This window comes from Malaclemys terrapin, chromosome 1 (genome assembly GCF_027887155.1).
Source record: "Malaclemys terrapin pileata isolate rMalTer1 chromosome 1, rMalTer1.hap1, whole genome shotgun sequence".
Lineage (NCBI taxonomy): Eukaryota > Metazoa > Chordata > Testudines > Emydidae > Malaclemys > Malaclemys terrapin.
This window is the reverse complement of record NC_071505.1, coordinates 120,323,091-120,445,279: the sequence shown is the minus strand read 5'-3', so window position 1 is coordinate 120,445,279 and position 122,189 is coordinate 120,323,091. Positions and strand designations below refer to the sequence as shown.

General features: G+C 41.6%; 3 protein-coding genes across 12 annotated transcripts; 1 reads left to right on the top strand and 2 right to left on the bottom strand.

Annotated features, from left to right (window-relative positions):
• Positions 1 to 1,224: 1,224 nt before the first annotated feature.
• ETFRF1 (electron transfer flavoprotein regulatory factor 1) lies at positions 1,225 to 5,662 on the bottom strand. 8 transcript variants are annotated; one of them, XM_054036980.1, is made up of 4 exons: positions 5,555 to 5,662; positions 4,091 to 4,216; positions 1,627 to 1,721; positions 1,225 to 1,529 (listed from the first exon to the last, which is right to left on the bottom strand). In XM_054036980.1, the coding sequence occupies exons 3-4, from the start codon at positions 1,669 to 1,671 to the stop codon at positions 1,308 to 1,310; spliced, it is 267 nt and encodes an 88-aa protein (XP_053892955.1). In that variant the 5' UTR covers positions 1,672 to 1,721; positions 4,091 to 4,216; positions 5,555 to 5,662; the 3' UTR covers positions 1,225 to 1,307. The 8 variants fall into 8 exon arrangements, with proteins under 8 accessions (XP_053892955.1, XP_053892931.1, XP_053892949.1 ...); XM_054036956.1 differs by having other exon boundaries at positions 4,079 to 4,216; positions 5,555 to 5,661; XM_054036974.1 differs by having other exon boundaries at positions 4,158 to 4,216; positions 5,555 to 5,661.
• A 184-nt stretch (positions 5,663 to 5,846) lies between these two features.
• DNAI7 (dynein axonemal intermediate chain 7) lies at positions 5,847 to 52,210 on the top strand. 3 transcript variants are annotated; one of them, XM_054036897.1, is made up of 15 exons: positions 5,847 to 5,885; positions 13,365 to 13,455; positions 14,770 to 14,861; positions 17,970 to 18,071; positions 20,173 to 20,310; positions 24,230 to 24,376; positions 35,204 to 35,307; positions 36,525 to 36,795; positions 40,037 to 40,142; positions 42,409 to 42,575; positions 43,734 to 43,884; positions 47,753 to 47,967; positions 48,735 to 48,902; positions 49,164 to 49,277; positions 51,778 to 52,210. In XM_054036897.1, the coding sequence occupies exons 1-15, from the start codon at positions 5,883 to 5,885 to the stop codon at positions 52,051 to 52,053; spliced, it is 2,145 nt and encodes a 714-aa protein (XP_053892872.1). In that variant the 5' UTR covers positions 5,847 to 5,882; the 3' UTR covers positions 52,054 to 52,210. The 3 variants fall into 3 exon arrangements, with proteins under 3 accessions (XP_053892872.1, XP_053892890.1, XP_053892881.1); XM_054036906.1 differs by lacking the exon at positions 5,847 to 5,885 and adding an exon at positions 10,386 to 10,403; XM_054036915.1 differs by lacking the exon at positions 49,164 to 49,277.
• On the bottom strand, positions 52,058 to 116,586 carry IRAG2 (inositol 1,4,5-triphosphate receptor associated 2). The gene is given in 38 exon segments (XM_054036887.1): positions 52,058 to 52,802; positions 53,501 to 53,608; positions 53,788 to 53,889; positions 54,346 to 54,410; positions 54,494 to 54,571; positions 55,258 to 55,301; positions 56,323 to 56,470; positions 58,361 to 58,495; positions 60,668 to 60,808; positions 61,652 to 61,679; positions 61,765 to 61,822; positions 63,172 to 63,244; positions 64,165 to 64,250; positions 67,222 to 67,338; positions 67,455 to 67,519; positions 67,608 to 67,654; positions 72,387 to 72,468; positions 73,347 to 73,494; positions 74,726 to 74,834; positions 77,941 to 78,002; positions 80,213 to 80,375; positions 80,745 to 80,859; positions 82,181 to 82,344; positions 92,073 to 92,195; positions 92,935 to 93,048; positions 95,732 to 95,834; positions 95,936 to 96,000; positions 96,111 to 96,170; positions 99,735 to 99,791; positions 103,313 to 103,390; positions 105,698 to 105,748; positions 107,076 to 107,193; positions 111,904 to 112,062; positions 113,636 to 113,714; positions 113,798 to 113,871; positions 114,254 to 114,434; positions 115,390 to 115,500; positions 115,995 to 116,586. Coding segments are annotated over 38 exon segments (4,347 nt in total). The 3' UTR covers positions 52,058 to 52,558.
• Positions 116,587 to 122,189: the final 5,603 nt, after the last annotated feature.

Here is a 122,189-nt window from a genome sequence, read left to right as displayed (position 1 = left end):
AGCTAGGGAAAAATACACTGTTTTGCCCAAGTTTAAAAATTTATGGCAACCTTTTCTCTGAACGGTATCAGTGACCCTGTGCTTTGGAGCAGGGACTAGAAATTTGGCTGAGGTGGTCTCTGCCAGAGGTGCTAGTTTTGCTACTATCCCTATGAAAATCTGCCCAAATGTGGCCAGATTCTAAGCCTTTGGAAAAAAATTACAATTCACACATACACAGACTTGCTAGAGCTTTGTAGCTATATTACCTGAAGATTCTGTCCACACTTGGTGTGTTCCAACCTGTGGCTGGGCAGGACTTTCCCTGCAATTGGATTTCTGGGCTGTTGCTAGCTTGGCACCAGAACTGAGAGCATGAAGCCCCTTTTCTGTGCTCTCAATGTTGCCTGGTCACTGAGGAGGGAGTTGCCTGATTCAAATGCAGAGGAGACCAGAGTCAGATCTGGGAGGGGCAGAGTACCTTTGGACAGGGAGACTGGGAATACAGGAGAGAAGATGAGACAGGGAATTGGAGGGAATGTTGAGGTGGGAAGACTGGGCCTGGTTGGATAAGGATACTGGTGTTGGGGAGTGAAATGAGGAATAGGAGGCCTGGAAATGAAATTTCACCCCCCCAGAGATGTTCCAAGAAGATGTTCTTCTTTCGCAGATTGGACTCCTTCCTAGTCTGCATCCAGCAATCACTCACACCCCCATAGTTACTGTCCTTTGTTCCAATTTCTTTCAGTGCAAATATTTGTAATAAAAATATACACTTTGATTTCAATTACAACACAGAATACAATATATATGAAAATGTAGAAAAACATCCAAAATAATAAATCAATTGGTATTCTATTTTCAACAGTTTGATTAAAAATGTGATTAATTATTTGTGATTTTTTTTGAGTTAATCATATGAGTTAGCTCATATGAAAAAAGCTATTGATTAATTGCAGTTATCTGATCTGCATTCAGTTTTAAATTCATCTGTTCAGTGAAGAAAACAAAGTGAAGAACCAAATTAGGTTAACTTTGTCAGAGCATTTTTGCGCATCAAGCTTCAGTTCAGGATAGATCAGAATGGCGGACAAAACCTCTAAGCTAGGAGTATAAGATAATATCTGCATGCCACAGAACTTTATATTCAAATAATTAAAATAGCCACTTGAAATGTAGTAATGTAGCCACTGACATGGTGATCAAATATGTCCTTTGGTTTGGAAATATTTAAGTCTCATTGCCTTTAACATAACCATTCTTCTTTATTCATTCATCCTAGCCACTAACGTGCATTGTTACAAGCGCAGGGTCAACAATATTGCACATCACTTATTCTTATTGTCATCCTCATAGTAGCGCTGTTTCATAGCCCTGTACTTTCTGAGATAATACAAGGCCTCTAGCTCTTTTATAACAAATTCTCCACGACTAATTAGTTGCTTAATTTTTTCTGGATCTTTCACATCCTTATTTTTTAGGAACGCTGCCTTCAAACGGCTTCTAAAGTAGTCTGCTCCTTTGGGATATTCCCGTCCAAGGTACAGCAGCTTTAAAAACAAAAACATATTTTAGAACTTAGCAATATGTGGCAAAAATGTTTTTATCTAGTTAAGCAAAAGTGCTAATTGCATTCAAGACACTTACATTTTTGTAAAGATTCAGCACTTCACCTCTTAAAGGATTGGCCATTTTTCAGATTTCACTGAACATAGCCACTTAATTCTTGTGTGATTATTTACCTGAAGAATAATCAGTTTGATATTAGCCACATACTAAACTAACAAGTGACTGCACTTTAACCATTTATGGTATGATATTACTTACACTAATGCCCAAAATACCTGTTGAATTAGTTTTCCTTAACTTTTGCTTTCCTGAATTAGCAGAAGTGCACTTACAATTTAATGACGACAGATCTTATTTTAAGTAAAATTGCAATCAATTCTGAAAATAAATAATAATTCAATGTATATTCCCTACTTCCAGAATGTGAGCTTGCTAGCTTCCAACATTAGCATTTTTTATAATTCCCTGTGTTAATATCTAGTTTATATTGCAAGTAGGCAACGTACCCTCGGCCTCAATTAGATTGTTAATCTTTCAAGTACCTTGGCCCTGACAATTCTGAGATGAAGCAAAACTGGCTTGTTTTGCATCTGGAAGTAAGGTATTGTTACGATAAAAACCAAGCAATTGAGATTCAAAAGTGGAAACAACTGAAATAGAAGTCAGAATGGAAAAGTTCTTCTAAGTTCTTTTATACTCTGCTTTTCCTTAGTTTCTAGTCACAGCTGATCTGGTATTTGTGATTAGAAAATAGCTGAACATGAGGTCAGCAAGCTTTATGTTCTGAGTTTAACTCTTGTAACAAGACTGCACTTGAATCCTGGAAAGATTTGTATGAAGAGTAGAGACCCAAGGAAAGGACAGATTTCAAGCAGTCATTTAGCAGCACTCTCATTACTAAATGTTTTCAGCAACTACTGAGCTGTATGGGGGCAGATCCAACACAGCCGCCTTATGAGTATTCAAGAAATAAATGATTGCAGGATTCATTTTCCTATGCTTGACTTTATCCTCACACACAGACTATCTCATCAAATATTATCACTCCATGTATTAGTTATAAGCCTATTTTATTATGAAGTGGAAGCTGGAGGATTTACCTTGTTGGGCTCAAAGTCTGTACAATTACTTTCAACCCAAAGATTCTGGAAAGTTCAGTAAAATGCCTGGGGCTCCTAGGTGCTACAATACTACTAATGAAGGAATTATTTTCAAAGATAAATTTCAGAAGTTTCAAGTAATGCTTCTTTTAAAAAGTTAGTCCTCTGAGCATAAGTGCCTTTCACATGTTTAAGAATAAAAGATATTTGAAAAATATCATACTGTGTACAGTTCATTTTCTCATTCTGTTTTTTTTCCTCTGAGATGTGGATGTTGAGCTACATGGTGAAACCCAAGCTCCATATTTGGCTTGAAAGAATATTCAGACTCAACATCCCTTCCCACCAAGCAGGGCTTGAGAGAACTGCAGTGTGGGGTTCAGACTTAATTCAGATCCCATAACAATGTTGCTAAAGCATTTAAAAAAAAAAAAGTCTGATCATTCAGAATATTTCTAATGTAATAAACAGGAAAAAAAAGTGAGAATTGAATCAGTGTACACCCTAAAAGCACTAAGTTGCCTAAACTACTACTTTTATATCATCTTTAAATTCCAAATCCTAGCACTATAAAGTTATTTATTAAATGTTGCTTCTAAACCTCTGGCTGTAACCTGACTGACAAGGCCATCGCAACTAAAGAGAAGCATCAGTGTTGACTCCTTCAGGTATTATCAGTGTTAAAACATGTGGCAGCAGAATGACATTACTATAAAGGAAGTGTTTTCACTGCTTAACACAGGGGTGAACAAGCTTTTTGGCCCGAAGGCCACATCTGGGTGGGGAAATTGTATGCAGAACCATGAATGCAGGGCTGGGGTAGGGGTTGAGGTGTGGGAGGAGGTGCATTGTGCAGGAAGGGGCTCAGGGCAAGGGATTGGGGTGCAAGAGGGGTGCGTCAGGGGTTTGCGGTGCAGGAGGCAGTGCGGAGTGCGGGCGGGGCTCAGGGGGTTGGGTTGCAGAAGGGGTGTGGCAGGGGGCTCATAGTAATCTTTCAAAGTCAATGATTCATTGTAAACTTTTGAAAGAACCACCATAAAATATTGTTCAGAATTACGAACATTTCAGAGTTACAAACAAGGTGTTCGTAACTGGGGTTCTACTGTACCCTTAGTAACTTGGCACTATGTGAATGTAGACAGTGTTGCGACCATGAGTAGGCCTCACTGATGTTAAGGACTGAACTGATTAGATGGGGCAATTAATGTAGTAGGTCTACCTTGAACTCCTGAATTTCTTTAAAAAGATAGTGAAGAGAAGGAGGTACCATTTTAATAGCATCACTGCTTTAATGCAGAAAGTCAAGGTGGGAAGCCTTCCCCTAGATAAACTATTTCACATGACATAGAAAAAAAATCCTAACTAGCACTATTTGGTCCTTGTGATGGCAGTCTCTACAGAGGGGCTAACTGACAGGGAGAATAAATTACCCTCTTCTCAACTGAGCTACTGCTTCCATGATGAAGTTGAAGCCCATTGGTGGGGTGTTTGCACTGCTGCTGCCTCTACCTTTTCTGTGGAGAGAGGACTTCAGTCTCCTCAGCTGTCAGGCACCTTTCACAAGCAATCTAATCACCATAAAAAAACAATTAACAACCCTGGAAAGTGGGGAGGGGATATGTTGATAATTTTTATACTTAAAAGTATGATATAACAAGTGGGGTGTGTGTGAAATATAAACCCACATACTTCAAGGAACCCCAGCAGTTCCACCAATACAAGGGATGACGATACCCCAGTGAGCCCATTCTGAGTCTCAGCTCAATCCTTTGTTTTTACTGAGGAGGTAGATAAGCAGAGTATAGGTGACTTACTCTGAGGGCCACTTTTGTTTGAAAAGGGAGTCTCTGCCTATTCCATTGCCCTGCTGGCTCATAAGAAAAACATGCATAGGCAGAATTGATAAACACACATTAAAAAAATATTTTGAGCCTTTAGCAGATCACATTTTCCAGCTTTTCTTCACAAACAAGGGCTAGATAGAAATATCTCTTCTCCCCCCCACCCAAACAAAACTGAGATTCTCACATAATCACATGGTTTCAGGAGCTGGAGCTTTAAGGCATCCCTAAAAGTGTTTGAGACTGAAAATAAAATCACAAGAGTTGACAACACCATGGATATCTGTGATGAGAACCTTGGGGCTGGCTATAAACTCTTGGATTGGATTATCAGCATGGGGGTGGGGGCAGCACAGGGCTGTGTGTAGGTTTGGATTGCTACCCCAATATCAGCAGCAATACAGTCATTTAAAGGTATGTCTACACGGCACACTGAGCCCAGGATTCACTCAGGTTTGAACCTACGCCCTGCTTCTTTCAAGGTGCAAGTCAGTCTGATTTGGGTCAGCAAGTACTCAGGACCCAGCCCTAAGATCCCATTCAGGGGGAGTGGACTCAAAGCCTAAGTCCTACGCAGCCTCCGGTCCAAGCCCTGTAAATTTGCAGTGTGGACTCAGGTCAACCTGCAGATCCAAGTCAGAAGGCCTGTGCAGGGCAGTATGGACGTGTTAGCTGGGGTAGGGGACCCAGGTCGAGCAACTGTAAGGCCAAGTTTACAGTGCAGTGGGGACGCCCAAGCGCTGGCTCGGAACCAGCCCAGACCCCACAGAAAGAGCCGGGTTCACAGTGCAGTGCAGACACTGCCCGGGAGCCCCCCACTCCCTTGCCGGGCCTAGGGGGCCCCTGGGGATGACGGGGCGCTGCTCTCAGTGCAGCATCCACAAGCCCCCTCCCAAGCGTGGGGCAGGGCGCTGCTCCCCTGGCTGCCCTCCCCGGGGTGGTGCGGGGTGAAGGCCCCTGGGGGCTGGGACTCAGCCTTGACGTCAGGGCAGCGCCCATCCCCGCCGCGCGGGCTGCACCCGGGTCTCGGAGAGAGGAAGGGGGGAGGGGAAGGGGGATCTGTACCTCACCACTTGCCCTGCCACAAAACCATTCGCACACGCTTTACGGCACCTTCTGCCGGCCGTAAAGCGCCACCGATCCCGCCCCAGCTTAGCAACCCCTCCCGCAGCGTGATAAAGTCACGAGCGAGCCACCTCCCCGGGGCGGCCGCATCAGCTAAAGCGTGTGGAAGTCTACTGCGGCTGCGCGAGGGTGGGGAGGCGGGGAGAGGGTTGTCAGGGCGTCCGGAGCGGCTGCGCGAGAGCTCCACGTGGGTGGGACTAGTCGTCTAGGTAACAAGGGGAGGGAGCGGTAAACAGCGGCTCGCGCCGGGCTGGGGGGACGCGTCGAGATGGTGAGAGCGGGGCGGGGGGGCACCCCAGGAAGGGCCCGGCCCTGGGGTTGTTTGGGGGGTGGGCGGGGACTGGGGTTCGGCGTCCCCCGGCTCAGCTCCCCGTTCCCATCCGCTCCGAGCCCCGGGGTGCGCGGGGGTTTCAGCCCCTTCCCCGCCCGCCTCTGAGCCTTTAGCATCGCGGCTTCCGCCTCTCACCCAGCCCGGCGGGGCCCCGGCGCTGCCCCTGCCAGTTGCACACAGGAGATGAACCGTGACAAGGGAGGCGAGCTGGTTTGCTTTAGTCTCTTCCAGGGGCGCTGAGAGCCATTGAACCAAACTGTAACCCCCTGTAGTATATAATGGAAACCCCTTCAAGCCACCCACAGCACCCCTCGTTCCAGCACCTACTATCCCTTTCCATTACGTTGAGGGTAAGGGTTACTGGGACAGTCGGAGGGTTAAACAAAAACAATCAGGTAAACAGGAGGGAGGTGAGCGCCAGTAATCACGGAACAGGTAGAAGGCACTAGGCAGAGAGGCCGTTCAAATGTCTCCCACAAGAGGGCATTGCAGCCTTCTGCAGCCCCAGCCAGTTCTGCTGGGACTGCCAACAAAAGTGCCCATCTAGTACTGATTATGATGGTGGTTTTTTGCAATGTGGATCTTTATCCCCTAGGAACTGAACTGAGACCAACAAAGCATTTCACACAGGCCACTAAATTGGAAATCCTATTCAGTTATTGCCAATCTGGGCTTGATTTAAAAAGGTAATCTGGAGGAGACAGGCACTTTGGGCCAGATCTTCAAAAGTATTTAGGGTCCCCAAATCAATGGAAGTTAGGAGCTTAAGTATCATTGAGGATCTGAGCCTTTATTCCTCCCTGATGAATCCATTTTTTTGATGTCGTAGGAAATCCCTGGGATATTTTAGCATGAAACTCAGCTTTCATTCCCCTAAACTTCACCTTCACGCCTTACCAAAACCATTCCACCACAATAGACAGCTTCTTCCACTCTCCTAGAGGAACCTTTTATTCCTTCCCCTGGTATCCATTTCTGCCCATCTTTACCTCCGTGTTCTCTTGCTTCTCCAATCCACTGGCTGCCTCTACGTTCCACTTCAATATTCTCTGTAAATTTTCAAAATAATGCATTAAAAATTTAGCCAATCAATGTCCATACATATTAACCAGCTATCTCCTACATATTGCACTGAAAAAGTAACCATTTGGTACATGATACAGTGTCCTGTAGGGATTGAGTGTTGGGATACTTTAGTTTCTATTCTTTGCTCTGACTTCTTAGCGTATGTGCAACGTGCTTCAGGTGGCATGTGACCAGGATTCATCACCGAATTTGATCTGCTGGTTGGATCATTAGTTTCCCCGGCCTGGGCCGAGTACTGATGTGGAATGCAACATGAACGCTGATCCATATAACTCCTTGTGTTACTTTTGGAAAAGTCCCTTAGTGTCTTTGTGCTTCAGTTTCTCCATATAAAAAAAGGGATCAATGATACCCATTTCTGTATAGTAATTGATAATAATTGTAAGATTATATGTACTACAAACCGGTGAAAGCAGGAAGCAAGGAGTTCAGACATTTTTACCTAAAACGTACTAGTCTCTGATGATGTCAATTGACTTTTAATGGAGAAATTAGAATGGATGTGCTCCCCCAACCTTAGTATATTGCTATGAAATGTGGTGGTGGTCTGTTAATACCAATAAAAGCAATGAAATTGTGTAATACTGGTGGTTCTCCCTTTCCCCAGTATTAAAGCTCATTGGCTATTCCCCTTCCCTCATATTAAAGTTTTTTCATATTATCTGTTATTAATGGCTAAACTTTGAATTGAAATATACTTACCTATCTGATTTTAATTTACTTAGTAGCTGCATTTCTTAATTATTCCTTATAATTTGTTTAGGTACTATAATCTCTGACTCTCTCTCTCTCTTCTTTTTCTCTGAACTTTTAGGGTCCAAAAAAGAAAAAAAAGGTAGGTAGGTAGATAAATAGATATATCAGATAGATGTAGATATAACTGCAAAGATACAATCTAGCTCAGACACAGTTTGTTGGACTCAGTAGTGTTCATTTACATAGTTGGAAATAACATTCTCCTCACTTAGGAAATTACAGGGTGAAATTCTATGGATTGTGTTACAAAATCATAGAACTGTAGACCTTGAGAGACCATCAAGTTTAGGCCCCTGCACAGAGGCAAGACCAATTAAATCTAAACAAGTGTTTGTCCAACTTGTTCTTAAAAATCTCCAATGCTGGGGATTCCACAGTCTCCCTTAGAAGCCTATTTGAGAGCTTAACTACCCTTATAATTAAAAAGTTTTTCCTAATATCTAACGTAAATCTCCCTTGCTGCAGTTTAAGGCCATTACTTCTTGTCTTATGTACAGTGGACATGGAGATCGATTGAGCACCATCCTCTTTATCACCCCTCAACATGTTTGAAGACTGTTATCAGGTCTCCCCCCCCCCCCCCTCCCGTCTTTCTTTTCTCAAGACTAAACATGCACAGTTTTTTTTAACCTTTCCTTAGAAGTCAGGATTTTAAAACCTTTTATCATTTTTGTAGCTCTCCTCTGGACTCTCTCCAATTTTTTTCATCTTTCTTACAGTGTAGTGCCCAAAACTGGACACTGTACTCCAGCTAACGTCTCAGCAGAGCTGAGTAGAGAGGAACAGTTACCTCCCTTGTGTGACATACAACACTTCTGTTAATACACCCCAAAACAGTAGCCTTTTTTTTGCATCTGCACCACATTGTTGACTCATATTCAATTTGTGAACCACTATAACCCCCAGATCCTTTTCAGCAGTACTAGCCAACTTCTCTCTCTTTTGTAGTTATGCATTTGATTTTTCCTTCCTCAGAGAAGGACTTTGCACATGTCTTTATTGAATTTCACCTTGTTGATTTCAACCTCTAATTTTATCAAGATCGTTTTGTTTTCTAATCCTGTCTTCTGAAGTGCTTGCAGTGACTCCCAGCTTGGTGTCATCTGCAGATTTCATTTGCATACTTTCCACTCCATTATCCAAATCATTAATGAAAATATTGACTAGTACCAGACCCAGAACTGAACTCTTATGCAGAAGGTCAGACTAGATAACTCACAGTCCCTTCTGGAGTTAATCTGCAAAATAGTATTACGGTTTTGCAGGTTTTGGGTGGGATGGGGGGAGGGAGGAGGAGGTTAAAACATACTGTTGGGTCAAATTTGGTGCAAAAGTTAGATTTTGTAAGAACGAGACAAAAAATTCCATTTTTAAAAATTCCAGTATAGTTTTTAAAATTTACAAAAAACAAACATGTTCTCCTGTAGCATTTTGGTAGGTCACACATTGCAACACTGGACTAAGGCAGGAGAATCTGAAAAGAAAATTTATTAGAATATGATTGTAAACAAGTGAAACTGACTAGTCTTGCATCTTCCTTGCTGAGAGATAGAGAGAAAAGTCAACAAATGACATATGGTAAAAAGTAAGTTGGATATCTAAAAATTTTTCAGCTTTAATATCCTAAGGCCTCATCCTGGAGTCAAACTCAGGAACATACCTTTCATGTCTGTATCTACAGATCTCATTGTGGCAGAACTTTGCAGATGAATGCGTGAGTAACACATGATGGGATTCACTCTTGCCTTAGTAGGTCATAACTAAGGCTACAGTTTAGTCACGGGTATTTTTAGTAAAAGTCATGGACAGGTCATGGGCAATAAACAAATATTCACGGCCTGTGACCTGTCCATAACTTATACTAAAAATACCTGTGATTAAATCTTGGGGAGGGCAGGGGGATGCTGCTTGGAGGGGGACATCTGTGGGGGCCCACTGCTGGGGTTGGGGCGCCCGGGGCCAGCGGCACCAGCTGCTCGGGGGGCCGCAGACCATGGCTGCTCCAGCTGCCCAGGGAATGTTGCCGGGGGCCACAGAATGTGGCTGCTCCTGCCGGCCACCCAGGGACTGCTACTGGGAGACGCCAGAGCAGCGGCTGGTGTAGCTGTCCCCGGGGCTGCTCCAGCAGCAGCTGATGTGGCTGTTCCCCGGGCAACCAGAGTCCCTGGATCTGGAGCCAGCTTCTTGGGCAGTCCTGGGGTCAGCCACACTGGCTGCTGCACAAGTCACAGAGGTTGCAGAAAGTCATGGAATCCGTGACTTCCGCGACCTCTGTGGCAGACACAGAGCCCTAGTCATAACTACATTGTCTTCAGTAGAGTTACCATCTCTTTTCATCAGTAAATTTGTCCTAATGTTTTGTTCAAGTTTCATAACAAGTCTTTTAACTAAGTTTCAGTTTATACATTTGATTTAAGTTTTCATTTGTTTTTTGCCATACAAGGTTCAAAACATTTTGTCATTTTGGCTGGCAATACAGAACAGAATAGCTTCCCTGATATTTCTGTTAGCTGACAGTATGCTAATCACCTTGGAAATAACAGAATTCAGAACACATTTTTTAATATTGAATGAAAAGGGTCCTCCTGGATAATCTGAAAGCTCTTCATAAAAATGGTTTGTTTAAGATAATATTTACCAAAAATATCACTACTACCAAAATGGGACAAAAGTACATAACGAGAAGGCTTCCATTATATCACACTATTTATTTAAAAGAGTTTAGCCTTCTGCTCTTTTCTCCCCATCTTCCTTTTGGTTATCCTGCACCTGATTCTTTATTGCCTTGCATTTCCTGGAGTCATTTACATCTTTGCAAAATAGCTGTAAAATTTTACTATTCTGGACTGATAGCACGTTACATGCACTCCCCACTCAGTCTATATCGGTGCAAGTGGCAAGATAGTGGAGAATCAGGTTTCCAATCTCTACCTTTATGTCCTAGCTCTCACTTTTATGCTGGTGTTATTCAACTCTGCATGTCACCATGTCTCCTCTGTTTCAAACAAATGAACATATGGTTTCATCTCATCTGCCTTTCGCTAAGTGTCTCAGAGACAAAGATGCATCTTTTGGTCAGTCAGGAGATACATCATCAAATGCAACTCAGACACCTTCCTTGACTTGGATGTTTCTTTTTGTCTGTTGTCCATACGTTGGATTCAAGCTTAACTCTGAACTCTTCTCCCATATCTTCTGCATCTGCAAATCCATCACCATCTGCACAATGCTGTCTTATTCTACCTCTGCTGAAATCCTTGTCCATAATAAAATCATCTTTTTCTTTAGCTACTGTAACTCTCTTCTCTTTGGTTTCTCCAAGTCCCAGTACTGCTGATTACAGCATTTGTGGAATACCACTGCTTATCTTCTAAGACACACAAAGAAAAATGTATGTGTCACAACAAACAACTCTGCTGGCTCGGTGCTGATTGTGCAATTCAGTACAAAATTATCTTCCTTGGATTTTTTTTTTTTAATCTCATGGTTCATTCTCCTTCTCTTCATCTCCCCTCTTAGTCTAATACAGGGGTGGCCAACCTGTGGCTCCGGAGCCACATGTGGCTCTTCAGAAGTTAATATACAGCTCCTTGTATAGGCACCGACTCCAGGGCTGGAGCTACAGGCGCCAACTTTCCAATGGCCCAGGGGGTGCTCACTGCTCAACCCCTGGCTCTGCCACAGGCCCTGCCCCCACTCCACCCCTTCCTGCCCCCTCCCCTGAGCCTGCCGTGCCCTCACTCCTCCCCCTCCCCCCAAAGCCTCCTGCACACCACAAAACAGCTGATCAGGAGGTATGGGGAGAAAAGGAGGGGGCAGGGCTGCCGGTGGGCAGGAGCGCTGGCAGTATGGGAGCTGATGTGGGGGCTGCTAATGTATTACTGTGGCTCTTTGGCGATGTATATTGGTAAATTCTGTCTCCTTCGCAGGCTCAGGTTGGCCACCCCGGTCTAATACTAGCCCTCTCTATTCTATCATGTTTTGGCCATTACTACTGCAAGAGCCACCTTCTTCTTTTCAACTTTTGCCATCTTAAAATAGCCTTCCTTTATACTGCTAACTCATCAGCTCTATCTATGTTATATATCAGATATCTTCATATATGTTTGTTCAGCACCTAGCACAGCATGCCCGTGATCCTGAGTGAGGACTCTGCTTGTAGCTTGTTTATCCAATATAAATAATGAATTATAATCTTTTATGAAAATCTCTCTTCTCCCTTGTAATCTCTCCCTCCTCTACTATTATTTGTCTGTTAGCTTTGTAATTATTATTTGGATTCCGTAAAACATTTTTAGACACATGTATGAAAAATGTTATACAGAACCAAGTTGTATTGTATTGTGCATAGGGCTGTCATATGATTGCAGTCAATGAGAACCTTGTCTGAATAAACATTGAGTAAAAACTCATGTATTAACTAAATTATTAATTAACGAATACATTAACAAATGTATTTATTTATTTATTTATTCATTAACTAATGGATTAACCAAAATAGCCTGTGCTCTTGCTCCTCCTCATATGTATAGTTACTAGATCAGATTCTATCCTTTAGAATTCGATTCTACCTATTCTGTTCTAAAGGATAGAATTTGATCTAGTAACTATACATATGAAGAGGATCAAAAGCACAGGCTATTTTAGTTAATACATTAATAATAGTTTAATATTTTTCCTTTTAATTCTATTTATTTTAGATGGTAATGTGTGGTGATTTTGCTTATTCCTCACAGTAGGGGTTAAACGATCCCCTTTGTGGACTCTACCAGGAAAAAAAAAAGGAAAACAGGACTCTGGGGAACCTATCTTTTGGAGGGCAGGAGAATACCAGTGGATTCTCAATTAAGTCTTCAGGCTGCTCTCAGGGCCTTAACACATATATATGTTGCAGAGATCTTATATGCTGAGCCACCAGTAGCATCTGGTCCTTAGTATGTACTTAACTTCCCAATTAATTATTACAATACATAGATTTTTTTCTAATATAGTGTATATAATGGGTCACATTTTCCCATGTTATGTTGGTTCAAGTTGATTAAGGAGAATTTGGCCCAATATGTGTAGCTCTACTTTTCTTACTTATATGAATATTCTTATGTCAGTGAGGAAACTGGTGAAAGTTACAACAAAATATATAAACTCCCTGCTTTAATCATCTCTTAATTGTGCTGTTATGTTAAAGGACTGTTCCTGTGACTTTGTCTTGTCTGTGTATTCTTTAAATCAACATTCTTTATGCTTACTTTCAAAAGTGAAAAAATCTTTTGCTCTGTCATATGAATGATATTTTAGTACAAAACAAAAATCCAACTTTTAAATGCACTCACTTCATTAGTCTTGCTAACCACATTTCCCTGAGGATAGGGTTGGTTTAAACATTCAGCTATTTTTGTGGGTTACAAGAAAAAATTGTTTCTTTTACTGACATAATAGCCTGTTCTTCTGTTATCTTTTGAACACAGATGTTGCTACATAAAAGACCGAAAATATACTTTGAAATGCTACATTAGAGAAATAAAATGTGTAAAATTAATGTTGACATTTAGTCTCCTTTAATTTATTGCCCATGTTAAGTCTGGTGGAAGTGGAGGTAAAAAGAAACTTAGCAAAGCTGAACGACTGAGATTACAGAAAGAAGAAGAAGAGAGAAAATTGATAGAGGAAGGTACAGTGCGTTTCACTTACAGGAAATGTGATTACACCAAATCACTAATTAAATAGGTAGAGTGCAAATTATGATCATTAAGGATATCTAAATTCTGTTTCATCTCAATAGGATGATTTACTTGTATTTCTCTGTTCTCAAGGCTGGCTTTAAAGTTTTGGAAGGCCCTAAACAAAGTTATTTTTTGATACCCCCACATATCCCCCTCACTATGTTCAAAATCCTTTTCTACATACTCTTTCCACTAGTTATTCCTCCCTCTGCTCCCCACAAATGTTTGGAAAGTGTATGAGGGTGGGGGAGAGCATTACAATTTTTCCTTATCTTCCCTTCTGGTACTCTCCCAGCCAAGTCAAGAACAAGTGGGTAGAGAGATAGGGGAACAGATATTTCCTCTTCTCCACGTTTAGTAATCAGGGGGAATGAGAAGTTCAATGACCAGGACTTTTCTCAAAGTAGATCAACAGAGTATGCCGACTTTGAGCTTAACAGAGTACTGATCAATGCATTCAGACAGCAACAGACGCTCCATATTAATGTTAGGACAGTCTTGCAAAGAGGGATGGATTAAAGCATAGAGGCATAGGCCTATGCCTAGGGCTGCATCTCCTGTAGTCATGTAATCAGAATCTCAGCTATCATAAAAAAACCCTGTTTTTTAGCCCTAATGGCTGAGAATAAAATATTGAAATGTGATTCTAGTTTAACTTATGTGATGACACCTGTCTGAACCTACAGAGACCTTGATAAAATAACTTTGAGACATGCGAATTATCCCATGCATCTCAATGGGTTACTAACTCCAAGAGCTTGGGGAACCTGTCAACATCACCTTAGCAGAGGATGATGTATATGGCAAGAGGAGATGACCAAAGCAGGACCAGACCACCAAATCAGATCCATTATAGCTATTGTAATGAGTACTGGGGGATTGCCGGCTGCCACCTCTGCCTCTTAATATGTAGGTGGGGGAGGAGAGGACTCCTGCTACTTCCCATTGAGGGGAAAAAAGACTCTGTCTCTGCTTCTGTGGAATTGTAGGAATGGCACATCTGCCCCCACAACTCCAAGGGAGGGTAAGGCCATGGGGAGATCTGTGTGCATAGAGCTGTGGATTTACTTTACCTGGCACTGCTTCCAAACGTTATGGATTGAACCCATAAGGGACAATGTAGATTGAACTCTTGCTATCACCAGTTATTAGTTATTTTGAAATAAAAATATTGATCTGCTAGCTAGTTTTTAAAATAATGTATTTGTTTTTATTAATCAGGATGTACTTGTATTGCTGATAATAAATTTCTCATTCTTCAGAGGAAGCCCGTTTACGAGCTGAACAAGAAGAAGCAGAAAGACTTGAAAAGGAGAGAATTGTGCGAGAGGAGAGGGAAAGACTTGAAGCAAAAGTTAGTTCACAGCCATCATAATAAACAGCTATTGCAAACTGCAATAGTCAGTTAAACTTTATGCCAAATCATTGTTGATTTGTTATGAAAATGTAGGAATTTCTTTCCATTTCCTTGCGGGGGGGCAGGGGGGAGGAGGCAGGGCCGGCTCCAGGCACCAGCTTCTCAAGCAGGTGCTTGGGGCAGCCGTTCCGGACAGGGGTGGCAGTTCCAGGTATTCGGCGGCAATTCGGCGGAGGGTCCGTCACTCCGCCTGGGAGTGAAGGACCTCCCACTGAATTGCCGCCGCAGATCAGGATCGTGGCTTTTTTTAGATCGCGATCGCGGCTTTTTTTTTTTTTTTTTTGGTTTTGGCTGCTTGGGGCGGCCAAAACCCTGGAGCCGGCCCTGGGAGGAGGGGCGGCTTTCCAGTATTCTTGGATCAAAACTAATAATGAAAACTCTAGCCATACCACTGCAAAATGTAAGAGCCACAAGTTAAGTACAGTTGGGCAATGAACTGGGTCAGTAGCTAAATGAGTGACCTCCAAGGAAAGCCAAAGGTGCTTAAGAAAATGATGCTAAAGACTTGGTATGTGCCAATGTGTCCTCTAAGCCAGTAGTCACATGGTATGATATAAAGAAGTGCTTATGAGGTAAAAGAAGATGTAAAAGCTCAGTCTTGCCTACTTCTGATAATTAAAATCCTCATGGTACTCTTTGTATGAGTAGAGATGTAACCTCTGTCCTGTCCAAATTCCAATCTGAGTGAACGGTTCTTGTTTTTCTACAATTCCACATGTATATTCTATAAGACATATTCCTTTTTGCTCCTAAACTGTATGTAGTATTGCGTTGGGCTGTTACGAATTGTGATATTTCATTCTAGAAATGGCTGCATTTTAGTGCAGGTGTAAAATTGTTGTATTGATGTGTATGCATGTATGTGATGTTGTAGTGTAAAGTTTTACTGGCAGGAATTCGGGATGACTTGCTCTGATTTGTGAAACTGTAGGTAAATTAAGTAAGCCAACCCAAACTGGTGCCAATAAAAACACACTACTATGTATTCTGTGTATTTATCAGAATTTTTTTTAGAAATGTTTTAGCAAGTTTAACAATTTTAATTGGTCTTTTTTTTCATACCCCATCATCTGTAAAGCTAGATTGCCTTCATTGTTGTGAACCCAATTAGCTAGGGCTCTGAGGGGAAAAAAAGCGATGAACCAGTACATTTTAAAAACTTCTAAAAATTGCCCCAAACAAATTTCCATACACTAAAATGTCACAGTTTTAAGGTTTGATATCTTGGAACCTACCAGAGGCAACTGCAGTGTGTTCCATTGGAAAGCAGGAGTGGAGGGGTGCTCTTGGATCCAGTGATAATCAAATATCTCTTTAAAGCTGATGGATATGCCATGCACGCTTCTACTAGGGTTGCCAACATTGTATTTAAAAATTAAGGGACTATTTTCTTAGCACCCCACCCCACCCCACGCCTCCTCCTGATATTAATAATAATAATAATAATTAATAATAATCAGTACTCACCTACATTCACCAGGGGTATTTCTTGCAACTGGGGATGTTGGCAGAGACTCTGTGAATGGGGAGGCTACACCCCTGGTGTACGGATCCCTTGCCAGACAGAGCCTCTTCAGCGAAGCCTATGCAGACAGACAGAGCCTGTGCAGGGAAACCAGATGGGGCTGTGCTCAAGGGTTGGAGTAATTTATTATGTAGCTCAGCAATTTATCACATCACCAGCACATAGAGATTCTCTATGATAAAACATTGCTAATTTACTGCAATCTCCTGGATGTAATGTGCCATAAAAATTCAAGATATTATTGTGATGGGTTGGGTCGTAGAGACCCCCTTGGGACTGCCACCTGATGTGCTAAGACTACCTCTGAGCCCGTTTTCCCTGCCAGCTTGGAACTCCAGTACCCTGTCTTGTTGAGCCAGACACGCTAGCCTGCTGCAAACACAGACCCAGGTCTGAACCACGGCCCCCAAAAGCTGCAGACTTAACTGAAAACAGCTTAAGAAGTGCTCCTGTCTCTAGCACCCAGTCACCCAGTTCCCAATGGGATCCAAACCCCCAAATAAATCCATTTCACTCTGTATAAAGCTTATACATGGTAAACTCATAAATTGTCCTCCCTCTATAACACTGATAGAGAGATATGCACAGCTGTTTGCTCTCCCAGGAATTAGTCACTAACTCTGGGTTCAATAATAAGAAAAAGTGATTTTATTAAATATAAAAAGTAGGATTTAAGTAATTCCAAGTAATAACAGACAGAACAACGTAAATTACCAAGCAAAATAAAACAAAAACATGCAAGTCTAAGCCTAATACAGTAAGAAACTGATTACAGATGAAACCTCACTCTCAGAGATGTTCCAATAAGCTTCTTTCACAGACTAACTCCTTTCTAGTCTGGGCCCAATCCTTTCTCCTGGTACAGTCCTTGTTCTAGCTCAGGTGGTAGCTAGGGGATTTCTCATGACTGCAGCCCCCTTTGTTCTCTTCCACCTCCTTATATACCTTTGGCACAAGGCGGGAATATTTTGTCTCTTTGGGTCCCCACCCCGCCTTCTGAATGGAAAAGCACCAGGTTTAAGATGGATTCCAGTACTAGGTGACATGGTCACATGTCCTGTGAGACCCCAAGCCTTCATTCTTCCCGGCCTGACTCACAGGAAGGCTTACAAGTAAACAGAGCCGTCTAAGTCAATTGTTCTAGTTGATGGGAGCCATCAAGATTCTAAACCACCATTAATGGCCCATACTTTGCATAACCACAATAGGACCTCAGAGTTACGTTTTATATTCAATGAACACACTCAGTAGATTATAAGATTTATAATGATACCTTACAAGAGACCTTTTGTATGAAGCATATTCCAGTTACATTATATTCACACTCATTAGCTTATTTTCATAACATCATATGGAGTGCAATGTCACAATTATATTATCAATATTTGGATTATTTTTAATATTAATAAGCTGTCCATTAAAATACCTAAATAAATTGGGTTTTCTTTGCTATAAAATAATTTATAAAAACTAAAATTAAACTGAATAGTAAATTCATGTACCTGATCTTATACTGACAGGATCAAGAGCGGAGAGGGACTGAACTTGCAGAACTCCATTCATTAGAAGAGAACTTTTTGTCAGCAAGGCAATGGAAAGCAGATTATAGAGCACATGCTAAGGTAAGCTTGCTTTCCAAAATATCCACATAGTATTATAGAGGTTTGACAAAGAAGAGACTTTTAAATGATCTTGTGCTTCTCTCTTCTATTACAAGATTGTTCCTTTATTTTTTAGTGCTTTGTTCATTCTATTTTAAACGAAAAACAGTACATTAATAAAAAAAACTTCTAAGGAGTTTGAACAGTGGGTAATATCTGCTCAGGTGAGTCAGGGATGACGGAAGTCAGGATTTTGAGGTATATTGGCAAAATTATAGGCGGAAAACAGCGTAACACCTGAGTTATATACTACTGTCAGATAAAAACTACATTAAATGCAGTTTAGGCTGAGAGTATATATCAATAATTTAGGGTAAATTACATTACAAAGATGTTGGAAATATCCCTCAGATAAGCATTCTATAACCAGGAAATTCAGAGTTAATGTTTCTATTTAAGTCTAACGTGTTAAGGGATGGAAATACAAAGTTAAAGAATCCACAGTTCCATCCTATAGGACATCATGCAATGCCCAGATGATTATTGTTAAGTTGTTTGCATATTTATGTTTCCAAATTAGGTTAAACTGAATTTTAAAGATGCATTATATTTTTCCTTCCACCTCCCATCCCCTTTCTGACGCCACTATAGGATAGAGTTAAGGTTGTTTGTGTGTGCTAACTGTGCATTTCTGTGTCTTGCCATCTTTGGTGTTGTTGTTTTTTCTTTAACAAAATAGCTTTTTTACTGTAGGAAACTTGTTGCTTTAGTACCCCTGAGAACAATAGGCGTTACCAGTCATTTTGAAAGAGGGCAATTCTTTATGGAATTCTCCTAAGATTATTCTTCAGCCTGTGCTGAAGGAGTAACTTTCAATTATGAAAAATGATGATAAAATGTGACCATTAATCTTTAAAAACTTATTCAATTGTCACCTATGCCCACAGTTTCAGTGAGTTTTAACTTTATAGGAAGTGTGAAGAGTTTGCTTTATTCTGTTATGAAGAATATTCAGACCAAAGAAAAATCTAATGCTAAGTGCTAAATTTCTGAAAGGTCCCATTTTCAATTAATTTTAACTTGTAAACAAATCAATGGATTTACTTATACATTCTCAGAAAATTCATTCAATACACAAAGAAAAAATGTTTTAATTTTGGAGAGCATATACTCTCTTTGTTATAATAAAAAGTTTGAATCCCTGCTGTAAGAGCAAAATTTAGCTCAGGCATATCTATGAAGCCAGAACTGGCTGCTCCTCTGTAATACCCGGCTCTATTTAGTGTTCTCAATCCTCACACTTTATGATAAAGCACATTTATTCAAAATTGTAAAATAGTGGAATTATTTTGTGATTGGATGCTGTTATTAATATTTAACACTTATTAAATTTACAAATGGGATTTTCAACAGTGCTCCGCATTGACTTATTTTTGCTCCCTCTAAAGTCAGCGGGCATTTGACCATTGACTTCAGTGGGAGTACAGCCATGCTTAGTGCTTTTAAAAACTCCATTATAAGTCTTTAAGGTACTTAACAAATACTGTGTGTTGTGAGGGTTAATTAGATAATGAGACAGGTTTTATTATGATCCTTATTTTACAGATGGGGAAACTGAGATAGAGATGTTGAGGTCACAGAGTGAACCAAGACTGAAAGTCACACAGTGAGTGATGGTTGAAACCAGGTTTAGGACTCAGGCTCTGTCTACACTTGGGATTGGGGGTGTCATTTCCAGCTCAAGGAGACAGCCTTGCACTAGCTGTTGTTGAGGTAGTGTGCTGAAAATAGTAGTGTAGCTGCAGTAGTATGTCCAGAATATTGGGCTAGCTGCCCACGTGTGTAACCATGTGGTCAGGATGGGTTTGTATTCAGGGTGATTAGCTTTTCTTGCTGCTACTGCAGATATGCTACAACTTTTGTGCACTAGCTCTATGAGAACGAGCACAAGTCTCCCTCTTTCAGCTACAAGTGTAGACATAGCCTTAGTTGTGTGTTTATCACTAGACCGCACACACGTCTCTCTCAAAACCCTCCTACTCTTGTATTGTAATGATGAAGTTTTTAGGTGTTTGTACCTAAAACTTTTGGATTTACTTTTCTTTAAAAAAAATCTCTTTAGTGGGAGCATTACATGCAATGTGATGGGAGTCCTGACCCAGCTGTGCCCCAAGAAATTAACACTTTCATGAGCTTGTGGCAAGAAAATAAAAATGAGGATATTGAGTTTGTGATCAAGAAAGGAAACCAAGTGCTAAATGTAAGTGTTAAAATTATATTTTTACGGTTCTTGGTTACTAGTAGCTTACAAACCTCAAAATGGTCCTGTATGCTCCTTTGTTTGGTTGTTTGCCTATAATTGGTCATCACCTGAATCATCAGCAATTTTTGTGTGTTGGTCTTCCTCTGATATGCTGTCTTTACTTTCCTTCGTTATAATTTTTTTATTAGGAAACAAGGAACATAAGACCATTGGTCCAAAAACTCAAGCATCCTGCCTTTCAGGAGTTCATATATATAATGCTTGTAGAGATGGATCCAATCAAAATTCTGGATCCAAACACCCTCCCAAATTGACAAAAGTGTCATCAAGCTCCAGATCTGAACATTGCTGCTCATGCCATCTGTAGAAGCTTCAATGTAAAGGAGCCTCCATTCCTACCATTCATCTAGTCAATCTAGCATTGTTTTACATGGTATGAGCAATTCAAATTCCTTCTTAACCTTTGGAACAAACTGCTTATACTCAGAAGCATGTGATCGTCTAGATCAAGTATGGGCAAACTACAGCCCACGGGCTGGATCCGGCCTGTCAGGGCTTTGGATCTGGCCCACGGGATTGGCACCCCCATGGCTCCGTACCCCCTCCTGCACCCCAACCCCCTGCCCTGAGCCCTCTGCTGTACTCCGCACCCCCTCCTGCACCCCAACCCCTTGCCCTGAGCCCCCTCCCACACTCTGCACCCCTGCCTGCACCACTGCCCTGAGCCCCTTCCCGCACCCCCTCCTGCACCCCAACCCATGCCCCGAGCCCCCTCATGCACTCCGCACACCTCCTCCACCCCAACCCCTTGCCCTGAGCCTCTTCCTGCACACCACACCCTCTCCCACACCCCACACTCCATCCCGCACCCCAACCCCCTGCCCGAACCCTACATTCATGGCCCTGCATGCAATTTCCCCACCCAGATGTGGCCCTCGGGCCAAAAAGTTTGCCCATCCCTGATCTAGACCTTCATTATATCCACTCACAGTATTTGACTTGTAGTGTGGTCAGATTCACCGCCCTGCACTTTAAGCAAGGGGGGGCGGGTTTGTCTGGCTGGCCATGAGAAGAGGGCAATGCTTTCTGGCTTGGGGGAGGACGGGAGACGTAAAACTGCTGGAAGAGCAGTTAGCGTGGTGGGATGACTCACCACCTAGGAATGAGGGGTTTAAAAAGGTCAGCCTGGGCCTGGCCCCTCCCCTCATTCACTCTGGAATTGGCTGGAATTGGTAAGGTCCGGCAAGGGAATTGCTGGAGGGACCTGGATGAACAGCGGGGGAGCTGGTGGAAGCCCCCCCCCCCAGCAAAAAAAAAAAAAAATTGGCTGGAATTGGAGGAGCCCGGCCGTGGATCTGCTGGAGGGACATACATTTTTCACCTGCGCTTCACATTTTATCCACTGAGTTAGTCCTAGACATCTATCTAATAATAAAGTTGCGGCCTGATTAAATCCATATCTAATGTCTCCTGTCATTCTTTTGGTATAGCCAGACAATGAGCTGGTATAGGACTATATGTCATACCAAAAGTTCTACAATGGCCTTCATTTTCTAGAGAGTTTAAGCTTTCATTTAAAAAATTACAAATTTTCTAGCCCTGTGGTAGCAAAGAAAACCTTCCAGAAAGTGGAGCCAATATGGTGTTATCATACTGCATATACAGATAGACTTCCTGAAACGATTGTTCTAAAAGAAGCAAGAACTTCTGTATTTATATCAGTGACCAGTTCACACTGAAGACATGGTGGTACTCTGAATGCTAACATTTCACCATTTACTGCTGATCATTTTAGCAGGATCATTCAGCTACTTTGGCATTATGAATGTAGTTTGAAATGGGTGGATTTGAGCTCACCACTTTTTTACTTCTATTTTGATTCCTGGCCTCCAACTTCCTTCAGCAATGCATCTTTTAGGTAGCCTGTTGCATTTCAGGATTGCTTTCTGAGGCACTGATACTAGAAGTTTGAATATACAGCAATAGTAAGTGTGGTCTGTTGCCTCTACTGCAGTTAATGACATCTTCTGGTAATCTTAAATTACTGTGGTTATGCGTTAATTAGATTTCTGTTGAATGAATGAATAACTGATTGATGTAGATGATCATAATAGTACAAACAAAGGGATCTAAATGTTTCTCTCCCTGTGTGCATGTAATTTCTGTTGACACTAATGAGTGTAATTTACAGAGAAGGAGAGAAGAATATGAAATATCATATCAAATACATTTAAATTAGTCTACAGTAAACATCACACTAACAAATACAATGTTAATGGATGACTTTGCTAATACGACAATATCTAATAAACATTTGACATTTAATCTCAGGCAAGCATTGTAGACATCAGGATGGATTAGTGTTAGTTTGTTAGATGTGCTAAATATCATCATCTTATTGCAAGCAACTGTGTCATTGGAGCATTTATCCAAACCTCCAATTTTGGTTTATCCTGTAGATTAAAATTTTGTTGACATATTTGTTCCTATTACATTTTTGAAATTCAAATTTGAGATTATTATTAGCGGAAGAGAACTTTCTCCAGAATTTAGGCTATAAGCATAGCTTTCCATTAAAATCCTGATTTTGACCAACCCCCTCCCCACCCACAGACTTTGTCAAAACACGGTATGCTTGAAATTTCTCATGTGTGTTCTTCTGTGAGAGGAGAATTTTCTTTTGAATAGTCTAGAGGGGAAATGGATAAATCATTCTTGAGATATGACAGTTTAAATTAGGGGAGAATTCAGATTATAATGGACATCTGTAGGTGCGCATTATAGTCCAGGTGACAAAATAGATTTGATTATAAGCAAATGGCAATCAATAAAGCACATTCAGTCTACAAGAATAAGGAAAATTCATGTGAAGAAGCCTTATAACTGTCAATGTTCTTCTGATGGCTGGAGTTGCATGGCATCATACTCACACAAATTCAAAATTTTCATTTACAAAAATAGCATAATTTACAAAATCAGCACTGACATCACCAATATAAAAATCTGTTTTTGTTATGATGGGACCTCTGATGTGAAAACAGGGAAGGAGTATATCCCAGTATTCTATTTCCAGGAAACTAAGCAAATACATTTTACTTTGAATCTCCTCAGGTCTGAGGTGTAAGAGTCTTGGTTCGGGTTCAAAACATAGATCTCCAAAATAGAATTATAGAACTTCTAGAGAAAGATATTGCTTATATTCATGACTAGTCACTCCAGTAGACTTAATCAGTTAGTGGAGTTGTCCTGCCAGCATCCACACATATAAAATGATGTCTGGAATTGCTGAGACTCAGGTCAGGAACTTTGTTGTCTGTAGACAGCACTACGTTATGAGCCAACAGGAAATCTCTTATTAGCTGTGTAGCACTTGTTTCAGATCCTACTGGTTGTCCCTGTCATAGCTGTGATGAGTTTAGGAAATAAATATTTTTTTACAAAAACCTGGAACAAACAGGTCAAAGAAACAGAAATATAACTCTGTCTCAAGCAGAGTTTCTGTGCCCTGCAATTTTTCTTGCTCAATAAGTCAGTCCTGCACTGAATGTGGGAGGGATCCTGTGAAAATACTAGTATGTGATGACATAATTAAAGACTGTATCATAATATGTATGTATAAACGGGCAAAATTAAGGTTGCACAAGCAAATGCCTTAATTCTGGCATTTCCTAATTTTGAAACCTTAATAATGTCCTTTTTAGATGTATAATAGAGAGAGAATTCCTGTAACCAGTATTTGTGTATATGCAAAAGAAGCAAGTTCAGCTCATATTTTAACAGAGCACAGGATACCTTATATATGATATCTGAAATCAAAAGAACAGAAATCATTCTCCTACCCTACTCCCCGAAAAAAGGAAATTAAACTGCTATGATTTGATTGTAAAACTAATTTGGAAAGTTTAATGTATTTTAGTTAATCGAGAAGTTGAATTTTCTGTTATTGGACACACCGCCAAATGAGCTAATGGAAAAGGTCATCATTCAGTACCAGGAGTCAATTCTGGAATTGCAGAGTCTTCTTCATCAGAAATACAACGAAGCAACAGAGCACCTACTTAAAGTAAGCAAACTTTGTATTTTAGTTGTTAGTTTTCAAATGTTATTCATGAAATATCAAGGGCAATAGGAAAGTAACAGTTTTGTACATTAGGTTAATTTGCAAAAGTGACTTTTTTTACACTGTGATACAGACTATTGTGTAAACTTCCCCACCTCAAACATAATCATGTACTGGATTGATGTTTCTGAGGACCTCTCCTTCACAGTGTCTGAAGTTAGAATTTTTAAATTAACCTAAGGAAGTTCAATTCAGTGGGAACTGGGTATTTCAGTGTGATTTGACACTAAGGGAATTAAGAGATCTTTGAAAATCCTGGCCTTAACTGTCACCATGATTTAAATTAGCAGTAACCATTGATTACACAAAAATTTAGTGATTAAATGCAAAATATTAAGTTGTTAAAAGAATCTTTGACAGATAAACTTTTAAACAAGTTTATATGACAGACTTTTTTAATTGAGATTTTATCTGAATTGAAGAATATATATAACAAGATAATTAATATACATATAGGAAAAACACTGTATATATAATTATACTTTGCCTGCTAATTTAAACAGTTGATTCTATAGTGGATTATGTATGTTTAGCAAGAGGATGGTGGTAGGAAAACAAATGTAGAGAGGAGAAGAAATAAGAAAAAGTGGAAGGAAGTGGTTGTATGTTTGTAAGAAATTGTTAAGTAAATATGAAATTATGACTATTTAATAGGCTGTGATCTGGAATCAAGCCTCATGAGTTCAGTCTTAGATATCAAATGTGTTGATATTGAACCAGTTTATGTAATTCTCTTTCTCTGGCTGTGACTCGAAGTTCTTTTAACCATTCTGAGTAACTTAGGCTACATCTACACTACAGGGGGGAGTCGATTTAAGATATGCAAATTCAGCTACGTGAATAGCGTAGCTGAATTCGACGTATCGCAGCCGACTTACCCCGCTGTGAGGACGGCGGCAAAATCGACCTCTGCGGCTTCCCGTCGACGGCACTTACTCCCACCTCCGCTGGTGGAGTAAGAGCATCGATTCGGGGATCGATTGTCGCGTCCCAACGGGACGCGATAAATCGATCCCCGGGAGGTCGATTTCTACCCGCCGATTCAGGCGGGTAGTGTAGACCCAGCCTTAGACATATGCAACCTGATCCAAAGCCCTATGTAAAGTAAGTAAATGTAAATCTTTTTGGCCCTTCAGGTAGACAATGTCAACAAGCTTTGTATTCTTTTTAATATTGTATATTGATAAAATGTGTCCAGGACTGTGAAATGGGCACATATTATCCAACAATATCCTCATTCTGCTCACGTTGAATAGTGTTTTACTTCATGAGTAGTTCTGTGGAGGTCACCGAGTAAGGGGCTATTCTGCTTAAGTAAGGGTGGGACTGTCGGGCCCTCCATTTGGTAGTACCTCATTGGCTGAATTTATGCTGATGTGGGAACTTAGTTAAAATTGAAAACTTACAAGAGTACAAAATGCAAAGCTACATTGGCCCTTTTGCAAATATACAATATTTTGTGTTATTGAATCTATGATGTTAACTTTTATGTCTTAACAAATAAGTGCAATGTGACCCAGCTGTAATTGCTGTAGTGTAGTCTTTTTCCTGTTATGTGTTTTTTGCTTTATTAAATTTTATGGAGTTAAAAGTAACATGAAAGTTTTTATTAAACTTTTGAAAGATTTTTCAGAAGGCCAATTCTCCTGAAGTAAAGATGCCATTAATTAATCATTTGTGCAAATAATTTAAGACACAGGACTTTGGATTCTGTTATATGGCAAACTAGATTCTACTTTTATTACTTTCAATCAGATAGCAAGAAATCAAATGAGTAAATCAGTAATTCAGCACAGTATGTAAAATTCAAATTAATACATTGCATTGGAGAAAATCAACCCGACTACATTTACTGGGGGCATCGTGCATTACATTCACAAAGCAACATTAACAAGTTAGCTGTGACTCCGTGATTGTCTGGTTTAACTATTCAAATACTGAAATAAACAGATTTATCCTAGTAAAGGTTTTATTTTGAGCAAGGAGAAAACACTACTTAAAATTACTGACTATTAGAATGAGGGAATAATTCATTTTATTTGACTAATTTTGCCTTTTTTATTTTTTTGTTTTGTGCATTGTCCACAAACATCATGAAATTCTCTAATTTATTCATCGTTCAATATTATTCATTAATTATTTTAGCAAATAGTTTGTGGCCTGCAGATTGTTTGAGTGGTGAGTACTAGAATCAAATATATACTGTGCACTATAAAGAACATATCTAACAGATACAGAGCAGACTTCTCATTGTATCTTCAACTGTAATATTTGCAGTTCACAATAAATGGTGTTTTGCGCCCCAATGCTGAGCTAAGGTCCACACATGTGGTCTCTTGCACCTGTGCAGACATCCATTGACTCTAATGTGATGCTTTATAGTCATGTGGGTCTGCCTGTGCATATCTGATTGTATGATTGGGACCGTGATTAATTACAGAAGTCAGCCAGTTAGGGAGCAGAAAAAAATCACTTGATTTATGTAACTAATCAACACAGGGTGAACTGTAATTTTTATAATCAGCTATGCAATTAGAAATTCCCTTTTGGTCAATATGAAGTATTCAATCTAAAATTTAGTTTTCAATGGTATCGTCACTAGTAACATTCATTTCAGCACTGAAATGCTTCAGGAAAGAGACCACAAAAATGTTGCAGACTTGCTCAAATCAAAATTCACTTTCAGATTCAAAGAAATATTTTTTTCCATTATTGCTCAGCTCTGCTAACAAATTAGATTAATGATAAGCAATCGCTTATTCATAGTAGTTAGTTTTACATTAAAAATGAAACCTCTACCAATCTGGCATAGGAACTGCAGATTGTTTAGAGTCAGCTATTAGTTTCAGTGTCAGGGTTCAGCAGCTCAAGCGCAGCTATGGAACCTAGGTATTCTTCTTTGAGTGATTGCTCAGATTAATTACAATTAGATGTGTGCGCGCCGCATGCACAGTCGTCGGAAAGTTTTTCCCTAGCAGCACCCCTTGGGTCTGCTGTGGAGCTGTGGATTGGCACCTCCATGACGCTCTATATATGGCCCTGCTGACCCAGCACCTCTTCAGTTCCTTCTTACCGCCAGTGACAGTCGTTGGAACTGCGGTAACTTGCTTAGCAAGCTCTCCTCGTTTTCCCTAGCCTTTCAGTTTAGTTTAGTTTAGAGTTATTCCTAGTCTAGTTAAGTTTAGTTTAAGTGGTTTTCTGTTGTTACAGCAGATAGCTGTTGGGAGCGGAGGGTTTCCCATCCACCCTGACCGCGTTCCCCCTTGCGGACTTGAGGTATGCCTAAGTCCCAAGGGTTCAAACTCTTCAAGTCCTGCAACAAGCCCATGCCAACGGGCGACCCCCACGACACTTGCTTAAAGTGTGTGGGGGAAGCACACCAAGCAGACAAGTGCAGGATTTGTAAAGGGTTTCGCCACAGAACAAAAAAGGAGCAGGACTTTCGCCTCAAGCAGCTCCTTATGGAGGTGGCACTTAGACCGCAAGCCACATTGGTGCGGCAAGACGCGGCACTGAGCTTATCGGTGCACAGTGCCCCAGTAGTAGTGGTAGAAGCGGCATCGCGGAAGGACTCTGGAAGAAACTTGTGACACCACCGCTCCCTGGCACTGAAACCAGTGAGATCGACCCAGCACCGGTCCCATTCCCCGGTGCAGAAGTGTCACTGGAAGCAGGGGAGGAGTGGATCTCCGACTCTGAGACCCACCCCTTCGGAGCCGGCCAATGGGGCATGTCCCAGGGAGGAGCACCCAGTTCCAAAAACTTTGGAGCTGGCACCGTTGATTTCAGCCACCGTTGATTTCAGCTGGCACCGTTGATTTCAACCATTGAATCAGGTGCCATTGGACTCCCTGAGCCAGGTCATTGAGGATGTGGAACTACCATCCACCCCGGACACCTTTGAGGCCGCGAGGGACCTCATTGCTGTGATGGCGCCGTGGTCCCCGGTCCTTTGCACCAAGCCTCCGGTGCCACAACATGTGGCACAGTCTCGAGGCAAACCGGCGATGCTTCGTCCTTCAATGTCTGCAGGGACGGGACAGAGGTAATTCTGGTGGCACCAGCGTGGCCTCAACAACACGGGTACACCACAGTACTGGAACTATCGGTGGACGCCCCGATCACGTTGCCTTTCCTCCCCGATCATGTTGACGCCCCAATCACTCAGGACCACAGTTGTCTTCATCATCCTGACCTGTACTTCCTCCACCTCATAGCCTGGAATCTTCATGGCTAAACCCCATGGAGCTTCTGTGCTAGGAACAGGTAAGGGAGGTCCTATTCGGCAGCAGGAAGCTCTCCACTAGAGCCATGTATCTGGCAAAGTGGAAAAGGTTTACTTGTTGGTGTGACCAGCATCATACACTCCCTCTTCCAGCACCTGTACCTCTCATCTTAGAGTACCTTCTGCACCTGAAACAGTAAGGCCTGGTAGCATCATCCATAAAGGTACATCTCACTACTATCTCGGCTTTCCACCCAGGAGTGTCTGGACGCTATGTCTTTGCCATAGACAAAGACATGGTTGGCTGGTTCCTCAAGGGTCTGGAATGGCTTCATCCCCAGATTAGACAGCCTGTTCCCTCATGGGACCTTAACCTAGTTCTTTCCAGGCTAATGAGGGCTCCCATTTGAACCACTGGCAACTTGCTCTCTTCTTTATCTGTCATGGAAGGTAGCCTTTCTGGTCACCATTACATCAGCAAGGAGGGTTTCTGAGTTAATGGCCCTTACCCCTGACCCACCCTATATGTTTTTTCACAGGGATATAAGGTGCAACTCCGGCCCCACCCGGCCTTTCTTCCTAAAGTTGTGTCACACTTCCACAGTAGTCAAAACATTTTCCTGCCAGTTTTTTATCCTAAGCCTCATGCCAGTTGCCGTGAGCAGAGACTGCACTCCCTGGATGTTCGGCGAGCACTAGCCTTCTACATCGAGTGCAGGAAGTCGAACCAGTTATTCATAGTGGTGACAGACTGGATAAAAGGGCTCCCGATCTCATCTCAAAAGATATCTTCCTGGATCACGTCATGCATCTGCACGTGCTATGAGCTGGCCAAAATACCAGCCCCGGCTCTTACAGCACACTCCACAAGGGCTCAGGCCAAATCAACGGCATTCCTAGCCCAAGTCCCAATACAAGAAATCTGCAGGGCAGCAACTTGGTCCTTGGTGCACACGTTCACCTCTCATTACGCCATCATCTAGCATTCCAGAGATGATGCGGCTTTCGGCAGAACAGTGCTCCAATTAGCAATTCCATAACTCCGACCCCACTGCCTAGTTAAGGCTTGGGAGTCACCTAATTGGAATCAATATGAGCAAGCACTCAAAGAAGAAAAAATGATTACTCCCCTTCTTGTAACTGTTGTTCTTCGAGTTATGTTGCTCATATCCATTCCAAACCCTCCCACCTTCCCCTCTCTCGGAGTAACCGGCAAGAAGGAACTGAGGAGACGCCGGGTTGACAGGGTCATGTATTGAGTGCCATGAAGGCACCACTCCAGGGGGCTCCACAGCCGACCCGACGGTTGCTGCTAGGGGAAAAACTTTCTGATGACTGTGCATGTGGCGTGCACACACCTCCAACAAAATAAACTGCTGTTTGCTTTACTGATCTAAGTAGTTCCATTGACTTCAATGTGACTACTCATCTGAGAAAAAGATTTCGCTTTCAAGATTTTGTTACTTGGTATCATCAAGGTCCAGTTCAGCTTCCCCTCTGGTCTGGTCACTTGTACTGGCAGGGATTGGTAGGCATCAGCCAAAGGTGTCTGGATTCTCTAGTTCAAATAGCTTTTTCTGATGCTGCAGGGTATTTCTGTCTCACACTGAACTATTGGGAAAGGAATTTTTAGTGAACACAGTTGAAGTTACATTAAGCCTTGCCTTTTTAAGTTTGCTTAACACGTATGCCAAACTATTTTCCACATTCAGCTATCATTTGTGTAAGGTGATCTCTCACCACAATTCTCCAAAATCAATTAAACACATTAAAATCTGTCAAATACGTATGAGGCTAATATTAATAATTATTCATTACATTAATAAGTAGGCATGAAACCCAATGTTGAATTCATGGTCTTCAGTTCCCACATCTTCTCTGGGACTCATCTTTATAGCCTCTCTGGTAGTTCCTTTAACGATGTCAGGGGAAAAAATATATTCTCATAGCTATTTTTCTGCTTTAATTCCTGTCCCTGTCCATTGCACTGGAATAAGGGTGAAGACTGTGGCTGTTCTCCCCACTCCATTTTCAGTTTGACAAGTGCATCAATGGTCTCTGCAGCAGAAGTATAGTATGCAACTGCCCGGTCTTCGTTACTTTTTGAGTATGGCTTAGTAGACCAGAATCCATTCGCTATGTGTGTTAGCCAAAAGCATGGTATCGCGATAAACAAATAATACTTAATATCGTCCCTTAAGTTGTCAAGTAAACTCAAAAAGCTCCTCTTAAAATCTTTCATCATCAGGATTATGTCTGTTCTGAGCAAGACGCATTTGTTTCAGCTGCTCATAGAAGGTTTTGCTTCTGACACAATCTCATTTTTTTCTCTATAATATTTAGTATCAGAGGAGTAGCCGTGTTAGTCTGGATCTGTAAAAAGCAACAGAGGGTCCTGTGGCACCTTTAAAATTAACAGAAGTATTGGAGCATAAGCTTTCGTGGGTGAATGCCCACTTCGTCAGACGCATGTGTCTGACGAAGTGGGCATTCACCCACGAAAGCTTATGCTCCAATACATCTGTTAGTCTTAAAGGTGCCACAGGACCCTCTGTTGCTTTCTATAATATTTGTTGCCCTGTTAAGCTCCTCTTCCAGCTCTATTACCTTTCACTTATATATTTTGCTAATGGTTAACTGAAGATGAAGCTGTTTTTGAACTGATATTAATTAATAACCTGAAGAAGAGCTCTGTGTAAGCTCGAAAGCTTGTCTCTGTTGTCAACAGAAGTTGGTCTTTGTCTCTCTACTATCCTGGGACCAACACAGCTACAACAACACTGCAAACAACAAGGGAAGATATGAATTTTTGCACGACAACATTATGTATATTTTGAGCTTGGTTTCCTTTCACAGTGGTTCTGAGCATCTGTAGTGGTCTTATTTGCTCATTGGCCATGTCTGTCTATGTAATGAGCTATGTATTCTTAATCTGCAACACCTTAGCTGCTTGACTTAACTTTCTACAGTTTCTGTTTGCTTATTTCAGTCAGTAATTTACTTCTGCCATTTTAATACCTGATTTTCCTACTTGACTTTGAGTATTTGTTTACTTTGAACTGGCTATAATGCTTGTCCTTATCTCTGGAAATTCTGTTCTTTCATACCCTACTAATTCCTCTCACTGCTCTTTCTTCCTGGACACACGCAGGGAACTTCTAAATACGGATGATCTAGTTTCAGAAAACACTCCCCAAACTTAACCAAGTATTACTACATTTAACCAAGTACTACTACTTAACCAAGTAATACTACAAGTATTACATCCTTGTCACAGTCTTCCTACAAATGAACAAGCTGTTCATACAAACAGGCACATTTGGGGCTAACAGTAAGTCACACCTAGATTTACTGGTGTATAGAATCTTGTAGCTTAACTTGAATTCTAAAAGGTCACCACTTTATACTATGCCACAATGAGATACACAGAATCTTGTAGGAGCTAGGGGTTACTTGAAAGTTGAGCTATGCAAAGTCTTAAACTTTTAGTAACATATCAGAAGGCTGATTCTCCTTCAGTAAACCCCCCATTAATTAGTATTGTTTAGCCAAAATAATTCAAGGCCAAGGAGTAAGAGCACTGCATATGGTAAACTAGATTCTGGACATTATTACTGCAAGTGAAACAGCAAGAAATCAGAGGAGCAAACGTAAAATACAATTTAGTGCATAAAAACACTGAGAAAATCAACCAGATATCATTTACTGGAATTGTCACACTGTGCATTCAATTAAAAAGTCAGTTGTGACTAGTAGTAATTTGGTTTAATAATTTGAAGTTAACAGACTTAAAAGTTAAAAGTTTCTGTTAACTAACTAAAAAAAACTTAAATGGTAAAAAAAAAAATACTTAAAATGAATCAAATTTGTTAACCAGTGTCATCTTTATAACTATTATATGAAATTTAATGAATGTCAGTATTTTGCAATAAGAACAACAGAGGGTGTAGTGTCAGGTTTCATCACCAGTGACTGTGTTCAGAAGTTGTCTAAGTTTCTCATTTGGAGATTAGATGTGGAAGCTATGTATTTTAATACAGGTAAGTATACTATTTAAAATGAGTGTGAGGATGCAAATACTTAGTCTGTCTTAAGATTCAGCATTTGATGGATGTTGGTTGTCAGGATTCAGTGGTGAGAGATGTAGATGATTTGTGTATATACAGGGAGCTGTCAACTTGTTTTCTTCTTTGAACCTCAGTTTGGTTCTCTGCCAGGGTCTGGTTCCTGCTGCCATTTGGTCCAATGGTACCAACAGGAATAAATGAACTTCCAAAACTGTTTGTATAATCTTCTCTACATTCAGATATGGCTTTCTCTAACACTGTAGTAGGGTGTCCAGACAGACACTGGACTGCTGAACTAGCAATTCCCAGCCTTATGTGAGTTGCTCTTATGAAAGAACTTCTCAGTTTCCCATCTTGGCATCCCTCATGTTACTTTCTCTCTAGATGTTGCTCCTTTTGTATCTGAACACAGAATGTCTGAAGACAGAACACTTCTTTGATAGTATAGTGGTCATCTTTCAGGTTACAAGAACGAAAAGTACTTGTGGCACCTTAGAGACTAACAAATTTATTTGGGCATAAGCTTTCGTAGGCTAAAACTCACCTCATCAGATGCATGCAGTGGAAATACAGTAGGAAGATGTATATATACAGAGAAAAAATGGGGGTTGCCATACCAACTCTAAGGAGACTAATCAATTAAGGTGGGATATTATCAGCAGGAGAAAAAAAACTTTTGTAGTGATAATCAGGATGGCCCATTTCAAACAGTTGACAAGAAGGTGTGAGTAACAGTAGGGGAAAAATTAGCATGCGGAAATAGTTTTTAGTTTGTGTAATGACCCATCCACTCCCAGTCTTTATTCAAGCCTAATTTAATGGTGTCCAGTTTGTAAATTAATTCCAGTTCTGCAGTTTCTTGTTGGAGTCTGTTTTTGAAGTTTTTTTGTTGAAGAATTGTGATGTTTAGGTCTGTAATTGCGTGTCCAGGGAGGTTCAAGTGTTCTCCGACCCCCATTTTTTCATGTTCTCTGTATATCTGATATATATCTTCCTACTGCATGCATCTGATGAAGGGGGTTTTAGCCCACAAAAGCTTATGCCCAAATAAATTTGTTAGTCTCTAAGGTGCCACAAGTACTCCTCGTTCTTTTTGCTGATACAGACTAACATGGCTACCACTCTGAAACCTTTCAGGTTACAGTTAACTTTTCCTTTGATCTTCGGTTTACAATCTTGATGGCCACAGCTCAGCTTTTACCTTCTCCTTGCACGGTCTGAATATACATATCAAAATGTGCTGCTTCCTTCTGTTTCTCGCTGATATTTTAATGTTAATACCTTATTTGTATATTCTGTGATGAACTGTATCTTTAAAAATTGTAGTTTATTATGTGTTTGTTTCTGTGGGAGACAGAATGGACAATGGCTCTTCAACAAACAGCCTTGTTATCCTGTTACTGGTTGTCAGGGTGTAATAGAATTTTGCCTTGCTCTGAGATAACTTTATGGGGTTTTCAAAAAAAGTAGCTGCCTTTGACATTCCTGAGTGTACAACTGCCTTATTCCCAGCTCTTGTCCTTGGTGGAGAAAGCAGATTTGTAAGCTAACACAGCTGAAGTCAAATTAACCTATCGCTTACCAGTTTGTCCCAGGGTCCCTTTACATTTTATAATTTTGGAGAATCTTCAATAAATATAAAATGCTAGCTCTAAGGTTACTTAAATAGATTTGAAGGAAGGGGATCATTACACGTAGGGTGTTTTATGCAAAAGCAGCAGCATAGAAAAATATGTGACGATATCTATGCGAGAAGCTGCCAAAAAGGAGGACAAATTGGCATCAAAATATACGCTCCCCAATTTTGAGAAGTTGTTATTGGTACTCATATGAAGTGCAGCCAGATACCACAATAATGGGTGCCTTATAGATACTGGATTACTATTATTTGATTTATGTAATTCTGGTAGTTGTGCACAAGACTTTATCACAGCTCAAGTGTACCAGATAAAAGAGAGAATCCCTGACTACCTGGATTTACAGACTAAAGGCATTGAGTGGCTGTAATACAATGCTATGCACCTAAACAAAGGATAATGTGTGGCCATTGTAACTAGAGTGTATCACTGAACAAGTGGGTTTTCTGGGCCTTTGTACAGAAGTGCAAGGACTGACCATTATAGGGGTAAGTCCCCACTTAGAGAGAACAAGGGGAAGACTCTGTCTTTCTAGGGCAGATAAGAAATATGTCATAAATTTGATCAGTTAATTCACTGAATTAAATTATACAGTAATCAATGACTGTTTTTAACATTTTAGCTAGTGATCACAGTGAAGAAAGTTTTAAATCTCGTATAGGCCGTTACAAATTATCACATGTAGATTTTACTTAAGTCAGATGTTATCCTAAGAATTTATGATTTGCTCAGTTTTTTAATCGTTCTTAGTGCAAAGACAATAGCAGTTCTTTCATCAGTGTCAAGTACATCAACTCCTCCTAGTTTAATTTAGATTAATATGCTGATTTGTTTTTTGCAGAAGGCTAGTACTTTTGCAGATTCTGACAGTGGAAATATGGATGTGGTCATAAAAGATAAAAATATCACTTTCTGTATTTGGGGAAACCTCAAGAAGAATCCAAGGTACAGTACAAAAGTGAACTTATTTCAAATTAGCTCTATCTTTGTACATCTCTATGTAATAAAGACTCAGGGCCAGTTTCTGACAACCCTTATTCATGTTGAGTAGCACTTTACTTCACAAGTGGCCCTCATCTGCCTGGAGGGAGGGGGGAGTGTGTCAAGCACTGGAATTGTGGAAGACAGCTGTAAGACTGCCTGCTGAGGACTCCCTCGCAAGCCCTAGTGTAGGGGGTCTGCTCAGGGTAGGATGGTTATGTTGGGGCAGGGCTACAGCACTCTGGAGTGTTAGGACAGCACTGCAGCCTATAGGGCAGCCTAGGGAGGCTTCTGTAACTTGTGCCCCCCAGAACTGTTTAAATTATTCTATGTGCGGCAAAGGAGCCTTGAATCAGGAGAGTGTAAAAGTGGCTTGATGTTACGTTAGCATCCTTCGATTGGGCACAGAATATGCTGCACCTTTTAAAGCACAGCACAGAATCTCACCCAATGTTCCTAAGCAAAACATGGAGGTTTATGTGTGGAAGATTTTATAATTCTAGCCAATATCTTCTTGTATTAAAATGGGCAGAAGGAGAGTTCTCATTTGAACAGGTCTCTGTCTGCTTGGTCAGAAATGGGACCTCCAGTCAGACTATGGCAGGCCAAAGATCCATGGGGGAAAAAGGCCCAAGTTCTTGGGTATCTGATTTGACACAGAATTGATCTCCTTCTGTATGCCTTCTAGCCCATTTCCTACAGTGGCACAGAGGCAGGTGATGTGCTTGTTCTCCTAGCTTGACTCTCTTTACCTTAAGTGCCTCCTCAGCTTGTTTGTGGAAACTGTGGAGAGGGACTTAATACAGACAGCAGCTGCATTAACCTATGCAGAAATGTGCCTAATAAATGAGTCCAGTTTACCTATGAGGATGCTATATAGAACAGCTGACTCCTCCCCTTCTCTGCCTGGCCATGATCCTTAACTGCATGCAGAGCTTAATTCTTTTAATTCTGTTTTAGCTATCTTGGAGGGGCTGGTGGCAGCTCTCGGTGCTGGGTGAGCACGTGATGACCATCTAACCTATTTTTCCAGTTTTGTTCCCCAAACTGTGACATATGGTAAAAGGCAACATAGGTTCCTGTATTACTGTGATAAATGTACTGGAATATTGAAGTGTGATGTACAAATAATTATACTGACTTTACTAGAGCATTCTTTTGCTTTAATTCTCTGTTTACAGATTTAAAAATCATATGTTTTGTGATGCAGAAAATGGATTTGATCTTCCAAAGACAGTGGCCACAAGTGATGTTGCTGTCCGCATCTTGCACACTCATTATGATCATATTTCCCCACTACAACTCATTCCCAAACTGCATTTAAAGGTGCAAGCCCCAGAAAGCAAACCAGAATTAACTGTGCTTTATGATATGAAAGAAGAAAAAGAAGAGGAACAAAAGAGTGGGGAAGACAGCAGCCTGGTAATTGAAAAGGAATCTGATGGAAGAAAGGTAAGAAAGATGTAAAAGGTACAGCATGAACAGTGCTGTCAGTTAATACCTAGCTGCATAGTATTAGCATCTTAACAGATCTTTACATGTCTCCCTTGTGCCTTAGAAAACAAAAAAAAGTCCTTAAAATGTTCATTCTCTTTATAAAAGAATTCCTCCTTTTTGGAGAAGGTCTTGCAGTTGAGTACCTTATAACTAAAAATGGGCCTACCACAAAAGTACTAGCAGTTCAGTACCCTGAAAAGGTAAGGGAGCAGATCCTGAGATCTTAACTCAAGTTTTATCCAAGTGAAGTTCTTCTTACGTCAACAGGAGTTTTCCTCGAGGAGGACAAAGTAAGAGCTAAATATCTCAAGATTTGTCCTATAGTGAATTTTTAAAACACTTTTAAACTGTAGTCTCTAAGCACTTAGATACAAAAACTAAAACCAGATAGAGCCAAATTCTGTTGTTATTTACACCATATAGAATTTAGCTCCATAGGTGACAAAGCTATCCATAAGTACTGTTGCCACCACCAACTAAACAAAAAAACAAGACTAAACTAAATCAGCTACATGCCACATCACATAAAAAATACATCGTACCCTGAAGATCACCAAACCCAAGCTCAGGCAGACCACCAAGACTAGAACATGACAAAGCCAGTGATTCTCAACTGGAGAAGGCTCTGCAGCAGTCCTGCAGAATTCAAATCAAGGACCTGACAGCAAGAGCATCTCAGTCAATCTTAACTGCTGTGGCAGGATGTTCAAAAACACTGAACCTTTTGAGTCAATTCCACAAAGACTTTTGTATAACCAATCTTCTTCTGCCCACTCCAGGAGGCCATGGCTTGTTCCTTGAAACTATCCAAAGTATCCTAAGCCTTCTCCCTTCCTTGCAGTCACACCCTTCCCTATAGTCCCTCTCATTTCTGGTTATCTTCTCAACCACCTGCCTTTTGAGATCTGCTGGGTTTACCAAGACTGGCAAGCTCTGAAGCCACACAAGGTGTGAGATGAACAAATTGCAATCTTACAAATTTGGGGGCTATCTAGCTGCACCATCCATTGTAGACCACAAGTGAGGGAAAGTCCAAATTCTTAGGAATTTGAAGTAACCATCCTCAGCTTAGGGCACAGCACACAGATTGCCACACCTGCTGGACTGCCATGGATCTTGAGAGATAGGGGAAGGAGAAAAGAAAGACCAGCAATCTGAGAGTAGAAATGACTGTTTTGATGGAAAGTTGTAGTAGGAATGAAGATTTGTGATTGTTGTGGATGGGAGTGGGATCAGGGCATGGATAATACCAGATACAATTGTAAGACATCACTGTAAGAGGGTCATTCAAAAATGTTAATAAGTATATTAGAATGAACTGATTCTGTTTACAGAAAATTCAGTTTTCAGAGTGGTAGCCGTATTAGTCTGTATCAGCAAAAACAACGAGGAGTCCTTGTGGCACCTTAGAGATAACAAATTTATTTGGACATAAGCTTTCGTGGGCTAAAACCCTTCATCAGATGCATGGAGTGAAAAATACAGTAAGCAGTATATATATTGCAGCACATGAAAATTCAGTGTCCCACAAACCACACACCGGAGTCCAACACTGTCAGGACAGTCTGAAGGGGTGCAAAGTAGGTTTTAGAATGGAATGGGTCTTTACTCTGGTGTTGTGGTTGTTTAGTCTCTGTATGTTGATGTCTAGTTTTTCCACTAGAGGGTTGGCGAAATACCATCTCTATCAATCTGAATCTCTTCCAAGTGATATCCCATAGTTGTACAATGGCTTTTTTTTTACTCTTATTAGCTTCTATGACTTGTAGATTAACAGGCAGTTCTAAATTACTCTGATTCTGCTGCCAAACTTTCTGGGTAAATAACTGTAAACTACCATTTTTACATTTTATTAACATATATTTACAGCAGTGGTTCCTGGCCTTGTTGTGTCTCCCTCTACCACATTTGCTGCAGAGCAGTGCCTGAGGCAGGTCACCCCCACTCCCTGTTTCCTTTACATAGGGTTGCCAATTTTGGTTGGTAGTATTCCTGGAGGTTTCATCACATGACATAATCTTTAATTCAAGATTAATCTTTAATTCCTGGAGAGTCCAGGACAATCCCGGAGGGTTGGTAACCCTACTTTTATACCATGACACATCTCACCTGTCTTATTGTCTTTCTCCTGTATTTTTCTGGCTTTTGCTTTTCATTCCTGGTTAAGCTCCTTACCTTGTTCTTTTTCCCACTCTTCTCCTCTCTCTTCCAAGTCTAGTTCCCTCTCCACCAATCCTCACTCTTTTCCTGTTCCCACCTCAGGGATCCGCTTCTCTGAACGCCGGTTGCTCACCTGGGATATCTTTTATAGTTCTGTTTGCCCTTAGTTTTTTTCTTCCCCCATTTTTTTCTCTAGTTCTGTCCCTCTTTCTGCTGCTGCATGGTCTCTCTCTGTTCCCCTGCAGGGCAGGCATTCCATACAGGTCTGCAGGCTGCCTCTTGCCACAATTCCCTCACACAGTGTATACGGAGAAGCACTTTAGCTCCGTCTAGCGGAGGGGGAACAAACATGCAATAAGTGCCCAGCTACTTTCCCCATTACTATGCCTCTCAGAAGTCTGGCACAACAGGGGTGAGGGCACATCTAGGATGAAAATCCAAAACTTACAATAACTTTGTGAAAGGGGAAAACAATGAGAGGTATGAAAAGTCTCATAGGGTAGGTACAAACGAAAGAGTCAGGATATCTGAATTCTATGTTTGTTTCTATTACAGTTCCTATCTTTCACCCTGCATTAGCTTTCTCATCAGAAAAATGAGGCTAGTAATACTTACTTCACATAGTGCTATGAGGCTGAATTCATTAATATTTGAAAAGTGCTTTGGGATTTTTGGAGGGAAGCTGCTATAGAAATGCAAACATGTTCTCTCTATCTATATATTTAATATGTAAAGCTGATTACCTGACTTTGACAAAATCCAGACTGCCCGAGACAATGTTTTTGTACCAAAACCTGGTTTTGTCAGCTAGCAAAAAAAAAAAGAAGAGTGCCATAATGATGCATTCTGGATATTCCTACACTATGGCCCCATTCCTCCAGTGAGCTTCATGCACATCTCATTGCATAATGAGGGCCTTACTCATTCTCCCGAGGTTTTCTTTTTCACAAAGAAGCTACACTATTTTTAATTGCGCCTGTCTCACTGTAACCTAAAAACACTATATTTTGTTTTTATATGTTTGTTTTTTAAATAGAGTGCCATCTCTTTCAAAGACAGCACTAAAATTGATCCTGGTGAAAATGAGAAGCTAGAAGAGGAATCTGATAAGAAATTAGAAAATGTTAGCACCATTTCAGGAGGTACTCAGATTTTACATACAGTATTGCATAATTATATACATTTTTAAACTTCTGATTTTACTCTAGGCAAACATTGGAGCATACAAAACCAGTGTATATAATGTAGCACTGACACCTACATGGACAGTACAAAGATGTTGTAGATATTGCTCTCATTTTATATATTTATAAAATATAATACGTACAAGTGTCTTGAGAGTCTAGCTAGGTATCTGTCGTGGGTGAATAAGGTTCTTCCCTTGTTTCTGAGTTAGGCTGAGATTGTCAGTTATTGAAGCTTATGCATAACTGGGAGCCCAGGAATACTTCCTTACTTAAGCATGTACTTAAATAAGATGCTTAAGTGCTTAGCTGAATCAGGGCCATAATCCCAGGAAAGAGATCAGTGCTAGTTGTAGTCTTCTTTCTCATATAAATCAGCCATCAGTTTCTCCAACACTTTTAGATCCTTCAGTTTAGTAAAATCATTGATTTATTTCTTACACTTTCTTCTAAAACAAGATGACTGTGTGTTGTGCAGCATTGATTATCTGAGCAATAGAGCCTTTTACCTGTTTAAAAGAACTTTCCTGTGGGTGCTGCCCCAGCAACCAAACTTTCAGGTTCACATCTAAGGATGACCCAGGTAGGTATTTCCCCTGGGATTTTTCCAAGGAGTGGATTTTAGGCATTTAGCTCTCTTAAGTGCCTTTAAAAATCCCAGGCTTAATATTAACTAAGACCTGTGCCGAGAAATGGTATAATTATCTGTATTTGTTTAAGGTCTTTTTTCTTCATTGTTTTAGTGTGAAAAAGTATGTAAAGAGCAAAGTGTCTTCTCTATTTGAATATATTTTTACAAGTGTTAAAAAAGATCTTAATGATTTAGCTTGGGAGAACAAGTATTTAGCTTTGTTTAGAAGAAGTTTAGTTTTTTTTTTAATTAAAAAAAAGGAAAGCCAAAGTTGTAGTAAATAGTACAGTGGATTTACTACATAGATTAGTATATTATACTATTAAATATACAGAGAGTTTAAATTGTAGTATGCGCACAGTAGACTATAAAAACTACATACAATATGTGAGCATATATAATATTCATATGAAACTAGCAACCCTTTCCCATCTCACTCTAAAAAAGACCTGGAAGCACATCACACTTGATATTTTTAATTTGTTGAGATTATCTCATTTTAAAAAAATATAGTCTTTTATTTAGTAAGTTTTATAGTAGTTACTTTATCTTGTGTTATTGAACAGAGTTTAAGTGGATCCTCATAATAAATTGTTTTCCTTATATTATGATACCTAATAACATATTTTTCATGCATTTTGAACATTGCTAGTGACCATCCAGCCACCTACGTATTGTTAGAGGGTGAAAATCCTATATTATTTTCTTTAAGTGCTTAGAACTTTTAAAAAACATTCACCATTGGAAAGTCTCTTAAGAATTTTGGTAAGGAATTTCCTCTACTCTGCCATTTCGGATTCTCTAAAGAATTTTGTTCCACAAATTCATCACCCTCCATCCCCTACTGTGTTAAGCATCTTCCTTTTCTAACTTCAGTTTGTGGCCCTGTGTTTGCCTTACATGCACTTTCCATAACCCCTGTAGGATTTTATATAACATTGGGGCCAAGTTCTCCCTGTTAGTTATAACCAGTGCAACCTCACTGACTCCAGACCAGATTCTACTGTCATTTACTGTTGTGAAACTCCATTGCGTTTATTGAGGTTGCACAGATTATACCCAAGACCCTGATTCTGTAGGTGAATCTGCTTGAGCAGACCTGTGAAGTCACTTACAGAATCAGGGCCTAGTAGTAGGAGAAATGCACCCTTCTCTTCAAAATCTCAGTACTAAAAACCTAAGAAGATGGTGTAATCATTAGGTATGGATTAATAAATCCATTGGTGGTCATAGTCTAAGCAGCTACAGAATGCCTTGGTTACAAAGGAACTCCAAGTGCCCATAGGTGGCACATCAGCCATATGCCTAGTTATAATTGGGGGCCCTACAGTTCTTAATTTAAGGCCCCACAAAACCTAAGTCCATCCCCGAATAAGCCTTCTATTCATTTTTATTGTCTGTCTAATTTTATCCATTCCAGTGAATCCTTTAAAAAATCCATAGACCACCAGAAGGTGGCGCTGAGCTATTGCAGCGTAGAAAACCATTTAAGTACATATTTAGATGCTGTATGTGCAAAAAGCATTTGGGATTTGAAATCTTGGTACTTTATTCAGACATTGAATTAATACATGATATTTGGTTGTTATTTAGTTCAGGTTGCACCACTGCAGGTGGCCACTGAAGAAAAAGAAGAAGAGATAATTGGCGAAAATGTAGTTGATTTGCACCAGTTCACACCAGTGGGTGGAGTGTACCTTATTGATGCACTGAAGCTCCCACCTCAAGCCAAACAAATCAAAGGCTGGACCATGGTGGAAGTAGGTCAAGATCTGAAGCAAAATTGCACCCAATGAATCTCTTTTAGTTCTGATTACCCTGGAAAGAGTTGCCACAGTTCTGGAGATTTGTCAATATAGAGTTCACACAGTATAAACAAACAGTTCTATCCTAGGGTGACCAGATCACAGAGGTGAAATATCGGGACGCGGGGGAGGGGGGAGGGTGTGTGGAGGGGGAAAAAAAAAAGCCGGCGGCGGAGCAAAAAAAAAAAAATTTTGCGTCCCGACCAAAGGTAGGTTGGGACACGGGACAAATAAGCAAATATCAAGACAGTCCCGATAAAATCAGGACATCTGGTCACCCTATTCTATCCTTTGAGTTTCTGTGCACTGAGATTAAAAGCTGAGTTTTCAAATCATGCTCCTCAGTTGCACCTGCAAACTTTCTTATATAACTGTGGCATCCATATAATGGATGTGTATGCATTCAGACAGGTATTCACACAGCCAGTTCTGTTAAATGGAGGTAGCACAGACACCTGAAATCACTGCATTTGAAAATGCTGCTAAAGATGTTGGTTAAAGGAAAAGGAAGTCCTTGCTTCATTTTATAAACAGAAGGATGTGTTAAAGCCTATGATTGTGATAACAGAGCTTTGAGTTTAATTCCAGGCTCTGCTGAAGACTTTATGGTCCTTGGGCAACATGCCTAAGTTTCCCAATTGTAAAATTTTGAGATCACATTTACCTGCATCACAGGATTTTTGTGATACTCATCTCATTAATAGACATAATTTACATAAACTGCATCTAGCTCAAGTAAATATGTTCATTGGGGGACTGAGACATATAACTCCTCATCCCTAACCCAGCACCTTCATGTAGAGCTGCAATACAGCCCCCAATGCAGGCAGTACTTGAATGTCATACATATGGGCTGGAGTAATAGCTGTCGCCCCTCTCTGTGGCTGTACAGTGTTTGTAGAAAGCCCTTTGAGATCCACAGATGGAAGATGCAGAAGAAGCAAAGTGTAATTTGCAAAGTTACAAAGATGTGTAGAATTATCAAATGATATATAAAGTTTTTAGCTCTTTAAATTGTATTTTATTGAACTCTACAGAGGACCAAAGTGGCTTACAAAATTTAGTAGTCTATTGCTGTTGACATTTTCTCTTTTCTTCACCTCCCCATCAAAGTTACTCGATGTAGGATTGGAGACATATCCGTATCCTCCAGAATCAGAAGAAACTGAAGATGCCACATATCCACGTATAGGGGTGATTCTTAGACTTCTTGACAGTGTGATATTTTTTGAGGAACCTGTGGTTGCCAGATGGGATTCTGCAGGTACAGTAAGTCTTCAGCCAGCTGTTACACACACATGCTAAATCCAAAAACCTTTCTTAAGTTCAAGTCCCAGAATTCAGATCTGGATTTTAATTTTTCCAAAATTCATGGAGTATTTGGAACTCAGACTTTGGCAAGTCCCATTATAAAGATGAGATCCAGTTCAGATCCAGAGTTCGGTATGGGCCCTTCGCTGTTCATTATCCTTTGATTTTTGAAAGCTTAACATTCAATTGGTGCAGAATTTCTAATAGACTCAAGATTTTGTTGCTCCCTTATTCAAACAGTCTTTATTCTGTAAATTATTTAGAAGTAAGGAAAATGTTGTATAGTGTTTCAGTCCTCATTCAATGATATCTCTTGGCAATTGGCTCCATTAAAAAAATCTTTCTAAAATGATGATAAGCTATTATCTCTGTTTTACTATTTGGGTTTACATGTTTTAGCTCCCATATCGTGTAAATATTAGAGCAAGATAGAGAAAGGTATTTCATTTTGTGAAAGATTTCAATATTTCAGTATTTAATTTCATTCTGATTAGGAATAAAAGCCCAAAATTCTCTGTGAAAGGGGATTGAATCCTAGCTCTGAGACAGTCTACCTGGAATGCTGTCCTGGCACTGCAGATCCTGGCGTCCCTGGGTGCCAGACCATGGAAGTCCTGGTTTCAGAATTTGCCTTGTTTCTGGAGATAACTTAATCAAAATTGAACGGCGTCTGCAGAACGTTTTGATTTCAATAAATTGGTAAATCCCTGTGAAAAAATGTTTTGTCCAAAGGTTTTTGGTCAGTTGCAGTAAATAGGTTGTTCTTCCAGTGCTTGCTCATGTCCATTCCATGTTAGGTGTGTGTGCTCACCACATGCACCGGTGCTAGAAGTTTTCCCCGCAGTGGTAGCTGTAGGGCTGGCTCTGGCACCCTCTGGAGTGACGCGCTATAAGAGGCACCAGCAGCCCTCCCCCCACCTTCAGTTCCTTCTTACCGCCAGTGATGGTGCTGGAACATCCTCTTGCTTTGGCAAGCAATTGTACCAGTGGTTCTTCTCTACTCTGCCGCCGATAGTAACAGCTCATTCAACAAGAGCACAGGTATCGTCAGCAGCTTCCTGGCTCATGTTCTGATCCAGGACATCTGCAGGGCCGCAACGTAGTCATCTGTCCATACCTTCATGACCCATTATACGATCACCCAGCAGGTCTGAGACGACGCTGGCTCCGGTAGAGCGGTGTTGTAATCAACGCATCCATGAGCTTCTGACCCACCTCCAGAGGTACTGTTTGTGAGTCACCTAACATGGAATGTACACGAGCAATCACTCGAAGAAAAAAAAAAAAAAGGTTCTTCTTCGAGTGATTGCTCCTGTCTATTCCACAGTAGGTGTGCGTGCTCGCCACGTGCACCGGTGCCAGAAGTTTTTCCCTTAGCAGCATCCATAGTGGGGGAGCACCGCTGCGGCCCCCGGAGTGGCGCCGACATATCGCGCCATAAAGGGGGCTGCGTGCTCCCCCCACCCTCAGTTCCTTCTTGCCGCCAGTGAAGGTAGTCGGAACTTTGTGCTCCAGCTTTGCAGCATTTCTAGCCTTAGTGGTATCCAGCTTTCACTGAAGTTACTTGTTGATCTTTTCTCTGTTAGTGCCGGGCTCAGGGCATGCCCCGTGGCCCAAGCTTCAAGTCGTGCAACTCTTGTCGCAATTCTGTGCCCAGAAGCGATCCACACACTCAGTGTCTTTGCTGTCTGGGCAAGGCTCACATTAGTGAGAAGTGTAAAATTTGCTGCTCCTTCAAGCCGCGAACAAAGAAGGAGCGTGACTCCAGAACTCCATCTTGGGGCTGGACTTTGCATAGGAGGGAGGAGGGGGGGGTCTACACCCACACGAGAGAGTCTACTTAAACCCATGGGAGACCCCTCCATTTTGTCTTCAGCTGGCTAAGGAAGGAGCCTCCCCCCCCCCCTCCCCCCCCCCCCAAGTATACTTGAAGGAAACTGGAAGAAAGGACAGTAACTACAAGGGGTGTGAGTGATTGCTGGACCCAGGTTAAAAGGAGATTAGCCTGTAAAAGGGAGCATTCTGGAACTGGTGAGGAACTTATCTGTATTTAGTTTGATTAGACATAGATTTGCGCATTTTATTTTATTTTGCTTGGTGACTTACTTTGTTCTGTCTGTTACTACTTGGAACCACTTAAATCCTATTCTCTGTATTTAATAAAATCACTTTTTTCCTCATTAATTAACTCAGAGTATGTATTAATACCTGGGGGAGCAAACAACTGTGCATATCTCTCTATCAGTGTTATAGAGGGCGAACAATTTATGAGTTTACCCTGTATAAGCTTTATACAGGGTAAAACGGATTCATTTGGGTTTAGACCCCATTGGGAGTTGGGCATCTGAGTGCTAAAGACGAGCACGCTTCTGTGAGCTGTTTTCAGGTAAACTTGCAGCTTTGTGGCAAGTTATTCAGACCCTGGGTCTGTGTTGGAGCAGACGGGAGTATCTGGCTCAGCAAGACAGGGTGCTGAAGTCCTGAGCTGGCAGGGAAAACAGGAGCAGAGGTAGTCTTGGTACATTAGGTGGCAGCTCCCAAGGGGGTTTCTGTGATCTAACCCATCACATCACCTACTGTGGAATACACAGGAGCAATCACTAGAAGAAGAAAGGACAGTTACCTGTTCCGTAACTGGCGTTCTTCGAGATGTGTTGCTCCTGTCTATTCCACATCCCACCCTCCTTCCCCTCTGTCGGAGTTGTCTGGCAAGAAGGAACTGAGGGTGGGGGGAGCACGCAGCCCCCTTTATGGCACGATATGTCGGCGCCACTCCAGGGGTCGCAGCGGTGCTCCCCCACTACAGATGCTGCTAAGGGAAAAACTTCCGGCACCGGTGCACGTGGCGAGCACGCACGCCTACTGTGGAATAGACAGGAGCAACACATCTCGAAGAACACCAGTTTCGGAACAGGTAACTGTCCTTTACTTACCTTTCGTAACTGGTGTTCTTTGAGATGTGTTGCTCACGTCCATTCCATGACCCACCCTCCTACCCCTCTGTCGGAGTTCCAGCAGGAAGGAACTGAAGGAGGGGCAATGGCACCTCTTACACCGGCGTATACCCATGCCACTTTAGAGGGTGCCAGAGCCGGCCCTATGAATACCACTGGGGAAAAACTTCCGGCATCCATGCATGTGGCGAGCACACACACCTAACATGGAATGGACATGAGCACCACATCTCAAAGAACAACAGTTATGAGAGGTAACTAACCGTTTTTTTCCCTCAATGTGCAAACAACCAAATTACAATAGCCTAACTTATCATTAATAGTGCTGCAGTTCCTCTGTGCCATTTATTTTAGTCACAACAGTGTAACAGTACTCATTGATGGTTATGAGAAAAATTACAGCTAGAAAATTTAGATTATAGTATATAAATCTATCTTGAGCCAAATTCTACTTTCAAATCATATACATTTAAAAGGCCAAACACTGTTCTCACACCAGTGTTAGTCCAAAGTACCCCCTCTGGACTTCAGTAAAGTTATTCCTGGTTTATATTAGTGTAATAAAGTGGAATTTGACTCTATTAATGTTCGAGAGTAGTATTTATTATAAATGAGCTCCCAGACTGTTAGCTACACCATCATCCATGTTTTCATTTTAAGTTATCATTTTTAGGCTAGGGAAAATTTTGATACCAATTGTAAGACTATCTTTCTCTTAACAGCTATTAGCTGTATTATATGCCTAATATTCTCCAGAGCTCAGCATACCACTTGACCCAAAGTAAATGTGATGTATTGTACTACCACTACCAAAAGCAACAGCGCTAACAATTTTTCCCTCTCTTTTTTTTTTAATATACAATATAGGCAAACAATGGAGAACTGATGGTATCAGTGACATAAAGTACAAAATGAAAGAGAAACAAATCTCTTTTGAGATGGCTGCTTTTTATACAATCACACTGATTCAGGATGCTCACCTCAATATGCCATACCAGTCATGGGAACTGAGACCTAATGGCACAGATGAATTACTTTTCACGGTTGTTACAGCCTTTGCAGAAGTTCAAATGCAAATTAAGGTACAGTACATGTCTTGATACATGCAACTCCAATAATAATGCAATGGTTATTTAGGCCATTATCAGAGCTAATGTTTGAGTTCAGGCTGCCCTAGTGAGGGTGAAAGTGTGAGGATATTTGTGTATTGACCTCCCCTCCTGGAATTGGGAAGGTGCAGGGTAGGGAATAGAACTGGTGCTTTAGCCTAGGTTTTTGCCCAGCAGGCAGCATACTGCTAACAGAGTTTAATGAATGTATTTTGAAAGCTGCAGCTCCCACCATCCCATGTTAAATTTAGGGCCATCTTACAAAGCACAACTCTCCACAAATTACCCCTCTTTCCCCCTTTTATTTTAGGAGTCTTAAAAGGCAGCTCTTCAACTAATCTGCTATTTTAATGATACTTGCTCAGTGTAAAATCTCCTCCTCTGACTTACACATACAAATCTACCTTCTAGTTACCCTCAAAATCTGACAGGTATCTGCCAGCTGAATTAAGATCCACTATGGGGGCAATGTGCTGACGCACTGCTTAAGCTCTCGAGGCGGGGAACATTCTAGAGGCCGGGGTGAACAGAGCAGATTAAGTGCTAGGCAATAGCAAACATGCCTCCTTCCCAGTCTGCACACAGCCCCACTTGAAGTTTTGGTCCTGGCTGCTATTGGTTGGTAGTGCTGGGGATATGGGGTGCAGGTGAATGTGTATGCATCAGAGGTATTTATAAAGTAGTCACTATGGGACTTAGGATCTGGAGAAAACACTTTTTTTTATTGCATTGTGCAACAGGGTAATCAGTGTATGCTGTCTTCAGTCATGGTGGATGGGAGTGAACAACTTTCCCACTTGACAGGAAAATGGACATCTCTAATTGACCTGATCATTGCTTTGAAAAAGGCTGGTGTGAACATTTTCCCATCAGACTACTCTTACAAGTACGTCTGCGTGAACAAGAAGGTGAGACAGCTATGAACTATTTTTTTTTTAAATCCAATTTTCTACTTGTAGACAAAATTTTTTGGCACAAAGGTGGATCTACGCCACCCAGAACCCACGGGTACCTGGGTAAGACAGCTTGCAGAGCCACCCAAAGGACCAGGAACCAGAATCTGTCCCACTGTCTTTTGAGCGCAACTTGCTTTTCATTATGGTAGTCTAGCATAAAGTGGGGTGATTTGTTGGATCCGTGGTTTCTGATTTGTACCCTTTATGTTACAGACTCCACTAGCAGAATTCACAACTTATCAACAGATGGCGCTGGTTGCATCTGCTTTTGCTTTCAGTTGGAGCAAGTGGAATCTGGCATCTGGTCAAGATCAAGTAGTTTTTAAGGTTGCTCTTTTAGATTTAGTCCACAGAAACAATCCAGAATAATGTAACGTAAGACTAGATAAGCAACATTGAACTACAGGTAGCTCATGACCTTTCTCAGAGCAGCGCTCTGGCTTGGCAGTTTTAATAGCTTTAGAATTAGCTGCTTTTGGAAGTTTTACAAAACTTTGTGTACTACACTGATTCTCTAAGGGCTGGCCCCTGGTGTACTCACCCATGCCTTTCCTAAGTAACAGTCATTTGGCTATTGAGATTGCAGCTCTTTGGGTCTTCCATTACTCTGCTTTACAGGTCACCTGGCATATATAACTGTTAGCTTGGTTATGAAAGTTTAGAGCAGTCCAGGGCTACCTGGTTTCTCTAGCTGTATAGGTGGGTACAAAAAGGATTTTCATTCAAAAGGTAGGCTGAGTCAGAGTCCTCTATTATCCATTAGATATGGACGGTTTTATTAGTTGGCCAACTAACCTGAGCTCACCTTCCCCTCAGAGCAGTCCCCAGTGTTCTCCTCTTGCAGGCAGACCTCAGGTGTCAGATCTTTAACATCCCCTTCTTTCAAGGCATAGAGAAGGGAGATCCTGCCTCACTTATTTTCTGTTCCCTGCTAGAAGAGAGAGGAGCTCTTTTGGCTGGTATGTAGGGCAGATTCAGTTGCAGCCTCTGGCTGCAGATAAGATAATAAACCCCTTGCTATTCTAGTTCATAGATTTGCCCCTACCCCCATGAGAGGCAGGAAACTAGCAGACACACACACACACACACACACACACACACACACACACACACTCACTCTCTCTCTCTCTCTCCCCCCCCCACCCCCACCCCTACAGGCTAATATACACAGTATCCTTTTGTCAAGGTTGAGTAATTCTGTTCTGTAAGATGCGTGGCAGTGCAAAACAACAGCTGGTAACCCCCACTTGCTAGATACTAAGTGCCATTAGTAAATCTGGAGCTCTAAGGCAAATAATTTTAACAGTATTATCAATTAAATGAGTCTGTACAATATTCCCACCCTTTCCTTGCCTTTGATGAAGGATAAATAAATGCTCAGTTCACAAGGGACAACTTTAACAACCACCACCTTTCAAAGAATCTGCAAGAGGAATTAGTGAATTGCTATGCATCCGAAGAAGTGGGCTGTAGTCCACGAAAGCTTATGCTCTAATAAATTTGTTAGTCTCTAAGGTGCCACAAGTACTCCTGTTCTTCTGAATTGCTATGGTATCTTCTGTCCAATCACAGGGAGACTACAATGTTCATAGTAATTATCACATATGAGATGCTAATCCTGGAATCTGAGTTGCTTGACTCAGTGTGTTTAGAGCTGTTAGATGTGTAGGGACAAATAGTTACATATGCAAGATTCCTGTTAGCCTTCCTGGGGGAGCCCTGGGTACCTAGAACAGGACGCACAAAAGCCAACAAGCTGAGTGGGGAACCATCTAAAATTATCCAATACAAAATGCTGAGGACAGGGGTATGTGCTTCAGGCAGAGTGGAAGGGACTGTTCAGTCACCACTTAGGGTACATGTACACTACAGGGGGGGAGTCGATTTAAGATACGCAAATTCAGCTACGTGAATAGCGTAGCTGAATTAGACGTATCGCAGCCGACTTACCCCGCTGTGAGGATGGCGGCAAAATCGACTTCTGCGGCTTTCTGTCGGCGGCGCTTACTCCCACCTCCACTGGTGGAGTAAGAGCGCCGATTCGGGGATTGATTGTCGCGTCCCGATGGGACGCGATAAATCAATCCCCGAGAGGTCGATTTCTACCCGCCGATTCAGGCGGGTAGTGTAGACCTAGCCTTAGAATTTACAGCCTCTCTTCTGGAATTAGGTGCCTAAACCTAGTTAGCCAGCTCTGACAAAGAATTGTGGTGGCCCCTGACATCCAAAAAACAGTGATTAGCACATTCACCCAGGATGCAAAAGACCCAGGTTTCACATCCATGCTCCTCTTTCGGGGGGGGGGGGGGGTGAGGGGGCAGAGGGGAGAAAGGGGCTTGAATCTAGGTTTCCCACCTCCTACTGGAAGTGCTGTAATCCATGCAGCATTGGAGAAAACACCACGTTCTGCTGTTTTGTGCAGGGCTGGATCCCGTAAGCATTGTATAGAGACACATCTAAGGCCATCTAGTCTATTAGGCCCCCCGACAGACAAATGCAAGAGCTCAGACTAGACATTTCACTAAGTCTCATACTCAGCAGCAGGATTGAAGCAGTGGTGCACATGCCCACTGACATTTGGCGCTATGGGGATTTTAATCAGTAGAAACTGAGTGTGGGTTGTGAGGATCTAAATTTTGGACTCAGGCACTAGTTTACCTCTTCTGATCAAGACACCTAGGGCTAGATCCAAAGTTACACAAGGAGTCTCAGCTGGAGCCTGGGTCTGAGCATCCCAACCTATCAACCTTCCTCCCTATATTAACTTTATATCTATATAGAAAGTGTGGTAGTATGTTACAGCATTTATTCTTCCATTCTGCTGTAGGTGAGCGAACACCTTAAAACAGATGCTGTTAAAGATGAAGACTGGTCCCTTTACATGTTTAATGGTCAGCGAGCACAAAGGCTCAGAATCAGTGAAACTAGTGAAGCCTTCTCAGAAGATCTAGCGGAAAATACTGAATTTCATTCTACTCTCTACCATCTGATCAAAGATTTTGCCAGTGAAGAAGCAATTGAAAAAGTAAAGAAAGCCAGTTGCCTATTTATTGATGCTATATCTCAGCTACTCATCGCTACTAGAGTGTTAACATACTCTTAAGCCAGTATTTTAAATTAACTTTATTGAGCATCAAGAACTCTGTCAATAAAATTACATTTGATGTCTGTCATTTCACATGCAAATCAAAACAGCTTTTTAAATGCCTAAAAATGCATAAAAGTTGTTTTTGTGAATAAAATTCTTTACTTTCTAGTAACTACACATTTAGACCCATTTATTACAAACTTCAAAAGGAGAGATGGCTATTTTTTTAAGTTGTTGTAATCTTAAACAGGATTCAGACAGTTAGGAAGATAGTCTTCTATTGTCAGAGGGGGAAGTTGTATTTCCAAATCGTGCTTCAAAATGTTACACCATTGAAAGTTAAGTATAGTCTAAAAAGCTTCAAAACAAATGATTTTAAATATGCTACCTCAAATCATATTAGAAAGTTAAAGTAATTCTAGACCCGAGAGCTATGTTTACACTAGTTTATATAACACAAATTGAGTCACACAGGAAGTCCAGAAAAAAAGATTTTACAAATTAAAATACAGATTGTGTGTTATACTGGTGGTGGTCCATTGTGTTGAAGTTCAGTATATGGCCACAGCAGTTGTTGTAGTGATGTCCAGGAACTTCCAGTTCCCACAGGGGCAGCATCTGCAGGTCTTTGGAGAGACAGACCTGTGAGGAAGCTTGTGAGTGCAGCAAGGAGTACAATGATGGTAAGAGAAATCCAGAGAGTTTTGTTAGCCTTGGAGAAGGAAGTCTTCAGATGAGATGCCCACGATGACATTATTTTGCAACTGTGGAGAAGCCATAAACATAGGACAGACATGCTTTTCTTCAAAGTTTAAATATCATATTGTCTGACTACTAATCCAGAATATAAATTGTATGTAATGAAGGCACTGTACTAATAGCCAGCTACAGTGGCATGTTATATTCTGGGTTTAGAATGCAGGCTCTGGTCAGCAGTAGATGCTAAAGATGTTTTATATAAAACTCTGAAGAGGCACAAAAACTGCATTTTCCAAGCCAAAATATGGGATTTCTTCACACATTCCATTCATGTTAATGGAAATTGTGTGGCTAAATCTCCTAGTAGGCATTGCAAATATCAGCCATTTTTTCTGCAACAAGAGGGTTTAATGTAATGTATAGTTCAATGACTTCCTCTGTCGATTTAGAATGACAGGGCTATCCGGACTAGTTAAGCCCTTAGGCTTTGATCTCCAACGGCAGTGTTGAGGCAGAGCACCACACTGCAAGGGATCACATCTCAAGATGAATTTGTGAGCTTGTAAGAGTAGAAGTTGTTCTGTTCTTGACTAGTACCAAAAGTAGAGCTTTAACCTGCTAATTAGATTGCTTAATGTCCGCCTTTCAAAGTAGGCAGCATCAATAAAAAGTCAAGATTACCACTCTGCTTCCTCTTCCAGTGTCCTCCACCTGACCACCACTTCCCCTTACAGAAATTCATGTTTGCAACTGAGAAACTTACGCTGATCCTAGACTCCATTTTGATGGATTTTTCCCCCTTTGGGTAACACTTAACTTCCTTGCTTTGTCTTCTTGTATTTCTTCAACTGGTGGTACTGACTGTTTGGTTCTGCAAGTAAGTGTTAGAATTAACTTTCCTGGTAAGCACTCATCAATACACATAAATAGGCACATTTTTATAAATAGAGTAAGTATTCCAGTTTAGAGCAGCTTGGATGTGCAACATGGTGTCAGGGACAAGAAGCAAACCCACCTTAAAGCCTTGGAGATTAAGTAATCTAGACCTACTTTGTTTCAGACTGTTCTTCCTCAGACTCTGTCCAGGAATACGTGCTAATGAATCGTCGCAGTGAAGGACGCTTCTCATTTTGTTTTGATCCCAGTCGGCCCCTGCCAAATGTACATACTTGAAAATAAGTACTTCAGTTAAAGCTTTCAGATCACAGTGAAGAAAATAACTTCAGTGCAAGATAGAGATAAATGAGCATGCTCATTTATGTTGGAGTAGGCTACGAAGATTTTGGCCAATATTTTTCAAGTTTGACTCCCAGGTTTCAAATTTAAGCACAAATTATAAAGGTGCCAGATTTTCAAATTTTCTCATGTCCTTGCAGTTGAAGTCCATGGGAGGTCTGAACCTCTTAAATTTGCAGATCAGGCCACTTGATGTGAACACTCAGGTGTGGCTGTAAAAGCTGAACTTTAAGGTTTACATTGCATAGACATTTACAGCATTACTTCCAAAAGATGCTTAATAAGCTGCTCCAGTGGAATGGTTTACTACAGCCATAATGAAGTTGAAAAAATTAAGGCCCATTTAAAAACAAAAAACTCAAGTAGCCTTACCAACTGCTTGATCGTCTGTTGAATTTGTCACTTCTTTCATTTCCATCAGTTCCATATAATTGGGCCTGTAAAGGAAGGTAAAATGCAAATGTAGTAGACCTGACTAATTGAGAATGGAAACAGTCACCCTTTGACAACCCTTACTTACCAGCGGCAAACCAATACCAGCATTTCCAATATTCCTGGGCAATGCTGCAATACTGACTCTTCGTAGGGATGATGTTGGCTACACAAAGAAGAGCTATTAACAACTATTATGCATTGGTTAGATTAACCACTAGTTTTAGGCATGCTAATTCAAGGCGTAGATTTATAAACGTTGATGTTTAGTTCATATAAACACTAAAAAGTTACATCTGGGGTTATTACTGGGTAATACTTTAAGTATACCTTCAACAAAATAAAAATTAAAAAGGGGAATTTTACATATTAATATGCGGGTTATTTTCTAGATTAGAAACAACATGCCTGTATATCTGCTACTGCAAATTCTGAAATTTAAAGATGTCTTAAGTTAACCTACTGGAGCCCAAAATACGGATACTATTGCCAACTTGCCACACTGCTTTTAGATATCTCTTGGCTCAGTATGTAAAAGACCCCTATTTTGAAGCCTTCATTATTGAGGACCCCAAGAGAGCAATAGTTTTTGAACTCAAGAGAGACAGGCCTCAAAACCATGGGAGATTATGGACCCACTTAGAGCAGCACATTGAAATGTTACGTTTTTCCATTGAAATGTTAGCGTGTCTGATCAAGTCGATTTGCTTTTGTGAATTTAGGGAGTTACAAAGAGCCCAATAGATACAGATTTCATGTGGATGTCAAGCCCCAGTGGAGTACATGTACACGGCAGCTCTGAAGAGCACACAGCATTCCATTTATTTTTTATAATTTCAGTGGTATTGGTACCTTGAAGTTGAGAGAACTTGGAAGCTTTTTATTTGTAGATTCATCTGTAAAGAGGAAATGGTATTGTAAGCAGATTTTTAAAGATTGCCATTGTGGAATAGAGCCAGATGGTCTGACCACCTGCAGGTCCTATTTAAGCTTATAGCAGCTAAGCACCTCTGGGGAAAAAACCCAAGCAGCAAGTGTCAAAAATAAATCAGTGTTGTTGTGTATCAATATCCTGGGCCAAACGTGGCTACAAAGTGGGTGAGTTGATCTCACCCACTGGTCTCTCTAAAAAGAAATTTAAAAATTGCCAATAAATAAATACATACTGGAAATAGCTAGAGACTTGTAACCATTAGCTCAAACTAGCTAAGCTAGTTAACGTTGCACATTACTGCATGCCCTATGCAGGAGGGGTCACTTCTGCTGGGCTCATTAACAATGTCTGGTTAAGTTCTACTTTATCTTTACCAAGTTAGATCTGTTTTTACAAGATGGAGTACTCCTCTGTGCCAATTTTTACTCCTTCCTTCTTGGCTAAAGAGCTTCTGCAAGGATTTTTGTGTTGTGCCCGTAAGACTAGGATCTTTTAAATTTAAAGAAATGTGTTCTGATTTTCAGAGCACCGAACACCTTCAACTCCCATCGGAGTCTCAAAAGCTTAGGACTTCTGAACTCAGGCCACTGAAGATTGACTAGATGTACATTAAAATGAACATCCAATTTGTAATTTACTGCATATGAGAGAAAAGAGTTCACCAGCCTGTGTTGCACCTTCCAAAGAGGCCTGCTACTCCAGGGATGAAATGGGAGATGCTTTCAGAGATTCAGGAAGTCTGCTTACAAGTCTGAAGTTATAGTTGCCCTTAAATGTTTCCAATAATCATCAAAGTGAGGACTATCAATAAGCTTTTCTTCTGCTATGCATTTACAATTATCATAACTGTACAGGAGATAGGAGGTGCTTTATACATGCTCTATCCGAGGTCGTCAAGCAGCTTTATAAATACAAGCTAAAGGGCTCAACTGATGACAATTACTTAGAAGAGAAATGAAAATATGCTTAGATTTAACAATTACCTTGATCCCCAAAGGAGTGAAAGCATCTTTCATTTTGTAGCAAGACCTGTTTCAACTCCTCAAGTTCTGCATGCTCTTTGGTATACATGCGTTTCAAGTTTTCCACATGTTGAATCATCACTTCTACTGCCTTACTGACACGGCTCTCCTAGCAAAGTAAATGCAATACTGGGTGAAAGACGTTAGCTCTTCAGGACACTGAATTATGCTTGGAGTAAAACCACCCACATAATCATTCTAATTTACGGCCTTTCATATCTATCCACTCAACAAACATTCTTGTCTCATCTCACATCTTGATCACAGCAGCTTCCTTTTCTCAATCTTGCCTCACTCATCCATTCAGAATGTTGCTGCAAAGATCATTTTCCTAGCAGATTTCTTTGACCACATCGCCTCTCTGAATTAGGGTGACCAGATGTCCCGATTTTATAGGGACAGTCCCGATTTTTGGGTCTTTTTCTTATATAGGCTCCTATTACCCCCCACCCCTGTCCCGATTTTTCACATTTGCTGTCTGGTCACCCTACTCTGAATCCCCCCACTGGCTCCCCTCTCTCTATCAAGCACAAGCTGCCTGTCTTAAGTTTCGAGGCCCTTCATGACCTATTATCTCTCATTCACTATTGAGATGTTGACTTCTGCCTCTGATTGCCCATGTTGCCAGTCTCATGTTGACCAAGACACAAGTAACTGGACATGACAGTAACAGATTAGACATCTGTCAGGGATGATTTAGATCAGGGGTTCTTAAACTGGGGGTCGGGACCCCTCAGGGGGTCACAAGGTTATAACATGGGGGGTTGCGAGCTGTCATCCTACACCCCAGACCCCGCTTTGCCTCCAGCATTTATAATGGTGTTAAAAAATATAAGTGTTTTTAATTTATAAGGGGGGGGGTGTCATGCTCAGAGGCTTGCTATGTGAAAGGGGTCACCAGTAAAAAAGTTTGAGAACCACTGATTTAGATAATCATTAGTCCTGCCTTGGTGCAGGGGACTGGACTGGACCTGTTGAGCGCTCTTCCAGTCCTACATTTCTATGATAAGTGACTTGCCTCATTTTTAGTGGGTACGATTGGGAAGTTAAATGGATCAGTAGACTAGAGATGGGATATCTGTACTAGCTGAGATAAGGGGGAACACCCTGATACCATTTACAATGGACAAGATAAGCCTGGAATGGAAGAGCGGGTAAAAAGCAGATCATGCATACACACAGTATGGACAGGTACAGGGATTGGTTCCTGCAGAGTAACCAAGCCAATCCCAAAGCATGTGATGCAATGTATAGTTAGGAAAGCATGTGTTATAGTGTTGGTAGAAATGTATACAAGGAGAAGTTGTGTGTAACTTTGGATGTGCGTACACCCTATACCCATCCCAGATGCTTTAGCCCGATCAACTCCATATAGCTTTGCTGTATGCCAAATAAAAGGAACCTGAGTGATGAGACTGAAGTTTTGGAAGAGGTCTTGGGGGGTGGGGGAGAACCCACAATATCTCCATCCCCCACTTGTTAAGTTTTCAAGCACCTTCATGCTTTCCCCCATACTGCCCCTCATGCCTGGGAGATGCTTCCTGTAAACATCCGCAAAACTCATTTTTGTCTTCCTTAAAACCTCCCCTTTTCCACGATGCCTATAAAAACTTGACAATGGTTAGGCCCCTGGTGTGCTGAGACCATTGCCTATCTGATGGATATTATCTCACCATACTCCCATCTGTCTATCCAGCTGTTGTATCTTGTCTTATACTTAAAGTGTAGGTTTTGGGGGATAGGGACTGCTTTTGTTTTACTTGTACAGCACCTACCACAATAGGATCCTTGTCCATGAATAGGGCTCCTAGATGTTACAGTGATACAAATGAGTGTGCAGCCAACCAACATAATGCTTTTTAATAATATTGTTCCAGTAAATTGTGTACTGTATAAAATAGAAGTTCAATTACAAATACTGAGTGGAATCTGTTAAAGAGAGCTTTAGACTAAAGAAACCTTCCTTACTTTACATAAAGTAGTAATTGAATCAGATTACCTGATTAATGGCTCCCAACATCTCTGCTCTACTAGCAAGTCTGGCAGCATACTGGCTAAGGAACTGCAAGCTTTTCTGCAGCTTCTTAATGATCTCCTGTGCTTGGTTATCTTCATCACACAAAGGTGCTAGAGACTAAGAAGTTCATGGGCAGAGGGGGAGAAGTGGGGAGGAAAGAAGAGGGAAATGTAACAGTGCTGATGATTAGTAAATAACTGAGATGCCGTTCTAGAGGCTTGTGGAGTGAATGTTACTCTGCAAAGGAAGCGATCACAGCTAAATGGGATTCTGCTTGGGCGTACCTGTTTGCATGATCAAGTATATTAGGGCCAGATAATCAGTTGGTGTAACTAAATACAGCACCACTGGAAAAAACAAAGGAGTTAGCCGATGTAAATCAGCTAAGAATTGTAACCTTGACATTCACCTTATGGTTTGATCAGCTCACTACAAGAGCACTCTGAACAGGAGAATTTCCCATTTGTTGCTCTATAAAAATGCTTCAGTGTGTGTAATATACACATTACAAAAATATATATATAAAAAAAACAAAAAACAGAACCTCAGTGCTAAACAGAGTCATTTTTTTTACTCTATTTATATCATCAAATCCAAAAATAAATTTCAGCAAAAACTTTACATTAAGTAAGGCTGTGTACACCACCACTTATATCGATATAACTTAGGTCGCTCAGCAGTGAGAATAAGCTACCCCCAAATGACATAAGTTACACCAACCTAAGTGCCAGTGTGGACAGCACTACATCAGCAGGCGAGCTGCTACCACCACTCATTGGGGGTGTATTAGGCTAGGTCTACACTACCTGCCTGAATCGGCGGGTAGAAATCGACCTCTCTGGGATCGATTTATCGCGTCCCAACGGGACGCGACAATCGATCCCCGAATCGACGCTCTTACTCCACCAGCGGAGGTGGGAGTAAGCGCCGTTGACAGGAAGCCGCAGAGGTCGATTTTGCCGCCGTCCTCACAGCGGGGTAAGTTGGCTGCGATACGTCGAATTCAGCTACGCTATTCACGTAGCTGAATTTGCGTATCTTAAATCGACTCCCCCCTGTAGTGTAGATGTAGCCTTAAGCAAGCCGATGGGAGAGCTCTCTCAGCAGCAGTACCGCTGAAAGCTCTCTAGTGTAGCCTAAATGAAGTTACTATAAGCTGGGTGTGCAAGGAATTGAAAGACTGTACTTAAAGAGTAGTTATCAGTGGTTTGCGGTCACACTGGGAGGATGTAATAAATATCTTCATTAGTTACTTGGATAATGGAGAGGAGAATGTGCTTATAAACTTTGTGGCTGACACCAAGCTGGGAGAGGTTGCAAGTACTTTGGAGGACAGGATTAGAATTCAAAATTACCTTGACAAATAGGAGAATTGGTCTAAAATCAACAATATAAAATTCAGTAGAGACAAGTGTAAAGTATTACCCTTGGGAAAGAAAAGTCAAATGGACAAAGCCAAAATGAGGAAATAACTGGCTAAGCAGTTATAATGCTGAAAAGGATCTGGGTGTTATAGTAGATTAGAAATTGAATAGGAGTCAGTGTGATGCAGTTGCAAAAAAGGCTAACATTCTGGGCTGTATTAACTGGGGTGTTTATGTAAGACAAAGGAGGTAATTGTCCCACTCTACTTGGCACTGGTGAGGCCTCAATAGGCATATTGTGTTCAGTGTGTCCACATCTTTCCTAAATTGTGGTGCCTGGAACTGAAGAGTCCATATAGGAGAGCAACAACAGCAACAACAACAAAATGATAAAAAGGTTTAAGAAAAACCTGACCTATTAGGGAACATTCGAAGACTGGCCATAGTTAGTCTTTGGGGGGGGGGGGGGGGGAGAGGGAGAAGGGAAAGACTAAGGTGGTGTGGGGGGACGGGAGTGAAGAGAAAGAACCTGATAACATATTTGAAGGCTTAAGGGCTGTTATGAAGATTACTGATCAATTGTTCTGGTCATTCCCTGAGAGGACATGGAGAAGTAATGGGCTTAATCTGCAGCAAGGAAAATTTAGGGTAGCTATTAGGAAGAAAACTTTAACTACAAGGACAGTTAAGTTCTGGAACAGGCTTCCAAGAAAAGTTGTGGAAGCCTCATCACTGGAGGTTTTTAAAAACAACAGGCTAGACAGACACCGGTCAGGGATGGTCTAGGTATATTTGGTCCTACCTCTGCACAGCCAGTTGGACTTGAAGACCTATTTAGGGTCCTTCCAGCCCCACATTTCTATGGTTAAAATGTACTGTCAGGCCACTTGTACCCTCCCTCCTTCCAATCTCATCCATTGCTAACCTCCAGCAGCTTCAGCCCATTCATGATCTCCTTTTTCAAGTTTTCTTCAGCCAAATCTCGGGACCTTTCTTCAAGCCTCACTCGCTTATCCAAGGTGAACAAGTCACATTTAAAGCCCAGAGACAATCTGAGAAACTCTGCCTTTTGTAGGGGAAGAGAGAGGGGGGGAAAAAAAAAAAAGTCATGACTGATCAGGCAACATAGAAGTATATTCAGGACTAAGAGTTACCTCAGAGACTCAATAGCTATTGCTAATGAATGACAGGAGGAGTTGTAGGAGAGGTCACCAGTTCTGAACCCACCCCAACAGGCTTCGAATTTAAATAAAATAAAATAAAAAATAAAATAAAATAAAATCAAAATTTGCAACTCTACCCATCTCTAGTGATAGATAATTAGTTTACCACCAGAATAGCCTCTCTCTCTCTCTCCCCCCCCTCCATCCCCCCCCCCCCCCCCCACATCCCCAACAGTCCATCCTGTTGGGAAAGGCAACATGAAACAATTCTGCCTGGCAATATGAACTGTACTGTTAGCACATTCTGTTTAGGCTGAAGCTTGTGTCTAGGCCAGAACTCTCCTTCCCCCTATAAAATGACACCAGTAGAGAAAATTCAAACCCAAAAGTTTATATAGTGACAAGAGTCTTCGTTTTTATAGCCTTCCTCCTCTGCCCCGTTTTCCTGCACTGCTTATGAGCATCTTTTGATAAACAGATTTCAGCTTCATCCTCTGAAAGGATCTCCCTTCACCGCTAGCACACAGGGGGCTTCAATTGGACATGGAAGTCCAACACCACCACTTGCATGAATATTTACCTAAATCAAGGATTACATGAATTTCATTAATTTAAGGGGAGGCAGAAGGTCAATTTCAAAACCACTCAGTACATTGAAAAATGCTTTACCTGAATTTCAGAATGAAAGGACCATTAGAAAGTTCTACTGGCTGAAATATTTCAGGATACAAGTAGTTAAGACTCACCTCCATCTCCTTCTCGTTAGGAGAAACACTGTAGGAGGAAAAGGAATAACCACATAAGAAGAGCATAGTGCGAAGTAAATGCAAGTGGGCATCAGATTACATGAGATACATACTTGTCATTTTGTTTGGTTTTGGTCACTTTAAGGCCAGTCATAGTGGGAGAAGAATTCCCTGATAATTAAAGAAACAACACACACAATTTTAGTTGTTAGGTTGAGGAATAAACTCCCCTTAAAAAGAGGAGTTTACAAAAAAGACTTAAAAGTTCAGTCCCAAGAGGGAAAAACTGGATTAAGACTTGGGTTGAACTATTGTCTGGTAATAGAAGTAGCAACATCAATGTGCATTAGAACTAGGTTAAAAGTCAGCAAGGCAGCTCATTAGTGTTTCCTTTCAATGGCCAAGACTCCAAAGAGTCAGTCCTTGTTTGATTAGTTTGTGGCCTTAACTACAGAAGTCCAGATCTGAATTTGCAGTAGTTGGATCTTTGGTTTTCGTTTCAGTCCCCACTGCAACCTCCTCTCCACAACCCACTACTTCAAGATAAGCATTATAGAAGCCTCCCCAAACACGCTATTAATAGTTCAGTAAGGATCAGCACATGGGTGGGGACAGCCAAGACTAAAGGTGAGGCACTTCTACTGAATCCAGGCTGGCTTTCCCTTTTTAGAAACTGCCACCCAGCTTTCAGATTCTTACACTGCCCAAAGCTTTGATGGGTTGAAAGAAGTTGCTTTATATCCCTGTTGGAGTAGGGGATGCTAGTATCATAGTTAGCATTAGGATATCATTGGGTGTAGTAAAAACTTGGCCTGTTTGGAGACCCCTAAGGAGTTCTCGTTCCTGTCCAAGGGAAAATACAGCTGGATTAGACTAGTGCTGGTAGGAGGTGGACAAAGAGCATGTCTTTGTAGGATAACATTCTGTTCCTCTCCATTTTAATGCCTAATGACAAACACTTTAAAGTTTACACAACTTAAAATGGACAAAGCTGCTTCCCTCTCCAAAGCCAGACTATAATAAGCACATCATACAAGGTAAAAAAAGCTTCTGTAGCGGTCAGCTCTTTACATGAACAATAATCCTAGGTCTGTGTTGGCAACTGCTTTTACCCTGGTAGGAACCTGGGACATTCCTGTCACCATGGTATCAGAATTGACCATCATTCCTGTAACAAACATGATCTGCTCAGTGGTTCACCAGCTCTTCACACCCAGTTGAAAACTACAAACAATGTTATTTTCTCATACTGAGAGCAGTGTCCTCATCCTGGTTTCAGAGAGGGTTTTATGTTGCATTATATACACATTTAAGAGTTTTCACCATCATAGTTAAGCATTAAGATAGTCTGTTCCACTTTTACAAGCAATAGTTCAGTTGTACAGCAAACACAACAAAGAAATTAGGGATAAGAACATTTAAATATTCTGAAGTTTAAGACCAATGTGTTTTACTGGAACACTAACCAAGCATGCGCTGTAATGTGTTAAGTGATGTGAATTTCAGCAAGGACCACTTACCTTTTCTACCAGAAACTGTAGCAGACACTTGTTCACTCTGCTCTTTAATAGCTTCCATTTCCCCATCTGTCTCCTAAAAATGGTTAAGAGAGTAATTATACAAACTTGCCACAAATACTTGACAATAAGATCAGTTATGATGGAGGTACTCTAGTCCTACAGTGGGTTTGTGTGAACTAATCAGGTACTTTATACTGCTGCCACTGCCGTGTATGACAAGTTTCAGAGTAACAGCCGTGTTAGTCTGTATCCGCAAAAAGAAGAACAGGAGTACTTGTGGCACCTTAGAGACTAACAAATTTATTAGAGCATAAGCTTTCGTGGACTACAGCCCACTTCTTCTATATGCATCCGAAGAAGTGGGCTGTAGTCCACGAAAGCTTATGCTCTAATAAATTTGTTAGTCTCTAAGGTGCCACAAGTACTCCTGTTCTTCTTTTTGCCGTGTATGGAAACTAGTTCTTGAATGGGTTGGAAGGCTTCCCTTCCCTAAAGCAGTTTGGGTCTTCCTTGGAGAACGCTCAAGTTACCTTGCAAACTCCTCATGAAGTGACACTATCTAGAACTTCTTAAGCAGTCAGATTACTATGCTGGAATACGAGATGGAGAGAATTTAAAGTAGCCCAGGATGGGCAGGAAAAAAACCCAAAACCAACCACCACCAAGCCTGTCCCATCTGGCCTGAACCCATGAGGGGAATCACTGGACCAGATCCTCAGCTTATGTAAATCATCATAGCTCCATTGGCAGCCAACTGACACCAGCCAAGGAATTGGTAGTGCAGTCTCTGGGAGGGGAGTCCAACCCATGGTGGTGCTTACCCCTTTCATCCTTAGTAGGTTTTCCAGTGTGGGACTTTTCAGACATACCAAGCAATCTGTTTCTCAAGCCACCACTGTCACTTCAGCATTGCTTGTCTTCTCTTACAGCTAAAGCCAATGGGTTGCACATGCCAGCATTCCTAGAACTTTAGCAGTCTAGTACAGCTCTTACCAGATCTAGGTGTAATTCTTTTTCAGGTGTAGTTTTGTGATTGTCCATGATGGGGCAAAATTCACTTTTAGTCGTCAGATCCGTATCTGAAGAGAGATATTCCAGAAAGTGGATGTAAAGATTTCAAAGATGAACAAATGTTACCCATTAACTAGATTTCTAAAGCGGGAACCACCACTGCTCTCTCATACCCCCACCCCCCACTCCGTAGTAATTACCAGAAGAAAATGCAATAAAGAAAGAGGCCTTTAAAAGCCAGCAGCACAGAGTGCTGTAGAAATAAATAAAAAATAAATAAATATATGGAGATATACCTATCTCATAGAGCTGGAAGGGACCCTGAAAGGTCATTGAGTCCAGCCCCCTGCCTTCACTAGCAGAACCAAGTACTGATTTTGCCCTAGATCCTTAAGTGGCCCCCTCAAGGATTGAACTCACAACCCTGGGTTTAGCAGGCCAATGCTCAAACCACTGAGCTATCCCTCCCCCCTGCAAAGAAAGCGCAGGCAGTGCTGCTATGGCACATTTATTGAATCAAAGCATCACAACACGAAGGGCTACCGCTTTGTATTGATCAGTCATGCTGGTTGCAGCTGCTCTAAGTTTGCAAGACAGTTTCTATATATTCAGCCCAAAGCAATTGTTTTGGAAAATTGAAGTTTTCTATGCTTTGATTATTTGATTTTGGGGGCAACGGAGGGAAGTTAAATTAAAAAAATAAAATAAAAGTCAGTCAGTTTACAGTTGTAAGAAATATTTCTGATCTCACATGAAGAGGCTAAAGGAGGTTTGGAAGTGGTGCTCTGCTTAGCAATATAGGGTGTGAGGGAGCGAGCACAACAGATGTAATTCAGTTACCATCACCTAGAAGCTTGAATGCACCTTCATGCTCCGCTTCATGCGCTAGGTCTTTATTCGAAAAGCTAGAATAATGTCAGAAGACACAGGACCCATGTGCAGTAGACACTTTGGTGTCTGAAGTGAACTGTGGTACACAGTACAGATAGTTGTTCAGCTGCAAGAATGTAGAAGCTCTACTGCTAGAGTAGATTAAACTCCAAGGGTTGTGAGCTACAGATCAAAGGGCAACAAACTGGTGAGTGCAGCAAACTGCTCAACTCTAGTCTAAGCAGCAGACATCACTAAGTGCCACAACCAATCACCTCTGGTTTTTAGGATGTTATATGCTCCATTGGAGAGGCTGCTGAATTTTTAAAACATTCAAAAGAAGTAGTGTACAGGGAGCTAGACCTAATGCAATATTAAGTTTGCACAGTCAAGCACTCAAAAGGTTAGGCAATTCCAAGAGTTCATTTCTCCTGCAATGGCAGCTCTAGCTACAAAGAATCTCTTTTAAAAATTAACAAAACACGAGTCTATATTAGTACCAACCAAAGAAACAGGATGTGCAACATGGTCAATAGTGTGATCGAGAACTGGACTTTTAGAATTTTCTCTTTTACAGACTTTACACTGAATTAACACTAGTAACAAACAAACCAACAAGTCCTACAAAGCCTACCTTGTTCTTTCAAAAAGCAATAGACGTTATGGTTGGCACTATTGAAAGCAACAGTAGCAAACCATCAATAACCCTCTGCCTCTATTTGTGTATTAGAAAGACATTCTGTAGAAGTATAGCGATGCCTTAGATATAAGCGGAGTGCTGACAGTTTAGTACAACGTGGAAGATACAGGACAACTGGATATTGAGATTTCAACTAGCACTAGTAGGATCCAAGCTATGGGCACAGCTCTGCCATCCTACCCCATTCCGGCTCTATGCTTAAGACTGTGTGCTTCCACCCATCGAGTCATTGATAAGCCAAGTGAAATATCTTCAGCAATGCTACTTTCTGAAGCCAGGCTGGTCTGTTTTTCCAAGAAAAAGTTTATGAAGGTAAATTAGAAAGGAAATTACTAGTGAAGAAACAAATACTTAAATCTGGCGTCTAAAATGAGAGACTTCAGAACCCAGCCCAAAGGAAGATGAATGTTCAGAAAAAGAATGACATCTCTGGGGTCCATTACTGACCAAATTAGCATATTCTAGAAGTACATTCCAAATTACAAATCAATATTTAAAACAAGTGTTCTCTGCTATTCTGTGCAGTGTACTCTAAGTCAGCTTTTCTTAAAAATATACTCTGTATATGTATGATTTTCCTTAACTTAGACTTGTGTGTGCTCAAGGAGAAAAGTAGGGACATTTGTTTTACAGAGGTCTGGTCTATACTACCCGCCTGAATCGGCGGGTAGAAATCGACCTCTCGGGGATCGATTTATCGCGTCCCGTTGGGACGCGACAATCGATCCCCAAATCGGCGCTCTAACTCCACCAGCGGAGGTGGTAGTAAGTGCCGCCGACAAAAAGCGGCAGAAGTCGATTTTGCCGCCGTCCTCACAACGGGGTAAGTCGGCTGCAATACGTCGAATTCAGCTACACTATTCACGTAGCTGAATTTGCGTATCTTAAATCGACTCCCCGCTGTAGTGTAGATGTACCCTAAGTGAAGGAAACACATTCAGGAACAAAGATGAGAATAGTGTTGCTTGACCTCAATGAGAACTCTTCCCTCACTCTCTCCCCACCCCAACCTCTCCCCAGTGTTTTGGGCCGCTCAAGTTTGACATAGATTGACTGAGGTTTCCCCATTTCCCTTCAACGGATCATGCGGCACAGTGCTTTGGAATCTTTTTCATTTGTTTACATTTTCCAGAAGAGCTGCATTAAATTTAATGCTTATGAAAGGTGCCTGGATTGCCAGCCCTGGCAGGAGAGTAATCACCTTTACCAACTCATTCTACGTGCCCCTTTTTGCAGTGTCTTAAGCCCTAATCCTGCAATGGTCTCTGCCCAGGCAAAGCCCTATACTTGTGCAGAACCCCAGTGAAATCCGGAAGCAGTTGCAGGCCAAAAAGTTATTATTCTGAACATAGTGTAGACGGAGAGAGAGCTTTGCACAAATTCTTACTCAACTTCCTCACTTCAAAAAGATATGTTGGAAGCAAGCAGTTTCCCCATCACATGATAAATCTTCAGAGCAGCTACAATACCTGATACATCATTATTCAGATCCTTATCTTTATTTTTCTTCATTGCTATACAGGTTGATGTGTCTTCATCTTTTGCCCATGAAGCCTCCGACAATTGTGTCTCCATGGCGAGCAATTCTATAATAGGAGGCAATAGAAGGCAGAGCCATTACTGCTAAAAAGCTGCATATACTCAAGGGAATCTTAGTCAGACAAAATTCATGGATCACTGTGCTTCCACTTTAAGAACTTACCAGTTGATATAGAGCTCTCCAAAGAAGATGTAATATCTTCTTCTTGGGATGGTGTTGAATGTTCACTGCCAAGACAGGAAAACACTTAGACATTCATGATCTGATAGGTCTGGTTAATTTATTTAAGAATTAAATGTATACACAGAGACTGACCTGGACAAGACTGGATTATCCGATGTTAAAGGCAAAGCACTACTCTCCTTAACAAAAGAAATGTTAAAGTGTTTTAGTGTTTATACTTGTAATAGGACATTACTTCTTGTGTAAAGCAAATTTATAATATTTACCAGGTCCCAGTCTTAAACAATTCCTTTAGATGTATCTAGATCTGGTTGAAATACATTCATTTCAGTAGAGAGGGGGTTATTTAAAAAAAAAAAAAAAAAAAAAAAGTTTGCACCCTCCCCTGCCCATGTTTTTAAGCCAGCTCTAGATGTATAGTGTATGTTTTAATACTGTTACTACCAGGGGAGTGTAATTATGTTTTTGTAGAAGTAGTAATTTTGGGGGGAAATCTGTTCACATCTATAGTTTTGTTACAAAAAGCTGTACTCCTGACCTTTATGCCAAAGAGCTTCACACTTTAAAATCAAAGTGTGTTGTTTCAAAGAAATGTCACAATGCTAGATTTCCTCCCCTCCCCCCCCCCCCCCGACACACACACTTTAAACTGAACTGAGATTGTGATGCAAGTCTTGAAGAGAAACAAAGCCACTTGGCCTTTCCTGCCATTTGTTTCCCCCACCACTTTCAAAGCCATGCTACATTGCTCACTAAGATGATTTGGGGACATAGTCCCTTCCAGAAATTCAGAAAGCAACACTAGAAAAAGCTCTGAAGCTGAATCAGTGTTGCTTCTACGAGACAATGAGCTTTTGCTCGGGTTAAATTACATGTTGTTTAAGAGATGAACATTTACATTCAAGTCTCCATTTTTGATTCCTACTAATAGCAACATTGTACCACATCCACCAGATCTTAGAGCAGAAAGGCACTCGTTTTTTCATACTAGCTTAATGATCATAATAACTTTGTTTCACCATTAAGGGCCAAATTCTTTTCTCAGTTCAATTTGTTGCACCTGAATAACAGACAAGTCTGGCCCCAAATCTGTAGCACATCGCTGATACATAAACTGCCTTTTAAAAAGCTTGAACTTTGAATCCAGTGTGTATTTTACATTTTATTACCATTGTCAATTCCTTGGACCACCACCACAAAGCAAATACACTTGGAGTTACATTAGTATAGTTCTAAGATTTTGGTTTTGAATCCCAGTTATCAGTAGTTAATTTGGAATTGTAGGAGGAGGTTTGCATGGTTTTTGTGGCCACTCCTCTCAGTGTGTCTAGGGAGTGCATTTGCTTTAATGTGCACATGACAAAGACTAGTAATGCTATTGTATTGGATTTCCACGTCACTCTGGTTAACATTATTCTTTCCCCCCAGATTCATTTTATAATAGTACATATACAACAGGCTGTCTTGTACAGAGTGGTTATCACAGTTTGTGGGGGACAGAAGCTCTTAAAATTAAAATGGTAAGAGTGTCTTGGAGACTAGTTAAGTAATAGCAAGTAAATAGCTTTTGTGTTCCTTTATTATCCTGTACCAGCAAGGAGATAGATATGAAGAGGATCTATCATGTACAAAAGATGTTTGGAACATAGGCTTCTGAGGGAAAAAAAATTTAACTCCCCCGAAGTGAATGGGAGACCAGCCCACTTATTCAAGGGGAGAATTCCACTCCTGTACAATATAGAAAAAATCCTGTTACTATAGCATAGAAATAACGAAGATGAAGGAGAAATTTAATGAGCCCATCCATGGAGGACATGCTGACTAAGAACCTGAGCAGATATTAAAAAACAAAAGGGAGGGAGCGTAGGAAAGGAAAGTAATCAAAGCACAGAGATAGGAGTTGGCTGGAGTTTCTCAGAGAGACGTGCAGTATTGGTAACCTCCTCAAATTTTACATTTCTGAACCTGTTTAATTTTGTAAGAGTGGGATCTAGAAGTGAAGTGAGAAGAAAATCTTTATTTATGAACTTTCTTTCTACAGAAAAAGCCTCCATATGCTTTTATCATAGAAACATGCCATACAGCCAACAGTGTACTGAAGGGACAAGTGATTATGGACCCCTTGATGCTTAGGTCCCCAACCTTACGCCTGCATGGGGCCTGATTTTTAAGAGTATGTAAGCTCAGCTGTTTCTGAAAAATGTGAGACCCCTTTCAAGATGTTTTTAGTTGGGCAAGCAAAAACTGAGCAACTTTAAAAATAAATAAATAATAAAGCGCCCCACTGGACAGCAATGCTGTGTATGTTGTTCAGTTTCCTTTCTCCCCACATTAGTTTAAGGATCAGTGACTAGAGTTCAGCTCGGTCATCTGGATGTTTCCTCATGCAAATCTCTGCTATTTATACTCTTATTTGAATTCTCTCTTGGGCTTAAGGAAGCTACAGTGTTTTATTTTTCTCTAGGGGAGGGAGCAGTGTACTGGAATGGAAACAAAAAGACTCAAGGGAGCTTATAAATGTAGTACTACCTCGAAATCAAGAGGGATTGACCAAAGCAAGAGACACCCCCACATATAATGCTGGAATAAATTCAAGCTTTCAGTGACTTTGTTACAAGCCAAAGGAGAACTGAAAGCCGTTCTATACTTTTCATCCACACCTAGTTCTTTTCCAAAGACTTTAAAGTGTTAAGAACTGTTGAAACTTCTGGATTGCAGAGGTAGAATTTAAAAAAAAGCCACACTGTGGCTTTACGATCACACCTATCAGTGTACGCCAGAGATACCTGCCTTTAATAGGTTTAACAAAATCATGATTTTACAGAAATTCAGGGCACAGTTACTACCTGCTATATGCAATATATCAGTCATTCTAGTGAAGCAAGGTAATGATTTGCAATCGAGCCCAAACCAGCTCTGTTTACAAGTGTGAAAAACACATGATCTCCTTAGAATATCAATATTTCTCTATCATCTAGGCCTACTTCTTGTAATGGAGAGTGTGTTTGCTGTTTCACTGTCCTCCAGACACTATCTGTGTTGTAGCAGTCTTCTGGTGAAGTACTCCTTGCATAAAAGCTTACAGAATCCCAAAGGAATCAATATACATTTCCTTGGTGATGTGTCGGAAAGCAAGTGGTTAGTTCTAAGCCCCCAGCATAGAAAGATTAGTTTGACTCACACAAGAGCTAGAGATTTAGAGCAGCCTCAAATCCCTACTCTGACCAGGTTTTCGCAACACACACACACACACACACACACACACACACACACACACAGTAATACAAGTATGGAGTTACTTACATTCTGAAGGACTCACTAAAAGCAACACACCTGCAGGTAACCACAGTCTGATAAAACGCTAGAGACACTCTTCCTATTAAATATGGACATTCAAATTTTGTTCTACGTCATAGTTTTTAGACCAGATATGGGATACTGCCCATTTGCCTTTCCTTCAGTTCAGACCTGGAATCTTGTCCCAGGGAAGAAAGAAGGATTATGAATACTACACAAAAGGGATTCCAACAGAAATGCAGAGGAACCCTACCTAGAGCCAAAAAGTGTAATTTGGGGTATAAACTGGAATTACAGAACTATACAAATATGGAGTGTGTTATGTTGCTTTAAATGTACACAACAGTGCTGGTCACAAGTGCTGTGTGGAACAAGGCCCTCTAGCTAGCCAAAGCAGAAGTACAATATGGGCAATAGCAGTGCAAGAGAAGGCTTCCTCACCTAGCCCCCACACCAGTCAACCAACATCTCTCAACCCCAAGATCACTAATGTGGAAAGAGTGATTGAGTAGCTGTCTCATTTTCTCCTTTTTTTCTCCACCAAGGGTGGATAATGACTATTGCAGATGGCTGGGCCACTTCACAGTGGGCAGGTCTGAGGTTACTAACTCATTTGTAGCAGAAAATGATTTCACTATTAGTCTAAATTAGGTTGCACTTTCATTTGATGCAGCAGTACGGAAAAAAGTGCCATTGTATTAGTCTGACAGGCCAGATGCAAATGTCGCTGAAGTCCGGGATTTGAAATCCTGATCCCATTGACAAAGCTCAGGCACATTTCCAATTAACATCACAATTAGAAAGTGTACGGTGCTGACTAGAACAGAAAGTAACGTTGGTGACCAGCAATCAAGGCGAGAACCAAGGATTTACTCTAATGTTCATCTGCCTGTCGTAACTGGTCACTTTGTGGGACTGAGGACCATTTATTTGGTCTTTTTCCTCACCTTAAGCACTGAGTGGACAGACACACTATCCCATTGAAATCTAGATGCAAATCTGAACTACACTATATTGGGTAAAGTATCGATCACCTTGTTTTTCTTAAGCAAAAATGGATTTTTGGAAGAGCATAGTCATAACGTAATAGTTTTCACAGAAGGAAGTATACAGAAAGACAATCAGATGGGATTATTAAAAAGTAAAGATGCCTCATTGGTTTTTTGTTTCATCTCTCCCCCCCTCGTCCCCCAAACATGTTGGGAACGGATATCATTCATGCTTTACCAATAGAGGAGTCCCTTGTTACTAAAAAAGGAACACTCATTTTAAGATTTGTACATTGAATAAAGAGTACTCTGAGTTAGAGTATAGGATTTATATACTCCTAAACTTTGATCTGGATTTGAACATCACAGGTCAAGTACATTTCTGGAATGTTTTATTCCAATCACAGTTATTAAAAGAGATAGTCTCAGTTGGTATGTCTCCCAATAGCCTGCATAAAGAAAGGTAAGTCAGCAGAAGTCCACTGATTTACCAATGGAGCAATGCCGATTTACCCACCTTGAAAGTCTGACCCCTCGATTCTATTTTAAAAAGTCAGTGCACTATTGCAAGTAAAGGGCTACCAAATTCAAAGGCAAGACTGCTGAAATTAAAGACAGCACTAACCTCAGTAAATAGAGAGTCCATTGTAGTAGAGAAGGCAACAAAATCTGCATCAGTCTGGTTACCAACAGAGCGTATCTTCCACCTGGCAGCACAAATTTTATTTGCATATTGCAACAAGATCACATTTGGATGTTTTCCTTAAATTAATTTTACACAGAAACAAGAGTTGAAGTTCGCCACCATGTCTTCGTGAAGATTGGGGCTATTCCCCAACCATGACAGATACATCATTAAGCAAAACAAGTCTAATGAAAATGACATTGACAGATAGTAACAGAGGAGTCACGAGAGTTGCTGAGACTTGCAGTCACTTGTTTGCAATGCAAAGTTCTGCTTCCTCAGCAACAGCCACATCACATTTTTTAAAAATCAGTTTCCAAAAAGGGAAAAATCAGATATAGCCTTAAGAGGAAGAAAATTTTATACCACAATGGCTACAAAAGCATCTCTGGTGCTTTGAGGACCCTGTAAATTATCAATTTCTAATCACAGTTAGGAAGGGCGGTCTAGTGGATGACACATTAGCCTGGAGCTCAAGGACCTGATTTTCAGTTCCAAGTTCAGCCACAGGCTTCCTGTGTGACTTAGTCTATCCTATGCCTCAGGTCCCCCATCTGTAGAATGGGAATATTACCTCCATGGCTCATAGGGGCATTGTAAGAATAACTCTTATTAATGAACGTGAGGCACTCTGGTTCTACAGTGATAAGGGACATATAGATACCATTATAACCAGTGCTACCATTATTTGCTCACTAATTCAGAATATAGTCTCATACCCTTGCAGTGATGCTGTAGTATTAAACAAGACCAGATTCTTGAAGGTTAACAATAACAGAAACTATACTAGAACAGCTAGAGAGTGGCGGTCTTCAGCTCCCCTCAAGAGTCTGTGGTAACACTACTTGTCCAGTCTCCCTTTCCCCCGACCCCAGCCCATACATTGTTTTGCCCTCTTACTTGTGTCCCTCCAGTGTCACGTCCAAAGTAGACCCATTTTTCAGATCCTCCCTTTCAAACATAGAGCGAGCTCTGGTTGTTACACATGTGAGATCACTGCTTGTGTACACTCTTGGATTCAGCTGTAGGATTTCCAAGGCCAGAGCATCTGTTAACAAAGATGCAGACTTGAAATAATGAGCAGGGTGTCAACATAAAAAGTTACTAGTCAGTCAGCTGGGTAGATTTGGTCCTTTTCTATCAACAGATATATCCACACCTCAGAGACAATAAACCTGATTGTACATTTGCCCTGTTTCATTCGCTTGCTACTTTCATATGTTATTAGTAAAGGTTCAGGGAGCTGTAGAGAAATATAAGCAGACTACAGGTGGATGGACATAAAACTTGGCAGAATCCATTTTTAAGGGGAGCATGACCAGCAGTCCAGGGTAGGCCAGTGACCATTGACACACTTGCATTTGAGCAGTGGTGTCCATTTGCCACACTGCAACGCTAGCAGCCAGTCTCTACCTCACACAGCTTTCAGATTTGACAATTGTATATGGCATTTTGAACTGAAGCAGTGGTGTCATGGGGAGATGGGAGGATGGTAATGTGTGGGAGGCAAGGCAGCAGCACTTACTGTAGAAAGTAACATTGTACATTGCAGTGGAAATAAAACCTTGGTTAGAGCAACCCTGGGCTCCCAGACAACAGGGACCAGTAGGCAAAGGGAGGAATTGCAGACACTGCATAAAATGACATCTTTGCAGAATCAGCATACAGTGGCATTATGGGAAGGTGACCGATTGGCTAGATGGAAGCTCACTGACCCACATCTATGCCAGGACATGGCCTGGACTCTCAGCTACAAGCTAAAGCTTGGGATAAATGAAGCAGGCCAAATTGGGATGTTAAAAGCTCAGTTTTTGATGCTTGTCATATACAACGTAAGCTAAACCGCCTCCTCATTAGTGCTGGAGACGGATGGTACAGCCATTTGTTTTGCACAAGAAAAGCTCTTCAGTTGCCATTTCCAGTGGTCTGTGAGATGGCTCATGAACACAGCTATTCTTTAGATCCAGCCAGGCAAAGGCATCGCAGGTCATTTGTGGGCATTGTTTATACCAATTAAAGCCAATAGCAAATTTTCACCATAGTGAGTCAAGACAGATTTATACTGAGGCACAGGCAACAGATACTTATAGCAAAGAATACCTGTGCTTGATAGAATGATTTCCATTATTGTTCATCTTTTAATCCTTTGCTATTTTAGATTTAGCACCATGTTACATTAGACAATAATTTTAGTTCATCCACCAACTATCTCTGCACTTCAAAAGATCAGGGTACAAAAGGTGTCAAAAAACCATAAAAGAGTAGCCAGCAGATCTTACCTAGCAGAGGTGTAGAATACCAGCATGAGTATCTCAAAGAGGGTGTCTTGGGAAATCCAGTGCCCTGACCTGCTTCTTGGCCCCCAAATCTTTTGAAGGGGCAAAGGTGCTAATTGGAGAAGGGAAAGCATATGGCAGGTTATTGTTCGTCATGTTACTTACTGTAGCACCTACTACCAGCCAAGAACGTTCCCATTGTGCTAGGCACTGTACACACAGAATGCTAGACAATCCCTACCCTGAAGAGTTTACAGTGCAATCGACAAGCCCCACATGGGGTGGGGGAAGGGGTACAATACACAAGCAGCGTGGACAACGTGATGGTGGCAGACATGTTAGTGCCATGTTTTTTGAGTAGTGGGTTTAGTTAGGAAGGAATAAGCTAATTAGAAGGTGAAGTAAAAGGAAGGGACACTGTAGCAGGAGGTGAGCAGGACAAGGCAGAAGAGGGTGACAGCGGCAGGTGTGGAATGAAGCTGAGCTGAAGAGAGGGTGAGAGCAAAAAGCAACCAGTCAAAGGGCAGAGAAAGTCCAGTGAAGACTGTAGAAAATTGACTGAATGGATCTGCTTTGGCAGCTTCTCCAACGGCTCCTACAGGCTCCCCTCTGCAGTTCCCCTTCCCCTCCCACCAACAGACCCAGTCCCCATGGGGTGGTGTGGGAAGGAGACTTACCACCTGTGTCCTAGTTCCCCCTCAATTGTATATGCTAACCGTTGTTCAAATGAGGCCTTTTACTGCTGAAAACCAATTAAATAATGCATATTGGAAAGGATTTATGCAGCAGTAGCCATTCATCGATATGTGGGGGAAAAGGTGTTATTTTAACATGGTTCTCAAACCAAGGAAGTGTCTGTATTTTAATGATGAATTTAGGTCTTCTAGCTTCAAGAACTCTAGTTTGAGTTTCAGCTGAGTTTTCAGCTTCTAGTCCTTCAGAGAAGGGTCACCTATGTCTTAGAACAGTAACTTTTCAAAAAAGCAACAGTAGGGTTACCATACGTCTGGATTTTCCCGGACATGTCCGGCTTTTTGGGACTCAAATCCCCGTCCGGGGGGAAATCCCAAAAAGCCGAACATGTCCGGGAAAATCTGGCGCCACTGGGCCGGGGGCTGGCCCGGGGCCGGCGGTGCTGGGCGGCCGGGGGGTGCGCTGGGCCGCCAGGGACCGGCAGTGCTGGGCGGGCCGGGGGTGGTCAGCCGGGGGCCGGGCCCGGGGCTGGCACCCCAGGGCCCGAGCCGACCCAGGCTGGAAACGCCGGGGGAGCCAGCCTGGGCCGCGCCTCCTCCCCCCACACCCCCCTTACCTGCTTCAGGCTTCCCGCGAATCAAATGTTCGCGGGAAGCAGGGGAGGGGGCGGAGACTTTGGGGAAGGGGCGGAGTTGGGGCGGGGGGCATGGGCGGGGCTGGGGGCAGGGCCGGGGCCCGTGGAGTGTCCTCCTTTTGGAGGCACAAAATATGGTAACCCTAAGCAACAGAAGACCGTCGTTTGCCACATGTGTTTTACAGAAGCTGAAGGACAGTCAATGGAAGATGCATACCAAAAAAGTTTAACTTTGCAACAAACCAAACCAGCCCCCCATGCTTCAAAACAAAACAAAAAAAACTTTGCAGAGAGAGTTGATTGTATCTAGTTTGCATATCATCAACTCAGGATTGAATAAGGACTGGGAATGGCTGAGCCATTACAAACATTGAATCTATCTCCCCTTGTAAGTATTCTCACACTTCTTATCAAACTGTCTGTACTGGGCTATCTTGATTATCACTTCAAAAAGGGTTTTTTTTTTCTTTTCTCTTACTTAATTGGCCTCTCAGAGTTGGTAAGACAACTCCCACCTGTTTATGCTCTCTGTATGTATATATATATATATATCTTCTCAATATTTATTCCACTCTATATGCGTCCGAAGAAGTGGGCTGTAGTCCACGAAAGCTTATGCTGTAATAAATTTGTTAGTCTCTAAGGTGCCACAAGTACTCCTGTTCTTTCTGAGGATACAGACTAACACGGCTGCTACTCTGAAACCTGTCTCTAACTTGACTCAGTTACCTATGTGCGTAAGCTTATGCACATGTGGATGTGTTTGTAGAATTGGGGCCTTAAAAAAAGATAAATGCTTTACTCTAAGTCTTTGGAGGGAACACAACTTTGTCAAAATAAAGCCTGATCTTTAATACCTGAATAAATAAGGTTATAGTAATAGGGCTGGTTGGGAATTTTCCAATGGAAAATGCTTTTCCATTGGAAAATGCCTATTTGTTGAAAGAGTCTCCTGGATGTATTGATTTTGACCAATTTCTGTTTACAAAAAAAATGAACATGAAGCATTTTCATAATGTTAAAAAGTTCCATTGCAACATTTTCATAATGAAATATTTTGATTTTTTTATTAAAATGTTAAGTGAAAGTCGAAATGGAAAGTTTCAAATTGACTCAATTTAAGGGATTCTATTTTGCAGGAAAATTAGAAAGGTTTTTTTCAGTTCCAGAACTGATGGAAGGGATTTTGAACTCAGGATTTCCCTACAAAACAGAAAAACTTGTCCTTGCCCAGCTTTGTTACATAAAGTAGTGCATTTACCTTCCCGCAATGGCAATAGGGAACACTGATGTTTTTGCTGCCCAGCTGCCACAGAGTTGCCACAAATGAAGGCACGTTATTAAATTTCCCTCAGACTAAGTTGAATGGAAATTGTAAAGATGAAGTGTTGCAGCTGCAATATAATCCCTTTCCTATTATCCTCTTCCTTTTACCAGCCACACATTCAGTGCTCCCATTTGCCTGCATCCCCTCCTGTTTTTTAAAATGGCCTTCAGAACAGCGAAGATGCACATTGTTTAGTGCGTGGCAATCAAACAAACTCAGATTTTAAACAGGGAAGATATGAAGGTAACATTTAAGCACATGACCACCACCAGTTGTTGACCAGGAGTGCCGAACAACATGCTCCGTACTGAACCATGCAGGGACAATGTCTGACCCAGGCCACTTGAGGGGAATCTGAGGGATACATGCTAATCAGCCTGCACAGTTCGCTTCAGCCAGTACGTTTACACAAATTAAACTCTAGGGGAAAAAAAGTAGCTCAGTTGTTACAAAAATGGCCCTCAGATTGGACTTCAGACAAATTGTAGATGGACATTCACCCTGGTGTCCTCTGTGCCATGAAATGCTCTCCTCCACCACCAGGTGAGATAATGGATTTCATACCTGACACAGCAATCCACAACGTTGTCCCTTAAACAGTTTCTCTCTCAGTGGGTTAACAGTGGCTATGAAGAGACATTTACATAATCACTGCATGTTAAATTATAAAGAACCATTTTAGATGCTCTTATGGTTCCTTTTAACCTTGTTTTTGCCCATTATGAATGAAGATAAATTTTCACCGTCAGCTATTTGTACCTGCAATTTTCATGTATTCTTATGATTTTAAAACAGATGCATACGAGAGACCATATTCCACTGCGGGGGAGACACTGAAAATGTCCTAGGCATTGCTCTAATTTTCTTATCCTTTTTTAAATACAGAAAGGGATGTGTTTTGTATCAGAGTGTCTCTGCTTTTAGAATGCAATAGCACTCTGAATAACGGCTCTAAACATGGGGTCATAGGCTGCCAGGTTTGGACCTGTGATTCCAGATGATATTTGAGATTCCTCCGCCTTCCCCCCCCCCCCCCCATGACGTAGCATTTTGCTGGTTTTATTTTAGTTTCCAGCATTGCACACTGAGGCCAGAAAGTGCTCTGAAGAGCAAGGATAGTCCTTTTGTTCACTGTCTGTACAGCGCCTAGTGCAATAGCCTCACCCCCTGCAGCCCTGAACACTAGTGCAATACACATAGAAATTAACTGTATTTTGCTTTGTACATCGTTGCAATAATACTTTGGCAATGAAAACTTGGTTAATTGCATCTCATTCTTCCACAGATTAGAATCCATCTCTCAGTGGCCATATTAGCTCTATCAGCACTAGCTGCTCTAGCAATTAATGTTATGTTAAGGTACCAGAGACTCTAAACATAGGGTCAATTCTGCCATCCTTTCTCAGAGCAAGTAGTACCTTCCTCAGCAAATTCCATTGATTTCAGTACTGTATTGGTAGCACTGCTAGCAGAGGACTACTTATGGAGTAGTTTACGCCGCAATGTGAGTGGAGGTGTCGAAGTGGCCTTAGGGAAGAAAGCAGCCGTGACTGACCACATGTGAAGTGGTACTGTTTTTAATCATCAATTCTATATCCATACCATTGTTAAGAACTGTCTTTAGAGAGTTCCCTGTTCAACAAGAGACTGTCTTAAAATTTGGGAGACTCCTCAAATGGGAAGTGAGTGTAGCTCTACTGGCTTCATTTACATTGGCTGGGGAGATCCCATTTTAAAAACAGGGGTGTTTTTTTGGTGTGTGTTTTGTTCTTAGGATTTACACTCTTGCCAGAGCCTACCAAGGAAACGAACATACCAATTTCCATTTCTACACCTCTTCCATGCAGTTAACATAACTAAAGGATGAATGTGCAAATGCAGTGTGCGTGCACACATGCTTCCTCAGGTAAAACGCTCACTTGAATACGAATGAACATACCTGCAACCTGTAAAGCCATCTTGGGGAAGTTTCTGCAATACCGGGGCGTAATATTCTTAAGGGACCAGTTTCAGCCAAGTGCTTAGGAGCATGCCTCTGCCTCAGCTCAGCATAATCTTCCCAGCATGTGCTCTGGTTTCAAAACTACTAAATAATTTACAATGTTTCCCTGCCTCAAGATTTTTCTTTAGAGTACATTCCCCCCATGGATCACATGTACCTGGAGTCAGAGCCTCAGCTGGTGCAAGTCACCAGCGCTCCATTGAATCTACGGGAATAGACAGACTTGACATATCAAAGCTTTCTGGGTTATTGCCATTAAGAAGGGTGAATACCAGGTAAATGTAGGAAGTCTCATAAGTTTAGGAAAGAGCTTCATTTAGATTTTAAAAGGAACGAAAAATGTGGCAGCCTCTAGGTGAAACAGTTGTTTCAGACTGCAGAGCTATCTCCTACAGAAAGCAGGATGGGCAGCTTGGACAGAGTCTACAGCACAGGAAGCTGAAGTAGCAGGGCAAGAGGGTTCACTCCCAATACGAAGGTGGTTGCTTAGGCACAAGAACAGCATCTTCAGCTATACTGCTCCTTAACACTTAGTCCTGACTCAGAGGGCTCAAAGCGCCACCTACTGAGTCACCATGTCTTGCAGCACCCTGCAATTTTGGTGGGAAGTTTCTCTTTGAAAGGCCAACAGGTCTGGACCTTGCTGAGCTCAAGTCGTGTCTGGATCATCACACAAGGAGGAATGACTGGAGCATTCTTGAAAGAAACAGAACTTCCACAGAGTAAAGTAACACAAAGGTCACCATCTAGTGTGACCTCATTTGATTCTTCCATTAATCTAAGGGCAGCAGAACACTTGCCAGTGCTATAAGTGAATACTACAGAAGTACTTACTTTTCTGCTCTTTATCTTTTTCCTGAAGTGTCTGGCAAGAGCTCATTAAAGCCGTATTCATAGCCTGAAGGGTTCTCCGCTCAGAAATGGCTTCCTCTAACACACTTCGCAAAGATCTGACTTCTTTCCAGGCAGAATGAAGTGCCCCATCTCGATCCTTAACCTGAGCACAGAAAAGTTCACAGCCCTGACTGACACAAAAAGGTCTTTGCTGTTCATGCAAATGAAACCGAAATGCATCTGTTCTCTCAGGAAGTGATAAGCCCCTATTGAACTTCTGCATTTTTACATTTGGGTGGACTGTGTATGGGAGCTATTTCTGAGTTTTGTTTTTTTTAAGCCACCACAAATATGCAAAGTTGCCTCTTTCATCAGCAAGCTGTTGACGCCACCTCCTCTGCTTTTACTTCCTCTGCAAGTCACAGTTTTGCAGTGTGGCTGTTCATTCCAACAAAGCATAGTTTCCTATTTGCTAGCAGAGGCGTATCAAGCATAGCTTTCTGGTGTGCAGAACACCAAGTCACTGCCCTACCTGTTTGCTGGAGTCCTCCAACCGTTTGGTAGCTTCTTGGAGCTGCAAGCCAAGAACATCTGCCCGACTGACAGCTTCATCTTGCAACTGTTTGGCAGCTTCTAACTCGTATTGTCTGCAGGGGGCAAGAGTGCAGGACACAAGCAGTCCCTGACAGTTCAGAAAAATATGCCTGGGAAGTGTGATACCCAGTCACTAAGAGAGAGACCACATGCTATTAAAAAGCTTTAACATTGTGTCTGGGAAGTTAAACGAACAAAGGGTTTAGGGATTAACCCATCCAAGGCTGTTTGATCTGCCAGATGAGTACAGAAGTAGTGTAGGTTTTCAGTAGTTTCCTAGCCACCCAAAACTGTGCAAATGCTATGCAAGTAGTGTCTAGATGAATTCCAATGTGGAAAAGGAGTAGGAGTTTACTGCACCAGTACCAAAAAGTTTTAAAAGGCATTTTAAACAAACTTATCATAGACAGTCCATTTGGCTATTTTAGGGAAAAGTGGTAAGAGGATCCAAAGACAAGAGCATTAGTAAGAATGTCAGAAGATGACCCTGCAGGCAGGGTTAATGATCACCCCAGTTATGCAGCTTTGATTTGTTAGTCACTTAGTCTCACTGAAGCACCCTTTAAAGCACCAAGCGACAACTACCAATGGAAAGTCAGCACCACACGAATCCCTGCGATAGAAAGTGGCTGTTCAGTGACCCTTAATAGGCTTCTTTTGCATTGCAAAACAATGGGGCTGTATCCAAACTGACCCTGTTCTGAACATCTTCCCACTGTTACAGCTCCACTGGTAGCATGGCCAGCCACCCCCATTTTTAATCAGAGGGTCCTGAGCTGGGCACTCCACCAGCAGCTGGCCTACACTAGCACTACACCAATGGCGGGAGATTCAGAAAGATATAGAATAGATCAGGCCAGGAGAATACTATGCTTGCTCAGCCCCAGCAAACAAATAAAATGAGGATAGGAATGTTCTTTCCTAGCCTACATTTACCCATTTCTATAAGAAAATCTACTTAGAGTCCAAATTTTCCCTGACCACTAGTAAATCAAGGCAGTGTTCTGCCCTGAGCTAGAAATGGTTTGGTCTGGTATAGCAGACCATTTCCAATAAGTAACGATGTTGGTCTGTCAAACATGGGCATGCCATCAACTTCATACACAGCCAACAGTTCTGCTTATTTAGTGGTTGCACCTGCAGAACATGCAGCTTTTCAACTGTTTAGTCTGTGGTCTGCCTGGTGTTTTAGCAGAGTCTCTACAATGATGCATTCTTACTGGGTATGCAGAGGATAACGCCATGTAGGATAAACCCCTTTAAACAGATCTGCTCAGAGGAGCATGCGATTAGTTTTCAATTTCAAGAAGTCTAGTTCCGAGTTCCATGTGTCATTTACATGGGGCAGGGGGAGCGGGAGAGAATTAGAGGTACCTGGAAGAGAGCTCTTTCCTGACGTGAAGCTGCTCTGTTCTTATTCTCCTCAGATTTCCTGCCATTCTAACATACTCTTTATCCAGGGATTCTCTGTGTTCTTCTAAGAGATGGAGCTTTTTAATCCAGTGATTTATCTTCTCTTCTAGCACTTGCTTGAGGTCCTATTCATTTTAAAGTTAAAAATGCCACATGGTTATAAGAGTGTAGCATAAGGTTTACTGAACATGGCACTTAGAAGTGTACAGGATCTCTGGTCAGCAGAGACAGCCTCTCCCTATCGGCCATCCCTTAGTAGTCTAGTAAATGTCCATATACTAGACTGTCAGCAGTAAGTAAACAAGAAGGATGGACTTCATGCAACATTGAGTTTAACCCCCCTCAGTTTTTTGAAGGGGAAAGACAGATAAGGACATGGCATCATAACAGCGTAACCAGTACAGCTGTTTGAAAAGTGGCTTTTCATCTATTTTTTTTCCAAAGGAAGTAAATATTTTTGCAGAAAAAACATCTCCTTCAAAATCTTCCATTGAAAATAATGACTTTTGAAATAAAAATTGGCTCCAGACTTTAAATAAATAAAAAAAAAAATCAGCGCAAATGGAAAAAAAATGGTAATAAGTGTTTCCTTTAAAAATTGTGGAAGACATTTACTCTTTTAGACCAGCCCTAATAATCACCAACACATAGAAGCTTTCCAGAAGGTTCAGAGCATGGCATTATATGTTATTTTACAATTCTTCATTTGTGGCTTCACATTAGGTGAAGCGACAGGCAGAGAGAGTGAAAGACTATGCCTTTTAGTAGCATGGGAGAAAGTAACTTCAGTTACAGCAATTGGAGTGTTTCAGGGTAGAGTTTATACGAAAGTGTACCAGATTTAACCATGCTAATGTGCAAGTTAAATGTTGTTTACTTTGTCTGAGACCTATCTGGTCAACAGAGCAATGTCTTTCAGCTGGCGGCAACACCTTTCAAGAATGAACTCCAGATGGCAGTGAGCATGCACTGTAGAGGGACAGGTATAGTGTCTATCATGTGATTAGTAAGACTGCAGTAGAGCACTACCTGAACACTTTTTTGGGAACGGTTTCTTGGCTTACAATTCCACTTCTGCTAAGCTGAGGATGAGGCTTCCTATGTTAATGTAACTTTTACAGAGTAGAATCAGTTCTATACAATGACGAGCCTAACTGCTGAAATTTCTCATGGTACTTGAAAATTATACAAAAATCAGAAAGTTATTGCTCATGCTATTTACTCTCAAAGAAATGTCTGATCTTTCAGAAAGCAAGCAAGTTCCTGACGAGAACTCCTTAAATAATTTAGACACCAGCCCTGGCAATAGACTGCTATAGTCAGGGAGGTGGTACCATTAAAACCAAAACATTCACCTTTTCGTTCTTGGTTCAAGGACAGAGCCTGGCTAATGGAGAGAGACGAGCTTATAAAGAAGAAAAAGAGGGGCATACTTCTTATATGGCAGTAAGCGTTGTCCAGTTTCTCTAGTAGGACTATCAGACTACTTGGGTCCCATTGCAAGATCTGAAAACCACTAAGAACAACAACTCTTGGCTCTTACCAGATGCAGAAGGACGACCATATTCCTTCCAAAATGACACAGTAGGCACTTGGCTGCTCTTACAAGGTATTGCTGCAAACATCACTTATGAGCAACATTTCCCCTGGGAACATTTTCCCTACCGTGAATTGTCCACTCGGTAACTGCAACCTAGCCGCCGAATAAGAGCAACATTTGAAATGTCATATCCCCCACTTACTTGCATCACTTTTGGGTGGCAAACAAAAAAACCACCCAGAAAAATCCCAAAAATCCCTCTCACTGAAAGGGAAAAAAAAAAATACAGATTATTCCAGACTGTCAAACTCTTGGGACTACTCAAAACCAAGTTGCAGTCAAATGAGAGCTACACAGATCGATTGTATGCAGAATGTGGAAGTAGAAAGATAAGCTTTGGCTAAATACAAAGAGGGACAGTCGAATAACTGCTGTAAACATGGGCATGAAGGAAAAGCCCCAGATGTCAACTAGGCTCTCTTTATATGGTTCAAGGAGAAGGTGTAGGGAGCATTGCTTGCTGGACTTGCAATCAAGGGAAAAGCCCTTCGTCTTGTCTCTTCACTTGGATTGAATGATTTTAAGGCAAGTGACAATTGGTTTACCAGATGGAAGAAACACTTCAATGTTGCTTCCAAAAAAGGGAGAATGGCTGACATCTGCAATGCTCACTAAACAGGACTTTATCTGAAAGGGCTCTGGGACAGAGGACATGTAGAAAAAAAAATGGAAAACTAGAAGGAGGGAAAGCTTCAAAGGACTGTGCTTGTCTGTGCCAACCTGGATCAGAGTGACAAATGACTGATATTCATGATTGGGAAGTCAAGCCAACCCAGATGCTTTCCACAGAATTTCAGTTAACTTCTCCTCAATTACGTCGGTTCAGTGAATGCCTGGGTGACAGGGGAGTTTTCATCAACTGGCTAAAAAAGTGTGATCGCCGGCTTCGCTTGCATAGCCTTAAGATGGGCCTCGTCTTGGGGTGTGTGCGGAGCAGTTATCCAGTGAGTGGCTCTCACTAACATTCACCTTGAATTCTTACCTCCTAGTGCTACATCTTTGATGCAACCTAAAGGGACATTACCAATTAAAAATTGCAAACCAGATCCTTGTTGCTCTTGATGCGAACCCCACAGATGTTCAGACAGTCCTGAAAACTCTACATTCACTAGATTGTTTCAGAGTAGCAGCCGTGTTAGTCTGTATCCGCAAAAAGAAGAACAGGAATACTTGTGGCACCTTAGAGACTAACAAATTTATTAGAGCATAAGCTTTCGTGGACTACAGCCCACTTCTTCGGATGCATATAGAATGGAACATATATATAGAATGGAACATATGTTCCATTCTATATATATGTTCCATTCTATATGCATCCGAAGAAGTGGGCTGTAGTCCACGAAAGCTTATGCTCTAATAAATTTGTTAGTCTCTAAGGTGCCACAAGTATTCCTGTTCTTCTTTTCACTAGATTGTGTTCATCTTTCTTGTTGCCAAGGCCTGGCAAGATGTAAAGCCAACAATTTCCAGTGGTTTCAGGAAAGGCAAATTTGTTGTGATATTGAACAGTTTGACGACCCCCTGAATGATGCTCCACTTCAAGCAAGCCTGGAAAAGGAGGACATGGTAGCAGCTGCGGATTTGCTCATATTCAGAGAGCTAACCCATGAGCAATTACGGAGCGCTGCAGCAAGGCCAGAGAAGTGAGCTTGTGTTGATGAAACATTTCATAATTAAGAGGAAAATCGGGAGAGTGAGGATGATTTTGATGAAGCTCCTCTGACAAACTCTGAGCTATTCAAGGTTTGAACAAACTCAGCACTTTTCACAGCTAGAGGGACTTGGTGACAGGGTCTACAGGTCTCTTGGGACATGGTAACTGAGAAGAAGCAGAGCAAATTAACAGAGTTTTTCATCCACAATGAGTGAATTTATCCATTTCTAATTAATTTAGAAGTTGATACTCTATAAATAGAATACACTGATGTGGAATACTATTTTAATTTAGGTAATTACATTATTATTTGCTTAGCAGATGCTCTTATCCAGGGCAATTTACAGTGCATACAAAGAATTACCGTTAAATGGGAGTACAAAAAGGGTTCACAAATAAGAGCAAGAGGTTGTGTTTGTTGTCATGGTTGAAGTTTGATTTTTTTCTTAACATAAAAATAAAAACTAGATACTTTTATAATCACTCAGTACCACTTTCTTGATACAGTATAGTAGTAGGCTACGAACGCAGAACAGAACCCAGGTGTAAAATATGCAGTACCTATACTAATGTAATAGTGTAGCAGCAATAATAAACATACTTCAAGTTGTTACAATTCCAGATTGTTAGCACCTACTGTAGCTGTTTGACGTATCAGAAGAAGCAGGCTGCCTTTGGTCAGACGACACTCCCAAAACAGCAATAGCTGCTTAGGAGCAACATAGCAAAAGGGCACGGATATGGTGCTACTAACGAGTGTCTACGGTTGTTCCTTTTAGGCTATCTTCCTGTTTCACCAATTGTTCATTGATAACAATGGATATAGTGGAAATGTTTTAAGAGGACGTAACATGTGCTCTGAGATCTGTACAGGCTGCCTGTTAGTTTCTGGGGTAGAATTTATAGCGTGAATTCTAACCTAGATGGTTTGAGATGATTGGTTGAGACCACTGCTCTTCTGAGATGTCAATCAGTGGCGCTGACAAGGTGCACCCTCTTAGCTCCCATTTGAACTGGGGTGAGGGGAGAGATGTGTGTGCCTATTTTCCAAGAAGTTTGAACTAAACTCCCTAGCTTGGTCTGCCAAAGTCCAGTATGCTAACTCCATCTCCCTCCCACCCCTTCTTCTCGGGTAATTTGGGTAAGTGCAGATAGGATGCACATGATAGATATAGATTTTTTTTTTTTTTTTTTGCATGTTACTACTATAGGTTATAATTTGAGGCTATAACGGCTGTCTTTCATGTTGGCATTCTTGCAACAGTTTTAAAACATACAATACTTAAATAAAGCTAAGAGCAGTGATGGACATTAACAAGTTGAAAACAAACCCTGGTCTATTAGTACATAGACAAGGGAGAGATCTGCTAGATTAGAACTCTTTAATATCAAAGGCAATTCAGAACCAATGGCAGAAGCTGAAGTTATTTAAAAATATATTAAAATTTGAAGTAAGATGCAATTTTTTAAACAGCAAGGACAATAAGCCACTGAACAGCTTACTAAGGGATGTGGTAAATTCTCCATCACTTTGGGTCTTTAAGTAGATCAGATGTCTTGCTACTTGATATGATCTAGTTCAACCACAAGTTATTGGACTCTATATTGGTCCCTTTCTGTACAGAGAAAAATGTTGCAGGAATTATTGAATTAAATCCTATGGCTTTTGCTATGCAGAAGGCTAGACTAGATGTTCACAAGTCACTCCTGTCCTTCAAGATCTAGGACATTTTACTTTGAAGTAAACATGGCATCTGTCACCTTTAGAGTGCAAACTTCTCTGATCAGTTGAGTACTTAGGGAGCTCAAGAGAAGTTTTAGTAGCCTGCATCTGGTATCCTAAACAGAAGTAGCAGCCTATTCCTAATTCACCACTCTGTTCCTTCTTTGATAGAAGGGTTTAGAAGAGGAATTTACAGATGTTCTTCAGAGGTACGAGAAGAAAAGATTCCTGAACAGGACCTAGGAAGACAAAATATATAAAGTGGTACCCCTGCTTTCTCTTCCTGAAGAGACAGGCTGATGCAGAATGTCTTCAATAATGAGGTGCTAAAGCAAGGTAAGGAATTAGCTGGAGCACAGTGGAGGCTACAGAAGCATGACAGCAGCATACCTAGTGCCATTTTAAAATCTTCTGTAACAAGTCCCTTGTCCCCAATATCCAGAAAACAGCAATAGTTTTGTTTCAAAGAAACTCAGGCCAGGAAACTACTCCTGTAAATTAATAAGGGGGAACTGTATTGGGAGGAGAGCTGTGCATAGTTATCTAGCTCTGGACAGCCCTAAAAGGAATTTAGACAAATACTAGGTGTTTCATAAGTATACTGAAGAGAAGATCACTCATATAACTCCATTAGTGTTAATAGGAATTGCAGTTATGAACATGTACTCTAACAAAATGATAAAAAATTAATGCGTCAGGCAGAAACATGTATCTAGCAAATAAAGCCTGTCTGAAAAGTGACCCGATTTTTTCTTTGTTTTTTTAGATTTCAAGAGAAAGGGGCACAGGATTAAAGTAGTTAGTAATACAGCTAACTTAATCCTTGTTCTTTGAATAATGACTTGCAACAGCTATTGTGAAAGAGGTAACCACAATTCAGTATGTTTGTTCCTTTCTGAAGCAGCTCTTGAGTAAAACTCTGTTTCTATATTGCAATAGCTTCAATTTAAGGACCAAACAAAAGAATTAAATGATTGTGTCATATTTCTAGGATGTCTTGTATTCAGAAGAAATAATATGATCTATAAACCTGACCACATGCTGTCTACTTTAGAGTTTGACATGCATCTAAAAATGTACGTAGTCACTTGCGTGGAAAGCATCATTTCACACGCTCTTTGTTAAATGCTGGATCATAGCAGAGATCTGACCAGTTCTTAGTTTGGGTAAATCTCCTGTGCAAGTCAAGGGGAAGTGACCAGCCCTGATCGCCCACATCCCCCCCCCCCTTTTTTTTTTTAAATATAGATGTCACAGAACAGATGGGCAGCGTTAGTGGGAGTTAAAACAAGAATGGTTTTGAGACAGGTGTGGAACATGCTTAGCTTAGCTAAGAGAAGGAGGATGGCAAGATCATTATTAGAGTTGGTCAAAAAAGAACAAACAAACAAACAATAGTTTTGTTGGAAATTGAAAAAAGTAGTCTCATTTTCATTTAAATTTCCCCCCCAAAAATTGATAAACCAAACCTAAAAACGAACAAAAAAAAATGGTTCTCCGTAAGAACAAGGGTTTTTCTTTTTGTTGAAAACCCCAGAAAATTTCATAAGTGAAATTTTTCCATGATGATTTGTTTAATGAAAAGCTAATTTTGGATGAAAAAAACAAAAACAACAAATCACCACCACCCCGCCCACACACTTCCGCCAGTTCTAGACATACTCAGCCACTCATAGGTCTCAAGGGTACAGTTTCCAAAGTCTGTGTTATTCTGTCCAGAGTGTATGGTCAATATGGGGGAAGGGGAAAGAGAAAAACTGGTTTCCTCTCTAAATTACACACCTCTGAAGTCCAGTCATCCTCAGATATTTTTTCCTTTGAACCCTCCATTAACAAACTAAATGTAAGTAAGGAGCCTAGATAACCCAATGCACCTGTCTCCAGAAGTAGCGTTGTAAAACTTAGGTCTTGCCTACACTTAAAATGCTGCACTGCTGTAGCACTTCAGCGAATACTACCTACCCTGACAGGAGAGGTTCTTCACCTCCCTGGTAGGTGGTAATCAGGTTGATGGGAGAATTTTCCTGTTGACCCTAGTGCTGTCTACACCAGGGGTTAGGTCGGTTTAACTGTTTCTCAGGGGCTGTGAATTTTTCACACTCCTGAGCTGTGTAGTTATACCAGGACCGGCTCCAGGGTTTTTGCCGTCCCAAGCAGCCGGGGGGGGGGGGGGGGTGTGGAGAGAAGAAAGCCACGATCGCAATTGTGATCAGCGGCACTCCGGCGGCAGCTCCACCACACCGCTTTCTTCTTTGGCGGCAGGTGCTTCCCTCTGAGAGGGACCCGCCACCGAATAGCCGCCGAACAGCCCGACGTGCCACCCCTTCCCCTTGGCCGCCCCAAGCACCTGCTTGCTGGGCTGGTGCCTGGAGCCGGCCCTGAGTTATATCAACCTCATTTCCTAGTGTAGGCCAGGTCTTAGCGGCCATAGCTAGATAGGTACAGCAGTACTAACCTTAGGCTTATTTTAACCTTGTGTGATTTAGTCTGTGAAGTAGGAGAAGATAACTCATTTAAGAGCTGGGCTAGCATGCTTCTTTTGGCCTCAGCAGTCCTTTTGAAGGAGTTTTTACTTAAGATTAGAAAGGTTACAACTATATGGCGCTGATAACTCCCCAGAGGATGTGAACAGGCACACTCTGGGTGCATTAGCTTTGGAAAGGACCCCTTTCACATGAATGCAAGAAGGACTAGGAGCACAGAAGTGTTGTTCAAGGTCTGGTGTGAGGATGTCCACTGCAGAACTGGCATGCTTCAGCAAGCAGGCAGTAGTGATACAGAAGGGAGACACACCCAACTATTAAGCCTGGTCTAGACTAGAAAAGTTACCTACTGCTGCAGGTTTTAACCTCAGCCATGTTAAAATGCCATGCTTATCCGTGCTGTAACTCCATGGATTTTAGGGATCAGTTTGGCCAGCATCCGTTCACTCCTTTGACACTAGAGTGACCAGACAGCAAATGTAAAAAAATCAGGATGGGGGTAATTGATGCCTATACAAGACAAAACCCCAAATATCAGGACTGTCCCTATAAAACCAGGACATCTGGTCACCCTATTTGACACCTGTTGTCAGCAGTGAGTAATTTTTCTACTGTAAGCGAGGCCTGGTCCATACTAGGCTATTAGGTTGGTATAACTACATTGCTCAGGGGTGTGAAAAATTCACAGCCCAGAACAATGCAGTTAAACCAACCTAATCATCAGCATAAACTGTGGTGATTCGATGGGAAAATTCTCCTGTCAACCTAGCTACCACCTCTTGGGTACTGACACCGATAGAAGAACCTTTCCCAGAGGCATAGGTAGAGTCCTCACAGAAGCACTACAGCAGTGCGGCTGCAGTGTCCTAAGTGTAGACAAGCGCTAAATTTCCAACTGCTACAACATGGATGTGTCTTCAGGAGGAGCAGTGCTGCTAATAGCATCTTAAAATGAAGGAGTGAATTAACAGACAAGAATTCAGGCCCCACTGGGATGAAGATTTGAGACATTGTTTGGGGGAAATAGGTGAGAGAAAGGAAGTGAAAGTCAGTCCTGTACATACTCATAGGAAATTCAGGCATGGCAAGGTGAGTCTTGTCCTCAGGCTGCCACTACCACAAAAACAAAGCAGAAGACTATATGTAGAAGTTTGTCTTCCCAGGTGATGACCCCAATTCAGAGGCAACTCTATTCCTGGGTGAGCTATTGAGATCAGGTCTGACCTAAAGTTTTCCATCCAACCTTTTGATACAAAGTTGGGTTTTCAACAACATGTACACCCCTCCACCTCCCAAAAAAAGTGTCTGATTTCTACAGAAAGTTGCCTTTAAAAAAAATAGGGGAAATCTGAATATCCCCAAAAAGTTTATTTGGAAATGCTGATTTAGTATGTAAATGCCCCATTTCTCTCTATAGGTTGGGTTCCCAGACCAACTACCTCTCACGATACAGCACCATCAGATGCTATGTTGCTGTGGTAAATATGGAAAGTAAGAGGGGAGAATAGTGCATCATGGGATATGTAGTGTGGCCAAGGAGCCCTAGCCCACGGACAATGATTGCATGGGATATGTAATCTGTAGTTTGGAAATGTCACCACAGTGCCTCACCCAAATCAAAAATTTGGTTTTAAGTCAAAAGGTTTTTGGCTAATGAATAATTTTTCCGCCACAGAAGAACTCTTTCCCCATTTTCCAACCAGCTGTAATTGAGATGTTTAAATTACACCTGAATTGTCAGTATGGTATGTGGAGTAGAAGGAGTTCAGGTTTATACAGCAAGTATGGAGGAAAACAGTGTTTTCCTCATGAAACCACTCAATCTACCCTTCCGTTCAGACAAGTAAATGCATAAGCACAAGCAAATGAGACAAATATACCAAAGAAGAAAGGACAAAATGAGGAGAAATAGGGTATAAAATGGAGGGGTTCCATTTGTTTAAAAAAAAAAAAAAAATCTGCCCATCCTTTAATTAGAAAGCCCTTCATCGCCATATTTGGGGTCAGGAAGGAATTTCCTCCAGGGCAGATTGGCAGAGGCCCTGGGGTTTTTTTTTGCCTCTCTGCAGCCTGGGTCACAGGTCATTTGCTGGAGGATTCTCTGCACCTTGAAGTCTTTAAACCACAATTTGAGGACTTCAATAGCTCAGACATAGGTTAGGGGTTTGATACAGGAGTGGGTGGGTGAGATTCTGTGGCCTGCATTGTGCAGGAGGTCAGACTAGACTATCATAATGGTCTCTTCTGACCTTAAAGTCTATGATTCTAGGATTGTTATCAGTTCTGTCCTCAAGCAACATCTGAAGGCTACACCAAACACCCTCCCTTAGCTTTTTAGCTCTTCAACACCACCACTTCAGAAATAATGTGGCTTGAAGAGCAGGGTTACTTACCGCAAGCTTTTTTTTACAAGTCTCCCTTACATTCACCTCAGGATCTGCAACCCATTGCAAAGTGGTCACAACAAGTTCCTCTGCTTCAGAGGCTTCCTCTTGCTGAAAAGATACATATTAATGCTTCAAATACTTAATGCTACACAACATCACCTAAGCAGGATATCAGACTAGTAATAGTACTAGAGAGAAATTTCTCCAATAAGTGATGCGTCATAAAAGTAACTGGCAGGAAGCACTGCCTCCAAATAATTGGAGTCAAATATAGTCATCCAAAACTGCCTCATTTCAGGTCTCAATTATGAGCCACTTTATGCACCTCAGCATGGGCTATTTATATGTCCAGTTTACTCTCTTCCCTTCACACAGATTCTGCAGAACAGTTACACTCCCTCCCATAAAGGAGGGTAGGCCGGGACAGAGCCTCAACTGTGCACTCAATTATGCACTGGCCACCACAACTGAGCCAGTGCAGCAGGGATAGGAATAATCCCCAGGAAAAAGGCAGGAACAGATTACCGTAGTAAGGGGGAAGCAGGGGACAATCACAATTTGGTCCAATTCAGTCCCTCAGTTGCTCCTGGGACAGCACAAGTATGCGCTTCCCTTTACTCCGGTCTTATGATAACTCTAAGGTTCAGTTCTCAAGGCAGAAAGTGAGTGTGACATGGGGAATCTGGCTGATGCATTTGTTTTAAATTAGAGAAGCCTTCCACTACAGGAAAGCAGAAGGATGCTCCTAAGAGACCTGTTCTCTATCCATTGATTAATGTGGAAACATTGACTGTGGGATGATTTGAAAAGGCTAAAAATCTGAAAGAGCCCAACATTCCTATAAATAGTTACTTATGCAATATCATACCAGTTTTTGGATGGTAGCCTTAAAGTGGTCTCCCAATTGTTCAGGCCCTTGCAGTAACAATAGCACCTCTCGGTCCAGTGTTTCGTCCAAAGCCGCCCATTCAATTCCAGCAATCTATTTATTTTTTAAAAAGCCAAACAGGTGTCCCTTGATATCTTTTGTATTATAAAGACCAGTGCCAGTGACATTTAGAACTTTTGGGAGTACTACGGTGTTGTGTTTACCAGAATGTCAGAGTTACTGGGAATTTTAAGCTCATCAAGGCTGCAAAAATGCATCAGGTCATGGAGATTTAAGAACTAGAAATGTTGTTGGAATGGTCTGAGCGAGGTAGATCTCCTCAACTCCACACACACACACACACACACACACACACACACACACACACAACGGATAGGGTATTAGGACTCCTGGGGTGACAAAGAATAGAAAGGAGTCTAGACCTGTTTCGCACTTGTTTTAATAGGACCTCACCTCATGCTATTATCCTTTGACACAAGATGAAAATCTGAGACAGAATATGGTGGCTACTGTTCAAAACTTCTGCATAGGGAAATATTTTACTTTCCGTGTTAGATTACTGCCTGTCCGATTATTCCTCATGCTTTCAAGTCCACAGAAGGGACAGTGAATTTTAACATTACTTCATAGTTCCCTGCAGTCTCTTTCTGCAAATGCCTCCCTCACCCGGTTGATGCACTCAGAAAATGGTAAAGTGAGCAACAGACTCATCTCCCTGACTAAACTAGAGGCAGTCAGTGCTGCTAGGAAGGCTTTTAAAAGTATAGCTGGACAAAGATTTCATTGCACAAGCTATTGGAAATATAGGTTTTATATGCCATGGCAATGATTCCCTTTAACAAGGCTGTGTACCAGTAACAGAAGTACAAGCTGTTCCTGTCTGTAACAAGATAGTACTGTAGGGCAGCAATGGCGTAAGCGAAAGGAGGACAATACTCTAAAGTCAGTCCTTCTAATGCACATGGAGCACAAAGTCATACAGGAATGGAACTAGGAATGCACTACACAGCACAGAAGCTATTTTTCAATAGCTCTTTCAGAGCACTGGAAAGGTCAGGGTGTTGGTAGTCAGGTATCAAATTCTTGCCACTAGGTTGGTTTGACTCCAAACCAGGCTGTCAAGAACCAAAAAAGTGTCTCCCTTTAGATAGCTGTTCAGTCTAGCACATTGGTGTTCTCAACTGTCATGCATCCCGTAAGAGTTGGAGAAAAAACGGATTTTTCAATTCTCTGGCAACTGAAAAAAACTGGGTCAAATGAAATTAGAAAACTTCAGAAAAACTTGGTGAATAAAAAAAAAAAATCCATTTGGGGTCAAATGAAACATGTTCATCCAGAAATATTCTGTTTGGTGCAGTTTTATAGGATTAGATTTACAAAACAACTGGAGGAGGAGCAGGAGCTGCCACCTGCCTTACAAAAACTTTTATCCCAGTGATCAGGGTGCTCAGCTGGGATGTGGGTTCTTTTGCCGGATGTAGAAGAGGGATTTGAAGTTGGGTCTCCCATACTGCAGGAGAGCACCCTAGCCACTGGGCTATGGGATATTCTGGTACAAGTCTCCCTCATTCTCCCCTATTGAAGGTTTTCCACTTTTAATAATCAAATAGTCATTGGAACAGGGACTTTGGTCTCCCCGCTTCTAGGAGAGTGCCTCAGTTACCAGGCTATGGAGTCACTTACTTTCCCTGGCCCAATGACTATTCACCATCATTCATAAAGACAATTCATAGTCATTCAAGCTGACAACAAATAGCCACTGGGCCTCCTTCCCTTCCTCCTGTTTTATGAATGGAATCCAAATCCTGAGAAGAAATTCCTGGCAAAGCTATTTATTGAATTTGCGTCAAGTTTGCAAAACAGTTTTGGGTTGACAAAACTGCATTTTTGGGTAAACAAACTATTTGTGCAAGTGTCCACATTACAAAAACCACCACAACTGACACCCACTGATAAGCTTAGCAGAGGCACCAAGATTTAAGTGAACTTAGATGCTGGACAGACTAACCAACGTCTCTACTTCCTTCCCATTCATTCTCTGCCCATGGGTATGGCCCTGCTGCATGTAATAAGCTTGTGCTGCCAGTTCAGTACTTGTCTGAAGTCCATAAATCACCAGACTCCAGGCCAGGGCCGACTCTAGGCACCAGCAAAACAAGCTGGTGCTTGGGGTGGCACATTTTTAGGAGCAGCATGGCCGGCGCCAGAATGCCGCCCCTAAAAATGTGCCCCAGCCGCCCTAGCTCACCTCCGCTGCTGCTGCCACGGCGCGCGAAACAGCTGATTTGCGCGCCGCTATTCGCCCTCCCTCCCAGGCTCTCAAACCTGGGAGGGAGGGGGAGCAGCGACGCGCGAATCAGCTGTTTCGCACGCCGCAGCGTCTCGGGGTCTCCCCCTCCCTCCCAGGCTCTCAAACCTGGGAGGGAGGGGGAGACTCCGAGTGGCTGCGGCGTGCACGCCGCTTCTCCCCCTCCCTCCCTCCTAGGCTTGAGAGCCTGGGGGGAGGAGGAGGCAGGGCTGGGGATTTGGGGAAGGGGCGGAGTTGAGGCGGGGCTGGGGGGGTTAATTAAATAAGGGGGGGGCGGCCAAAATTGTTTTTGCTTTGGGCGGCAAAAATCCTGGAGCCGGCCCTGCTCCAGGCCTATCTGTTCAGAACCAAGAGTCCCTCTGTGCATAACCCACAGTAGTTTTGAGTCATGAGGGTCCTTCCTATGTAGGTAATTAGTGGTGCAAGACATGTACATAATTTGAAGTGTTCAAACTTAAAGTTTCATACCTCTATAGATTGTTGAGCAAGTGCCAATTCACTGTGCAATGAATTTGTCCCTTCAAGGATGCTGCTGTTAAATTTGTATATCAGTGGGAAGTCTATTCCATTTCTAGAAGGAGAAAAGAACAGCAAAAATTTTACATAAAAATCCACCAAGTTTTTTCCCTGAGAAAAAGGAAAGTTACTGGAACTCCCAATTCAGATACTCACGAAATCAGCTCTTGCTGCATTTGTTGCATATCATTCACCAGTTTATTTTTTTCCACCCGTAATGTCTAGAATCACATCCAAAGAGAGTTCATAAATTCACTTGTTATACAGAATAAGAACTTATAAAAATCTATATTTTCTCAAATGTTCCCACAAGAAAAACCCACTACTCTACCTCAATTACAGAGGAGTATTCCACAATGGTAGACTTCAGTTCTTGGATGTCCACGTCTCTCTGCAAAGGTTGGGTGGAAAGAGTTAGTGGCACAGAACCTAGTGGCTAGCATGCTGAAATGAAGTAAGTGGCATTACTTCTGTTACACACTGTACATGATACTCCCTTGCTCGACAAGTTAGCAAGTTATGCTGTTAGAATTTGAATTGCAAATCATGATCTTCCAATACAAAGAGGTCAGAGCACTGCTAGGATAGAGATAAGGGTAAAGAAAGGAAGGGTTTAATCACATAATAATTTTATACTTTCTATATTTGGAAAGCCAACCAAATGTACATAGTTGCATTTGTGAGGCAATCCTAAATAGAAAGCAAAATTTGGAGGCCTTCCCCACTCCCTTTAGACTGCACCCTCTCTTCCCGTTACTGAGATTCTTCACAGCTTGTGTATTTTGTCTGTTATTGATTTTTTTTTTACAGATGCAAGTAGTAGGAGGTTAAATAAAAAACACAAGGAATTAGAACTTTCAGGTGGTTTAGTTCTAAAACGTCTGTGCTTATAGCTGTGGGGTATTTTTAGTCTAGAACTTTAACAAAATGTGTCAAAAAGTAACAAACACCCTCCGTCGCACATTTAGCCTATTTCATATACTTTAAGAGCACTGTACAGGAACTCAAAGGGATGGGGCCAAACTGAAGCGAATTACCAGCTGTAATAGATTTCAGAGCGGTAGCTGTGTTAGTCTGCATCAGCAAAAACAACAAGGGGCACTTTTGTAGTTAAACAAACAAACCCACTATTTCCCCAGGCTAATTTTTCCCCTACTGTTACTCACACCTTCTTGTCAACTGTTTGAAATGGGCCATCCTGATTATCACTACAAAAAGTTTTTTTCCTCCTGCTGATAATATCCCACCTTAATTGATTAGTCTCGTTAGAGTTGGTATGTCACCCATTTTTTCATGTTCTCGGTGTGTGTGTGTGTGTGTGTGTGTGTGTGTGTGTCTTCCTACTGTATTTTCCACTGCATGCATCCAATGAAGTGGGTTTTAGCCCACGAAAGCTAATGCCCAAATAAATTTGTTAGTCTAAGGCTAGGTCTACACTACCCGCCTGAATCGGCGGGTAGAAATCGACCTCTCGGGGATCGATTTATCGCGTCCCATCGGGACGTGACAATCGATCCCCGAATCGATGCTCTTACTCCACCAGCGGAGGTGGGAGTAAGCGCTGTCGACGGGAAGCCGCAGAAGTCGATTTTGCTGCCGTCCCTACAGCGGGGTAAGTTGGCTGCGTATCTGAAATCGACCCCCCCCCCCCCCCGTAGTGAAGACCTGCCCTAAGGTGCCACAAGAACTCCTCCTTCTTTCAGCTGTAATGGAATGCTAAACTGTAATATACTGTTCAGCCACTAGGTGGCACAGTGTGCAAGATACCTTATTTTAAACGAACCTCAGCCATACCTGCCAAAGCATTAAAGCATCTTACGATGAACACATCTGGTGTCTATAATAAGCAAGCTACGTAGCCAGTCTATATCTGGTACATAAGTGCATGACAGCAGTCACCACTACATTAACTACCCTCCTGAAACTTTGGTGGCTTGGATAAACAACCCCCAAATTTATACCATGGCTGTTTCAGTCTTAAGGCTCTGTATGGAAGAGAGAGGTTGCATAAGATTTATGAACAAACAAGTTTGTGTCACTTTGTTCAGATCTCTACAGGTATAGACCCAGAAATGAGGGCTGCACAAATGCAAAAATAAAAATAAAATCAACGAAGGGAAGCACCGATGCCAGTGTTTCACATTTCAGGTTTAAAATGTAGAATTAGTTAAAGTGGCAACTTACGGACAGTTTATACGGCTACGCATGTTTCAAAGACGTATTACAGTTATATTAACAGTTCACATACTCAGAAGCTCAGCTACAGAGCATTCCTTAAAGCAGCAGCAACATGAAATATTGCTTTTGGTACTCTATCCCTTTTTACTATTATATTAAAACCACAAGAGTACTTGTTAAAAAAGGTGAGGTTACAGGCACTGAGAACCTATGCACCAATGAGCAAAGAAAAGGAAGTTGCTATAAAAAAAAAAGTCTATTCTAAGCCTGTAAGATCACCAAAATAAAATAGAAGCTAGAAATCAGCTAAACTTTCATCCTCGCGTGTTTCCTGTGGCTGCAGCCTGGGAGAATAGTAATACTTAGATGTTGCTGTAGTACATTTAACAGGTCTTACTCCAATCCCTTTTATTTTTGGTTAGTGACACCATAGCGGTGGTTTACTTTGTGAACAGTAGCTCATCCTGCAAGTGTCAATGTCTCCAAGCAAATCATAATTTTCTCTAATCTATTCCTTATCCAAAACGTACAGTCAGTTTATGCAAGTTCCTCTGTGGCTCAATCACTGCAGGAGTACTCAATCCACTAGACTGCATTCAAAATCCAGTTTCTATTTGGTCAATTGACTGGGTGAACATAACTCCTAAGGAGGACAGATTAAAGAAAGCACAGAGGCTTTGATGCTCTCGAGCTGTAAATCAACAATTGAGGATATTTTAGAATTTTAAGTCTTTTCCATTCTAGGCAACATAAGCTTTGCCTGAGGCACCTTTCCTATGAATTGTCTATTGCAATATTTATTAAGTGACGTTTACATGGGAATCTCATCACATTTAGAATGCACGTGCAGTCCTTGTTGCAGAAGCGTTGGTGGTCAGAATGTTTTCTGACTCAGTGATGAAATACAGACTGACCAAGATTTTTGAAATGCACATCGGCTTGATTTGAGAATCCAAAAGGAGGCCCAGGCCTTTAAAATGACATTTGCATCCCCTATAACTCAAGCTGGGTTTTAAAAAGAGATATCTAAGAGAAAATGTGTGCTCATAGGCAGAGATGCAATTTACCACATTTTACCCAGTGAGGAATAGCCCATGGAAAATCATTTACATTGAAAAGTGATATCAGCATTTTAGGATTTTTTAAAATCTTTAGAATAGAAGCTAAAGTGTTGGGCATTCATATTCTTCCCATCTACTTCAAAGAATAGCCTGTCAAGTTTTTCTACCTCTTCTGGAGTCTGCTTTTTTGCTGGATATAAACAGGCCCCTATGTCTTTTACAACATCTATTCCAGGGATCGGCAACCTTCGGCATGCGGCTCGCCAGGGTAAGCCCCCTGGTGGGCCGGGCCTGGCCTGTTTGTTTACCTGCTGTGTCCACAGGTTCGGACAATTGTGGCTCCCACTGGCCACGGTTCGCCACTCCAGGCTAATGGCGGTGGCAGGAAGCGGCGGCCAGCACATCCCTCGGCCCGTGCTGCTTCTTGCAGCCCCCATTGGCCTGGAGTGGCACACCGCGGCCAGTGGGAACCACGATCGGCCGAACCTACGGACGCTGCAGGTAAACAAACCAGCCTTACCCTAGCGGGCTGTGTGCCAAAGGTTGCCGATTCCTGATCTATTCATAGGCCCAGTGAAGTCATGGAGTAAGGTACTATTGCACAGAAGGGTATTAAAATATTACAGTAAAATGGTTTCATTAGCTTTCCCCATAAGTTAAAGTGCCCCATGTTCAGAAATTTCGATCAATACAGTCATGACACTAAAGTTACTAACCTTCAATAGACTTGCATCTTTATTCACCACAGTGTTCTCATAAATGTGCACTCGCATCTGAAGGGAGGAGGAGATTAGAGAAAGGCCTTTTATTGGCATGCAGATTCAAATGTCCTGTATTACAATTTTAGCCCCACCAACTAGAGGCAAGGGGAAAATGGCATCATAAGCTTATATTGTGACCCAAGAACCTCTTAATGCCAACTAGCAGGGGGAGAAGGGGGGGGGGTTAGAGGAGATACAAGAGTCTCCTGAGTCCAGTGTGTACATACTAGTTGATCACAGAATGTCATGTGAGGTCTCAAATGAAAGCCAGTGTCACACTAGTCATTAATATAGTTGTGAAAAGTATGTGTGAATGCTATGTCAGAAGTTGTCTATATACTGAAAATATGTTTTTAAAAATCTATGTCAAGATATTAGTCACTAGTAAAGGTGGAAAAAAATAAATACAGGTTTTCCCTCCAACCAGAGGTAAGGAACATACATCTCTCTGTTGGGATGTAAACTACACATCCATTTCCATCCAAAGTCAGATGTTAACTAAGATGTTAAGTCAACAGGAGAGAAGCATGCAGAAGAAAAAGCGGGGGTGGAGGGGGAGAAGGGAGTTGTCCTGTTCATGAATAAAGACAGTGAACTTTGAGTATTTCTAGAAGGCAAAGATGATAACCCTGTTATCCTGCACCTATGAAAGTGGAGTCTCCTCCAGCCTTGGTTGAAAGTGCTGCAGAGAATTTTGGATGAGAGAAACTTAGACAGGCGGTTAACCGGTTAGCTAATCTGAGTCTCTAGAAAGCGTATTAAGATTTTGATTTACATAGAACTATTGGTTTCCAGTCTTTTGACTCAAGATCTCCTGGATCTCTAGTCTTTGATAATAAACTTATTCTTGTTGCCACCATATATCGGAGTGCTTTGGTGTAAAGCAGAGTTCTGGTCCTTAGCTGAGTCATACAAGCTGGCACCTGCTGTTTCTTTGGGAACAGGACACCTGGTATTTCTGAGAGTGTTCAGCAAATAAAGAACTGGACACTACATGGAATGCTTGGAGAGAGCTCAGGGGTTAGTGTGGGCCATTCACTAACTGGTACTGAGGGAGCAAGGCTGGCAGGGGCCTGGAGGTAGCTTTTGCTTTGCCAGAGGCTGGTGGATTCAGGGAACTGGTTCAGAGCAGGGACAGACAAGGCTGCCTCAGGCTAAGGGCTGCTTGTGGTGAGATGCCTCACAACCCTGGGGAGTGTCACATTTATGAACTATCAATGGAAGTTTTACTCCTTGTTTACAAGTTGTATGGAATGACACTGCTTGGACTCCTCCTATTGTGCCCTGAGGGATATTTTAGATCACAGTTATGAACAAAAATACAGAATCACAGAAATGCGAGGCTGGAAGGGAGTTTGAGAGGTCATCAGCTCAACAGCCTGTGCTAAGGTAGGACCAAGTAAACCTAGACGACTCCTGACAGGTGTTCGTCCAACTTGTTCTTATAAACCTCCAATGATGGACATCCACAACCTCCCTTGAAAGCCTGTCCAAGAGTTAAGGTATCCATAGAGTTAGAAAGTCCCCTCCTCCCTCAATATCCAACCTAGATCGCCCTTGCTACAGATTAAGCCCATTACTTCTTGTCCTACCTTCAGTGAACATGGAGAACAATTGATCACTGTGTCCTCTTTATAAACAGCTCTAAACTATTTCAACAGTTACCAAGTTCCCCCTCAGTCTTTCACAAGACTAAACATGCCCAGTTTTTTTTAACCTTTCCTCATAAGTCAGGGTTTCTAAACCTTTCGTCATTTGTGTTGCTTTGGAGTCCTCTAGGAAAGATGTGGACAAATTGGAGGGAGTCCAAAGTGTGGTGCCCAGAACTGGACACAGTACTCCAGCCGAAGCCTCAGCAGTGCTAAGTAGAATGGGACAGTTATCTGCTGTGTCTTACATAGAACACTCCTGTTAAAACACCCCAGAATGATATTAGCCTTTTACAACTGCATCACATTGTTGACTCATTCAATTTGTGATCCACTATAACCCCCCAGATCCTTTTCAGCAGACCTCCCATCTAGCCAGTTATACCCCATTGTATAGTTGCACATTTGACCTTTTCTTCCTAAGCAAAATACTTTGCACAGGTCTTTATTGAATTTCATCATGTTGATTTCAGACCAAGTTCTCCCATTTGTCAAGGTAGTTTTGAATTATAATCCTGTCCTCCAAAGCATTAGCAACCCCTCCCAGTTTGGTGTCATATACAAATTTGTATAATACTAGTCTCCACTCCATTATCTAAGTCATTAATGAAAATATTGAGTAGAAGCAGACCCATGACTGACCCTTGTGGGATCCCACTAGGTACTCCACTCCAGTTTGACAAGGAGACATTGATAACTACTCTGAGTACAGTCTTTCATCCAGTTTTTCCACCAACAGTACTTTACTCTCTAGATCACATTTCCCTAGTTTGGTTACAAGAATGTCATATGGGACTGTCAAAAGCCTTTCTAAAAATCAAGTTTTTATGTGTACAACTTACCCCCATCCACTAGCTCAGTAGCTCTGTCAAAGAAGACTTGTTCTTGACAGACCCAGGCTGGCTATTACTTAAAACCATATCATCATCATCTAGGTCAGTGGCTCTCAACCTTTCCAGACCACCATACTCCTTTCAGGAGTCTGATTTGTCTTGTGTACCCCCAAGTTTCACCTCACTTAAAAACTACTTGCTTACAAAATCAGACATAAAACACAGAGATGTGCCACAGCACACCGTTATTAAAAATTGCATACCTTCTCATTTTTACCATATAATCAAATATTTATATTCCAATTGATTTATTGTACTTACATTTCAGTGTATAGTATATAGAGCAGTATAAACAAATCATTGTCTGTATGAAATTTTAGTTTGTACTGACTTCACTGGTGCTTTTTATGTAGCCTGTTGTAAAACTATGTAGATATCTAGAGGAGTTGATATCTCATCCCCTGGAAGACCTCAGCATATCCCCTGGGGGTATGCATATTCCTGGTTGAGAACCACTGCTCTAGGTGCTGATCTTGTAGCCAACCTGGAGCATTGAAAGTCTAAGTCATAATCTATGCAACTATTTGGCATGAACCAAGAGTCTGCAGTATTCATGTGTAACTTTAGTTGAGACAAGTGCTCAGGATAAAAAGGTTCATTCCTTTTCCACGATATTTGTTGTGATATATGCTTAAGCTTTAAAAAAGAGCTTTGAAACTCCCACAGACACATTCATTTCCCTTAGCCCATCTACACTGTGCTTTACTTCTTTTTATTATTTCATTTCTAGCACTGGGACCTTAACTAGTCTAGTACAGACAAGAATTCTTCTCAATGAGGTTGCAGTAGGAGAAAGAAGAAATAAAATGGTCCATCAGGAAGACTGCTAGAACCCAGATAGCACCATCCATAATCCAGGCTATTACCAGCACATCACATCTTGTGATGGCAGACAGTGTCAGAAAGCTGTGGAACTCAGAGTAAACAGAGGGCTAGTTTGGTGAACAGTCTCTTATCAGTGATGATGAAGTTTAAATTTTAAAGTGCTTACTTGGAGCTCAGCTGCATCTTTGGATAACTCCACAATCTTCTTCTGAAGGCCATCTGTATCCAAGGCATTCCTAATATTCTGATCAAAATGCAAACTCTTAGACATAGCAAAGAAGAGTTACCAAATACACGTCTACCTTGGTATAACACTGTCCTCGGGAGCCAAAAAAATCTTACTGCGTTATATTAAACTTGCTTTGAGTGCGCAGCCCCGCCCCTCCCAGAGCACTGCTTTACTGCGTTATAGACGAATTTGTGTTATATCAGGTCATGTTATATTGAGGTAGTGGTGTACTATTTTGGATGAGCTGGCAAGAGAGACGGGTAGTAAGATTTCCTCCTCTCAAATCACTCCTTACTGACTGGCCCCTCCAAAATACTCCAACAGGGATGAGGAAGAGAGATGGTCAATATCCCCACACTAGGCAAACCCTGCCTCCTCCCCCCCTCTACACCCCCCTGTGGCCTTATAATGTGAACACTTACAGTGTCAACTGCATAGAAACCAAACCGGCTCGCTCTGGCTGCCTGCTGCCCAGCAACACTGATCTTTCCAGCGCTGATGTACTTTTATTGGCACTATCTCTATGCCAACACAATCCCGAGTTTTGCCTTATTCAGGAAATATACTATAAACTCACCCCATTCAAGGCACTTGGATCAGGTTCCCACACAGTACCACCCCCATCACTCCCCAGAAGCTTTAGGCAGCTCTTGAAACTTTGAAAAAGACAGTACACTTTGGAGCAATTCCTAGACTGCAGCCTGTCTAGGCACACCCAAGCTAGCTTTAATTTACCAACCTATGAATAGCAGGAAAGCTGTGGCAGCATATGCCCACCTGGCACTCTGGGTACATACTCAGGTGACTAACCTGCGCCGAAGTTTGTGCTGCTATGGTTTCGCTATTGTTAGTACTTACAGTAGCTACACTGAAGCTGCTGTGGGTTGGTCTACACGTGCTGCAATCACACATACCCCTGCATGCCTCCCTCCCCTGCAGTTTTAGCCATCACACATTATGCATATAATATAGTTTTGGGAAGTTATATTAATGTATTATGCTCTTCCCACAATTCCTGTCACCGACGTCAAGTATCCCACAACACTTTACAAAGTTGACTTTAGCATTAGGCAATAGGAAGCCTGTAAAAGCCAAGACACATGAATGTCCTAGCACAGCTTGGGATGTAACTCTACTCTCAATGGGTTTGGAATGTGGTATCTAGAACAGAGATAAGAAAAGATACAGAACAACAAAATAAGGAACTGACGAGTTGGATCTTCAGTGACAGAGTGCTTTTTAAACTTGAAACAGCCATAATGTAAATGGTTTCGGTTTGCATCTTTGAAGCACCCCTTCTGCATAAGGTGAACATGTTGCAAGAGAAGATCGTCTGTTTTTGTTTTTAAGACAATACATTTGGCTGAGTTTGCTTATTTGGTCTCTTGAATATTTCTCATAGTGAGCCACAAGTATAGTCAATCAATTGGCTATACTATTAATTAACATCATGGACATACTCAGAGGTTTGCAACTGACTGGACAAGTGACATGTTTTGGAAGTTCTATTGATGGGCCTGGTGAAATAGCACAGGACAGAGTTCTCTGGCTCTGAGATATTTCTTCTGTTTGTTGCACTGTCTTGTGGGTCATTAGTCCCTATGGCATGTTCTTCTCTCCCTTGGTGTGTTTTTCTCTCTCTCTCTCTCTCACCCCCCCCCCCCCCCCCATACTTTTCAAGAAATTGAATATTTTATAACAATATACTTTACTTATAATGAAATATTAACTACCATTGTCTTGATCTTCATATTTCCCTCCAATCAGATACAACAGCAACCATTTTAAAATGAGAGTGTCACAAACACACTCTACTATTCCCCAAAAGACACCATTAAGCCATGATCAATTATGCAGACTTTTGGGAGGTCTCTCAACATAAATAGGTCACAGCCAGTGACAGACATATTGATGGACAGAAGTCAGTTACTGCCTTTTAGCTGGGGTGAACGCTTCTACCTAAAGTTCTTAATCCAGATCTTAGTTGAGTGGTGAAATAGAAGTGCCTGTTATGGGCAAGAGTTTAGATGGACACTATTTCAGTGTTTGGGCTATCTGGAGTTGACATCTTTGGATCCTCCATAGTAGAGAACCACCACCACTGCTCTCCCCCAACAAACCTTATTCTCCCTCATCTGCTGGATGAATCTGAAATGTAATGCATCTTGGAGACTCATGACTCACTACGAAGTTTCTGTTGTAGAACATAACCAGTGTTGCTATGTAATAGCTCAGGCTTGAAAGAATAGAAAAATTCTATTCCTCACATGCTCAGTTTAACTAGAGGAATACACGTACCTGTAAAGTTTATATATACTGTACCTCTTCCTGAAGAGAAGAAATTTTGATGATGAGAGACTGATTCTCTTTTTCCTGGTTAAAAGAGAATACAGGAAGAGTCAGCTTGCCATGTTTTAAAGGTAGTATTGTTTATAATAGTCATAGGATACTATCAAATTACTTGGGTGACCTTAGTTTCAAAGCTACTCTGCCTTGATCTGGTGAACCACTAAGTTAAGGAGCCACAAAAAAGTGAGATGGCTAGAATGACGCTAGATGATGTTCGCATTGTTGGAATAGTGCAACATAATAATGAACACTGTGACTAATATCATAGTCTACTAAAGGATGTGGCATATGCAACATTTGCTGTAGTTTCCTGTAATAAGGTGAAAAGTGTAGCAGGCATCTTCATATTGTTTTTTCCCCCATGTCCTCCCACAATTCAAGGAGTGGAGTCCCTTTTTTGGTTGCACAATGAAACTTTAGTAGTTCTAGTCTATATCTACAGGCATCATGCAGCATAAGGAGAACTTAACTGACCAGTGCTCCTCACTCAGCATTATGGGGGAATTCATACCTCTGGAGGTCCAGAAAAAGACCTGAGCACCACTAAAGAAGGACTTAGATCTCATACTAGCTATCTGCAGAAATCTCTCTCTCTCGGGGAACCAGAGAATGCCAATCTAAATTGCAGACGCCACAGGAGCATAGAGCACTAGAATTAGTAGAGGAACGTCAACCGATTTAAAGACAGGTGTGGCTACAGATTACAACACCAAACATTCTGTAAATTTAGCTGTATGCAAGACCAGAGGATTTTTTAAGTACAGATAGGGACAGTTGTAAGTATTTCTTAATGATTTACTTCACTATAAGACTTGAAATTATAAAACCTTCCATCTGAGGATCTCAAAGTGCTTTATGAACATTGATGAATCACACCTCAACATTTTAGAGAGGTATTACTCAGATTATACAGGTGGGCTAGTGAAGTTTCTTCTCACACCAGTTTTATATGGATATAATTCTACTGACTTCAGTGTATGTTAAAGGAGAATCGGGCCCCAACTGTTTTGCCCAAGCTCCATACAAAAAGCGTCAGCAGAGCCAGGCATTCCCAATACCCACTGCGGTGCCTTAAAAGGTTAGCCTTCCTCAACAATATCCATTCCAAACAGTATTATAGAGTATTACATGGAGCAACAAAGCTGCAAACAAAAGTTTATTTCAGTCGTGCCCCAAATTGAGAGGTTGTAAAAAGGCAGTTAACGTATCAGAGGCAAAGAGAGAGTTTTATTTCCAAAGCTACATTAACTACCAGCCATATTAAGGGAACATAATTTCCTGATTTTATAATGGTAGGCAGCTCATTCCCTCAATACAGCTTCTTACTTTTATATATTGTCAGAAGACCTACTAGCTGTTTATGCTGGGTCACAATATTGCATCTCTTCTCTTCTGAGATGGTCAGGCTAATTTTCATTTCTTCCAGTTCCTCCTTTAATGATTTTGCTCTTATAACAGACTGCTGGGCACTGCAGAAAGAAGAATCCAGCAAAGCCACAGGCATTAGATTTTTAAAGCTTATTATGTACATAGTATTTTTGGACACAATAAGAGCCCCCGGGGGCTCATCCTTGTTGGCATGCTTTAAGGCAGACAGCAAGAATCTGCCAGTTGAGTTAGGTTTAAGCTTGCACTTTGGGCTAAGGAATGACCTTCTATGGAATTTTTCATTCCTGTCTATTTCAGCATCCCCCTGCCATGCCACCAGGGCCTCTGCTGCATCGGTTACCTTCATTCAGCCAAGGAATAGTCCATGGACTGCCCCTGAGCACTTACAGGCTTGCTCTTGGATCACATCTAACTTATAATCAAGTGCGTAACTAGTTACAAGCAGAGTCTGTTTTAAGTGTTTGTTAGTTTCCATGATCACTAACAATGTTTTGTTCCTGCCAGAGGCCTATGGTGAGAGTCATTTTCCTGTAATATTATTTTGCTATGTTGATGGGATCACCTAGCTGGGCATGTGTACGTGGTGTGGCCACAACCCCTTCCTGTTATCTATATGCAAACAGGACTTCCCCAAGTACATTGCTGATATATGGCCATTACCACTTCTTGCAACAAAGCCCGATGCCAAGTCTGTTCACATCTATTCAAGTGATACCACCATAGGACTTAATCACATCAGCTACGCCATCAGGGACTCGTTCACCTGCACATCTACCAATGTGATATACCATCATGTGCCAGCAATGCCCCTCTGCCATATACATTGGCCAAACCGGGTAGTCTCTACGCAAAAGAATAAATGGACACAAATCTGACATCAGGAATCATAACATTCAAAAGCCAGTAAGAGAACACTAAGTCTGTTACTGAGTGACCAGAGAGGTTGAAGTGGCAATTTTGCAATAGAAAAGCTTCAAAAACAGACTCCAACAAGAAACTACTGAACTAGAATTAATTTGCAAACTAGATACCATTAACTTGGGCTTGAATAGAGACTGGGAGTGGCTGGACATGGACACACCCCCAGAACCCCGACCAGGGGTATTCTATCTGCTACCCAAGATCCATAAACCCGGAAACCCTGGACGCCCCATCATCTCAGGCATTGGCACTCTTACAGCAGGACTATCTGGCTATTTGGACTCTCTCCTCAGACCCTACGCTACCAGCACTCCCAGCTATCTTCGAGACACCACCGACTTCCTGAGGAAACTCCAATGCATTGGTGTTCTTCCTGAAAACACCATCCTGGCCACTATGGATATAGAAGCACTTTACACCAATATTCCACATGAGGATGGACTACAAGCTGTCAGGAACAGTATCCCTGATGAGGCCACAGCACGCCTGGTGGCTGAGCTTTGTGACTTTGTCCTCACCCACAACCACTTCAGATTTGGGGACAACTTATACCTTCAAGTCAGTGGCACTGCTATGGGTACCCGCATGGCCCCACAGTATGCCAACATCTATATGGCTGACTTAGAACAACGCTTCCTCAGCTCTCGTCCCCTAGTGCCCCTCCTCTACTTGTGCTACATTGATAACATCTTCATCATATGGACCCATGGAAAGGAGGCCCTTGAAGAATTCCACCTGGACTTCAACAATTTCCACCCCACCATCAACCTCAGCCTGGACCAGTCCACACAAGAGATCCACTTCCTGGACACTACAGTGCAAATAAGTGATGGTCACAAACACCACCCTATACCGGAAACCTACTGACCGCTATATGTACCTACATGCCTCCAGCTTCCATCCAAGACACATCACACGATCCATTGTCTACAGCCAAGCCCTAAGATACAACCAAATTTGCTCCAACCCCTCAGACAGAGACAAACACCTACAAGATCTTTATCAAGCATTTGTAAAACTACAATACCCACCTGGGGAAGTAAGGAAACAGATTGACAGAGCAAGACGGGTACCCAGAAATCACCTACTACAGGACAGGCCCAACAAGGACAATAACAGAACACCACTGGCCATCACATACAGCCCCCAGCTAAAACCTCTCCAATGCATTATCCACAATCTACAACCTATCCTGGAAAATGATCCCTCACTCTCACAGACCTTGGGAGGCAGGCCAGTCCTCGCTTACAGACAACCCCCCAACCTGAAGCAAATACTCACCAGCAACTACACACCACACCACAGAAACACCAACCCAGGAACCAATCCCTGTAGCAAACCTCGCTGTCTACTCTGTCCCCATATCTACTCTGGCGACACCATCAGAGGACCCAACCACATCAGCCACACCATCAAGGGCTCATTCACCTGCACATCCACTAATGTTATATATGCCATCATGTGCCAGCAATGCCCCTCTGCCATGTACATTGGCCAAACCGGACAGTCCCTCCGCAAAAGAATAAATGGACACAAATCAGACATCAGGAATGGTAACATACATAAGCCAGTAAGTTAACACTTCAATCTCCCTGGTCATTCTATTACAGATTTAAAAGTCACTATTATTGAACAAAAAAACTTCAGAAACAGACTTCAAAGAGAAACAGCAGAACTAAAATTCATTTGCAAATTTAACACCATTAATCTGGGCTTGAATAGGGACTGGGAGTGGCTGACTCATTACAAAAGCAGCTTTTCCTCTCCTGGAATTGACACCTCCTCATCTATTATTGGGAGTGGACTACATCCACCCTGATTGAATTGGCCCTGTCAACACTGGTTCTCCACTTGCGAAGTAACTCCCTGCTCTCCATGTGTCAGTATATAATGCCTGCATCTGTAACTTTCACTCTATGCATCTGAAGAAGTGAGGTTTTTACCCATGAAAGCTTATGTCTTTAAAGTGCCACCAGACTCCTTGTTGTTTTTGTAGATACAGACTAACATGGCTACCCCCTGATACTTGGGAGTGGCTGGGTCATTACACAAATTGAATCTATTTCCCCCATGTTAAGTATCCTCACATCTTCTTGTGAAGAGTCTGGAATGGGCCATCTTGATTATCACTACAAAAGTTTTTTTTTCTCCTGATAATAGCTCATCTTAATTAATTAATTAGCCTTTTAGAGTTGAAAAGGTGGAAGTTGCCCTACCATGTTCTCTGTATGTATATATATCTTCTTACTATATGTTCCATTCTATGCATCTGATGAAGTGGGCTGTAGCCCACAAAAGCTTATGCTCAAATAAATTTGTTAGTCTCTAAGGTGCCAAAAGTACTCCTGTTCTTTTTGCGGATACAGACTAACACAGCTGCTACTCTGAAACCTACCACTTTGAAGGTCTTTCAGGCTCTGTCCTCTCTGTGGAAGTACCAGAGAGAGGACTCAGACCTACAAAAATCCTAGAATTCGGCAAAGTCCCAGTCTCCAGAACTAACGAGAGCCACAAAACCCGCTCTTGGTTGACAACTAACCCTAAAAAAATTCCCCGAGCTGCCCAAATTTCTACCTCTGGGCACACACACTGCTGCCTCGCTGTAGGTGTCCGGACACCTAAGCCCCAGCCCAGTACAATCTGCAAACTGAAAAAAATAGGCAGAGGGGTATCTTTTGTGTCGATGGGGTCCAATATATTTGGCATGCGTGGAACATGCTTCACGGTACCCAGAATGGCTGAGAGGGGTGGTACTTTTAGTCCACTAGTTAGGATTCCCACATCTTGGGTGGGAAACCCCAGTTCAGATTCTCCCCACTGATAATCAGAAGGGATTTGTACAGGGGGTTTCTCACCTCTTAGGCCATTGGACTATGGCATATAATGTAGGTCATATTCTGATGTAGGTCATATTGAAGTTATTCTACTTCAAAAATAATTTAAAATATTAATTGGGCCAGAGAGAGTGAGAATCACTCTAGAGTCCAGTGGTTAGGCACTCACTTAAGAGGTGAGATGACCCCTGTTCAAATCCCTTCTTCAGGCAGAGGGGGGAAACTGAACCAGGATCTTCCACATCTCAGTTAAGTATATGAACCACTGAGCTAAAGTGAGATTCTCTTTTCCCACCTCCCCCTTCTCTTCTCCCGCCTCCCATGCCCATCAGGTCCATTTTGTGTTGTGTTCAACAGGCACCTAATTTTCTTGGGAAAAGAGGGGGGAAGCTTAGGCATCTAAGCTGCCTGAATCCAAGAGAGGGATTCTGGATTGCAGAGATCGGTTCCTAACCCCATGAGAAGGGCAGGGCTTAGAAAACACCACCTTTTGCCAGCTTTTCCCATTAGCTAGCTTAGGCAGCTATCTGCCTCATGTGCTGGCTTTTGTGAATTTCATTCTTTAGGTGCCTACCTCTTCCTCTTCATTGTATAGGGAGCCAAGGCACCTAACTCCGGCTTTGTGGTTCTCACTGTTCCAGTGGTTTCCCAGGCACCTAAGAGTCAGGCGTTGTGACGCTTAGCATCACAACGCTCATCTCCCTTTGCTGATCTGGGCCAAGCTACCTGGATTTCCCCCAAAGGCACGGAGACTGAGGCAGCATGGTAGGGTGGGCATAAACTTCTAGGATTAACATTTAATCACAGAGCCTTTAACGACAAAGAGTCAAGCCAAACACTGAACTAAGAAAAACAGGAGGGGATCCCCATTTCTTCCTCCTCCTCAGTGACTTATTAGATAGATTAATGGGAACCACTTTTTCCAATTTTATAGAATAAACATGAGGTCCAGCATGGGGAGTTTTTGCAAAGTTGGTCACCACTTCCAGACAGCAGGAGTTAAAAATTACTGAACTTGTGCTGAAAGCGTTCCACCTTTTTACTTGATTATTTAGATCCTCATTGTCCTCCATTAGCCTATTATTGGTATCTTCCAATGCTTCAACTGCCATCTTTAGTTTGCAGTTCTCCTCTTGAAGTTTCTGATTCTTGAACTGAAGGTCTGCTACACAGGTAATCAAGTCAGATGTCTCCCTGTATTCAATAAAGAACAATCATAATTTCATGTTCTTCTCAGTATGCGTCTTCCACATTTTACCTTGTTGAATAGAAGAATTGTGTTCAGGCAAGTTTTAAGTTGGTAGGCAATTGCTCTATTCTGATGCTACCACAACATCCCCAAATCAAGGCCTTGAACCTACAAAAAACACTTATGAATAACTTTACAGATGTAATAATCCCATTAATGGGGCCATATTCAATGGGCAAGCGTTCACAGGATAAAAAGGTGAGAGTGTGATAGTCACTTTCTCATAAGAAGTCACTGGCAACAAGTATAGAATTTTAAAAATCTCCCCCACTCCCCCCCATTGAAAGCCTGTGGTTAGCACAAGCTATATTTCTAAAAATTGATAGAAGTGAAAATTTCAAAGCTAGATATGTGCCTAAGCTGGAACCTCAGAGGAGTACACCATTTTGAATGTTTTTTGTATGGTGAATTGAATGCAAAATCATGATTTTTAAGAGCACTATAAATATCAAGATGCTGTTCATCAGTGAAACCCAAACATTAGTTAAAAAACCAACAGAACTAAGGGCTGGGCGGTGGGCACCCTTTGAGCTCAGACCCTAAACACGCTACTTTTTATATGAATTAATATCAGACTTTGAAAGAACTTGAACAACATTTCCACTGTTAATTCATATCAGTGAACACTAGCAAACTGGGGGGAGGGATAGCTCAGTGGTTTGAGCATTGGCCTGCTAAACCCAGGGTTGTGAGTTCAATCCTTGAGGGGGCCACTTGGGGATCTGGGGCAAAATCAGTACTTGGTCCTGCTAGTGAAGGCAGGGGGCTGGACTCGATGACCTTTCAAGGTCCCTTCCAGTTCTAGGAGATGGGATATCTCCATTATTTAAAGCTGAATTAGCAAAATTTCTGTATAGCAAATGGTATAAGAGGAATTAGCATACGTTACAAGCAGGCACATGAACAGTAGTTGATAAGTTAAGCCAAGTTCTGTATAGAACTTTAAACACTGGTTTTATTCTTAACAAGGGCTGTGTAACTGGGTTTTTGCAAGTCCAAAGAGGCTCTACCAACCAGAGGTTCTCAAAGTGGGGGGCACAGAATGTATCCAGGAAGGGGGGGCATGTGACAAGTTTGGGGGGGAACCCCCCCAAAAAAACCTTACTGTGCATGTTCAGAGCTGGGTGGCCAGAGAGTAGTGGCTATTGGCTGAGTGCTCAGCTCTGAAGGCAGCACTGCTGCCGGCAGCAGCTGAGAAGTAACGTTAGCATGGTATGGTATTGCCACCCTTACTTCTGCATGGCTGGTGGCAACAGCTCTGCCTTCAGAGCTGGGCACCCAGCCAGCAGTCGCCACTCTCCACTCTCCTTTCAGAGCTGGGTGGTCAGAGAGTGGTGGCTGCTGGTGGGGCAGACAAAGAAGGGGGCACGATCAAATAAGTTTGAGAACAACTGCTAGAAACAGTGCAAAGGAATGCACTTTGATCCCATCATCCATTTTTTTCAGAAGAGAGTTTAGACCTATTAGAGAAAACGACTGTATTAGGTTTAAGAAAAGCATTGCATGACTAAAACTTACAGGTCTCCTTTGGACACATCTCCACCTAAGGCCTCTAAACTTCCTGATGTAATGTTTATCCTAGCAGGAGTCTTTTTTGCTGAAAGAGATTTTTCCAGTTTTAGTTTAAGGAAAAAAAAAAAAAAGTCAAGTATTCCTGAGTAAGAATGAAATATTCCACACCTGTTAGAATGCTCTCATGCAATTTAAACACAGAATCTTCTGTATTTGTCGTTGTCTCCTTAGTGGTATCTTCCCTGAAACAAGTAAACCATGAGGTTACTCAAAATAGATTCACTCTAGCCTACCTACACAGCCTGTAGTTGACACTCATTCTATTAAAATACATTCAAGTTCCTTGCTATATACATCCCTGATAATCTATTCCTACTCCTTAAGATATAGTGTGACCTTTAATTTCTTACTGACTTAAAAAAAAAAAAAAAAAAAAAAAAACACAACCCCACACTCTGCAGGAAGATGTGTGTTGAAAAGCCACCCTGTGGTCACTATCAGTTGTACGATTCCCGGATGCTAACGTACGCCCTGCATATTAACACTGCAAACCGGACAAGCTATTCTTACTATCTTATCTTTATAAAAAACATTTTGTGAAATTAGAAGACAAATTTCTATTACCATTTTCTTTTACAGTCTTCAATCCACTCTTTCATGATAGCATGGTATGTTTCCAGGTCCATCGAGATGTCCCTTTTATCAGGATCAAGCATGTTGCACAGCTCTTCAAGACCACTGTCTTCTGACCCCCGGCTAGTTGTATGTCTCAGATAATCAACTATCTTGGAAACGGCTACTTTTCCTTAAAAATATAATCAGCCTTTGTACTCGATTTTAAAAGTCAAGACAATTTTGTATAGGCAATAAATTGTAATACTGTGATTGGAATATATACATAGCATCCTTGAATCTGTGCTGTAGTATGTCTAAGTGACTTGTGATGCTCTAGACCAGCTACTGGCTAGAAAAATTCTAGTGTGACATGGAGAGGCAGAAGCCAGGAGAAAATTTAGGATTAAGAGTTTCAGAGCTTAAAAAAAAAAAAAAAAAAAAAAAAAAAGGGGGGAGATTTCTGAGGTGAAACCGTGCCCCCAAAGCAATATTTCTCTAGACAATAATGAGGTGAGATTTTAAGCCACTAACACCAACACTGCCTCCTTAAAAAGGGAAAGCACATAGATGAAAGTTAGTCTTTTATTCTATTAGACAATTAGATCAAGAGCTAGCAGGAAAATGGCAAGTTAGCCCCTCCCCTCATTAAAATAAATATATCAAATTTCAACCAAAATGAAGATTTTCCCACAAACATTGTACAAAAAAGTACAAGTAGCTCTAAATACAAGGACAAGAAGGCAAGCTGAGACGTCTAAGAAAAGAATCCTATCACTTCACTGACATGGTTATAGTTTGCATTTCTATGACACCTTTCAGAGGATCTCAAAGTGTTTTACAAACATTCTTTGCCTCAAGTAGGCAATTGTCCTTGTTTTACAGATAGGAAACAGAGACAGAGAGAGAGAGAGAGAGAGACTAGGTGACTAACTGTGCCATCCTAGGTTTTTTGTGGGAAGGCCAGGAGAGTACTAGATCCCCAAATGACCAGTCCTTTGATTTAGCCAGGAGGCCACCCTCTCTCTATACGTACCAGACAGATTATATTTTCTTAAAAAGAGATTCTAGTAAGACCTAACGCTTGAAATTAACTGAGCAAAAAACAGAGTAAGTGTGTGTGTGGGGGGGGGGGAAAGTTACGACACCTCTGCGTTCTGTGTCACATGCACAGAAGATAGTGGTCAACAAGTCTTCTTCGCAGATCAAGCTCACATCATAGGTGTTGTCAGCGTTATTCGCCCATGATAGTCTCCATCCTATGGGGGATAAATACATTATACTACATCTAATTCTCAGTTACCATGGACCTACTTCCAACTACATTTTTGTTTTTAACAACAGCATAAATTTACATGACATTCCCAGGGGTGTTGTAACCTAAACAACAGGCCTTTGATCATACAGCTAACACAAGGCAGACCCCTGCACTTGTGCAGAGACCCATTGAAGTCAACAAGGTCTTCCCACGCATTATAATTTGCAGGCTTGGGAACTAAATATGGCTATGCTATAGACTTTATATACAGGGATGGAGTGTATGGAAGTAGAAGATTCTAGACTAGATCTTTATAAAGGGAAAAAACGGGATTGGAAGGCTTCCTTAGACCAAATGCCCCCCCTCAGTGTAGTGTTTCAGGTCTTTTGAAAGAATTAGGTTCAATCATTTGAGACAGCCATCATTAGGTAACCTAATGTTTAGGGTTGGTGAAAAGAAAGCTGAATACTTTAAGTGTTTATTGGAATTGTTTACCTCTTTCACTCAAAGATAGTCTCTTCACCACTGGAGATTGGAACGCAAAACATTCTGCCTTTTGGACTGCCGTTAAGAAAGGCAAGCTTGGACTTGATGTAAGGTAGTTATCCTTACTAGTCAAGTCTTTACATTCGACATTGGAAGCTGCAGATAGTTGGCCCAAACGGATGTTAGCCTCTCCACTTTTGAGAAGGGGTGGAGAACTCTCAACTTGGCACATTGGTAGCCATGACTTTCTGGTCTTCTCTTTATTTTTACCAATTGAATAGGTTGCACTGCCAGTGTGGAAGTCAGACGTGCATCGTCTGTGGCCTGCAGCCTGCGGACATGGTGAGAAAATATTGTCACTACCGGGGCTTAGGAAATATGGCCCAGTAGCCTCATGACTTTTAAAGGTCCTTTTCTTCAATATCTCCTCTAAGTTTTTCTTGATATTAGTCTGTGGGCTGTCAAAGTTCCTAGACTGAAACTTTGGGATCTGTAAAGCAGGATTAGAGATTTGGTCCATCATCTGGATAGTCTTGATTTTTCGGCAAATGCTGTCCACTGGGTTATGATGACGTTTGTTAGTTACATTTTCAGAAGACATCATTGATTTCTGTTTGAAAAGTATCTGAACGAGAGAGAGAGTGAACACAAAAGTCAGAAATATTGATTAAACATTCTTTGCAGCAGTCGGTATTTAATAGGCAGTCTATACAAAACAGGAGATAGTGATTGTCTGAAAACTCTTGGATAACATTTGAGTATTTTCTTGTAAATCTTAATTCATCTAACTTGAAAATAATTAAAGAACTCAAGCTGGTTAGAGGGGAAAAAGGAAAAGAAATTCATCCCTTTTTTAAAATCAAGATTTAAAGAAGTTTGACTAACTTTATGGTTTTAAAAATAAAGTAGCATTTTTCTAGGTTTTTATTTCCACAAATTGAAGTCTTATTAAAGTTTTGATCTTTCGTTAGAGTTGTTTTATTTACATATTAGGGCACATTTGCACTTTCCATATAAGCACAAGGCCAAGGGACTAAAAGGAAGAACAGTTATCCAGGAATTTACATAAACTACCTTTTATACTCTCTAGACATTATGAATTTCTGCTTTCATCCAGTAGCATGTCCAACAATTGCAGGCAAAACAACTGCAGTTGTACTAGTCTTTTGACTTCTTGAACTGGTATTTATAGCAAGTTCTTAATATCAGCCTGCAACACCAAGTTCCATGAATTTTAAATGGGGTGTTTTCACAAAACAACACTTAGATTTAAGTTTGCCAGTGTTCAAAGCCACCTTGTTCTGGTACCATGTGAAATGGAAGAGGGGCCCAGGATTAGCATTTTACTGGGCCAACCAACCAAACTGCCCACTCACCAGACACCACCACAATTGCTACATTACTGTGCACTGAGCTATCTTAAAGCTTTTGAAGAGGTTGATAAGATGCTTCTTTGAAAGGACTCCACATTTAAAATGACTCATTTTACATAAAAGTTATGTTTGGGGGAACCGGAGATCCTTCCCTCCTAATCTTCTCCTGCATAAAGGAAACAAACACAGCTATTTTTTTTTAAATTCTAGTGATCAGTTTGTAGATCTTTATATTGATTTGTTTTCAGTGTTATTGTCAAGAGAAATAGATTGTTTACAAAAAAAACCACCCCCACCCCAATACACACATGTCTTTGTTGAGAAAGTGAAAGTTAAGACTTGTCCTTTTCATTCCTAGTCTAACCAAATAAGGGGACACTGGGCTTTGCGTGGGCTAAAAAGGTGGCTCCAATTTGAGCATCAGATTGGACTTCTTTGTATCATTCACTAATCTATTTATTGGTATTCTCTCTTCTCCAGACTAAGCAGTCCCAATCTTCCCAGCTTCTCTTTATAGGAAAACTCACCTCTGCCACTATGGTCTTGTCTACCCCACCACCCCCAGCAATTCCCCAGTGGTAGCACCAGTAGAAATAAGAGTGCGGACAAGGCATCAGCCACCAACTGTGTTTTTATCATTAAACTATTTAGACCTGAACAGGGTTAGATGACCAATACCGGCAGTGGCCGGAGCCCTGTTTGTTAGAACTCCAGTCAACGTCAATGAAACTATGGTAGCAACAGCAGGAAACTTGTATTAATGAAGACTAGCATACACAGCCTAATGTGCCCTCCTTTGGGCAGTTACTATTTCTTCTCTGGCTGTAGGTCCGTACTTCAAGATGGAGGTTTAACTTTCAGCTTGAGGAGACATACCTGTGCTAGCTCTGATCAAGCTAGCATGCTAAAAAAATAGCACCTTGCCATGGTGACAGGTGGGGCCAGCTGTGACAAGCATGTATCCATGAGAGGATACTAGGTGTATACGCCGAGCGGCAACCCTCCCCCCCACACACAGTGCCATGGCTATATTCTATTTTTAGCATGCTAACTCAATCCGAGCTAGTGTTAGTATGTTTGCTTGAGCTGGGAATCATATCCTCAGCTTGAAGCCTACACATACCCAGACTCCCTTCCAATGCCTTCTCAGACACCATAATGGTATCCTTGCACAACACCAGCAGATTTCTCTTATTGATTACAAAATTCCATTTGCCTCCGAGAATTAAAGATCATTAGTGTAAGCGACAGGAATTCAGACAAGTTTAAAGTAAATAAGCAGATCCGCTGTTTCATAAATCAACCAGGGTGTTATAATATTGAAGCTGTTTGAAAAGTTCAGGGTAAACCCATTATAAAAGGTTATGTTTAGGGTAAAGTTTTCCAGCATTGAAGAGAGAGGTGCAGGAATAATCTGTATAGTAGGGGTGCTGAGAGCCATTGAACCAAACTGTAAACCCTGGATAGGGTAGAAGTCACTTCAAGCCAGCACCAGCACCTATGATCTAAAGTATCTAGGCTTAAAGGTTCTGGCTTAACAACCTTGCAGACTGAAGCCATCTGCCCACAGAACAGCTACGGTGTGGAAAGCAGCAGAACAAACTTCCCCTGTGCTGCCCAACCAATCTGCCTCAACCCTTGCCTCAGAGGGACCATCTCAAAATGCAAGGTTTTCAAGGGAGCCTGAACAGCTTTGGTGTCAACTCCCATTGAAAGTCATTCTTTACTTGTTAGCCATTTTAAATACTCAAAAATGGAGTGTTGTCTTAAGAGTTACAACAGCTCTATAATGTTGAGCGACTTTATCCAAATATAAGAGGCAGGAATCCTATTAAATGTGTGTCTTGTATAGGGCTGCCACTAGCTAGCTTTACACATTTCAATTTAGTGACAGCCAAAAGCTGCTTTACAGCATATTGAAATAGATCTTATTACCAACAAGTGACACATTCAGAAGACAAACTATTCCATTTCTGCTACAGTAGCAGATATTTTAGTGGGGAAATAATAAGCTACTGAAGCATTATTTTCTGCTACCATTAAATGGTTCAGAATTTACTGCATACATATAAATAATCCTTTAGCCTTAAAAGCAACACCACATTTTAAGCCCCAAACGTTACAGAGTGCTACATAGCCGTGACAACCAAGACATCACTTAAGACATCTTGGGGGCACTTTTACTCCCCTTGACTAAACCAGTTTGAAACACACCCCAAAAAGTTATTTTTCTAAGACTGATTAATATAATTTGTATTTTTTACACTAGCTGATATGCAACCTTTTAGCAGAATATTTCAAAAAGAACCTAAAGCTACCATGGTTTTGATGAAAAGTAATACAAATACAGCTCTTGAATCTATACTTGATTTCAAGAGGTTTACTCAAGAGACAGGATCCTGCATTTTCCTATTGTTTTAACAAGAAGTTTTTAGAAGCTACAAACAAATCTTTCCGTCTTCATGCCATGATTGCCCTATGTTGTCAAATATTGGCAATACACTCTTTTGTAAGGAGACAAGATTAAAAACATTAGTTATATCTAAATCACCCATTAAGAATATTGAATTTGCAAGCAGATAAAATCAAACCAGAAGGAAAGGGATCTAACCATCCTAATCTTGACAATGTCCTGTTTAAGTCTCATTTCATAACAGCCCTCATAGAAATCCTTTTGAATAGCTCCTACTTACTATTACATACAAAGGGAAGGAAAAATTCTACTCTGCTTCTTTTAAAACCTGAGCAGGGCAACAGAATCCATTTTAACTATCCCACTAATAAAGGCTAAGTGGGATGATTATGGTTGTTTTCTAGCAATACATTTAAATGGCTAAATACAGCAAACCCCTTTGATAAAAATCAGTTTCAAAGACACACCTGCTACTGTCTGCAGTTCACTCTCAGTGGTTAATAAGTTTGATTAGGTTTGTACCATGTATCAATTTCCCACTCTGTGGCCCTTGCTTTACTTCCAGGTGCTTTACTCCCCTACTAAATGAATCCTTTTGACCTTCTCACTCTTTCCTACAGCATTTTACTGCCTTAGACAACCCTTAGCTTTGAAACAATGATGAAAAGAACAAAATAACCCACTGTAGCCTGTGATCCTCTGATAATGGGACATTGCTGGTTCCACCCAGGAGTCATTCTGGTTCCTGCAGCTGTAAGGAACTTGGGCAGAGTGTATAATTTGAGATCTGCACAACTCACCCCATAGTTTTCACCTTTCAACCAGGTGACTCTTGTTGGCAGTTTGAATGAGCCTGGAGACTGCTCAAGAAATCCTCTTGCATTTTGAGATGGTCCCTCTGAGGCAAAGGTTGAAGGACATTGGTTGGGCAGCACGGGGGAAGAGGGAAGTTTGCTCTGCTGCTTTCCACACCATAGCTGTTCTGTGGGCAGAAAGTTTCAGTCAGCAGGGTTGTTAAGCCAGTACCTTTTGTGAGCACTAACTGCACAAGCATAACCTAACATGAACGTTATGGCATTTCAGGTGCTTGCACTATGACTAAGCTGAAAAGGAGTGCTTTATTACAGGGGTTCCCAACCCTTTTTTCCCTGAGGCCTTGTGCAGCTGCAATAGGCACTGCAGCCCACTATTAGCATGGAGTTGTCCAGATGGAAACAGAGAAGCACTGCCAAGTCCAGGTCCTGGGGGGGGCTGTGTAGCTAATACTCCAGGGGGCCTGACAGCCCTGGATTGTGGGGGATCGTGTGGCGGCTGAGAGCAGGAATGGTTGTGAGCCCTCCAGCCACCCTGGGATCTGCTGCCTCTCGAGGCTGGCCTCTCCTTGCCCACCACCCAGTGGCTCTGCTTTGCCCTCTACTGCCTGCCAGGGGCACGGGGCTCCTCTGGCCCTGGGCAGGGACCATCGCTAGTAGGGGGAGGAGGCAGAAACTCTGGGTATGTCTACACAACAACTAGACACTTACAGCTGTCCTGTGCTAGTTGACTCCAGCTCATGGGGCTCAGGCTGTGGGGCTGTTTCATTCTGTGTAGACTTCTGGTCTCTGTTTGGGGCCCAGGCTCTAGGACCCTGCAGAGTGGGAGGACCCCAGAGCTCAGGCGACCAGCCCGAGCCCGGAAGTCTACGCATTAGTGAAACAGCCCTACGACGCGAGCCTTCTGAGACCGAGTCAGTTGGCATCGGCGCAGGTTTTTCTTTGCTCTCTACACAGACCCTCTATGGTTAGTTCTAGTACTGCAACAATTCTGATTGCCTCTTCCAGCCCTTCAGGTTTTTATTTTTGAAGGTTCACAAATGAATCCCTGGCCACATTCAGAGCTAACCAAAATTCAGAATTTCCATCCCGCTGGAAATTCCAACATTCTGACATTTCCAAATTGGGATTAAAAAGTTGAAATGTTTGCAGAATGAAATTTTGAAGTGTTTGGATTTGGAAGCATCAACATTTTTGATCAAAATGACACATTTTTCACATTTCCAAAAGCAAAATATTTCATATTAGTTTATTGTACTAAATTGAAACAATTCATTTCAAGTCTGTTCAATATTAAACCGCATAGTGGTGCATTGCCTCATGAAATTGGACTTTGGAAGCCTGATCCTCCATTGGGTCAAGCTCCCTGACAGGAGTACATCACCAATGACCCCTCCCGCCCCCAAGTCTACTGACTCCGATGATGCATCACGCAACTCAGTCAGAGGGAAATCCACATTATATTATAAGAGATGTATTCCTCCAGGGAACCCAGGCCATAGCAGAGAATGGGGGCCTGAACTACTGCTCCTATACAGCAGTGTGTGCTGGTAGGAAAATGCAGTTTAATATTTTATAGAAATGATTCAAAACAAAAAGTTTCAAG

Excerpts from the sequence above, each read along its gene's own strand:
- ETFRF1 (XM_054036980.1), bottom strand. The coding sequence starts at position 1,671 with ATGGCCAATCCTTTAAGAGGTGAAGTGCTGAATCTTTACAAAAAT. Across the intron at positions 1,530-1,626 it reads TGCTGAATCTTTACAAAAAT|CTGCTGTACCTTGGACGGGA; the intron begins GTAAGTGTCTTG and ends TTGTTTTTAAAG.
- DNAI7 (XM_054036897.1), top strand. Across the intron at positions 14,862-17,969 it reads GGGAAAGACTTGAAGCAAAA|GATCAAGAGCGGAGAGGGAC; the intron begins GTTAGTTCACAG and ends TTATACTGACAG. Across the intron at positions 36,796-40,036 it reads AGGAATCTGATGGAAGAAAG|AGTGCCATCTCTTTCAAAGA; the intron begins GTAAGAAAGATG and ends TTTTTTAAATAG.